Source organism: Tenrec ecaudatus, unplaced genomic scaffold (assembly GCF_050624435.1).
Source record: "Tenrec ecaudatus isolate mTenEca1 unplaced genomic scaffold, mTenEca1.hap1 Scaffold_623, whole genome shotgun sequence".
Classification (NCBI taxonomy): Eukaryota; Metazoa; Chordata; class Mammalia; order Afrosoricida; family Tenrecidae; genus Tenrec; species Tenrec ecaudatus.
This window is the reverse complement of record NW_027459508.1, coordinates 5,355-149,533: the sequence shown is the minus strand read 5'-3', so window position 1 is coordinate 149,533 and position 144,179 is coordinate 5,355. Positions and strand designations below refer to the sequence as shown.

The 144,179-nt window shown below is 42.3% G+C and overlaps 1 non-coding gene and 1 pseudogene across 1 annotated transcript; both read right to left on the bottom strand.

The window, feature by feature from the left end:
* Window positions 1-47,789: 47,789 nt before the first annotated feature.
* LOC142436778 (ninein-like protein) lies at window positions 47,790-136,645 on the bottom strand (annotated as a pseudogene).
* Window positions 110,338-110,469, bottom strand: LOC142436779 (small nucleolar RNA SNORA84). Its single transcript, XR_012782109.1, has one exon. It is a non-coding gene; the product is annotated as a small nucleolar RNA SNORA84 (small nucleolar RNA).
* Window positions 136,646-144,179: the final 7,534 nt, after the last annotated feature.

The following is a 144,179-nucleotide window of genomic DNA, read 5'->3' as shown; positions in this document are numbered from 1 at the left end:
CTAGACAGCTGCTTGTTTAACCTCAAGCCTTTCAGATCCCAGATGCTATATCTTTTGATAGAAGAGGTACCATCAGCTTTCTTTTTTTTTTTAATATTAGCATGGTGTGTTTTATTTTTGCAGTACTTTCACATATACTGCTCCAATTAGTGATACTTATTTTCCCCAGAGATAAAGAAAACAAGGGAATGGGTTATTAAGCTAAACTGAAATAAGGTATGAATAGTAAACTAGTAAATGTACAAGTAATTTTCTCACATAACACTTGATCACTAGAGTATGAATAGCAGCTTCTCCAACTCTGACACCAAGCGATTACATTTAATGCGATGGAAAGTTAATGTCCAAGCCTGGGTGAGCAGCATCTGACACTTGTCAGAGCCAGTCTTAGTTTTCTGTTGTTGTGGTTGGGTGCTGTCGAACCAGCTCCACCTCACAGTGACCCTCTAGACAAGAGAGCACACCCCATCCAGTCCTGAACCATCCCCAGTATCGCTCTATTTTTGCACCATTGTTGCAGGCAATCCATCAGCTTTCTTTACCACATTTGCTTGTGCACCCATTTTGTCTTCACCGATCATGCCAGGAGGGTGAGCATCACAACATGCCAGGTTCTTAGAACAAAGTATTCTTGTATTGAAGGCAGGCCCTGAGCAGAGACCTAAAGTCCATCTACTACATCAATGTCTTGCCATATATGATGTACATAGACCAATACCTCTATTTTTATGAATTAATGTATTTACATAGGTACACACTTATGCTTATACCTCTATCTATAGCTTTGCTTCCTAGATCTTTCCTGTTTCTTTTTACCTTTCTTCTACCTCACCATCACACTCACCCTTCTTCCACCTTAGTAGTTCTTCTCAGCTAAATTGCTGTTACCCCAACACCACCAGGATCTCTATGTCCTCCTCATTGTTGATTTTAATTCCTTAGTTGTTCCCCTGTCTTTGGCGTTGTTTGCTTACCACTCCCTTCCCCTGCCTCCTTCTACTCGCAAAGTCCTTTGCTCTTCTAATGCGTTATCTGTTTCTCTCATCTTAGTATTAATCTTCTGAATTTCTCTTTGCTGTGGTGTACGGTTTCTAGTTTCAATTGATGTGTTATTTTAGTGCTTTCCTGAATTACTCTAGTGTGTGTGTGTGTGTGTGTGTGTGTGTGTGTGTTCAGTTTTTCTTTAGCTTCGCAATCTTTCCTTTCTCCCGGTTCATTGATAGTATAAAAGTATAATTTTTAATAGTTTATCAGGTAATTTCAATGCCTTTTCTTCCTGAAAAAAGGTCTTCTAGCTCTATATTGGTCATGTGCTTCAGCTGTTCTGTCTTGTTTCTTCATATAAACTTAAATTGCCTTTGCCACTGAGATGTTGTAGTATTAGTGTTTTTGTGTTTAATTGATCTTAGTATCTTGAGACTGCAGACACTCCACCTATCTACAGGTTGTTGTAAAGGATAATTTGAGAATGTGTGTGGTACTGTTTGTTGTTATTATAGCACAGTTAGCAATGGTTTCTTTGGTGGTCTCACTTACGTAAAGATGATCAGGTGGTACAGGAGTATGTAGTGTCTGTCCCTGTGTAGGTATGACTACAGTCATAGAGGTGGCTAGGCCTGCGATTGCTGTCCACTGTCAGGTAGAACAGGAAGGGACAAAAAAAATTGCCAACGAAGAAATAATTTTTGAAAAAGAAACCAGCAAGAGACAGCGGACAAACAAGAGCAAGTGAAAGAATTTAATAACTAGAAGTGTGTGTGTGTGTGTGTGTGTGTGTGTGTGTTTCAAAAACCAAGGTAGAAAAAAATAAAAGAGAAGCTAATCAAAATATAAAAAAGGAAAGGAAGGGAACTGGAAAAGTAAATTAAAATGGAAAGAATAGAAGTAGAAGCAGAAATAAAGAAGAAAGCAGAGTGCAGAAGTGATTAAAATAAATAAAAGGAAGTGAAGGAAAAGGAAAAACAAAGAGAAAACTTGGGGTGAGGACCTTTTTGTATAGGTCACAGCCTCTAGGGGGTTGAATATTGATTCCAGATGGAGCTTGGCAGGCCTATCTGTTTTCTGTGGTCCACGCACCTGATCCAGTAGGGTGTTTTTACAGCTTAGGTGATAGCTGAGGGGATTCTTTCTGGTAGAGAAGCAGCTGGGTCAGAATGGCTAATCATGGGGGAACTTTCCACGTGTCCAAGAGCAGCGAGGGATCCAGCATTGTATTTTTTGCTAGTGCTATGAGGAGAATCTCAAGCATTTCTGGGCATGGGGGTGATAAACCATCTCTAGGCATGGGGATGTTAAACCATGAGGGCATAGCTTTGTCTTCAAGCAGAAATGGACTTACAAGGATATCTCTGTCTGGTGTATGGGTGAAGGTAGGGGCTGGCAATTGTGATATCAGGAGGTTGTGGGAAACAAGTGAGGATCCTTTCTTAGTGCCAGCTACCAATGTGCCAGGCTTCTGTCTGGATGGAATGCGTCAGGCTAGCTGACAATTCACCTGTCTGTTCTTGCACCACTTTTGTTTCCCTTCATCTTCTAGTTAGTTTTCAGTCCACTTTTCTATAATTTCTTCTGAAGCGCAAGGTTCCAAGATTACCTAGTTTTACTAGATCTCTTGTATCTTTGTTGTAAGTTGTCTGTATAGTTATTCATTATACCTGATGTCCTTAATTCATAAGTTCTTCTTTTTTTAAAAAAAAATATACTAGTTACACTCCTGGAAAATTCAGGGTTTATTAAAGTTGGGCAAAAAACCACTTCTGTGTTTACAAGTTTCTTATTGAATTTAATTTAAACTATACAATTCATTTAAGTAATTCTGATTAAAATACCAATAGCTTTAACAAAATTTGAATAAAGCAATAAATATAGTAAAGTTAACTTAATTCCTTATTAACTACTTGTTGCTGTTGAGTTGATTATGATCTATCACTGTTGGAATTTTAAAATAAGCTATTAGTTTGTTTTTTATTGATGTAAAATATAATCCAAGAGGTTATTTTCCAATAATTTCTTTTCTGTGTCCCTTTTTTCCCTCAGCATTTTTTACCTCGTTGGAAGTGTGAACAGTTAATCAGACAAGGAATTCTGGAACATGTGCTGTCATAGCTTCACATTTAGACAGAGTCCAGCTCTTGGAGACATCTGTACATCTTTCCATCTACCTGACACCACTGTTTAATTGTTAAAATTACAGGCATTCTTTATGTAAAACCAGAATTACTTGACTACATAGTTTTAGTGCTCATTTCTAAGAATTTATTAGAATCCTAAGAATTCTCATCCTTGCAGTAATCTCTATCCATATATATAACATTTTATATTAGTGGTTTGTTAATTACCTTTGAGTCTTTTTCCTCTTTTCCCCCCAAACACAGTTGCATTTGGCTGTACAATAAGAAGGCAGACCCTCATGGGTCTTACATTTGGCAGGGATGCTGTAGCATTCCTGGTGAAGCCAAGAAGCCCAAGATTCTTGAATATTTATTAATGTTTCACACAAGCAAGTTACGATGATGTGTAAGACCTCTTGCTATATTTACTGTGTAACCACAATTGTTTATCATCTGATTTGCGAAGGCAGACAGTAATGGCTAGCCTGGCACATGACTATCAATAAACTTGTGCATCAGCAACAACTAAATGCCATAAGCAAGGTAGCTTAAAACAAAGGGAAGTTTATTCTCGGTTCTGGAGGCCAGAAATCTGAAGGCAAGTGTTGACAGCACCTTGTTCTCTCTCTGAAATAAGGGAGGTCCGTATATCGTTTTTCTCAGCTTTTGTGAACTGCCAGCAATTCTTAGAGTTGCTTAGCTTGTAGTCAATCATTCATTATCTATTTACTTGTGTTTTTGGATTCAAATGCCTTTTAAAGATACCAATCACCATTTTGAAATAACAGTGAAAGCAAATAATAATTTATAAGTGTATGTATATATATAGGTAGATATGAGTTGAACCGGTGGTCTGTGGGAGTATACCTGTGTGGCAGGGACTATTTTGATATACTTATTTGTACTGTAAATATGTCAATATGTCCACGTATGTGATAGAGCATACAGGGTACAAAGTTATGAAAACTTATTCATATCCAAAAACACCTCAAGTTCTGAGGCACTGGACTGGAAGGGTAAAGACCATAGTTTGGAGACTGTCTAGGTCAATTGGTGTAACAGTCTTTAAACCGAATGTTTTGCATTTTATTTGGATGAGTAGCAGTTACAGGGAGTCTTATAAGCTTGCGTGGTGACCAGTTAAGTTCCAACTGTTAGTCTCTTTCCATTTGGAAAAGAGTTGAAATCAAAGACCCAAACAATTAGGTTAAAGAACTATTGGACCACATGAACTCCTACCTCCTGAGGGGTACCAACTCCCACAATCAAACGGGTCCAGTTGTGTAATTGAGGGGTAAAATTAAAGAGACAATAGACAAAATAAAGTATACAATTGCTCACCTTCAGGACGGCCATGATCTCAACAGCCAGGTCCACACACAGAGAGAAAATGTATCATATTTCTAATCATGCTGTATATACATTTTGAGGACATTCAAGCCCCCTAGTGACAGGTAACCATATGTGTAACAGGAAGGGGCTGTACAATAGGTTTATGCGTGACAGGAAGGGGACCAGCTAGGAATGCACACACAATAAGAAGGGGGAAACACTGGGAATACACCTGTAACAAGATACCCGCTAAGCAGCTGACCTCCAAGTGTACAGTCATTTACCATGTGTCATAATAAGGTTGTGACAACCTGGGGAAAACCTTTCTGTATCCCACAACCTCTCTAACCTTAAGACGAGGAGAACTGGAAGGTTCCTGGCTACCACTCTAGTAAAAATCGAAGATCCTGAACAGAGTAGGAGAGAAAAGACCAGCTTCACTGGTCTGATAAAGACAGGTAGAATCCCCTCTCCCCCTAAGACTATAACCCTTAAACATCCATCAAACCTGAAAATGAACCTATTCCCAGAGATCATTTTTATGCCATACTGGACAGACCTGTAAAATAGTAACACTTGTGAGGACTCATGAGAACAAAGTATACTGACAATCATATGAGAAGAAATGTTGCTAAAAGCCAAGTTCAGAAGGCAGGAAGAGGGTGAAATGGGAACCCAAAAAGGATGTTTAAGGGATTACAACTAATGTCACAAAAGAAACAAATTAAGAATTGTTGAATGCGAAACTAATTCTGTAAACAGGTACAATGATGAAGTGTTCTTTAATTAAATAAAAACTTAGTATTAGATTGTTGTTGCTGTGCATGTTGGGTGCTGTTTAAGATTTTCAACTCAGCAACCCCATAAGTGTTTGTTGGGGCTGTAGTTTTGGTCATCTCTACTATATTTTAAATTATGAAATGATGAAATGTTAAGTAAGTGAGTAAAGCTTTTCCAAAAAGTCATGTGGAAATAGAACTAAAAGATAATCAAGAAGGACTTCTGCCAAGATTAAATAGACACCGAGAGATTGAGACAGAGTCACAGAACAGAGGCAGGGTTCAGACAAAAATGAGTGAAAGAGAAAGATTTTATTGAGGGAAAAGAACTCCCAGATGGATTCCGCAACCCAACAAGAATAGGTTAAGGAAGTCGCGCATGGTGCTAGGGTGGCAGGATATATACATATTATATGAGCTTAAAGGCATATGGGCCGGTAAGGGGAAGGGAGGTTCTTTGTACTGCGGCTGCAAGTTTCGGAGCAGGAGATGACCTGTCCATAAATCATCTTGTTCTCAGCAAACTTGCTTCCTGGCACGCTGGGGGGGGAGTCTGTGTTCTGCCCGGGGGTAAGCTTTGTGACATGCTGGAGGCAGCTGCTTTGAAGTTCAGCAGGTCATTTGTCCTCTTGAGAGGCTGGTGCAAGGGGCTGCCTGGTCCGGACCTGGCCCAAACAGACACACTACCAAGATCCTGTACAAGAAATATGTGAAAGACCAAATAAAACACGAATGAAAATCCAGGGACCCTCAGTTTTAGAGGAGAGGATAGAGAGATTATTTGAATGCTGACTACAAGAAGCTGAATAAAATCTAAATATGAAGACACGAGACTAGTAAATTCTCAACTGACATTACAGCACATCCATTATGAAATTTGTGTTTAATGTGAAGTCATCACTATAATCAACATTGGAAGATTTTCTTCTTGTACCCATTGCTGTTGAACATTATGAAGTTTTGTGAACAGGGTTTGATCAGAACAATGAGCTGACAACTGCCCCATATCAATAGCTGGCAGCCCAGGTGCCCAGCCCTCCCCCTCCCCCCACCCATTTACCATAGGAGTTCTACCTACAGGTGGGGGCCACTTTTTGACTAATGATAGTGGCCAACATCTTCTAAATCTGTTCTCAACTGCACTCCGCAGTGAACAGAGAATTATAGTCATTCCCGTTCTGTGTCACACCCATAAGGAGACAGGTGCTTAGCACCTAACAACATATAATCACCAATTAAGTACAAATAGTACCATTACAGTACACTGAAAAATTCAATTTCATTTCACCCAAAGAAACAATTCACCAAAATAAAGATCTAGAAGCCCTTTCTAAGGAAGAAATGTCATGGGAACTTCCTAATAGTTAATAATTGGGCATTTTACATAGAGAATATTGCAAGGCAAACAAAACTTTGGGAAAATTCAGGGACGACTACAATAACAAAATTAATGAAACATTAGAAATTATACCAACACAGCAAATTAAAATCCAAAAGATTACAGAAGTAGGTAGCATTGAAGGTAAGTCAATGAAATGTAATCAAGAAGAAACATTCATCAAGAGAAGACAAAGCTCATTAAGCTGATCATTTTTAGGTGCTATTTAGTTGGTTCCTCATAGCAACCCAGTGTACAAAAGAGCAAAATACTACCGTCCTGTGCCTCTTCACAATTAGGTTTGAACTTGTAACCATTTTATCAGTCCATTGTGAGAATCTTTTTTACTACCCTATTTTAACAAGTCTGATGTCCAACATCTTGAGACAATATGTTCAAAGTATGTGAAATGAAATCTTGTCATCTTTACCATTAAGGATCATTCTAGCTGTATTTGTTCTAGAATACTTGTTCTGCCTGTCCCTGGTCTTCTCACTGTTCTTCATCAATACCATGATTCAAATGTATCCATTCTTCTCTGGTCTTAATGCCCAAATGCCACACTCTCTTGGGTCAGACAGGTCTCAGTCTCAAAGTGACTCCCTTGCTCTTCAACACTAAAATGTCTTGTGCAGCAGATTTGTCCAGTGCAATACTGTTTGTTTTCTTGACTGCTCCTTCCATGGGCATTGCTTGTCAATCCAAGCAGAATGACATTTTAGATACTATTAGTCTTTACCATAATGTTGACTACTGATTATAAGGGTTTTGGTTTCCTTTGCATTGAGTTGTATTCCATACTGAAGATTGCAACCCTTGATCTTCATCAGCAAGTGTTTCAGGTCCTCACCTGTAGCAGTTGAGGTGTCATCTGTATATTGTAAGTTGTTAATAAACACTCTCTCCAATCCTGGGCCTGTCTTCATATGTTCTTAGATTATTATTTCACCATATATTTTGATTAAATATGGCGAAAGAAAGCAGCTCTGACATGAATATTAGCTGCTTTTAAACAGCCCCATATTGTTCTATTCCAATGAATGCCTCAAATACCACTTGGTTTGTACAGGGATGATCAAGGGTTGAGGAATTCCCATTTTTCCAAATGTGATCAATAGTTATGATCTATGTACCCTGTTACCTTTACAACGCAAGTAGCAACAGTTGTTATCTTTGTTCAGCCAAGATCCATCTCATATAATCAATGATAAATCCTTTGTTCCACATCCTCTCCTGAATCTGACTTGAATTTCTGGCAGCACTCTGTTGATTGTAACCATTGATGAATTTTTTTCAGCAAAAGTTTATTTAACAGATATTAATATAAGAAGTTTGATAACTTCTGCAGTCTGTCGTGTCACCTTTCTTTGACGTAGGCACAGATTTTCAGTGGCCTTGTAACCTTGTGCCAAATTTCTTAGGCATAGACGAGCCTGTATATTACTTCGCTGAAGAAACATTTCCATTGACCAATTGCAGGAACTTTATTTTTTGCGAATGCCTTTGATAGGGCTTGGACTTCTTCCTTCAATACCATTGGTTTTTTATCAGAAGTTACCTCTTAAAATAGCTGAATGTACTTTTCAGTACAGTGAGTGTTCTTCCCATCATCTTTGGGTACTTCCTGCTTTGTTCAATATTTTGCCCATAGGAATCCTTAATGTTTAACTCAAGGCTTGGATTTTTTTTCTCAGTCCTTCAGCATGAGATATGTTGAGTGTGTTCTTCCTTTTTGGTTTTCTAACTTCAAGTCTGCATATTTGATACTTTGTCTCATTAATCTGCCCTTTGTGATTTTCTGTGAACTTCATTTCTTAAATTTATTACAGTTGATCTATGATCAACTGCAAGTTTTAGGGTCTCTTCTGATATCTGCTTTATTTTCTTTTTATTGGCATATTGCTTTCTTATTATATAACCTTGTCATTTATTTCATCCCACAGCATATCAGTTGTCATCAGTGTTGTTAATATTTAATGCTGTTCTTGATGTGTCTATAAAATTGAGGTGGGATATATGCAAGGTCATATTGGGGCTTTTGTGGGCATGTTTTAATTTTCAACATCAACCTGAACTTTTATGTGAGCAATTGATGTTCTGTTTCACAGTCAGCCTTTTGGCTGCTATTACTGAGCTTCTCTGTCATCTCTTCCCATGGAGGTAGTCAGTATGAGACCTATCTATACATTCTGTATGCTGTCTATCCAAGTACACATTATGTTGTTGAAAAAGGTATTGCATTTAAGTCCATCTCAGTAAATTCTATCATGCAATCAGCAACTTTTGTTTCTCTGAAGCCATAGTTTCAAACTATTGTCCCTCTTTGTTCCAGCTCTCATTCCAATTATCAATAATGCATCTTGATTATATTTGTGATCAGTTCAGACTGAAGTTGGTAGAATTCAATTTCTTTATTCTTAAATTAGAATAATAGTCATACTAATTGGGCTTCCTTGTAGGTATATAGATATTTTCATATTACAGAAAGCATTGTACTTTAAGTTTTGAAATTCTCTTTAATCCACATTCACACAATTCAATAGTTCAGTCATATCAAGAAGAATTGTACAATCATTACCAAAATTTCAGAATATTTTCTCTATACCCCCCCACTCCCATGGTTAAATCATCTTTAAATTGAGTTGTGTAATCACCTTGAGTCCCAGTACTCACTCCCCCTCCCACCTTCATTGTTTACTTCCGAAATAGCCTCACCCTCCCCAATCCCTGCTCACCCACCCCTATATCTCCTAGAAACCCTTTCATCAGTTAACTATATTTATCCACTCCTGTGCTTCAACTGGTAAATCCAACAGAAATAATAACAAAAAATAAAATGATATGGATAAGACAATAATATATAAAGACAAATAAAAAGCACCACCATCATTTTTTTTTCCTAACCCACCACCATCAATATTTTAAAGGCCAGGGAAGAAGTTTTTATCATGGAGTAAGCAAGAGATCCTTACACCTAGAACAAATTCAGGATGGATCTACAAGGTCAACTGATCAAATCCCAAGTTTGATCCAGCATAATCAGGATGACAATGATTTTTGTTTGGTAGTAAGTATTTCATACCTTTGCCTGTAACTAGAGATCTGCCAGTGGCTTAATTTGTCTTGATATTCTGCAGATGGATTTTGGGCTCCCACTGTCCTCCATAGCCTTCCACAAATTGGGTGTTCATAATTTTAGGTCTGATATTACTTCTTTCATCATATTTGAGTTTATTGTCATCTTTGACTCATACGAGCTGGTTTTCTTCCATGTTGGCTTAGTGGACTCCTTACTTAGATGGCTTTTTATTTGAATACACACCTTAAAACCACAAACACGATTCCACTTGATAGCCAGGCACCATCTGCTTTCTCACCACAATGCGTAGGACACTCTTCAGTGATCTTTTCATGTGAGTGAGTATTGAGCAGGGCCATGTTTTCAGAACTGACTATTCTTGGGCTGGAGCTAGACTTCATTTGGGGCCCATAATCTAGCTGCTTCTCCCGGGGATATTCATGACTCAGGTTTACTGTGGTGGTTGTGTGTGTTAGTCCAGGTAGAGAGATCCAGGGAGACACTCGTGTATAAAAAAGAACTTTATATAAAAGAGCAACTGTATATTGAGAAAACATCCCTGCCCAGTCCAGATCAAGTCCATACGTCTGATATTAGTCCATATGTCCAATACCAGTCTATAAATTCCTCTTCAGACTCAAGCAACACATGCAATGATGTTGAATGAGGAAAATCACAGGCCAGTGGGTGAAAAATCCGGATCCAGTGGTGGTGGAAGCATCTGAGCGATGTCATGGGTCTCCATATGACTCCTCCATCTCCAGGGCCCTGGCTCCATCAGTGTAGCTCCCAGTGGCTTGTCAACAGGAATGTCTCACAGGGAGACAAACAGAGTGAATCAGATACAGAAAACCTTAAGAGTAGAAACAACATTGTCAGAGATGGTGCCAGAAGATGAGCCTTCAGTCCAGAAGACACTCAGTATGACTCCAGGAGAACTGCCTTCACAAAGTAGAGTCTATTGTGATGTGGGTGGAATACACCCTACATGAGTAAAGCCTTCAGGACCTTCATTTACTGATGGGACATGACTCAAAAGGAGAAGAGATAGCTGAAAACACCAATTACCATATATGCTTGAGTGTAAGCCACGTTTTTTGTTTTTTAATTTTAACAATTTATTAGGGGCTCATACAATTCTTATCACAGTTCATACATATACATAAATCAATTGTATAAAGCACATCTGTACAGTCTTTGCCCTAATCATTTTTTCTCCTCTTTTCTTTTTTTACATTTTATTAGGGACTCATACAACTCTTATCACCATCCATACATATACATACATCAATTGTATAAAGTACATCCATACATTCCCTGCCCCAATCATTCTCAAGGCATTTGCTCTCCACTTAAGCCCCTTGCATCAGGTCCTCTTTTTTTTCCCCCCTCCCTCCCCTTTCTCCCATCCCTCATGTGCCCTTGGTAATTTATACATCGTTATGTTGTCATATCTTGCCCTATCAGGAGTCTCCCTTCCCCCCTTCTCTGCTGTCCCTCTCCCAGGGAAGAGGTCACATGTGGATCCTTGTAATCAGTTCCCCCTTTCCAACCCACTCACCCTCCACTCTCCCAGCATCGTCCCTCACACCCTTGGTCCTGAAGGTATCATCCACCCTGGATTCCCTGTACCTCCAGCCCTCATATGTACCAGTGTACAGCCTCTGTCCTATCCAGGCCTGCAAGTTAGAATTTGGATCATGGTAGTTGGGGGGGGGGGAAGCATCCAGGATCTGGGGGAAAGCTGTGTTCTTCATCGGTACTACCTCGCACCCTAATTAACCCATCTCCTCTCCTAAACGCCTCTATGAGGGGATCTCCATTGGCCGACACTTGGGCCTTGGGTCTCCACTCTGCACTTCCCCCTTCATTTAATATGGTATATATATACATATACATATACACATATATACACATACATACACACTCTTATATCGTTGTTTGGTTTTTTTTGCATGATGCCTTATACCTGGTCCCTTGGCACCTCGTGATCGCACTGGCCGGTGTGCTTCTTCCATGTGGGTAAGCCACGTTTTTCAGCACATTTTAATGTAATTTTTGTGGTAAAATTAGGTGCTTCGGCAGATATTCAGGTCATATACTTGAGTATATACAGTAATGGAACTTAGAATGTAGGGATTTAGGAAAATTGAGAGTTGTAAAAAATGAAATGGAAGATAGAAATAGATATTCGTGGTGTTAGTGAACCAAAATGGACTAGCATTGGCCATTCTGAATCTAAATGTAGCTTGCTGAGAATGATAGATTCAAGAGGAATAGTGTTTCATGCATTGTCAAAAAGGACATTTCAAGATCTAGAGTATAATGCTGTCTGTGATGCAAAATCTATCCTCATATATGGAAATCCAAACAATTGTGATTATTCAAATTTACATAACAACCGTTCAAGCTAGTGATACAGAAATTGAAAATTTCTACCTATGTACCTATGTCTCCATTCTGTAATTTATCAAACATGGGAATACTGCATAGTTTAAAATCATGAAAGGTGTTAGTCAATTTTATACTGTCTTACCATACTTACTCAATCTGTATGATTAGCTCGATTATATGAAGAATGTGACACCAGAATTGGAGGAAGGCATATTAACAAACTGCAATATGCGGATGACACAACCTTGCTTGCTGAAAATGAAGAGAAATGGAAGCACTTGCTGATGAAGGTCAAGGATTGCAGCCTTCAGTATGGGTTACTACTCTATAAGGTAAACCAAAATACAACTGGACCAGTAGGTAACAGCATGATAAATGGAGAAAAGGTTGAAGTTGTCAAGGATTTTGTCTTGATTGGATCCACAATCAATGCTCATGGATGCAGCAGTCAAAGAAATCAGAAGACATGTATTTGGGTAATTGAATATTTTGAGTACCAAGTTGCGCCTGACCATGCCGTGGCATTTTTTTTCTTTTTTTACATTTTATTAGGGACTCATACAACTCTTATCACCATCCATACATATACATACATCAATTGTATAAAGTACATCCATACATTCCCTGCCCCAATCATTCTCAAGGCATTTGCTCTCCACTTAAGCCCCTTGCATCAGGTCCTCTTTTTTTTCCCCCACTCCCTCCCCTTTCTCCCCTCCCTCATGTGCCCTTGGTAATTTATACATCGTTATGTTGTCATATCTTGCCCTATCAGGAGTCTCCCTTCCCCCCTTCTCTGCTGTCCCTCTCCCAGGGAAGAGGTCACATGTGGATCCTTGTAATCAGTTCCCCCTTTCCAACCCACTCACCCTCCACTCTCCCAGCATCGTCCCTCACACCCTTGGTCCTGAAGGTATCATCCACCCTGGATTCCCTGTGCCTCCAGCCCTCATATGTACCAGTGTACAGCCTCTGTCCTATCCAGGCCTGCAAGGTAGAATTCGGATCATGGTAGTTGGGGTGAGGAAGCATCTAGGATCTGGGGGAAAGCTGTGTTCTTCATCGGTACTACCTCACACCCTAATTAACCCATCTCCTCGCCTAAACGCCTCTATGAGGGGATCTCCATTGGCTGACACTTGGGCCTTGGGTCTCCACTCTGCACTTCCCCCTTCATTTAATATGGTATATATATACATATATACACATACATATACACATATATACACATACATACACACACTTACATCTTTTTTTTGCATGATGCCTTATACCTGGTCCCTTGGCACCTCGTGATCGCACTGGCCGGTGTGCTTCTTCCATGTGGGCTTTTTTGCTTCTGAGCTAGATGGCCGCTTGTTCACCAAGCCTTTAAGACCCCAGACACTATCTCTTTTGATAGCTGGGCACCATCAGCTTTCTTCACCACATTTACTTATGCACCCATTTGTCTTCAGCGATCCTATCATGGAGGTGTGCAATCAATGATATGATTTTTTGTTCTTTGATGCCTGGTAACTGACCCCTTTGGGACCCCTCGATCACACAGGCTGGTGTGTTCTTCCATGTGGACTTTGTTGCTTCTGAGCTAGATGGCCACTTGTTTATCTTCAAGCCTTTAAGACCCCAGTCACTACCTCTTTTGATAGCCGGGCACCATCAGCTTTCTTCACCACATTTACTTGTTCACCCACTTTGACTTCAGCCGTTGTGTCGGGAGAGTGCGCATCATAGAATTCCAATTTAATAAAAGAAGGTATTCATGCATTGAGGGAGTGTTTGAGTAGAGGCCCAAGGTCCTTCCGCCACCTTAATACTTGACTTATAAATATAGACACATAGATCTATTTCCCTATCCTCCTATATATATTTGCATATACATGTATTTATCTAGACCTCCATGAATGCCCTTTGACTCTTAGCTCTTTCCTCCATCTCCCTTGACTTTCCTCCTGCCCTACTACAATGCTTCATGGCCACCTGGGCTAGAGTATACCTCTTCTCTAAGCAACCTTACCCTTGATCATTTCCCACCAGGCCTGCCACTCCCCCTTCTCTACCATTTGGGGTCCCATGTTTTTCCCTTGTCCCTGGGTTTGTTAACACCACTTCCTTATACCCCTCTACCCCCCCACCCCAAGTCCCCCCGGAACTGTCGGTCCCGTTGTTTTTCCTCCAGATAGTTCATCCAGCCTGTCCTATTCAGACAGACCTGTGGAGACACTAACATGCACGAAAACAAGACAGAGGAAAACAAAACAACAGTATACAACCAGGCAACAAAACAACAAAAACAAACCACTGACAAAGAACAGAACAAAACAGTTCACAAGAGAAAAGCTTGTAGTTAGTTCAGGGATCGTTTGCTGGCCCTTAGGAGCGTTTTCCAGTCCAGTCTTTTGGGGGCCATGGCATTTTTAATCATCTCATTCACATGTAAAAATTGGACATTGATTAAGGAAGATCAATGTAGAATCGATGTATTTGAATTATGGTGCTTGTGAAAAATATTGGAAGTAATTGGACTGCCAAAAAACAACAACAAATCTGTCTTGGAAGAAGTACAGCCGGAATGCTCCTTAGATACAAGGATGGCAAGATGTTGGACATTGGACAGGTTTTCAGGAGAGACCAGTCCCTGAAAGAATGCTTGTTACAGAAAAGGCACAGCAAAAAAGATGGATTGACATGACTGAAATCATAGGCTCAAAGAGAAAACGTGTGTAAGGATGACACAAAAAACAAGCACTGTTTCCTTATGTTGTCGATAGGGTCACCGAGTCTGAACTGACTGGGTGGCACCTAACAAAACAAGATTGAATATATGCCATCAGTTATATCTATTTTTTATGTTCAAATAAATCTTTATTTTTTTAAATCATTTTATTGGGGGCTCATACAACTCTTATCACAATCCATAGCACATCAATTGTGTCAAGCACATTTGTACATTCGTTGCCCACATCATTCTCAAAACATTTGCTCTCCACTTAAGCCCTTGGCATCAGCTCCTCATTCCCCCCCCCCCCAACCCGTCGCTGCCCTCTCTCTCATTAACCCTTGGCAATGTATTATTTTGTAATATCTTGCACTGTCCAACATCGCCCTCCACCAACTTTTCTGTTGTCCATTCCCCAGGGAGGAGGTTATATGTACATCCTTGTAATCGGTTTCCCCTCCCCTCCCCTCCTTCCACCCTCCAGGTATCCCCACTCTCACCACTGGTCCTGAAGGGATCATCTGTCCTGGATTCCCTGTTTTTCCAGTTCCTATCTGTACCAGTGTACATCCTCTCATCTAGCCAGATTTGTAAATTAGAATTGGGATCATGATAGTGGTGGGGAAGGAAGCATTAAAGAACTAGAAGAAAGTTGTAAGTTTCATTGTTGCTACAATGCACCCTGATTGGCTGTCTCGCCCCACCCCCCAACCCTTCTGTAAGGGGATGTCCAGTTGTCTACAGATGAGTCTCTCTTGGTTCCCTAATCTGCACCCCCCTCGTTCACAATGATAATATTTTTTGTTCTTTGATGGCTCCTACCTCATCCCTTTGACACCTCATAATCCCACAGGCTGGTGTGCTTCTTCCATGTGGGCTTTGTTGCTCCTCAGCTAGATGGTCGCTTGTTTACCTTGAGTCTTTAAGACCTTAGATACTATATCTTTTGCCACCATCAGTTTTCTTCACCACATTTGCTTATGCACTCATTTGTCTTCATCGATTGTGTTGGGAAGGTGAGCATCATGGAATGCCAGTTTAATAGAACACAGTGTTGCATTGAGGCAGTACTTGAATGGAGGCCCAATGTCTATCTACTACCTTAATACTAAACTTTGAGGGCCCCCCAGTCCCTTCAAACCTTGTGGATCTGTGCCTACTTATCTTTATGATGCGCCTCCTGCGACCCAGCAGTGTTGAATTTCCCTCTTACTAGCTCTCCTGGGTTGATTTCTGTGGAGTCCCTCTGGTATGTGTTACTCAGTCACCATCTTCCCTCCAAGATAGTTTTTTTAAAAAACATTTTATTAGGGGCTCATACATCCAAGATAGTTTTTATTGATTGTGTTATTAAACTTTTTTTGGTCTTCATTGCCTTTTTTCTTGACATTTTTTTTTCTTTGAGAGTGGTGTATTGAAGTCTTCTGTTCTTACTGTCGATGTGTCTTGGTCCTTTTTCAATTCTATGAGGATCTGATGTATTTCAAAGGTATTTCATTGAGTGCATAGATGACTATTAAAGTTATGGTTTTCTGAGCTATTTTTCCCTTTATCAGTATGTAGTATTCAATCTTTTCTCGTTATGTTGTTTACCTTGAAGTTTATCTTCTTGGAGATTAATATTGTTACCCCTGCTGAGTTTTTTTGCTGTTTGCTGGGTATGCTTTTGTTCCACCTCTGATTTTTAATGTCTTCAAGTCTCTGTTTGTGAGGTGTTTTTCTTGTAGGCAGCATATTGATGGGGCTTGCTTTCTTATCCATTCAGCTTCTCTCTGTCTCTGTACTGGTGTATTTAGTACATTAACATTCAGTGAAATTATTGACATGTATGTGTATTTGTTTCCACCATTTTGGTTTATATATGCGTGTGTTGTGTGTTTGGATGTGTATTGTGTTCAGTTTCTTTGTTCTTCCTGTGTCGTTCCCTTGCTCTGGGTGTTGTTCCGTGTGTGCTGGTTTTTGTGAGGAATTGTCTTGAATGTTGGTTTCAGGTTTGTGTGTTGTTGCTGTTGGTTTTTTTGGCCACAGTACTTCATTGAGTATTTTTTGTAATGGTGGTCTTGCTTTTGGCTTTTCTTGTCTTGAAATAATTGTATTATACCACCATATTTAGTTGCTGAACCTTTGTGTGTAATTGATCTTTTTCTCTAGGTGCTTTTAGATTGTTTGTTGTTTCCGTTCTGATGTTTGACATCTTGACTACAATATGCCGTGGAGTTTGCCTTTTAGAATCTCTCCTGGCTGGGGTTCTTTTGGCTTCCTAAATAATCGTCTTTTTCTCTTTTAGACATTGAGCAAAGTTCTTTGGCTGGCGCTCTTGGACTATTCTCTGTGTAGATGTAACTTTGTTTGTTTCTTCCTCTTCTGGAATTCCTACAAGATGCAGGTTGTTCCTCTTAATGGTGTCCCACATTATTATCAAGCTTTTCTCAGTCTCTTTTGCATTTTTTGGTTATTTGTCCTTCCTTTAGATTGGAATCTATAGATTTGTCTTTCAGTTCACTAATTTGGGTTTCTATCTCTTCAATTCTGTATCTCTATTTTTTTTTACAGCCTCCCGCTTTTCCTTTATAGCAGGGGTGTCAATCTGGCCCTGTCGGCCGCATGTAGCCCCTGAGGAGCTTTTTTTGTGGCCTGCGATGCTCTGAAATAAAATGAAAATAGAAAAAAATTGTTATGAAGAAAATAGCACTTAGGGGAGATCGAGGCAATACCGTACACACAATTCCCTCATTAACCCTTTATCTGAAGATGAGTATACATGTGGCCCAGTGCTTTTTGGGGGGCCTGTGGATGTGTATAAATGCACTGACTTAGTTCCAGTGATGATTGGAAGCGATCTGTCTGCCACTCTCAGTGTCACATAATGTAAAGAGATCCCAATAGTGAAAAGGTGAAAAATAGCACTCTGGGTTGTGCTGTTATGATCATACCTAGCAGCAGTGCTAGTGACCATTTTTAGAGGGAAGCCATTACAATTGTGCATCACGTTTGTCAGCTGCCCAAATCTTGGTGTTTTTTATTAGTTACCTTGTTATATTTTCCGGTCACAACATAAGACGTAGTGAAAACTAGTAGGAAAGCACTGTTAAGTTAAGGGTAAAACAATAATTTTAGTTTTATAAATACATTAAATAAAATAAATATTTAAATAAAAGCTATTATAGTATTTTAATTATCCTATCCATATTCCTGAATCCTCACTTCTAAATAGAAATTGAACAAAATTTGTAAATGTGATGTGGCCCATGTGAATCTTGCCTGTTGCACCAAATGGCCCGCTTTTTAATTGAGTTTGACACCCCTGCTTTGTAATTCTGCTATTTATTGTAGTGTTTGATTTTTGTGTTTCTGTTTGTTTCTCTAATGAGGTTATAGCTTTTCTATTGTTTTATTTTTCCTTTCAGACTTCTTTCAGCTGTTGCATGAGCACAAACATCATTCTTTGCATTCTTTTTCTGGGAAATCCATAACTTGTACAGTTTCAGGTATTACATTTAAGTCTGATTGCTATTTGGTTATTTGTTTATGTTTCTCTTGTTTTGTGTGTGTGTGTGTGTGTGTGTGTGTGACTAATATCTTCTGTTGTTTCCTTGTCATCTTGGAGTCTATTGGAAGTGTTATGTAGGCGATGTTATTTGGAACTGGTTAACTCTATTAGGTGGTGCAGTAGAGGGCTAATGGATAGTTTGTATTAAGTGTCTGAGGGAGGTTGCTAATTTATGTGTTAAGGGAGTCATATGAAATTTGGGGAGGAAATGTTATGAGTGTTGGGAGAGTGAAAGAAGCAGTAGGTTAAAAAAGAGGGTGGAGGATCAGGTAGTGTTATATAGTAGGTTAAAGGAAGGGGTATTTGGCCCTGAAATGCCTCATTTGCAACAATGGATCAATGGGTACTAGTATTTGAGAGCAAAAACAATTTTAAATATTGTGATAGTAGTATTAGTCTTTGGTTTTATGAGTCTGAAAATGTAAGAAAAATTTTGATGATCAGTACAGTGAAACTAAAAGACAGGTTAATGATGTTATGAAGTAAAACTTTGGATATTTAGACTAAAGAAAAGAAAATGAAAGAAAAGGGGTAAGAGATGACAGTTTTAATAATAGTAATAGGAAAAATCATACTAGCATAAGATGCAGGAGAGCTGTTAATATATGTTTGTCTGGGACACTAAGCTTCACACAGAGCTTAGTCTCTGTTGTGGGTGCGAACTAGTAGGTAGATGGGGTGTTAGGGGTCTAGGAAATAAACCAATGAGATCGGAAGGAAAAAACATAAAGTAATATATCATACAAATGATATATATAAACTCCCTTATATAAATTCCTTGCCTGGGCTTGTAAAACCTGTTCTGCCTGCCAAACCTGCTCCAGCTTCTTGTTTTGTGATGCAAATACTTAGTCAATGAGTCAGGTGTATGCAATCCAGGTATGTGTAACAAGTAATATGAAAATAAATCCTCAGAGTGGCCCAATTATTTAAGGTACCAGGCCTTTGGGGTGTCTTCCGATCAGGGGTTGTGCTGAGTGGTACCTCAGGAGGGGGCTGGAGCTCTTGGTGTTAATCACTTAACACCTGCTTTCAGCTGCCCTGTTCTCAGCCCTGTGAGGCTCAGTAAGCTGTGAAGTACCCACTACTAGGAGTGAGTCCTAGATGGGGGATCTCCACTGGCAGTCTTCTGGTCTTGGCAGGAAGCCAAAGAAATTTATATTTTTATTTTCCCTGGTCCCAGTCTGGTCACTTCGAATTATGATCCTTTTGCTCCATCACACCCCACTGGCACGTACCCCCCACCCCCTCAGCTAGCTTCCCAATTCAAAGACCCGGGAATCTCCCCTCAGGCGGCCGAGGAGATGCCCTAAGCGGTTCTAATTGGCTGGTGTTTCTGCTCTCTCGTTGTACTCTATTTGTGTCTACCTATCTTTATGGTGACAATCCTGTGGTCTGGAAGTGCTATCCCTTTCAGTAACTCTTTTGCGCTGTTCTCTGCAGTGTGTGCTGCTTGGTCATCCTCCTCCTCCCAGCTGCCCCTCAATCCCCTCTCAGGTGCTGCTTATCTCCTCTTGCTGCTCTCATTGTCTTTCTTATTTGAAAGTTCATATCCCCTAGGAGGAGTCATCAGGCTGTAACCTGTTTGATAGGTGGGACTAGTGCTACAGTTTCCCACAGGGTCACGTTGACATAACATCTAACTGCCACAACAGCTAAAGGCAAACTGCTTGTGCTGCTCCTTTAAAACTGGAATTGAGAAAAACACATTTGCCCAATTAGTAGCTGCTATCAGATACTAGAAGAGATATTAATCTACTCAAGCAATAAAACCATTTCTGGGACAGCAGCTGCAATTGGAGTCACCACCTGGATAAGTTTCCAGGCACCCCCTGCCATTCTCAAAGATCCATCTGTTTTTTGCACTGACCAAATTGACAGGGACAGAAGAGGCATTTTCTGCCTGCAATATGGGAATTAACAGAAGACCTTGTGAGAACAGGTTAGTAAGCAGGTCAACCTTGAAGCTAGGCCCTAATGAATGTCCTCACACAGCAGTGCTGCTGGAGATAAATCTGACAGCATACTGATCCAGAGACAAAAGCTGAGATTGCAATTTAAAGAGCCTCAAGGGTGGTCTAAATAACTAATTAGAAAGCTAATTGTACATCTGTGGAGTGGCAAACTCCTCCCCTTTAAAACTGTCTTTTAGAAACTAGGAGTCTTCCCCTAGACAATGAATGACCCTTCTTAATTTGTGAAAGGGGCCCCCACTACATTCCGGGAGCAAAGCATATTTTATCTATGCTTAAGGTATCCTTTTCACCATGCCAGAAGGACTCACATACTTTCTTTGGAAATGATTCTATCTATGCTTTAATAAAATTGTTGCCCAGCCTGTGTGATCACAAGGTGTAGATGGGATCAGAAAGTGTTAGGGAGCTAGAGGCAGAAACCTCTACCTCTACCTGCCAAGGCCTCCCTCCACCCTTACAGACTGTGGGAAGCTGCTCCAGGCTGGATGGCATGAATAAATTCAGGCAGTTGAGACGAAGCCAGTACTCTCGGGAGGACCTCAATCTAGGCCAGGTGAGCTTAATTGAGTCAATGGAGTCAACCAGTACTGTCAACCACGCCTCCCAGTGGAGGGCCCTGAAAAGTCAGAATTGCAAGGAGATGACAAGCAATTCTCCAGGTCTCCAGACCCCATATGCTAATTGCCATACATTCCTCACTACCCCTGTAAAAACCCTCGCCCCCAGCTGCTGAATGGGACTTCCCTGACCTGTCCGCCTAGGTCACGAAACCTCGGCAGGGAGCCGCAGGAGCCGCCCTACTGCCCCACCTAATAAAGCTATTTCTGTTTCTGCTTTCCTTGTCCTGTCAGTTATGTCTGTCTTCCTCCCTGTACCTCAGTTTCACCTTTACACTTCTATCCTTTATAAAAATTCACTTGGATCACAAACCAGGCTTCGGTGTGAATTCATTCTCATGGGAAGCCAATGACCCAGGTATTTCCACCTGAGGAATCTAACAGTATCAGACATCAGGAGACCCCAAACCATCATATGATGTGAATGAAGGGAGTCGGATGGAGACTCAAAGCCCATCTGTAGACAATTGGACATCCCTCACAGGAGGGACAAGTCAGCCAGAGTGCAGTACAGCACCAACGAGACACACATTTCTTTAGTTCTTTAGTGCTTCCCGCACCCCACCCCACCCACCTATCATGACCCCACTTCTACTTTACAAATCCCAGTTCTAGCTTACAAATCTAGCTAGACCAGATGGTACAGATAAGAGCTCTTGTCACACGGGATCCAGGACAGATAAACACATCAGGAACAGTAATGGGAGTAGCAATACTATCAGCGTAGGCCACTTAGGGGGAATGTAGGGGGAGAAGGGGGAGAAACAGAGAATTGATTACAATGATGATGTAGACATAACCCCCACACCCTGAGGGGGACAAACAACAGCAATGTGGGTGAAGGGAGACAGAAGATGGTGTAAGATAGGAAAACGATAATAATTTATCAAGGGTCTTGAGGGTGGGAGGGTGGGTGAGGGAGGGAAAAAAGGAGCTGATATCAAGGGCTCAAGTAGAAAGAAAATGTTTTGAAAATGATGATGGCAACATATGTACAAATATGCTTGACTCCACTGATGTATGGATTGTTATAAAAGAGATGTAAGAGCTCCTAATAAAGTGATTAAAAAACCCCACACTAAAAACTGGCTTAACCGCTGCTGGTGCTTGTGTGTGTGTAAGCACAGCTTATACCTGGACCCTTACAAACCACATAGGTCTAGAGTTTGCTAGTCCCCCCATAGACAACAGCTCAGTTTGGAAGTAATGGTCTCCAGCCCTATATTCTTCAATTCCTTGATGGTGCAATCTTTGCACCCTGATCTTTGCAATCCCTCCAGGAAAACATAATTGCGTTGGCTTTACCATTTTCCTAAGTAGAGGTAGCTTTACTAGCTTCCACTCCTGCCCCTGCCATAGTAGTCCATGTTCTAGAGTCAGGTAGCCATATGGGGTACTGGCAGTCAGTGAGTCTGTCTATTCCATTTATGTGTTCTAGAACAGGGAAATTACTATAGGATAGGTTTGGGCTCATACTGGATCCCCTGTGAGATCAACCTGAGCTAAGACTCCATTATAACTTGACCTTTATATGCTCCTAGTCTGATTGTGGGACCTTAAAATTTAGGGTCACTTAGATTAATGTCAGTTTGGAGCCAATGTCCAGTAACCATCCCCAACGTCTGATTATTTCCTTTCTCCAATGAATTGTCACTTATAAAAGGCACAGTTTCCACTGGGCAGGCCTGGGAGAAAGGCTAACTATGCATTTTTTTTATTAGTGTAGTGGGTGCCTTCCTCAAAGGGACCTGGCTTCCCCGTAAATGAAGGGTTTGTGAACTGGCTCAATTTTTGGGAATTGATCGAGCATTTGCGACTCTATATCTGGCTATTTGAATTAGACTGCTATTCAACTGGCCTAGAATTTTTCAACTTGTACAGATCAATGATAGATTTGGTAGGTTTCTCATTTATTTCACTCCTAGGGACACTCTGCTTAGGTATCCAATGCCATACAAATCAGGCTATTCTGTTACTACTTTGACTCTGCTAACCATTTGGCAACCACACCCACCTTGTCTCTGTTAAATGCTACTGTTTACCGCCTACTACCATGGGACCCAATCAGCCATGTTATGTGCAAACGTCTTAATTAGGGTATTTTCCACTGTCAAAACTGGCTCAAAATAAAATATCAATCACAGCAGTCTTTAGAGATACTTAAGATCCCTTCAGAAATTTGTTTCCCACTGAGAGAAAAGGTGTGTCCTCAGTGCATTCCATTTGTGAGTCTATGGGTCTGCCCTGAAACACGCCCATTCCCTTAATGCTCTAAAGTATACCAAGCTAGGTCTGGTACTTCAACTTAACTTGCTCTAAGCCACTGCAGAAGCTTTGCTTCAGTAAACCAAACAGATAAACTATTAGATTCTGTCCTAACGTCTGGTGCTGAAACACTGACTGAAGGATCAGTGCTTAGTTGGTCCACGTCAACACATTCAGAGTGATGCAACCGTTCGCTCCTTGCATCATCATCTCACTCCCGCACACATTCCTCGGGTCTCTGCCTGTACATACTAGAAAATGCTAGCAGTCCTTTAAGAGGATAGCACAGCTCTTTCTGGATCAATATTTGGAGGTCACCTTTGGGATTACTGAGACAAGTTTAGAGGCAGTGTCGAAGCAGGCATGAGTGTCGAAGGTGTTTCCCAGCAAGTGTCAGCATTATCTTGCAAGGCATCTGCTGCAGGGAATGCTCCAGATAAAACTCGAGGTTCCCTATCAGCAGGGAAAGTTGGGCTAAGCTCAAGTGCAGGTGGAGGGGACAATGGCTTTACTAATGACGGATTAAACTCTTCAGATGTGAGTGGTAGTGTTGTTGGCTGAAGTAACTCAATGGCATGTCAAGGATCCATGTTCTGATATTTCTGAGAATAATCTTTCCATGTGTCCCTATGATGGTTCGATTTTATATCAGTTTGATGCATCTGTGTGAAAGTATGGGTAGAGTTCAATCTCAATAAGGCCCTCTCCTTGGAGGAGGTGCCCAATTTAGAGAGATGCCATGGACAACTTTCCTTCCCTCTCCCTCCATCCTGCTTACCTTGATTCTGCATCTCTAGGATTCATGGCCGAGCCGGCCTGCTGATCATAGGAGCTGCAGTGCCCTGCCCTCTTCCTGCTGACCTTACATCCAGATGCTCTTGCCCCTACTGGCCTGTGATTTTCCCGATTCCTGCTTTGCCTTTGCTTCATTGGCTGGAAGCTGGGTGAGTCTAAAGGGGACTTCATCTAGCATCTGACCCATGGACTTGAGTTGAACTGGGCTGGGCTTCCTGATGTAAATTCATTTTTGCTATAAAGTTATTTGAGTGTAGTTTGATTTATTTCTCTAGAAAACTCAGCGTAGCACAGTCCTCTCCACCGTAACTTTCAGGTTCCCATTTAGTCCCAATCCATGCTCTCCTGTTAACATCAGAAATCATTCTAAGTAGAGGGTTCAGTTAGTGTTGTAATTCAGCCACTCTTTTTTTTTTAGATTTAGTACTTTTTAAAAAAACATTTTATTAGGGGTTCATACAACTCTTATCACAACCCATACATATACATACATCAATTGTATAAAGCACATCTATACATTATTTGCCCTAATCATTTTCAAAGCATTTGCTCTCCACTTAAGCCCTCTGCATCAGGTCCTCTTTTTCCCCCCCTCCATCCCCGCTCCTCCCTCCCTCATGAGCCCTTGATAATTTATAGATTGTTATTTTGTCATATCTTGCCCTATCCAGAGTCTACCGCCCCCCACCCTTCTCTGCCGTCCATCTCCCAGGGAGGAGGTCACATGTGGATCCTTGTAATCAGTTCCCCCTTTCCAACCCACTCACCCTCCACTCTCCCAGCATTGGCCCTCACACCCCTGGTCCTGAAGGTATCATCCACCCTGGATTCCCTGTGCCTCCAGCTCCCATATGCACCAGTGTACAACCTCTGCCCTATCCAGTCCTGCAAGGTAGAATTCGGATCATGGTAGGTGGCGGGAGGAAGCATCCAGGATCTGGGGGAAAGCTGTGTTCTTCATCGGTACTACATCGCACCCTGACTGACCCATCTCCTCTCCTAAACCCCTCTATGAGGGGATCTCCAGTGGCCGACAAATTGGCTTTGGGTCTCCACTCTGCACTTCCCCCTTCATTCACTATGGTGTGTGTGTGTGTGTGTGTGTGTGTGTGTATATATATATATTGCATGATGCCTTATACCTGGTCCCTTTGGCACCTCGTGATTGCACAGGCTGGTGTGCTTCTTCCATGTGGCCTTTATTGCTTCTGAGCTAGATGGCCGCTTGTTCACCTTCAAGCCTTTAAGACCCCAGACACTATCTCTTTCGATAGTCGGGCACCATCAGCTCTCTTCGCCACATTTGCTTATGCACCTGTTTGTCTTCGGTGATTGTATCATGGAGGTGTGCAGCCAATGATATGATTTTTTGTTCTTTGATATCTGTTCCCTTCAGGACCATGCAATCACACAGGCTGGTGTGTTCTTCCATGTGGGCTTTGTTGCTTCTGAGCTAGACGGCCGCTTGTATATCTTCAAGCCTTTAAGACCCCAGACACTATCTCTTTTGATAGCCGGACACCATCAGCTTTCTTCACATTTACTTGTTCACCCGCTTTGGCTTCAGCAGTTGTGTCGGGAGGGTGAGCATCATAGAGTGCCAATTTAATAAAAGAAAGTATTCATGCATTGAGTGAGTGCTACTATCTACTTTTTTGCGACACTTCGCTGTAGTACCTTTATCTTCAGTGATCATTTCATGAAGGTGAGTACTGAGCAGGGCCATGATAATTCTTTTTAAGTGTGAGCCCCCAAACCATTCCTGAATCTATGCTTTTTAAAAAATTTGCTAACTTAGGAGTTAATACAAATGTCATATTATTCCATAGTTCAATCACATCAAACAGAATTGTAAAATTGCTGCCACAATCAGTCTCCACACATACATTTCCCTCCTAGACTACTTGACATCATCTCCCTCTTACTTCCCCCAACCCTCTTTATCCTCGCCCCCCCACAAACTATTGTTATATTTTCTTTCTCAAAGTCTCTGGGTCTCATTTACTAAAAAGCAGAAACAAATAACAGCTTCAAGAAAGTGACCCCCATGGTGCTGCACCCCTGAGACACACCTTAATATACCCAAGCACATGCAACACACAGTAGAGGGGCTGTCACAAGATTTCCAGAATAATAGATATCTTAACCTAGCATAAAGGGGGTTGATGTAACATGACCTTATTTGTCCACCAACCATCAGTACACCACTCTTGGTACAGCTGTTTTCTGCTTCCTCAGGCACCATGTATTTCCAGCTTACGTCCTCATGTTACAAGTGTGTCTGAGGTAGAGTCTAGTTCACCCAGTGGGATTCCCATATGGGGCTCACTGATGTAGCCTCTGGAGCATGCATGCACCCCAAAGATCCAGGATTTGGTGTCCCAGCATTTTATGGCACCTGGTCTGCTTTCCTGGGATACCCCCCCCCCAGATGCCCTACACCAGTTCTGCCCACCCATTGCATGCCACTGAAGACACCTCCCATTTATTGTTGCCAAGAGCATCCTCAGTCTTTTGTCCCCCACCTGGAGGTTAGCTCTCCCTCCCCTCCCTTCAACAGGCATGCACCTATGTACCCCCAAATTTGACCATTCCCTTTCATCTCCTGTGCGGCACCTCTCATCAGTAAACCCCATTCCTCCGACGGGGCTACCTCCCTCTCTGGGAGACCTCACCACAGATCTAAATGGCTACTATTCAGCGAACAGCCACTACCCCCTCGCACCCTCCATTTGATCCCAGCTGTCGTGAGGTGACCTCCGGCCAAGTGACCTACACTATACTCACCAGGAGCAGATGAGTGGAGGTCATTGGCACTGGTCCAGCTCGTTAGCGGCCTGTCTGACCCCAGCCAGACGACTGCATGGCCTGCACGCTTGAGCTTGCGCCCCTTCTGCTGCTTGTTCCTGCTGCTCTGGACTCACACAGTGTTTGTCCTTTCGTGCTTCACTCGCTTCCCTCAGCATGTCTTCCAGAGCCCTCCACGACGTGAGGGGTCTCATTGCTATTCTTCAGGCATGCGCAGTACTCATCATGTTTATGTACCAGAGGTTTTTTATCCATTGTTGGGAATGGAGGCCGCTTCTAGCAATTGTGAGCTGTGCTGTGATGAACATGGGGGAGCAAATGTCTGCTTATGATGTTTTTTATTTCTTTGGGGTATATGTTCAGTAATGGTATTGCTGGATCATATGGTAGTTCAGTTGCCATCTGTTCTAGGTATCGCCATACTGCCTTCCTGAGTGTCTGTACATATTTACAAGTCCACCAGCAGAGGATAAGAGTTCCTATCTCACCACACACTCTCCAACATTTGCTGTTCTCAGCTTTTTTACTTTAACTGGGCTACAGTTATGGGTGTTAGGTGGTATCTCATGGTTGCTTTGACTTGCATTTCCTGGATAGCTAATGACTGAGAGAACTTACTCATATGTTTATTAGTTATTCGCGTATCATCCTTTGTGAATCATCTGCTCCAGTCCTTTGCCCACTTTTTCATAGGGCTACTAGTTTGTTTTTCTTGCCACCTTGTAAATTCTGTAGATTTTAGTAATTAGTCCTTTGTTATGTCATTACTAAATATCTTTTCCCAGTCTATGGGTCTTTTTACTCTTTCAATGAAGTCTTTTAATGTATGCAAGTTTTTTATTTTTTATATGTCCCACTATTTTGTTTTCTATGGATTGTGTCAGCTTTGTTATTTCTGATAGCCCATCTACTGCACTAGGGTTCCTAGTTTTGTCCCAGTTTTCTGATCCTGAGAGCTTTGGGTTTTACATTTAGGAATTTGATCCATCTTGAGTTTGTTTATGTGCATGGGTGAGGCAGTGGTCTTTTTTTGTTCTTCTGCAAGTGGATAGCCAGTATTTCCAATAGCATTTATTGAAGAGGTGTCTGCTTCCCATTTAATGTTTTTTAGGCCTTTGTCAACAATAAGTTCTCTGTCTGTGGAAGCTAGAGGGTAGACAGGTGTTATTTTTGTGAAGGGAAGACAATATAAAACAAGAGATTGGCAAAAAATATTGGAAATGAAAAGACAATGGTAGATTTAACGAGTTATTTAATGTAAAACTGATGTCTGCTCTATAAACCTTCACCTAAGTAACAATAGAAAATATTTTTAAAAACTTAAAAAAATTCTCTGTCTCTGAATTCTATTCTTTAATGACTATTTTAACACAGACACACACACGTTCTATTTTGTTACCATTAGACTCACAGTTTAATGATAAAAATTACATTAAAACAGAACAGAAAAGTTGGTGAAGGGAGACGTCGGACAGTACAAAAAAAATAAAAGGAATTTTTTTAAATTTATTTTTTTAACAATTTATTGGGGCTGATACAATTCTCTTCACAGTTCATACATATACATACATCAATTGTATAAAGCACATCTGTACAGTCTTTGCCCTAATCATTTTTTTCTCTTTTCTTCTTTTACATTTTATTAGGGACTCAAACAACTCTTACCACAATCCATACATATACATACATCAATTGTATAAAGCACATCCATACATTCCCTGCCCCAATCATTCTCAAGGCATTTGCTCTCCACTTAAGCCCCTTGCATCAGGTCCTCTTTTGAAATTTTTGTTTTTTAAAAAAGTGACTTAAATAAGAAAAACTGTGCATGAGCAGCCAGTAGTAACTATTGGTCTCTCTGCACTCGGAGGAAACAAGAGTGAAGTCAAAAGACATGTTGAATACAATTATTACAATAGAATGATGAACAACCCAAACATTAGTCTCTATAATCTTGAGCTTGGAAAACCTAAATGGTGCCTGACTCCCGCTACCTATTACTCTGAACACAATCACATTAGAAGGTCCTCAATGGAATGGGGGTAAAATGAGGAACAGAACTCATGATCATAAAACAGACTGGTTTTACTGGTTGAATGGAGTCTAGTAGCATACCCCAAGAATATAACCAATGTCCTCTAGGCGTGGAACTGAAATGACCTTTTTTAAAACCATCAACAGCTTAAAACCCAAAGGGCAGCATTTACCCAATGACAAAGTCCAGAGGGTTACTAAAGAAGGAGTGATGGTAAGAGAAAGCCCAGTGGGGAAGTAGGATGGCACATGGAAGGTATTGGAGTGGATGTGCAAAATCAATGTGTATGAATTTTTCGATGTAAAACTGATGAACTTCTCTGTAAACCTTCACTTAATTGGTAATAAGTATACTTCCCTTCCCCCACCCTAACAGTTTCAGAGTCTCAAATGTTTTCGTGTGTTATATCTTCATTTTCATTTGACTCTAAATATTCACTGGTTGTTTGTATAATGGTTTAATTTCCATATAATTGTGTATTTCAGTTTCATTGTGTTACCAAATTCTGTTTACATTCAATTGTGATCAAGAAATATACTTTGTCGCAGTCTGCTCCAGCAAGGGGACAGCATGCCACCAGCTGTTGTCAGTTGTCCAGTTCCCTCTGTGTCCCATTAGCTTCCCCCAGGGACGCCATCCTCCGAGCCTGGCATGCCAGCGTGGGGTCTAGTCCCGCTCTCTTTCTCTTCCTCTCTCCTGGCCTGCCTCTGTGTGGGTGTGGCATGCTGGCTCCTCTCCCTAGCCTGTAGCTCTCTCTCTTCATGCATCCTTCCATGTGACCATGCTGTCCTCATGGTTTGGTGCTTCATAGTAGGGTCTACATGCACTCCAGGCTGGGAGAGGCAGCTCCTGGACAGTCTTGAAGGCCAGCGAAGAGACCCAGGATTTTTGTATAGTTCTTTTCTCTTTTTAAAAATTTTTTCTTATTGATTTACTATTTTTATTTTAAAAAATCATTTTGGGCTATGTCATAGTCGGTGTACCTACCTATATAGGATAGGTATGGGAGGCCTGCTTGAGGTGAGAGCATTGGGACCAACGGTTCCAGGGAGACCTGGGAGGTCAGAGTGGTGGAGGAAGGGGGTGCTGAGCAGGCTGCGCCATGGACAGGGGAACAACTGGGGTGTCAGAGCCAGTAATGAGGATATAGGGATCCAAGGTGGGGGTGGTGGTAATGTTGGAGCAACAGCAGACTAGCTAAGGGGGTTACCAAGAGGCAGAAATAAGGGGAAAGTGGCAGTGGGACATGAGGAAGGTAAAAGGCAACAGAGGAAGGACCAAGGAAGCAAAGCAATGGATAGAGGTATAAACATAGTGGTGTGCATATGTAAATACATTAATCTACAAAAATAGAGGTATTGGCCCATATACATATATTTATATGGCAATACCCTGAGGTAGGGGATGGACTTTGGGCATCCACTCATATCCTCCTTCCATTCAAGAACACTTTGTTCTATGGGGACCCAATGCCCATTTGTAGACAACTGGACATCCATTGCAGAGCGGTAGTGGGGAGATGAGTCACTCAGGCTTCAGTGTAGCAATAACGAAACTCACAACTTTCCTCTAGTTCTTAAACACTTTCTCCCCCCAACTATCATGATCCCACTTCTACCTTGCAAACCTGGTTAGACCAGAGGATGCACAGCGGTACAGTTGGGATTTGGAAACAGGGAATCTAGGACAGGTGAACCCCCTCAGGACCAACAGTGAGAGTGGTGATACCGGGAGGGAAGGAGGGGTAGAAAGGGGAAACCAATCACGGGGATCTATATATAACCTCCTCTCTGGGGAATGGGCAACAGGAAAGTGGGTGAAGGGAGATGCCTGGCAGTGTAAGATAAGATAAAATAATAATTTATAAATTATCAAGGGTTCATGAGGGAGAGGGGAGCGGGGAGGGAGAGGGAGAGAAAAAAGGAAAATGAGGAGCTTATTCCAGGAACCAAAGCGGAATGCGAAGTTTGAGAATGATGAGGACAATGAATGTATAAGTGTGCTTTACACAATTGATGTATGTGTGGATTGTGATAAGAATTGCATGAGCCCCAATACATACATTTTTTTAAAAAGAGAAAGTTTTGTTCTAACCAGTCAGCAGCATGAGATGTTTACCCTCCTGACACAATCGCTGAAGACAAAATAGGTGCATAAACAAATGTGGTGAAGAGGGCAAATGGTGCCCGGTTATTAAAAGATATAGTGTCTGGGGTCTAAAAGGCTTGATGTCACACAAGCTGCCATTCAGCAGTGAAGCAACAAGTCCACATGGAAGAAGCACATCACTGGTGCGATCATGAGGAATCATAGGAACTGGGCATCAGCAGACACATAACAAATAAAAACGAGAGGGCTGGAGCAGAGAACCAAAGCTCATCTGTAGATAGTGGAACAATCTCCCCACAGAGGGACCACAGGGAAGGATGAGTCAACTTTCCTCTAGTTCTTAAATATTTCCTCCCCACCACTATCATGATCCCAATTCTATCTTAAAATCTGGCTAGACCAGAGGATGTACACGGGTACAGAAAGAAACACAGGGGATCCAGGACAGATGAACCCCTCAGGACTAGTGGTGAGAGTGGCGATAATTCAAGGGTGGAGGAAAGGTGGGATAGAATGGAGGAACCGATTACAAGGATCTACAATATAAGCCCCTCCCTGAGGAACAGGCAACAGAAAAGTGGGTGAAAGGAGATGTTGGACAGTGTAAGACATAACAAAATAATAGTAATTTATAAATTGTCAAGGGTTCATGAGGGAAGGGGGTGGGGAGGGAGGGGAAAAATGAGGAGCTGATACCAAGGCCTCAAGTAGAAAGAAAGTATTTTGAGAATGATGATGGAAATAAATGTACACATGTGCTTGACACACTGGGTGTAGATATGGATTGTGGTAAAATGATTAAAAAAGAGAGAAAGGAATATAGTCATTGTACAAAAAATAAGAAAAGAATATAAGCCAGGTGACATTCCACCATTTCCAGATCTAGCTCTTTCTTTTTTATTAAATCAGTTTTTGGGGGGCTCGTACAACTTAAAAAATAGTTTTATTGGGGGCTTGTATAACTCTTATCACAATCCATAAATATATCAATTTTCAAGCACATTTGTACATTTGTTCTCATCATTTTCCCTTTTGTGTTCAACTTTGAGTGACTTTCTAGTATCATTCCTTCACATTTCTCACGTTGGAGGACTGGCTTTAAGTTTTCTTGTATGGGAGTCTAATAGCTATGAACGCTCAGCTTTTATCTTAGAATACTTAACTTTTTTTTGAAGGACAATTTTTACAGTCCTTAATTTTTGAAGGACCGCTTTACAACTTGTACAGTGTAAGCATTTTTCATAAAACAAGTATGGATAGATATAATCATATTTATCATATGAGCAAGGGGAACACTGCGGAGCATGTTTGGGAACATGGCAGGGCTGAAAGAGACAGGTTTTGTGCTACATTTTATTCATTCCTAAACAGTGTTATATGAAAAAAGAAACTTTTAATTAAAAATATCTTTTGAAAGAAGGGCTTGGCTCCCCTCCTTGACCCCAGTGAAAAAGCCTATCACTCATACCTGGCCTGCCCTCAAAAGATCAGGTGATATTTTTACATCATTTACCACAATTCATATGCATTCTGATTCAACCCAATAATTGCAGCAATACCGTCAATGTACCATTTGAGTTCAGTTCCCAATCTGCAGGGGGAGAGTGCAAATCTTGGAGGTCCTGCCTATCTCTGTTCGATCAGTAAACCTGGCATCCTTTAGGGTTATGTTCTTAACTTCTCCCCCACTCTAGACAGAACCTTCTGTTGTGATCCTTTTCATAACACTTGGTCATGGTAGCTGGGTGCCGAACAATGTTTTCAATTTCTAGGTTGTGAAGACTGACGTTTTCCTGGTCCTTCAGTCTGGGCACTTAATTCGGAGACCTGGGTTTGCTGACCTGGGTTTGACCAGAGCCTGAGCTGAATGTCTTTGGGTTGAGGCTCATAGCAGAGTTGTATGCCACTTCGGGTGTTTATTAGCATACCTGAAACTCTGTAATGTGTCCTGTTAAACACCTACCCTGAGCATTTCTCTTGGCACTATAACTTATTGAGTTATTAAATTCTTTCATCACGCATTTTGTCTGTGAGTTTCTGTTTAGCCGTTGCAATGGATACATGCAAAAGTAAAAGAGTGGACACTAATCAAGACTATATAATGCATATATAATAAATGTACAAAGATACCAGGAGACTTACTTACCATCTTTGGGATAGTGCGTGCCTTTAGGACGAGTAAAAGGTTGCAATCAATAGAATACGACCTTCACCTCTATCTAAAATATTTTATATCTTTTAAAAAGAAAAATTTCAAAATATTATATTAAATGTATCTAGTTGATGGGTATATGGGTTTTCTCCTAAAACTGTATTTTCTAATTATTTGAGATATTTTATAATTGAAGAACAAAGGACAAAATTGAAATATAGATATTTTTTAATTGAAAAACTGCAAATACAGTGACTCATTTCACATTACAGTAGTACATTCAGATAAACAAATGACCATCAATTTTGGTATAAAACTATATTTTTATCTTTTTTTAACATATAGTTCAATTCCCAGTGCAAAAACACTCCAATGAAAAAAAGATTAATGTACAATAAATACAAGCCTACAGGTGTAACCACAGTACCAATATTTACATGTGGTAAAGTGGTTCCAAACGAACAAGAGTCCTCTCCTTTATTGTCTAGAGGACACTCTGCTTACAGAGGGAAGCCCTTCTGGAAAGTCTGCACTCAGCAGCCATTGGGAAGTGTAACAGAGGACAGAGCTGAATAACCAGACAGTAAAGCTCTTAGGTTCAGGGTAATGGTTTCATGGGACATACCATTATTTGGCTTATTAACATGTTTGGTGCTTCTGTTCTACCTCCTCCTTCAGTTGTCAGGCACAGTTGGTGTCGATTCATGTGGAACAACAGAATCGAATAGAGTAGGATTCTGGAATGCATGGCTAATTAGCTGCCTCCATAAACAATGCCCTCCTTTGTCACGAGTCCAAATGAACTGCATGGTGCCTGGCTACCACTGCTGAGCATTTTGATCAAAGAGTTCAGAGAAGGATCCTGAACAAAATGGGGCAAAAATACAGACAAGAATAGAAAATTCTCACAATTCCCAACTTTCTGGAGGCATGGAGGGTGGCTGAACTCCTAAAACTATTGCCTTAAACCAGAAATGTACCATAATGTCTTCTTGAAACCAAGTAATAGTTTGGCTTAACTAGTAAAAAAAAAGTCTGCTTTGAGCTTGATGATCTTTTAACAACTATGTATGTGGAATAAAATGGAAAACAACTTGAAGTATTTGCTTGGGACTTTAAACAAAAAAACAAAGCCAACCACACTGCCATGAAATCAATTCTGATTCACAATGACCTTACAGGACCGAGTAGACCTGCCCCTGTGCGTTTCTGAGACCGCAACTCTTCATGGGAGCAGACAGCCATGTCTTTCTCCCAAGTCTGTTGGATTTAAAGTGCTGCTTTTGTGGCTAGCAGCCCAGCGCTGTCATCACCATGCCACCTGGACTCCCCTGGAACTCTAAGGGGAGTGAATTTATGCTAACAGATGAGCAACAACTCAAAAATGCTGAAAATGGCTACAGACCGGAGGAATATAATCCGTATCAGCAAACTGTATACATTAAAAACTGCTGAAGTGATGTATGTTTTGTTGTGTGTCTGCTTAAGAAAACATAAATGAAATTTAAAAGGAAAAATATGATAAAGCTGTCTAGAGCCCTACTTTACATTTTAATCTTTGAAGCCAAAGTCACTACGAATTGTAATTGACTCGATGGCAATGAGAGCTTAAGTCGAAAATGCAGTATTGGAACTGCATTATCTTAACCCACTTTCTCTGTCAGGCCTGACCAAGTGTTTCCATCATGTTTTCCCAGTGGTAAAATTGGGAGTTTTATAAAAATGTGCTCTTGTCCAACACGTGTATGTTCCCAGGATCTGGCACAGAGCAGATGCTGCTGGAACGAGCCAGACACCACAGTCGCCCTGTTTCTGAGGACCATGGCCAATAAGCTGCAAGTGATTAAGGCATCACAGTGGCTCAGGTTTTAAGATTTCCTTTTCAGAATGAATTCCAAGAAAGCAAGCAGTCTTTACACACAGAGGGATGCCGGAGAAATCTTACTGATTAATTTGTTGAGAGCTCTGAGTTTTTCTTCCAAGATGAGGCTGTTTTTCTCAGCTCCTCTTTGTTTCTCTTCAGTAACCTGGAGGGCTTTTAGCAGGTGTGCGTTCTCCACATAAAGCTCCTTGAGCAGCAAATTGGACTTCACGCAGTTTTCAAACTAGAGAGGGAAGAGAGCCACCCATTACTGTGAGTGCAGGGAAGGGGTACATGCTCCCGACCCTGTTCATTCCACGGTCGTTGAAATGATAACTTTAGGTTCTTAAGGATATAACAAAAATATTGCGTGTATGACACTTCTTGTTACCCTGAAGTGAGACCTCCAACTGAGGGTGTGATGAATTATGTACTGGAGAAAATTTACGGGAAATTGTGGGAATCAGTTTAACCGGAAGACCCAAGAGTCACAAATCAACAGTTCTCAGAAAGGCTATTGTACGATACAATAATGAATTGCAAAGAATGACAACAATTATTGGTTCTTTACTGCCCTTTGCCCTAGGAATCACTGTGGCCCTGACCCCCACTGCTGTTTCCTGGGTCTGAGCTTTCTGCCAAACCCATACGGTTTCACAGATGTGAATGACAGGAAACACTAGCAATGACCTCATTCAAAATACAAGGGCACAAGAATCCCAGCATGGGGTTCAGTCAACACCAAATATCACTTGTAGAACATAGTCAGTAAGCGCCCACATGCCAGGTCTTGCTCTAGCACTAGCGAAGCAGTGGTGAACGTAGTCTCTGGGCTGTGCGCCACATATGCTAACGAGAACCAAACTTAGTATGCCATATGGGGGAAGTGCTGAGAAAACCAAGCAAGGAGCAAGAGGGGGGCAGCTAGTTGGTTGAGGGAACTGTAACGACTAATGTAAACCTCAATTTGACTAGACTATGATTCTCATCAGTCTGACAGGTGCTTTTTCATAATGGAATCAACTTTCATTTTTGTGATCTGATATGAACAGCCAATCAGTTGAAAGGGAAATTGCCTCGGGAGTGTGGCCAGCTTCCTTTATCGAAGTGGAAGTTGTGGCAAAGTTTGCTCTCTTTCTTGACCTGCACTCTAGTTGCCTGATCTGCAGTTCCTGTGTTATAAACCTGAAGAAGTCTCCAGCCTAACCAGCAGGTCGTGGATTCACCAGTCCTACAACCCCACAAGTCATCAGAAATCCTTAGCTTCCACTGGACACATACGGTAGGTTTGGGACTTGCCAACCTCTACAACTGCATAAACCCCTACCATGCAGCAAATCTCTTTATATGTATGTATGTGTGCATCTCACTGATGCACCCCTCTCGAGAACTCAGACTTAGCTATTTGGCACCAAGAGTGATTCTAGAAGAACAAAACTCAAAGAATAAGTGGTAGTTACATCATTTCATGTCAACTTGAAGATATATGAAAGTGTAAGGGTAGAGTTTAGTCTGTCAATCAGGTCACACCCTGATGGTGACTCTCTGTGGGCGAGACGTTCTCATAAGCAGGGTCCTGGGCACCTCCCCCACTCTCTGTGCCTTCACTTTCCTGGCTGCTGCAAGCACTACGATACGGTCAGTTGGATCCACATAACTACACCCACTGGCCTGTGATTGTCCTGCATTCTGCATCATTGCATGTGACTTAATGAGTCTGAAGAGCGACTTATAGACTGAAGAGCTGGACTGGGATGGAATGTTTTATTGATCCATAATTACTTCTTGAGATAAAACTTTTTCTTATACATATATGAGTATCTCTGGATTTGTTTCTCTAGTCAACCCGGCCCAACACAGAATGCTTTCTTTCTTTTTTAGTTATATACTTTCCTTGGGAACTCTTACATCTCTTATCACAATCCACACAATCATCCATTGTGTCAAGCACATTTGTACATCTGTTGCCATCATCATTCTCAAACATTTGCTTTCTACTTGAGCCCTTGGCATCAGTTCCTTGTTTCCCCCCTCTCCCCAGTCCCCCTCTCTTATGAACCTTTGATAATTTATAAATTGTTATTTTGTCATGTCTTACACTGTCCGACATCTTCCTTCACCCACTTTTCTGTTGTCTGTCCCCCAGGGAGGGGGTTTTATGTAAATCCTTGTGACTGGTTCCCCCTTTCTATTCTACATTCCCTTGACACTCCCGGTATCACCACTCGTCCTGAGGAGTTCATCCATCCTGGATTCCCTGTGTTTCCATTTCCTATCTGTATCAGTCTACATCCTCTGGCCAGATTTGTAAGGTAGCATTGGGATCATGATGGCGGGGGAGGGAGAGGAAGCATTTAAGAACTAGAGGAAAGTTGTATGTTTCATCATTGCTACACTGCACCCTGACTGGCTTGTCTCCTCCCCATGATCCTTCTGTGAGGGGATCTCCCGTTGCCTAAAGATGGGCTTTGTGTCCCTACTCTGCACTTCCCCTCATTCACCATGATAGGATTTTTTGTTCTTTGATGCCTGATATCTGATCCCTTCGACACCTCATGATCACACAGGTTGTTGTGCTTTTTCTATGTGGGTTTTGTTGCTTCTGAGCTAGATGGCCAATTGTTTACCTTCAAGCCTTTAAGACCCCAGATGCTATATCTTTTGATAGCTGGGCACCATCAGCTTTCTTCACCACATTTGCTTATGTACCCATTTGTCTTCAGCGATCATGTCAGGAAGGTGAGCTTCATGGAATACCAGCTTAATAGAACAAAGTGTTCTGACATTGAGGGAGTACTTGAGTGGAGGCCCAATGTCCATCTGCTACCTTAATACTAAATCTATAACTATATGCACATAGATCTATTTCCCCATCATCATATATAAATATATTTACATATGTACACACCTGTACTTAGACCTCTATAAATGCCCTTTGCCTTGTAGTTCTTTCCTCTTTTTCCATTTACTTTTCTCTTGTCCCACTATCATGCTCAGCCTTCATTTGAGTTTCAGTAATTCCGCTCAGTTACATTGTCCTTGATCAAGCCCTACTAGGCCTCTTACACCATCCTCGTCACTGATTTTGGAGCACTTGTTGTTCTCTTGTCCCTGGGTTTGTTAACTCCACTACAGCATGCTTTCTGAACTTATTCTCAAGTCTGGCTGGATTTAAAAGTACTAATTGCTCCACTTCCAATAGTAAAGAGGCATAGTTATCCATGGCATGAGGTGGCAATAAAGACAAGCATAATATCCCCACCATTAGATCAAACATCTGTGAGAGACAATGCTGTGAGTGACTACTATTTCATTATTATCTTTCAACATTTTTGTTACACCCACAAGCATAGTGAAGCTGGCTGGTTCAGCTTTCAGATACACAACGCGGAAAGAGAAAATGATGAGTCCAGAGCTTCAAAGTCCTGGCTCAAGCAGTACATAAAGGACCTGAAAGTTGCTATTTGGGTCTTGAAATAAAGTCTTATTTCTCGTAGCAGTGTTGAGATTGCTGAAAACCCATCCAGAGTCTTATCCTCACTACCACTGAGTTGGCTGCAATGCACAGTGACTGCACAAGCCAAAATCGAATGTCCTCGAGGGCTCTGGGGGCTATAAATATTTATCGGAGCACAAACTTCATCTTTTACCTGGGGCATGGCTGGTGCTTTTAAAATCGCTGACCTTTAGCTAACAGTCCAGTTTGTAACCCACACACCACCATCATTCCTGAGTCCTAGCTGAAGAATAGTTAATTACACCATCAACTGAATCCCTTATGTTGAAAGGTTTGACGGGGAAGATGTGAGATCCTGAAAATTGAGATGGGAAAATGTGGACAATAAAAGGATCAAGCTAGGGACATGGAGCCCTTATTGTGGAATTACCTTTTTTTATTTTCAGAAGGACCAGCCTCCTGCCCCCATCTGAAGGGATTAACCCACCTTCTTTGCCTGAATCACCTTCGAGAGTAAAATCAGCCCTCTTATCCTCATCTGACCATAGTCCCACAGCTGTGTCCCAGGAATCTTTGTATGAGGCAAATGCTTTGCAAGATGCACTTTTTGCTTTTAGAACAATAACTAGTGTGAAGTCCACTGTCCCGTGACACGACTTCTTTGAGGCATAAAGTGTGGCCCAGGAGGAGGTATGGCATACTCCAGACAGAGACTGCTTGCTTTTCCTACTGAACACAAGGAGAAACAAAGGCCTCGGGATTAGGTGTGGGAACTGTGTCAGTCTGAGTGTAGTGCTATGAGCCTGCCAAGTGGCAAGTCTTCATTCGATGTTTCAGCTCACGGCGTCAGAAAAGTACCTAGTAGTTACATTGTTGCGGGATGACAATGAGGACTATGAAGTGGCCTATACTGAATGAAGTTGAATTGCTTTTATATACTGGAAAAGGGATCTAAAAGCTGAAGTAAATTGGAATGTTAGAGTAGATTTATCAAGATGGACATACCCACACATGCAGGGGATGCTTAGAGGGCTCTATCAATTCCAAGATGAGCAAGTGTATAGGCCCACAACTCCTATGAATCCTCTGAGGTAGAAATCCACTACACTGTCAGAATATAGATAGTTAATATTTCTCAAAGGATCCCTATGGCACTAAACTGACACTCATTCTAGGAGGCCCAAATGTCAGCTCATGCCTATCCAACAGTGGGTACAGTGGTCTCTGAAATAATCCTGTAATAATCTCTCCAGGTCCAGAATATGCAATTGGCAGAATTTTGGATCCCTGACACATGGAGAAAGGGTTATTACAGTAAGAAAGGCCAAGTGGAAGCCATTAGAACTTTCCTCAAAGAAATATTAGACCAAAAGCAGTATTACATTGCTGGAGAACCTGCAGAGATTAATGTCACCATAAAGACTTGAAGAATGGAGGGGGATGATTTCCACCACAATCTCATTCAACTTACCTATCTGTCTTGTGCAAAAAAAAAATGGATCTTAAGAGAGTGACAGTGAATTGATATAAACTTAACCAGTGGTGGCTCTGATTGTAACTGCTAATCCAGATGTGGTTTCACTGCTTGAGCACATTAGTACATTTCCTGGAAGACAGCACATACCTATTGCTTTAATCAATGTCTTTTTCTTGATACCTGTCAGAAGCAGTGTACCTTTAGCTATCAAGGTCAAGAATACAAGGGGGCTTCAAAAAGTTCTTGAATGAGATCAGGTCCCTTAAGGGTAGCATTGGTGAAGAAATTAGATGGTGCCCCACTAATCAGACAGAACAGCATCTGGGATCTTAAAGGCTTGTTTCCAAACAAGCAGCCATCTAAGTGAGATGTCAACTAATCCACATGGAAGAAGCACACCAACATCTGTTATCCATGGATTGTAAATTATATAATCCAAATCGGAAGAAGGGAATAGTATCAAAGCTTAGCAGGCGAGATTCTGGTTTTCAGAAGGGAATGGATGAGAGCGGAAGGCCAAAATACATTTGCAGGAGCTACTCAGCGAATAAGTCTCCAGTGATTTTCCGATGAAACTGAGGAATGGGAAGAACCTGGTTACCAGATGAGAGTACTGAAGATGACTATAGGAAATTAAAATGATAACTCTGACTTGAATAGCTAAAATCTCGAACAGTTAAAACTATGGGGGTTTATTTCTGTTGTATTTTGTCATCGTGGTTAGCCGTCTCGATTCTTTGTTATGTTTTTGCTTAACGCCTGGCCTGCAGTTCTAGTTCATAAACCTGCAGACATCTGTTCCTCTGCTACCCCATGAACCAGCAGAGGTCTCCAAGTTGCCACTGGACCCACGGATATGGGACGTGCTAACCCCCCCATGTGTGTGAGTCACGAAGTACAATTTTCTCAATATATTTACATACATGTTTTACTGGTTTTGCTTGTCTACAGAAACCCCGAGGCTGTTCCTGTAAGATGACATGTGAACGGAGTTCTGAGTAAAATGAGAGTCCAGAGACTATCCCAGTTTTTCCCAAAGGGGGCGGTACTGCCCGTTGGGTAGCAGTGAAACAGTCCAGTGACGATGTCTGGGCCTCAAAGCATCCAGGGGCGCTACACAAGCAGACACCCAAACCGTATCCTGAATTAGGGGCAATAGTACAAAAGATTTTAATGGTCAGGTGGACAATGAGTGATTTTTTTTTCCTGTAAAAAGGGGTGGTAGGCCAAGTAAGTTTAGGAATCTAGGGGCTATGTGAACACCAGGTAGCAAGAAGAGAGATTACAAAGACCTTGCAGCTGGTCAGGGCCTCGGGTGACTAGGTAGCAGCAGGCAGCCACCATAGCTGAAGGTGTGTGCTCCTGAGGAAACATAGACAGGAAGTCAGGGCAGGAGTGGACACTAAATCTAAGAGAGCCTTAAAGGACACCGTGACAAGGTTGACTTTTACTTTGAAGAAGATGGGAAGGTGTGAGGCGCGGCGAGCTGAGATCTCAGAGGTATTGCAGCGCCTGTGCTAAGAAGAAATCAAGGCCGGTATGCAAGGCAGAACCAGGAAGGCCAGAGAGAGGGCATAAAGTGAGGGGGTGTGGACCAGAGTGAGATCAGTGGGGTACGAGTGCTTGGAGTCTATATCCATTCTGAAAGCTGAGCTGCGAATTAGGTGTAGACCCAGGCAGGGGGGACGAACAGTGGCTGAGCCATGAGAGGAGCATGGAAGGGAGAGAAGCAGGGTTGTGAGCACAGAGTCTTTGAAGGGCATTTAAAGAGCAGAGAGGAGGGCTGAGGGCTAGGCCAGAGGGCCAGGCTTCTTTACAATGGGCTTACATACTTATGGCAAGGAGGGCTCCCAGTGAGTGGGGGAATAAAAAAGAGCAAGGCAGGATGGAAAGAAGAGGAGAAAGGGGACTTAAGAGGAGTAGGGGAGGGACAGGAGGAAGTAAAGGAACAGTAGAACAGTGACAGGCATGGTGCCTGGCACTCGGTAGAGCAAAACCTTTTACAGGGCCGAGACTATTTTCCCACAACCATGAACAGGGAAGTGTAAGTGTGTGGGTGCCTATTTATGGCTGTCTGGTGATCAGGAAATGTTACCGGTATTTAGCACCTGTCAGGAAGGATTCTCAAGTACAACACATGTGATATTCCACCAGTGAGCAACATGCTTCCCCCAATGCTAATCTGTTTTCTACTTGAGGTATACGATGGGGTACCCCGAAAACCTGGAATTTTGTTTCAAAGCTTTGTATTTAAATTTTTTTACAAAACAACCTTATCACCTTCAAAGTACTCTCCATTACACCTAATACATTTGTCAATTCTGCGCTTCCATTCTTGGAAACATTGTTTTTTTTTTTTCAAATTCAGCTGTTTGGACGGCTGACAGCACCTCTCTCATTTTTTTGCTTCATCTCTTCTATATCATCAACTAGCTGTCCTTTCATGTTCCTCTGCATTGGTGGAAACACAAAGAAGTTGCATGGAGTGAAGTCAGGTAAGGTGCATGGGACAAGAGAGGCATGCTGTTTCTTGTCAAAAATTGGCACACTGAGATGGCATGTGAGCAGTTGCATTGTCATGATGGTAAAACCAGTCCCCCATCTGCCACAAATCAGGTCTTTTTTGTTGCACATTGTTACACAATATTTTCAAAACCTCTAAATAGAAAGTTTGATTAACAGTCTGACCTAGTGGAAGGAACTCTAAATGCACTATATTATGGACATCAAAAAAATCAAATGAGCATAATCTTGATCTTTAATTTCACTTGACGAGTTTTTCTTGGGCAAGGTGATGACGGTGTCGTCCCCTGGCTTGACTGAAGTTTGCTTGTCACCAGTAATGACCTTGAGAAAAGTCTGGATCACTTCAGAGTTGTTCTTTCCAAGAATGACTTGTTTCCAGTTGACACTCCTTCTTGGTGGCCTGTCACAAATCTTCTGTTAAACTTCACTGAACTAAGCTCCAAGATAGTCGATAACTTCCCCATCTTTTTAATGGTCCATCATTGGTCTTCAAGCAAAAGTGGATGAATTTTTTGGACATTTTTGTCTGTTTGGAAAGTTGATGGACATCCAGAATAAGGTTTGTTATCGATCGACATTTTACCTTTTTGGAAATAAGAAAACTACTGGTACACTTGAGTTTTTTTCAGAGTGCTATCCTTGTAAGTTGTATTCAACATCACAACAGTTTCTGTGACATTTTTCTGGAGCAGAAAGCAAACTTTCACAGCCACACGCAGTTCTCTTAAATGAGCCATCACAAAAAACAAGGTGTGAGCAAAACTGCTTTTATGAAAAAATTCACTGTGACCAGAGAACCTTCCCAGGCGACGCCGCTGGGTGCACTATCTCAGAACAAGTTGCTCGATGCTCAGCTAGTAGGAACAATGCATCCTATGAAAGCTCCACAGAGTGGAGTTTTCCTGTTTTTCTTTTTTACCCACTCATATATGTTAGGTCATGATTAAGGGGCTGCTCAGATACCTTATCTGTGCAGTATAGTCTCCCCTAACACCCTGACTCTACAGTCCAGGAAAATGTGTTTTCTTCAAAGCCCTTGGCCAACTACAATCTTATTATTAGCTCTCATCAGCTCTAGAATTTAAGTTCCATGAGGGCTTATTTATCTCAGGTCTACCTAGAAAAATGCTTTCCTACACAGTAGGTGCTCAGTAGGCAATGTGCTGAATGAAGGATGCATGAATAAATCCATAACCTTCCTGAGGTTATGTGGCCATCTCAAAAAAGAAACCTTAAAATGATACCCAAAAGAAAATAAGTACAATAAACAAGCTAGTTTTATATATATAATAGAATCTTTTATTGACTGCTATTAATTATGAATCCTGTGGAAAATTACTTCATGTTCAAGTATAAGGTGTTGACTGAGGCTCAGTCTGAGGGGTAACTAATGAACATGGCCTCTCGGAGTCTGTGACCAGACAGTCTCTTACTACACCAGCTGTGTGAATACCCAGGAGGTAGAAGTGTGCAGATATAAGATGTTTGTGAGGAAATGACAAGAACTTATCACTCACCTGGTCCTTCTGCTCATCTACTTTTTCTTGTAGAAGCATTTCCATATTCTTTAAGATCATTTCCACTTTATCCACTTGCTTTTCTGTGGTATTAAGTTGTTTTTCATGTATTTCCTGACAAAAGGAGGTTACCAATCAAAAAATTATGTTTTAAAAGAACTAACTTCAAGACATTTAAAATGGTATTTGGGCGAAATGTACACATCTACAAGTTACTAGCTACGAGCCTCTGTCTGAACATGGGATGCTAACAAGCTCTGTCAGGAGTATAGGTGTGGCGCAGGGCGTAGTGTTTTGCATAGGAATCCGACAGTGGCAGTTTCTTACATAGGCTTACAAAAAAACAAAAACAATGCCATCAAGCCAATTTGACTCACAGCGTCCCTCTATAGAGTTTCTGACAGGATTTCTTTATGGGAATAGATAGGCTTATCTTTTTCCCTCGGATCATCTGGTGGATTTGAACTGTCAATCTCGCTGTCAGCAGTCCAATACTTATCTGGTAATGTAACCACTATTCCATAGGCCTGTCATATGTTTTAGCAGTTGTGTTCCTAGGTATTTACTCAAATGAGTTGAAAATCTCTATCCACATAAAAGCCTGCATACAAATATTTATCGTAATTTTATTCATTATTGCCCCAAACTGGAAGTAATCAAGAGGTCCTTCAACAGGTCAATGGCTAAACAAACGAGCATATCTGTATCATGGAAATATTATCTAGCAAAAAAAATAAATGAGCCATCAAGCCATGAAAAAAAATATGGAGGAAACTTAAGTACTTATTAAGTACAAGAAACCAGTCTGAAAAAGCTACATAATGCATGATTCCAATTATAAAGCAAAATTAAAGAGACAGAAACAAGGTCAGCGACTAGCAGGAGTTCAAGGAACAATAGAGGAACAAACAGGTGGAGCAGAGAATTTTAAGGGCAGTGAAATTATTCTGCATGAAACTTTAATCTTGGGTACAGGGCATGCCTACGGGCAACCCTAAGCGTCATCCTGAATGGGAACAAGAGACAGCAGTTAATAACGAAAAGTGATGCTGTGGAGTTAGTTCTAACTCAGGGCAACACATGTATTTGTCAGAGTCGAAGTGCTCCATGGGGCTTTCTTGGTCATGATCTGACTCTGTAATTCTAACATCCCAGAAAACCTGATCTGATCTGTAACCACATGGAGTTTCTTTCTATCTCGTTATTTATTTTTCAATATGAAAACCGTTTGCAGTAGTGGTCTCATACAATATCTGTCTCTTGTGATTGACTAATTTCACTCAGCATCATGTTCTCCCGAATAATCCATATTATTGTTTTGCATCACATCTTTTAAAACAGTTGTATTAGCACTTCACCCACGTCATACAATTCAATCAGATCAAGAAAAGTTGTCCAATTGTTACAATATTTAATTCAAAACCTTTTTCTTCTTCCTTGTACTCATTGTAATTCATGTACTTATTTTTTTCTAACTGTGGCACAAATATACAGAAATATTTTCCAATTGCACAACTTCTAGTTGTATAATTCAGAGCGAGAAGAGGCTCAATAATATTCTTCATGTTGTACAACTATCATTGTTATCCTTTTTCAAACTATCGACCACAGTGACAGAAACTCAATGCTCCCAAAGCAACAGATCTTTCCCCTTCACCCATGGTAACTGTTGGTCAAGTTTGGTTTCTTTTTTTACAGTATTTTAAAAAATCATTTTTTTAGGGGCTCATACAACTTTAAAAAAATTTATTATTATTTTTTAAACAATTTATTAGGGGCTCATACAACTCTTATCACAATCCATACATATACATACATCAATTGTATAAAGCACATCCATACATTCTTTGCCCTAATCACTCTCAAAGCATTTGCTCTCCACTTAACCCCTCTGCATCAGGTCCTCCCAAGAGCAACCTCACTGGACACCCCTCCCCCACAATGTCAGCCCTCCCTCTTCTCCCCTCAACAGGCATGCACCTATGTTCCCCCAAATTTGACCATTGCCTTTCTTCTTTCCTGTGCTGCCCCTCGCATCAGTAAGCCCCATTCCTCTGACAGGGCTGATTCCCTCTCTGGGAGACCTCACCCCAAATCCACATGGCTACCTCTCAGGGACCAGCATCAACCCCACCCCATCCATCTGATTCCAGCTCTCATGAGGTGACCTTCGGCCAAGTGACCTACATGATACTTACTTTGAGCAGATGATGTGTGGCTCTTTAGCGGCCTGCCTGGTCCCCAGCCAGACGACTGGATGGCCTGCACACTTGAACTTGTGCCCGTTCTGCTGCATGTTCCTATTATCGTGGACTCACACAGTGTTTATCCTTCTGTGCTTGACTAGCTTCACTCAGCATAATATCTTCCAGATGCCTCTACAACTTGAGGTGTTTCATTGTTGTTTTTAGGGATGTATTCCATTGTATGTATGTACCAGAGTTTTTATCCACTCTTGTACTGATGGTAATGTAGGCTGTTTCCAGCTTCTTCCTGCCCACCCACCAGCTTTTTGCTACTATGAACTCTGCTGTGATGACCATAGGGGAGGGAAACATCTGTCCGTGATCTGCTTCTTATTTCTTTGGGGTACATACCAGCAATGGTATTGCTGGATCATATGGTAGTTCAGTTGCCATCTGTTTTAGGTATCGCCATACTGCCTTCCAGAGTGCCTGTACATATTTACCAGTCCACCAGCAGGGGATAAGAGTTCCTATCTCACCACACACTCTCCAACATTTGTTGTTCTGTTTCTTTTGAAAAATCATTTTATTGGGGACTTGTACAACTTATTGTAATCCTTCCATTGTGTCAAGCACATTTGTTCATTTGTTGCCATCATCATTTTCAAAATATTTTCTTTCTACTTGAGCCCTTGGCATCAGCTCCTCATTCCTCCCCCTACCTCCGCCCTATCCTCCCTTTCACATTCTGTTTTTTTTAATTGGGCTAGTTATGGGCATTAGGTGGGATCTTATGGTCATTTTGACTCGCATTTCCTGGGTGGCTAGTGACAGGGAGCATGTATCAGTATACCAGTATCAGACTGTTTTGACAACTGTGGCTGTATAAGTAGGTTTTGGGGTCAAGTAATGTGAGATCACCTGCTTTGTTCTTTTTCTTGGGGAGTTCTTTGCTTATCCTGGGTTTCTTCCCTTTTTATATGGAGTTAATAATCAGTGTTTCCATTTCTTTGAAGAATGATGTTAGAATTTGGATCGGCAATGCATTTTATTTGTAGATTGTTTTAGATAGTATCAACATTCTCACAATACTGAGTCTTCTGATCCACAAACACGGAATATGCTTCCATTTGTGTAGATCCCGGTTGGCTTCTTATAGTAATGTTCTATAGTTTTCTTCGTACAAGTCTTGGTTTTTGGTTAAGTTTATTCCCAGGTATTTCAGCTTTTGCAAAGGATACTGATTCCTTGGTATCTTTTTCTGTACCCCCATCCCTGGTATAGAAGAAGTCAATTGTTACTCTTGTATACTGCTACTCTACTAAACTCCTCTATGACTTCCAGCTAGTCTCTTGTGGACCCTTTAGGATTCTCAATATATAAAATCATATTATTTGCAAACAGTGAAGTTTCACTTCTTATAATGAGATTCTTGAGGCTCTTGCTATCTATATTTTCAACTTGTCTTTTCAGAAAGGTTGTAGGAATTCACTCTCTTTTTAAGATTTAATTCCTTTATGCTACTCTTCTAAATAAAGCAGATTTATAAAAAACTATGATATTCCATGTTCTTTTCCCCTAGGCTTCCTGGCTATGTGTGGGGCAGTGTATGTCTCCATATCTTTAAGTTGTTGCTCTCATATTCCCACTCTGCACTGCCCACTCACCTGCTCTTTCACCTGGTGACCAGCCCGATCCATCTTCAGTGTCAGCAACTGAACGGGTACTTGATTTTTCTCATTTTGAGCCTTGTGGACAAAGGCCTCCTCACCCAGGTGAAGGATCCTATGGTTGAGCTGAGATAACTGATCCTTGTATTTCTGACTCTAGAGCAAAAAAGGGTAAAACAATGATTGAAAACAAAAACGAAGCCCCAGCAGATCCTTTCAGTGGTTAATGAGGGGTAATTTTGTCTCACTGTGGGACGTGGCAACATCTGGAGGCATTTTTCATTGTCATAATTGGGGTAGGTAGGGGTGGCTACTGACATGTAGAAATGCTACTAAATATCCTACAGTGTATAGGACAGCCCCTATACAGACTTATCCAGTCTCACACAGCAATGATGCTGAAGTTGAGAACTCTGCTTTATTCCTGAGAAGAAGTGAGAATACATCTAGACCATTAAGAACATTTAAACCACTGTTCTGAAGGCCTCCCACTTTTATCTAAGTTATTTAAAACATCGTGTTAAGGGGGGGGGGGAGGAAGAAACTTAAAGCATATGAATCTCTTCAAAAGGACCTCTGACCTGTCCCTGATATCCAAATCTATCTGGCAGTAAGTTGTTGATATTCTCAGTACCACTGGGCCAGGAAATTAGAGTGTCTGACAGATGTCCTCTTGGTGTATACACAAATGGCCGTGTGTTCCAACAGTTGCTAGAAAATTTCTCAGTTTTTCACCATAGAGATTTCAGTTACTGTCAACCACTGGTCAGGAGCATCTTTCAATAAATTACAATTTAAAAGAATCAAATTACATTTTTGTTGGATTGCCTTTCTTTTTTTCTCACAACAATTAGTTTTCAGGGGAGAGATCAACCACAGTTCCAAGGTATTCCCACGTTGGTGTGAATACCTATGGTTCAGCAATGAGCAGAATCATATCATTTTTATCTTGTAGGTTTAATACGCACACACAAGGGTAAGTATAAAAGCATTTTATAATAGAAACTTGTTAAAAATGATTATGGAAACATATGTATGAATGTGCTTGACACAATGAATGTATGTATGGAATGTGATAAGTTGTATGAGCCCCCAATAAAATGATTAAAAAAAGAAACCTTAATTAAACAAAACTATCAAAATATGAAGCTACTGTTTCATGTCATATCTTTATCTATGCCTATATGCTTCTGAAGTGTTTTCATCTTTCTATTCATTTCCCAAAGAATTCTCACTCTTCAATTTATGTCATGTCAAATGGGAGTTTTGTCATGTTCAAGGGATGCAAATCATGTTCGTTTTAAATGTCCTCTGAGCTTGGGAACACAGAGCAGTGTGGAAGGCAGATAAGGCTGCGTCAGGTGGATGGGTCGTTCCCAATGAGGAGCTCGTCAGACAGTCCTTGCTACCCTCCAGGAGGAGCAGGTATGGCGCCGTAACAGAACACACGCCGTGGTACATTTTCCTGTCCTTCTTCCTCCTCCCCAGCGCAGCTTTCCATTCTCTTCAGATGTCTTCCTGAGAAGTCTCTGTGATCATCCTTGAGAAAATATAAAGAGGATTCCTTTGAAACCCAGAAAGAGAGTCTCCAAAGCCTTCTGAGGTGACTTGCCTTGAATTCATCTTTGAGGTCTTCCCGACCTTCATTAAAACGCTAAAAAGTATTGTGTTATGTGGAGCAGCAGCATTCCTGTAAACTTGTGGGAAAACTTAATTAATTTGGGAATATTCACTTGAGTTTTGTTAAAAATGTGATAGCCCTGATGTAAATGAAAATTGATTTTTTAAAATTTATGTTTTTCCCAGATCATTTTATTAGGGCATAATCCAGACATAATACCAATAGCTCTATCAGATCAAGCAGCGTTGTGCAATTACTGCATATAATCAATTTCTTCCTTTTCATACTACGTGATATCAGCTCCCCATTACCTCTTTCCTCCCCATCAATACACCCCAAGAACTCTTACTCCAGTTATTACCTCTACAGATTCACCCAATCTGGGTTTGATAAACCCCCAAACACAGAAAGATACATAACAGAGAATCAAGAAAGGTACCAAAATAACAAAATACAGCAGAGATAAGACCTAATCTAGAAAACAACAGCAAATCCCAGAAAATATTAAAAACTAGATAAAAGTCAAAGTGTATCTAAAGGGAGCTCAAATAACAAGATTTTAACCATTCAAGCCCTATTTATCATTTTAATTTACTATAATCGTCTTTCCAATACCAGCTGCCTGATAACCAGGTTATTCCTATCCCTCAGTGATAGTCAGAGGGGGGCCACTGGAGGCTTATTCCCTGTGGAGAACCTGAACATGTATTTTGGGCTCCCACTGTCAGCCATAGCTTTGTGAACACCAGAATTTCACAAATTTCAGCTCTGACAGCACGCCCTTCTTCAGATCTGGTTTATATAATTGATAATCCTTGGATCATCGATGATCGTGTGCTTCTTCCAGGTGAGTTTACTGACATCTCACTTAGATGGGTGCTTATTTGAAACAAGCTCCAATTATTTCCAACAGGGTTTTGTGGAGACCTTGTGTTTTTCTCTCTCTATAAAATCATACCATCTGCAAATAACTAGAGCTTAATTTCTCTTTGCCCAATTGCACTCCCTTAATCTCTTGTTGCCTTTTGATTCTGGCTAGGATCTAGCACAATGCTGAATAAAAGTGGGGATAATGGGCATCTTTGTCTGGTTCCCATTTTCAATTGCAATGATTTCAGCTTTTCTCCATCCAGTATGATACTGGCTGTTGGATATTAAGACATGGACTTTAGTATATTGAAGAATTTCCTTATATTTAATTATTGTTTTTATTAGGAATGGGTGTTGGATATTGTCAAATGCTTTTACTACATCCATCAATATGATCATCTGGTTCTTCTATATTTTGTTTATATGGTGGTATGAATCCCATTTGGGCATGAAGTATTATTATTATTTTGATATGTTGTTGAATTCTACTGGCCAGGATTTTGTTGAGAATCTATGTTCATGAGAGATATTGGCTTGTAGTTTTCTATTTGTGTGAGGTCTTCCTTTCATTGTCATTGGTTTAGTAATTTTTTCTCCATCTTTTGACTCTCAGTCTGTTTTTGTCTGTGAGTTTGAGGTGTGTTTCTTGAAGGCAGCAGATTGATGGATCTTGTTTCCTAATCCAGTCTGCTACTCTGTCTTTTGACTGGGGTATTTAGCCCATTGATTTTCATTGGTATTAATTCCAAATGCAGGTGAGTTACTATCATATTGTATTATCTGTGTTTGGGAGGGAGGAATCTATTCATGTCCTTGTTTCCCGTCTAGATCTACTGTTTTGGGTGTTGTTTTAGTGTGTTGACTTCTGGAAAGAAGCACGGACTGTGGCGATCTCATAATGTTTTTGTGCTGTTGATTTTCTGACCATAGAGATATGGTTAGTGTTTTCGGCAATGCTGGTTTTTTTTTTTTGAATTCTCTATTTCCTTGTTTGGGAATACCTTTATTTCTTCTTTATATGTGATATATCGCTTTGCTGGATACAGGATTTTGGTTGGCAGGTTTTTACTTTGAAAGTTTGATCTATGTTGCTCCATTTTCTTATTTCCTGCATATTTTCTGCTGAGAGCTCTGAGCTTATTCCAATCTGATTACCTCTGAAGGTGACTTTTTCCCTCTCTAGCTGCTCTCAAGATTCTCTCCTTTTCCTTGAAGTTGAATATTTTGACTATCATATGTCCTGATGCCCTCCTATACATGTCCCCTACCCCCACCCCCCGGGTCTAACCTCCTTGGAGTTCTCTCTGTCTCCTGAATGGTTATTATCTCCTCCTTTATAGTACTGGGGAAAATTTCCTCCACAAATTCTCTTACTAATTTATATGTAGATTTGTTTGTTTCTTCCTGTTCCAGTATTCCAAACAAGACATTCATTACTTCTGTTCATGGTTTCTCACATCATCCTCAGGTTTACTTCAGATTATTTTACTCTTTTGTTTGTTTCTCTCATTTGCTGAAGTCTGCATGGTTGTCTTCAAGTTCATAGATTCAATTTTCATTTTCTTCCATTCTATTGTTCAGTTCTTTTTTGGGGGTAATTATTTTATTGGGGGCTCATACTACTTTTATCACAATCCATTCATACATCCATTGTGTCAGCACATTTGTACATTTGTTGCCCTCATCATTCTCAAAACATTGCTTTCTACTTGAGTCCTTGGTATGAGCTCATTTTTTACCCTCCCTCCCTGCCCCCCTTTCTCATGAACACTTAATAATTTATAAATTATTATTAGTCATGTCTTACACTGTTCAACGTCTCTCTTCACCCACTTTTCAGTTGTACATCCCCCAGGGAGGGGGTTATATGTAGATCATTGTAATTGGTTCTCTCTTTCTACCCCCACCTTCCATCTACACTCCCAGTATTGCCACTCCCACCACTGGTCCTGAAGGGTTCATCTATCCTGGATTCCCTGTGTTTTCAGTTCCTATCTGTACCAGTGTACATCCTCCGGTCTAGCCAGATTTGTAAGATAGAATTGGGATCATGATAGTGGTGGGGAGGAAACATTTAAGAAATAGAGGAAAGTTGTATGTTCATCATTGCTACACTGCACCCTGACTGGCCCATCTCCTCCCCGTGACCCTTCTGTAAGGGGGTGTCCAGTTGCCTACAGATGGGCTTTGGGTCCCCAATCTGCACTCCCCTCATTCACAATGATATTATTTTTTGTTCTTTGATGCCTGATACCTGATCCCTTTGACACTTCATGATCACACAGGCTGGTGTGCTTCTTCCATGTGGGCTTTGGTTGGCCTAGAAGGCCACTTGTTTACCTTCAAACCTTTAAGACTCTAGATGCTATATCTTTTGATAGCCGACACCATTGACTTTCTTCACCACATTTGCCTTCAGTGATTGTGTCTGGAAGGTGAGCATCATGGAATGCCAGTTTAATAGAACAAGTGTTCTTACATTGAGAGAGTACTTGAGTAGGGGCCAAATGTCCATCTGCTACTTTAATACTAAACCTATAAATATATGCATAGTTCTATTTCTCCATCATCATATATAAATATATTTACATATGTACATGCCTATATTTAGAGCTCTATAAATGCTATGTGCCTTGCAGTTCTTTCCTCTATTTCCTTTTACTTTGCTCTTGTTCATGTTCAGCCTTCATTAGGGTTTCAGTAATTCCTCTCGGTTACATTACCCATGATCAAGCCCTACCAGGCCTCTTACACGCTCCTCACCACTGATTTTGGATCACTTGTTGTTCTCTTGTCCCTTGGTTTGTTAACCACTTCTTTTCCCCAACCTTCCCCTCTCTCATGTCCCCCTGGAACTGTCAGTCCCATTGTTTTCTCCTCCAGATTGTTTATCCCACCTATTTTATCTAGATAGACCTGCAGAGATAATAATATACACAAAAACAAGACAGAACAAAACAAAGCAACAAAAGAAAACAAAACAACACCACCAAAAAACAAATGACAAAAAAAAAGAAAAGCCTGTCAATAGTTCAAGGTCTGTTTGTTGACATTTGCGAGTTTTTGCTGATTGAGCCTGATGGGGTGCCATGCTCTGAACCCAAAGTCTATTTTTGATAATGCCTCGGGACTTCCTTGCTCTGCTTCCCTTGCTGTTCTGTTGCATGCCCTTCATGTTTTGCCTCAGTGTGGTGGGGTCAGATCGGTCTAATTCCCACACTGTGTCTCCAGTGTTGTCCCCTATAGGGCTATGGGTCAGTGGGGGATGTCCTGTCTCATAGTGGGACCAGCCATATGGTCCTCTCTGTGCATTGGCTGTTCTTAGTGGGGATATTGTCCTTAAGGCTTGGTGGGCCAGGATGTGCTCCAGTCTCTCTTCCTCCCCCTTCATTTGCTTCGATTTGCTCTGATCAGACATGTCCCTCTCTCGGAGCTGTAGCTTCAATGCTATCCTCTGAAGTACTTTCTTCTGGGGGCAAGGGCTGCTGTCCATGTAGTTGGGATTGGGGCCAACCCCTCAGACCTCTCTACTGGTTCCTTGCTTCATGCCAGTATGTTGCATTCACATCTTGGAGCATGGGGTAGAAGTCTGGTCCTTCTTTCCCGGCGACGATATGAACAAGACCCTCCCTTTGGATGGGTTAGTTCCCTGTTCCCCAGCTACCCATTTATTTCATTTTCTTCCCCCCCCCAACCTTTTTAATTGTCTAACATATGTATCCCTGGATTTGGTCTGGCCCCTGCCATACTACCACCCCAGGAATGTTTGTATACAGTAGCTTTTTCCTTATGTCCCTTTTGCATTTTTTTAAGTTTACCTCAGCGGACTCATGTTGTATTTGTGTTTTGTGCTTGGCTTACTTTGTTTAGCATCATTTTCTCCAGTTTTTCCCATGTGGCAAGGTGCTTCATGCATTCATCACTGCTTTTCAGTGATGTGTAGTACTCCAGTGTATGAATGTACCATAGTTTTTATTTAAATCATTTTATTAGAGGCTCATACAACTCTTAGCACAATCCATACATACATCAATTATGTAAAGCACATCTGTACCATAGGTTTTTAATCCATTCATCTGTTGATGGAAATTTGGGTTGTTTCCAACTCCTTGCAATTGTAAACTGTGCTGCGATGAACACCGGTATTGCTCAGTTCTCATACAATGTTTTTTAATTCTGTTATCTCATTGTTTTGTTTCTCGGTTTCTTTGGGGTGTGAGGTTTTTAGTATCACACTTTCTTCCTTTTTTCAGAATTGATCCCCAAATCTCTTGTATGGTCACAAACATCATTCACCTGTATTCTCTTTCTGGTAATTTAAGGTCTTCACTTTCTGTGTATTCCAATGAAGTTGCGTAATCTTCAGTTGTTGACTTTTGTTTATCTTGATTTTTTGTGGTTACTACTGCTGACTGTTGTTTGCATGGCATAGTGATCCAACTGTAGATGGTATGTAAGGTTCTGGATTGTGTGTGAGTAGGTGGAGGAGGGAGGGGCAGGACTTGCTCTTTGGGTTAGTGGAGAAAGTTCAGATAGGGGCTGGAAATTGTATTCTGTTGAGATGAGGAAGAAATGATAGAGCTGACTGGGTAGAAGGAATAGGAGATAGGAATACATGAGTAGGATTTAGGTGACAGAAATAATCATAAGTGGTGTTCTGGTTATAGTGGTTTTCTGATAAATTAAAAAAGGGGATTTTAAGGGGTCTGCTAGTACTTGTTAGTTTATGTGAAAGTGTGTCTCACTGTTAAGATTCTGGCTGAGACTGGCTGAATTCCCAAGGAGGTTCTAACTGGTGGCAGTTTCTAACATTTTATATTTTCTTTTGGTTGAGGTTTTTCTCTGTTTTGCTTTGTCATTGTTTGTGCTTTGTGTGATTTTCTGTGTATGAAATCCAGGCTATGTAAATCTCTAGAGACAGTAACTGGAGTGATAGTTGGCTAGGGGCATGGCAGGAAGGTTGCGGGAAGTGGGAAGCTAACAATGAGTGGAAGAAGGAAGAGTTCTGACATTGATGGTGCTGATGACTGCACAACTCTTACTCTTGTACTTCTGCCAAAGAAGCCTCATCTCAATCTAATTATTATCAATGACTAGACAAACCCAAACTTCAAGACACGGAACAAAACAATTGCATGTAATATTCAAAAGTGCCATGGTCTCCAAAATAAAGAATAGACCGAGAGAAAGAGACAAGAAGACATGATATAAATGCCACATGTGATTCTAAGAATTATCAGGATGGCTGGCAGCACCAAAATGGGGTATCCCTGACGGCAGTAATGTATCCACACGAACTTTCTGATTTTTGACAAGGGAGGTAGTTACTGCATTCTGAAATCGTTGAGGAACAAAGTCCTCTATAATATTCGAAAATAGTTTTTAAAGAAAGAAAGAAAGAAAGAGAGAAAGAAAAGTTCATTAGCTTCACATCAGGTGGTAATACTAAACCTGACTGTTGATCATTTCCATTTCAAGGCAGGCCTGATATTTCTCTTTCTTTAAAATATCAATTTCTTTCCTGTTGAAAAAGCAAAATTAACAATATCATTGCCAATTAATGTGTTTTCTTCTTCTAGTAACAGTCCACCATGGCTTGGACAAAAAGGCCCACCCCTACCTCCCCTGATATTCTACGGCCCAGATCCCTCTACACTACTGCTACTGCTATGATTGATAATAGTGGTGATGGTTCAATCTTGATCCCAAGCTCCTAAAGCCAGAAGAATTTAGGAAAGTTTACCCTTAGGACTTCAAACCGATTCATTCCAGTTCCAACCCCTGTTGATAATTTGAATTTTTGACCTAAATATACTGAATCACAATCAATATTTTAGCAAAGTTCTCAGGCGATTCTTTAATTTTTAAAAAAGTTCTATTGATACATAATTCACATATATACAATTCAATAGTTCAATCATATCAAGATTGTATAATCATCACCACAATCAGTTTTGGAACATTTTCTTCATTCTTGTACTCGTCGTTATTAGCTTTCCATTTCCTTCTAACCAACTGTGTGAAACTCCCAAAGAACCAGTAATCCAGTTAGGGTCTGTATAGATGCACCTATTCTGGACTTCATCTATAGGAAAACATACTTTTAAAACAACAGAAACAACTAACAATAACAAAGTAAAACAGACAAGAACATTTAGAAAAGAAAGCAGAAAGTATTAAAAACTGGAACAAATTAAAAATGGAACTTAAGAGAGATCAAAAGACAAGGTGCCAAATTTTAAACTAACTGCATCTCCAATAATCCCCTTTCCAATGCATTTTACATGCGAACAAGGCTGGTCCCATCCTTGGTCTAGGGTCAGATGGGATTCGTCAGGTGACTCTTTTTGAGGCGGAAATGAAAATTTTCAGCAGGGAGGGTGAAACCAAAGCCAGGTGTCACCTTGGTTTGTGCTGGTAACTGCCAAGGTCAATGGTATAGCCTCCCACACCCCTTAACGATTCAGTCTTAGAAACCCTCTACAGACTCAATGAGAGTGGGTTTAGTTTTCGCTTGCAAGATTTTGCCAGATTGTACAAAAGGAGCATTCTCCGTGGCAATCCTTAGTCAAGCAAATTACTACGGATTTAGCAAAGTATGGAACTAGCCACCCAGCAACACAAACACAAACCATCTTACCCTCACTGCGATCTGCTGGGAATGGAGTCTGGTAGTAAACTTAGGAGAAAATGGTTTCAAGGGAAGACCTCCTGGATTTCAGAACTGTAATGATGCAAATCCCCGCTGGTACCTTCCCCTGCCATCCATATTCTGACCGTCATGGCTACTCCATCAACTATGCTCCATGCTCGCAGCAGGTCAGAGTTGACTTTATCTTGAACTTCTTATTTGGAAGAAAAATCAAAAGGCAGACTGCCCTTGGATATGGCTACAGCAGTGAAAACTCACTGACCAGTGTTAGCACTCCACTCCCTGTCCCTTGTTCCTGCCTCAGTGTCCTAGGGCCCAGACCTACCCCTAATGCCGATATCTACATACAAATATAAACCGTGGTGAAAAGTCCACCTGAAATTATTACTGAGTCATGAACATAGATATTGTATTTGTCTAGGAAGGCCCTAGGATCATTTCACTGTACTAAACTATGTCCACCTGTCCTCACCATCAGGTGTGATGCGGAGTACTTTCATACAGGGAATAAGGTGGTATGCCACGATGGCAGAGGTAAGAAGGATGGGTGTAGCAGCTGCTCACTGTGGGGTGGTCAATGCTGCCACATACATACGTGTTCTACCTTTTACGTCTGAGACCAGGCATTCAGGTATGAGAGGGGCTGCCTGCATGTGGAGGTAGGCCAGGGCCCTTTACATATGTGTCATGTCATGGTCAGAGACCAATTAGGTTCATCCACTCTTGGCTTTCTGGAAAGTGAGGTTGATTTGAGAATACGCCCCACTTTCTATCTCAGTAACTTCTACACTCACTTTACTGAGAGGAAACCACTCATTCTGCTATGTGAAAACTGGGTCACAAGCTCAAAGGTCCTAAGTTGAACCTGGACAAGCCTTTACCTCTGTACATCATTTGTTCTTTCTGCAACTTTAAGTTCTTGCTGAATCCTTCCCAATTCATTTGTCAACGATGTGTTTTCTTCAGAAAGCCTCTGTAGCTCGGCTCTGCAAGCACAATTGACAATCAGAAGTAAGTTGGGAACCATGTGCCCATGGTTGGTATCAATGCGTAATACTGAATGTGAGACCTTGGGGCATTCCAAAAGCTATTCCCTGCTAGTGAATCCCGGCAGGGATCTAAGAAACAAGAATGACCAGAGCTTAAAATATATGCACACATTTTCCTCTTTAGTGAGACTGTCACCTGCTATACTCCAAGGTCATCACTGGAAGGAAAAACTGAGGAAGAAACACATATTGATTTATGGAGCGGCCTGATGCACAGTGAATACCTCAGCAGAGAAAGGCAGGTGTCACTATCTACTCCATGACCAAGGCTACCCTGGGCCACATTATTTCCTGACAAACAATTCTTAAAGAATCTCTGCCAAGACAACACAAGTGATTTATAACAGGCAAGTATTTTTACCAACAAAAAAATCCCTAATGAGCTTTGAACCCATACTTTCTGTCCTGAACACATGTCGATATTTATCCCCCCAACTACGTCTTTGTCTGGCATCTTGTTAGATTCTAATTTTCCCAATCTAAGTAATGCTTATCTTATGCATTATGTTCTAGTATCAAGCACAAATATGTCTCATCTGACTTCATTTGATCTCATGGGGCACTAAGGGAAAAATAGAGAAAAAGAAGTCATGGGAACTTTAAAAGCAGCAAAGGGTTTAGAGTAGGGCTGTCAAATAAATGGGACATGAAATTTGAAATGGTCACTCTGGCTCTAGTATGGGAAACAGACTGATTCTAGGTGTGTACACTGTGTTAGGTGGAGGTGGAATTCTACTTTTGGCTGCTTGGAGCGCAGATACACTGAAGATTGCTCATCCTATCTGCTGAACAATTAAGAGACTATGTGAAGCCAAGTATGTAACTGCCCTCACAGAAGTAATGGAGAACACACTCAGAGCAGAACACAATGGATGACTAGGGGCTCCGAAAACGTAGACAATTGTGTGTGTCAAGAGATTCCACCAAGAGTCAAAAGAGAAGCTAAAGGCTGTGGAATTTCATATTGGACAATGACATACTGGACAAGAGACTCATCTCTAAAATTTACAGAAAATTGAGTATCTCAACAGAAAGAGATAGGCAATCTAATTTAAAAAATGGTCAAAGGATGTGAACAGATCCTTCACCAAAGAAGACATTCAGGGGGGCAAAAATATATGAAGAAATGCTCTTAATCATTAGCCATTAGAGAAATACACATCAAAATGAGATACGACCTCACCCCCCAAATTAACTGGAAGGTTAAAAAAAACAACAACAGATAACAACAAATGATGGTGAGGGTGTGGAAAGACTGGCACTTTCATACACTGCCGGAGGAACTGGGAAATGGTGCAGCCACTGTGCCAGGCAGTATGGTGCACCCTGAGAAAGTTGGGAAGAGAAATACCATGACACATCAATCCCTCTACTTGGTATGTGTCTTCGAGAAATAAAAACTATGACACAAATAAATAGATACAGACCCATGTTCATCATAGCATTATTCACAATAGCAAAAAACAGGAACAATCTAAATGCCCTGCAGTGGAAGAATGGATGAACAAACTTGGGTGCAATAAACACACAATGAAATGCTAAGCAACGTCGAAGAATAACGATGCACCTGCAAAGCCCTCACAGAGGGATGGACACGGAGGACAGTACGCCGAGTGGAATTAGTCAAAAACAAAAAGGACAGATATCGTATGAGACCACCACTATAAAAATCAACTGTAAGTTTTCTTATGGAAATAAAAACATTCTTTGATGGTTGCAGAGGATGGAAAGGAGGGGGGGGGAGGTGCGGCTAGAACACAGGCAAGTGATAGCCTGGGCGGAGGGGAATGCAACACACAGGAGAAACGATGGAGGCAGGCAGGCGAGTACACCGGTAGTTTGCAAGAGTGAGAAACTACAGACGCAAACACTGTTAGATTCAAAGTCCTACAACAGTGGGGGATTGGGGAATCTACAAGTGAGTACTTGGACATACACACAGGCTGAACAGATAGGAGACTTTTACAAACATATATATGTGTGTGTGTGTGTGTGTGTGTGTGTGTGTGTGTGTGTGTGTGTTTAAAAGAGAGTATTTGTATATTTACTTTTACTGCAAATATATCCATGAATGTGGTGGGGCGAACAGAGGACAAAATTATGACAACTTCTTAAATATAAGCAGATACTCTGAAGGAATAAGGTACTGGGCTTTGGGGGAGTGGTATCACAATAGTTGCAGGGGACAAAATGATCCATTAGCATATCATAGTTCACAAAGACAGTGCTCTACATTCTAATCTGGTAAGTAGCAGCGGTCTTAAAGGTCTCTGAGCAGCCGTCTAGGGTGCAAGGACTGATCTCTCCCTGTCCAGGGCAGAGCAGCGGGGTGGCAGTTAAACAGACACAGGGAAAACACTTAGTCGAAGGGACAGTGAGAACACCGGTCTCCACAATCCTGGGCCCAGAAGAACGGGGTGATACCTGGTGCCACCACCACCAGCTCTGCATAAAATCACACTAAAGAGTCCTGGAAAGAGAAGAAGAACCTGTCAATCAAAATCCTAAAAGAAACCAGGCTTACTGGTCAGACAGCGTCTGGTAGGGCCCCTAAGACCGTGCTCCCTTGGGTCTGGACTTCAACTCACTACTGTGTTAGAAAAGTCAACCGTTAAAATGAGATGGGGAGCATTCACCCAAAGACAGAAGGCTAGGAAAGGAGGAGAAAAGGACACAGAAAACAGGGAAGTCGTGGACTAAGGGAGGGCATATTAAGAGGACTGGAATGAATGAATGGCATCAAAATATGTATGAATTGCAGAGTGTTAAAGTATGATCTGCTCTGTAAACCTTAATTCACAATAAAAACTTCATTAAAAAAAGAGTTGTAGTTGAGTTTTGCACAAGACACATTGTTTCTTATGTCAATAAAAAGGTAAACATTATTATATCTTAAAATCTAAAAAATTCCATTCCATACAAACATATTGCATTGACCCAGAACTTTCATAGCAGTAGAAAAATGCAGGCAAGAGAATGAAAAATAAAGTGCAAATGAAATAACTATAGCTCTAAGCAACAATATGGAAGAATCTCACAAACAACATATGGTAAGAAAGGACGGATGGTATGCTTCTTTTATATAAAGTGCAAAAACAGGCAAAATTAAGGAGTTAGAAGTCAGGATACTGGCTATGTGTGGGGAATCCAGGAGGGTTCTATTTCTTGTTTTGGGTGCTGGTAAAACGATCTGATCAATTTCTTATAAAATCATAGCAGTACACTTTTTTATTGCATATAACATTAGAATATTTTAAAAAATACACACCTAAATACACCAAAGATATGTGATCATGAATGTATCAGAGATAAAAAACATCCAGATCACTGCTGTGGTTGGCAGATTAATGACCTCCTAAAGACTGTTCTGGGAAGCCATGGTGGTGCAGTTGGTATTGTATTCATCTGCATTTCACTCTAGGTTGCTAACTGGAAAGCCAGCAGCTAAAAGACCCACCCACTCACTGCTCTAAAGGAGAACGATGGGGCTTTCTGCTTCTATCAAGATTTATAGCCTCACAAACCCTAGGGATCAGTTTTACTCTGCCCTTTGGGGTGGATATGAGTCAGAATTAACTCGATGGCAGTTGGTAAAACATTATTCATGTTCTAATTCCCGATTGTGAATATTATGTTACATGGCTAAGGGGAATTACAGTTGAAGATGAAATTAAGTCTGCTGATCAGCTGACTGTGAGATAATGAGATTATTCTGGACTATTCTAGTGGGCCTATTGTACAGACTAGGGTCCTTTTAAATGAAAGAGGCAGAAGAGGCACAGCCTTAGATTCAGCCAGCCATTGGACGCTTTGAAAAGTGGAAGAGGCCACGAGTCAAGAAATGTGAGTGGCTTCTAGAAGGTGGAAAAAGTAAGTACATGGGTTCTCCTTAGAACCCCTTGGAAGGGGCACAACCCTGATGACACCTCGATTAGAGTACAATTTAGCTCTCAGTTCTAGCTAACATGCAACTAAGCTGTCAAGAAATTAGCTAAATTTTAACCTATTTCTGACCTGTAGCGTCTAGAACTGTAAGATATTAAATCTGTGTTGTTTTAAGCCACTCAGGGACATGGGTCCATCTATGGAAAATATTGGGAAAGGCCTTCCTATATCCCAGGCTTTTGAGATAGAGCATTTGCCAGCCAAAGTCCTCAAGCGAGAAGGCCAGTTCCACCTGTGGCCTTTCAAGCAGCCTGCCCAGCTGGTGGAATTAAGAACTCCCTCTCAGCTCAGCTTTCTCTAGAAGGCATTGGCTTCTGCGGCCAACATCCGAGTGTCCCAGTCAGTTCTTGGGGCTCTCACAGAATTCACGAAGCAGTAGATCTGCGCCAAGGACACTTTCAATAAATACACACAGTGGGACTAAAGGAAGGTGCTTGGAGCTGGCAGGCAGAGACCTTCAGAGACCCCAAAGGAATGAAATGGGGTTCAGGGCAGTCTTTCGTGGGCCCCGTGAGACAAGCACAGATTTCCTGCCGACAGAGATAGTGAAAACCTGAGTCTAAGCCACAGCAGTCCTCTTGGTGAAGTTCTGGGGGTTTCTGTATGGAAAATTTCTCTTTTCGCATTCACACAGCACCTAGCAACACCACGGCCCGAGTACAGGCCAGACTGGGCTTGTAAGCTTGGGCACACCTGGGCTACGTGGTATTCTCCTGGTGCCGAGTCTACCAGCCTGCTAGGAGGAAAGGGGGTTATGCAATCAAGTCATCAGGGACTGAGATGACTCAGTTCCACTTGTTTAAGAATGGATAGAGGGCAAACCTGTTATTCTCTCTCGAGTCTGCTTCTTTCTCCCTAGCCAGAAGCTTATCTTCCAGCTGTAGGAGCCTGGTTTTCATGTCATTCTTTTCTCTCTCCAGCACAGTTTCTACCTTCTGTTATCGGTACAGCATCTTCTAATTTCTGCTGTCCTGTCCTAGTGGTCCCTACCCCATGCTCACCTTCCAAGACACAGAGGCTCCTAGAGGGGCAGCTTGTGTCCAGCCATGTCCAGTAAGGGCTGCTCTGTGGCTTTGGACTCCTGCTGCTCAGATGATCTTTGCTTCTGACCAGCAAGGCTGCTAGCCAAAGGTACGGGTTTCTCCAGGAACATGGGCCTTGCCCCTCTAGGGGATAGCATAGATCACCCATGTCTCTAAAGGAGCAGGAGCCACCTCTATATCATTCACCAAGATGGGATGGCCCTGATAGTGAGCTATGCAGAGGGTCCTCTGGGCTGTGGGGCTGCTCTCGGGACCGGGCTCTGGACAGGATCTGCAGTGAGATGCCTCCCTGGCATACGCAGGAACTCAGCCTCTCCACGTTCTGACCCTGCTGGTCCCGTCTCCTTTCTGACTTCTGTGGACCTCAGCAGGCCTGGAGGCAGTTGCCTTTCCCTCCTTCAAGAAGGCTTTCAGCCCCTCTGCCTCCAGGGAAAGCCCTTTTAATTGCTTCCTATATGTGGTTTCTAACTTTTCAAGTGCAAACACTTTGCAAATTTTAGCTTGCTCTTTACTCATCAGCCCTCCCTGCCACCCTCCACCCTCCACCCCCCACCCAACTTGCGTTGCTGCTTCTTGCACTGGGCTAGCATCTCCTTCTGCCTCTCTTCTCTATCCCTTGTCCAAGTCCAGCTGGGCTCCCATGTCTGTCACTAGCTGCAGTTGCCTCTGAAGCATCTTTTTCTTTTTACAGTCCCATTGCTGTAACAAGTGCGCTGCTTCCATCCACAGGAGTTTCTGGCTCAGTTCAGCCTTTGCCCCCTTTCTACAGAAACTTTCACATGGACCTGGCTCAGAAACACGAATGTCACATGTATCACAGGGTTAGAAAGGCCTGCCCAAGCGCACGTTCTAAGTGCACAACTCCTCGCTACTCGTGCCAGCTGCGCTCAGAGAGTGCATGCACAGGATCTAGTTGATAATGCAGCAGACACGACTTGTCAAATGGGACTAAATTTACATTTAGACGGATTAAAATGGAATAAAATCAAAGCTCAGATTCTTGGTCACATCAGTCACTTTCAGTGACCCCATGTGGCCAGTGGCTCCTGTAATGGGCAGGCAAACACAAGAAATGTCTATCACTACAGAAAGCTGTATTGGGCAGTACTGGCCTAAAGTTTAGTGAAAAAAAAAAAGTACCTTTAGTCGAAATTACTCTAAAAGGTATTTTAAACATCTAGGAAAGAGGCCTTTAGAAGCCCCAGGAAAATAACACTGAGGTGGAGTGAGGCCCAGCTGAGAGCAGTCAGCCTGGGAGAACAAGAGTAACTCAGCTCATCAGAGTCATGCAATATGGCTCGACTCACAATCATGACATGGGGTGGGAATGGGGGTGGGAGCAGCCTTCCAGCCAGTTAAGGAAACTCCTGGGACCAGACATGTCCCTTTGCTGCTTCTTAGAGCCTGAAAGGGCTTGGGAATAGTGGCAATGGTCTATAAGGTGTTCTGGACAGTAGCCCGCCCTTTACCAGACAGTTCACAGGTTCAGATACTATGAAGCAAAATTCTCAGGAGGAAGCTCTGGATCATCCTAGCGGGCAGTATGTGTTATTGCAACGCCCAGGTCTGAGGCCACTGTGTGGTCATCTTTTGGGGAACAGAAAGGCAGGGTACAGAAGAGGGTACAATTCAGTAGTCCAGGATTTTCTTTACCGCCCATACTTAAGCTGCCTCAATTTCCTTGCACCATGACAGAAAGGCAGACTGGCTCTGGGATCATCAACCTCCCCAGGTCACAGGACACGGGAGATGGCTTGATCCACTGTGGTCATCGTAGTGCCACTTCTAACCCGAGCCATGTTCCCAGCTAAGAATGCTTCCCAAGGAGGCTTTGCAGGTCTGGTCAGCAGGGCTCTAGCCCGCTTGGTGTCCAAGTTGGCGAGGGCCAAGATTCTCTGTGGGAGAGTGAGGTCATGATAAATAGGCATGGGCTGGCAGCAACCAGTTATCATTCCACTAAGTGAAACCTACTTGATACGCTCAGTTTTCCAAAGAAATCTTTCATTGCTTTTCTTTGTGATGACACAGCAACTCGCTGCCATGAAACCGATTCTAACTCCTATGCTCTGCAGGATGGAGCAAACTGCTGCCGAGGCTCTCAGATGGTCCCTCTTCTTGGAGGAGCAAGTCTGTTTTTCTCTCACAAAGCAGTTGGGAGGTTGGAATCACCAATCTTGTAGTTAGCAGCCTGATGCTAACCCAAAGCCCCAGCAGGGCTCCTTTCGCTTAGGACAGCTTTGAAAAGCTACCTTCGCAGATAACTGGCCTCCCTATTGCAAAGGAGCTTTTAGCCTTTTTCTCCATTTGCCCACATACTACCGCGTGCACTGGAAAATTAGAACATGACATTAAATAAGGAAGATGCTTTGCTACTTTGTTCCTTTGCTACAGAGAAGTCTGAGGCAGAAAATAAATATGAATGTGTTAAAAGTAGTCTACAAACTAAATTACTTCATAACTTAAGTTTTAATATATATATTTCTAATTTAAGTTAAAACAACTCATACAAAGCCCTATTTTTTCCTACCTTCCTCTCTGTGGCCAGAGAAAAACTACCCACTTAGCATGCACTGCAGTTGAGTCATTTCCTGAATTAAATATCTAATGTGGGTTTTTGGGAAGAACTTCAGACTGAAGGAGGACCCAGAAGAAAACAGGGCAGCAGACCTGATTTGTGGTAGTCCGTGCTGGTGTCTCAGGCGTAGCTTCTCGTCTGGCCACTGAGCTAAGGTGGCCAACTCCTTGGGGCAATGTGGGCCCCCACTCCTTATCTCCCACAGCTGCCCCTGCAGGCTGCAAAGGGCATCCTGAGACTGTGCATGGAGCGCCTCTCTAGCATGCTGACTTCACTTTTGAACATAAGCTCCATTTCCCTTTTCTCCTTCTCAAAGTTTTTCTTCATTAGTTCAATTTCCTGCTTGTAGTTTACCTGGAAAGAGAAACATTAGCCCCTGACAATATGACATGGAAACAGCAAGGTTGTCGGGCATGCCAAGGAGCTGAGGCCTGCAGAAGTCAGGGATGAAAAGGCAGCGGTGACATCCCCAAGACTCAGTGCTCAAGATGTAGGCACAGCCTTGTCTGGACCAGTTGGATAACCTCCCGTGGGAGAAGATATTGTCTGGCCGTTGGCTGGCAAGCTCCGTTTAGGTAAGTAACTTGCACCCAGGAGCTCAGAGGTCCCGGTGGAAACAGGGTGGCTGGCTCTCTGAGTCCTGAAAGTAGAAAGAACGCGGCACATGGCAACTGTGTGCGGACATTCTCTTAGTCACCATCTAAGGAGAGGCAGGAGCTAACTTCATCTGAGAAGACCTTGTCAGCCAGGGTAATCCTGGCTGAGAAACTATGCAGCATCCCACGAGAGGCAAAGCCAAGGATAAGTTATGCTAAGAATGAGGTAGGTGGTGTGAATTCCCACACAGCAGTTGGCAGGGCTGCACTCAGCATGCCAGCCCCCAGCGACTTTGGGCCAGGCACTGACAGTCATTTCTGCTTGTATTTCCCTCAAACTGTCTTCTTAGTGCCCCCGCTCACCAACCAGAGAAATCCAAGGCAGCTGCCTGGAGAAGGGTCAGCACTAAGCACGGCTCTCTGTGCACAAAAGGAAGCCCCAGGCTCCCCCTCGGGCACCCCTCACACCTACCTTCGTCTCCAGCTGGCTCTTGACGTCTTGGTAACGTTCTTTCACCTGCTCCATCATGAGTTCCGTTTCGAGGCTCACTGGAGTAGGAGCTGTAACGCATGTGAAAAAGCCTGCGAAGAAGAGGAAATCTCAGCTTAGCTCAGTGAGGACATTACAGGTTTCTTACAGCTTTCCTATTCCCAAGGGACAACAAAGCACAGATTCTACATGTGCTTTTTCAAGGGAAAGGCAGTGATGGTGGAGTCCTGCCGCACTGGCGTACAACAGCACGCATCACTGGTGATCTGCTATGTTGTATCCATGTAGAATAAAGGATCTCAAACTTATTTGGTCAGCTGTCCAATTTTCAGAAAAATAGTTACCCAGCAACCCTCTGGCAATTAACTTTTATACAATAGCCCATCCCTAATCCAGGATAGGGTGTAGGTTATTTGCTTTGGCAGCTCCCACGGATTATTCCAGTGCCCCCCAGGGGGCAGCATTGCCCACGTTAGGAAACACTCATTTAGAACCATTTCACACTTTCACCAGAACAGATTGCTCAGGAGGCTCCTGCAGCCCATCACACCCTTCAAGTTCCTACAAAGTGGCAGTGATATCGTGTGAAGGGACTTCAAAAAACCTCCAGAACACGGAAGAAAAAGATAATGGAATTGTCCATGAATGTAAGGCCCCCTTGTACTTCACTTCAAGTTTATTCCTGGTGATGCCAGGATCATAGAGGAGGTGGGTAGATGGAAGAAGTGGGGTGACCTGGTGACACATGCCTCTGGGCAGTGTGATGCCTGGGAATGAGCCTCACTGTGTATGAAGGTGGCCAGACACACCTCATGGCCTGTTTATTAGCTAAAGACTTCAAATTGGCCTCCTCCTCCTCACACAAATAATGCTGGGATTCAGGATATGTAGGAGCTCTGGTGGCATGGTGTTTATGCATTGGACTGTGATCTGAAATGTCAGCAGTTTGAAACCACCATCAAGAGTTACAGTCTCAGAAACCCACAGGGGCAGGTCTCCCATGTCCTATAGGGTCATTATGAGTTGGCATCAACTTGATGGCAGTAAGTCTGTGTGTTGCTCGATAAACTGGTCAGATGATTGCTGAAGCCAAAATGGGTGCATAAGCAAATGTGGTTGAAAAAAGCTGATGGTGCCTGGTTATTAATAGCATATGGGGTCTTAGATGCTTTGCAGTTAAATAAGTGCCCAACTAGCAGGTAAGAAACAGCCCACAAGGAAGCACACCAGCCTGTGTGATCATGAGGTGTTGAGGAGAAATGGTATCAGAAGTTCAAAAGATAAGCAACCAAATTGATGTGAAGGGGCATGGATGTAGTAGAGACCCAGAAATCACAGCCCCTCTGGTAATTGGACAGTCACGCTCAGAAGGGACACAGGAAGGGATGATAAATCCAGGGTGTGGTATAGCACTGATGAACTACATAATTATCCTCTAGTTCCTTAATATTCCCTCCCCTTATGATTATGGTTTTTATTTGTTTTGCCTCTTTAATCATATCAGATTTGATGTAGGTTCATCGTATATTTAATATCATTTGATACATGAAAGCTAAGATAGATAACCCTTCAGAAACAATAAATGGAGTAACGGTTCCCTGAGGGTACGGGAAGGGGGGAGGAGATAACAGGGAGCTGAGAGCACTGATGACTGAATAACCCCACTCAATGGGATCGAACAACAGAATTGTATGTGAGTGGATATATTGGATGTGCAAGATATGGAAAAAAATAAAGTAAGGTTTCCTGGGGCGGGGTATGGTGGGCAAAGGAGGGAATAAACGGGGAGCAGATATCAAGGAGTTCAAGAAAAAGAAAATGTTTTGAAACGGATTGTGGTAGCAACTGTACAACACTGTTTGATGTGATTTAACTATGGAATGTTATACTTGTAAGATGTCCCAACAAAATGATTTTAAAATACAATAATAATAATAATAATAAATAAAGCAGTCAGGCACATTCCATACGTGTGGAATGAGGAATGGTGCTTGAGAGCACTGCAAGGACTCGCTTTCCGACCTGAATCACCACTCCGCACACCAGGCACACAAGGCACATCTTTGAACTACGTGTGTTGCTAGGGCTTGGAAGAGAGCTGGTCTGAGACTCAGAATTGCATTTATGCCATGACTCAGTCTTCATTTTGCAGTGTCAAGGATGGGACGTGGCAAAGTCATCCTCTACTCTCATTGTCACCCTGAAAATGGTGACAAACTTTGACATAAGGGACAAGACAAAAACCTGAATGAGAACCTCTGGAAAGAATTACTTTGCCTTGGAAACTGAGAACTGTCAACTTGCGCAGTCACCTGGGCTGACAGGAGGTCCGTGAGGCTGGACAGTCCACATCACTAGGCTTACTGCAACCCAGCTTCTTACTATTCTCTCAGCAGCAGACAAACATCGGAAGGGTCAACTGAGCCTTGGTGCTGCTTCTAAAATGGTTTCCATCAGAGGGATGGGAGGACAGTACATAAAAAGGCCACATTGTGAAACTGCTAGGTTTCATTAGCGATGGCATGAAGCCTAGGTCTGTGATCTGGTGCCGCAGTCCCCAGTCTCGAGCAGACCCAAGACTTCAGGGCCTTGTCTCCCAGGTTTTGGGTCAGTGGTTCGTGCTGAGGGCCATAAATTCTGTGTAGTTGAGGGGACACAGTGTCCATTTCCCTGGGGATGGCTGACCTGTCTGTTGTGTGGAAGAATACGTAGGATGCCTTAAATGGATGTCACAGCACCCTTGGCATCTCTGGATGTGGTGCAGCTGGCTGTGTCAGGCTCCATCCCACATTTCCCAAATGAGTCTAATGGCCTTTGGCTGTTGACTCACAGGATTTCAAGACACCAATCTGCCATTTGCAGGTGAGCAGGTTATGTTGGGGTCCAAAGACGCTGTACCCACATTCAGAGAAAACTTAAGGTTCCCAGGTTGGCTCTTTTAGCTATAATTCATTTACATTTTATTAAATAAATAGCTTTAGAGCACTACAAAACTGGGAGGGAGGAGGATGCAAAATGCTCCACTGCCAAAGATCCACAGGTCAGTGTCCACAGATCTCCCTGGGGTGAGGGAGTGGCCTGTCAGTGTCCACAGATCTCCCTGGGGTGAGGGAGTGGCCTGTCAGTGTCCACAGATCTCCCTGGGGTGAGGGAGTGGCCAAAACTTAGCACACAAAACCACTGTGTATCAGAGCTTTGGCAGTAGGGCTGAGAGACTTGCCAGGGTGTCTGCTGATGCACAGTTGGGGGCACTGATCCAAGAACCAACCCCTGGCTATACAGGACTATGACAAAACTCTAGGGCAGCTGTGTTACCTCCTTGTTCTTGTCTTTTGAAGGAGCTGAGATTAATCAAACACAGTCCACACTGTAGGTGGAATTTGTCATAAACCTCAGCACTAAGAGGATCCTGAAGCCAGAGATATCTACTTTTAAGCAGATATGCACGCCTATGCACACAGGTCCCAACTGCTTCCAGTGCTTGACCTGTGTCCTGCGCAGGCGCCGCTGGCACAGGTCTATTCTGACGAATTCTGACACTCAAGGGGACAAATCTCAAGCTCTCTCTGAATATTAGGGAGTCATTAATATGTTTTAGATATAATTTATCTCTTTTATTAAAAGAGTTTTCACATCAACCAGCTTACAGCTCAGAGGACAATCTGTATAGAGACTGGTCTGTGACCTGGGCAAAGGAAATATAGCTCCTTTATTTACTGTCACATACCCTCACTCTCTCTGTCTCTAGCCTATGCTGAAACCTCACCACCAAGTCCCTTCATCTTAATCACAACTCTGGAGGTGGCTTTGCAACATCTACGAGTGATGGACATGCCTCTGATGAGGTCATTGTGAGATCACATAACTGCTGCCATTTCATTACAGTTGATAAAGCCCCCATCCCCTTCCATAAATTCCCAGCTACAAGGAACTCAGCCGGGTGGTGCCAGTGTGTCTGGGGCAGGTGTTTGTGCCTCAATATACCCTATGATGCTTGGAAGTGGCCCATGACACAAACTACGGGTAGGTCTGAGAGATAGCCCAGTTTGCTGGAACAAGGACTCCACCCTTTCCCCAAGAAGATCCTCTACCTTCGGAGCAATCTGCTGGGGGCAGGCATCCATCTGGCCGGAAACTAGATGGGCTACTCTGTGTCTTGTGCATCCATGTCTGTAGGCCTTCCAGCGCAGCCTGCAACTCATCATTGCGGTCCTGCAGGTCCTATAAGCAGAGTAGAGATGGCCCTGCAATCCCCATGCTACACAGCAAGGCCCAAGGAGCAATGCAGCACCGCAGGGTCTGCAGGATGCCCAGTGGAAAGGAAATTCAATTCCTGACAGCAAACATGTAACATTCAAACTATAAGTTTCCAACTATGCAGTGAGTTAAACATGACAGGGATAATTCAGCTTTCTTAAATCCTACATCGCCTTCTATCACTAGAATCATAGCAGGGGCTAAATTTTTTTTTAAAGTGAAGTGAATGTGGAGGAGAAATGCAGATCACCAACACCTGACTCAACAGGAATGTGTGCAAGTCCACCACAGTGATGGGGTATGGCCAAGAAAAGCAACTCACTGGTGTCCTTTCTCCAGAGGGTTCTGCAGCTTTGACTGTCAAGGCGTTGCCATCATCTTAAAACAAAATGCCACCCAGCAGAGCAGAAAGGCCACATGGATGGCTGAGGCCCAATGAGGCACATAGAGTGGGGGCTGCAGGACAGACAGGCAATGCTGGGAGGCTGCCCTGAATCTGCACCTGGCTGCAGTGGTCTGTCTGCACAGGAGTTGAGGAAATGCACTGTAAAAAGCACACTTGGTTGCCAGGGTTTAGAGGCGAATCTCCCAAGACACAGCTCTCACTTGTAGATTTAAGGGTAAGAAGGCAAGAAGCGCCTGTCTGTGGGACTATCGTGGTGTGAAGTCTCTTGGCATGGCTCTTCTGTATAGGTCTTTGTGATTCCCATTGATGATTAGGTGGGACTTTGCAAATAGGGCATGTCTAACACAAAACAGAGTGGACTGGTTCATTTTCGTTGCCACTTCCCTGGCCATAGGGATGTGTTATCTTAGAACAGGAACAGAGAGGAATCCCATGAACTTAAGGGACAAAGAACTACCAGTGGAGAACAAATGAGATCTCTGTCTAAAGACAAGAGGAACCAGAGGCTGTGAAACAGAAATTACTGGACAGACTGAAAGAACAAGGCAAAGTCAGAGGCTGAGGCAAGGAGACACGGGACAGAATTGAAGAGCAACACAGAGACTAAGGACTAGAGAAAGACTTGATTGAGGCGAGATGATACTGTGGACCAATGACTGTATCCTTAGTGTTTTCTGATCTTGGCTTGTAGTAACCCATTAAGTTCTCTAAAAAGCTCCCTTAATTGTGAGTATTGCCTGTGAGCTCTGTGCGACCAGTGCAATGGATTATAGAACACAGCACAAAAGTAGAATGCTGTGGAAGAAACAGTTACTATCAGAAAAGGGTAAAGAATGATGGAGGGTGGAGGCATGTCTGATCTCTATTTTGTGGCAATCGGCCTTGATTGATGGAGCTACGTAGGATTCTTCTCCTTGATGTAGCCAGAGGTCAGCTATGCACTCCATGCGGTTTACTCAGGGACCCTAGATCCCTTCGTGAAGGAATGTGAGGTGTGTGGTCACTTTCCCTTTTGTGCACCTGGGGATGGGGGACTTGGGACTCTTCAGACCTAATGAATACGGCAGCAGTGCTCCCAGGGACTATAGGAGTATGATTCTACCTGGTTTCTCCTTTAGGAAACGTACTCTGGAGGGACACTAGACATTGAACTGTGAAGAAGCCCAAACTGGCCCATCAGGCAGCCACATGGTAAGCGAGCTTTCAGACATTTCTGGTCTAGCCAGTAAGGTGTGTAGCTGAGGCCCCGGCATCATAGGGCAGAGAAGAAACATGTTTGTTATGCTATGTCTGAGTTCCTTCCCACAAAATATAAAATCTATGAGCATATTTAATTGCTATTTTAGGCCATTAAGTGTTGGCGATAATTTCTTATGGAGCCATAGTAACTGGAATAACATGTATGAGTGAGCCACAAATAGCTCATGGAAATAGGATTAAAAGGTAAAGGAATTTTCCATGAATTTTTGAAGCCCTTTTTCTGTAATTTACAAAGGTAAATTACAGTCTCTTGAGGGGAAAAGTATATTAATTTTAAGTGGGAGAGAAAAAAAAGTTCTCACAAAAATCTGTTAAGAAATGGATGGTAGAGACTTCCAGGAAGATGGCGACTGAGTAACACATAGCAGAGGAACTCCACAGAAATCTGTGCAGGAGAGTCACTAAGAGGGAAATTCCACACCACCAGGTCGCAGAAGGAGCATCAGAAAGATAAGTAGGCAGAGATCCAATAGGTTTTAAGGAGCTGGGTCTTTTGGCTTACCACAATGGAGGCCAGCTAGGGTTTGACCTTAGCCTAAGGTGACCAGACGTACCGCTTTTTAAACATTTTTTCTCGTGTCTATGGTGTTTTTAAAAAGTCCCAATTTTTGGAAAGAATGCACAACAAGTGAGGGTATATACGGTTTTCGGCTGCCATGTGGCAATTTCACCAGGATATGAGTTTTATCAGTGGTGTCCCGCTATACCAATGTTAAAATCTGGTCACCTTACCTTGGCCCGGCCACTGTCTTGGCTGGAGCCAGGATCATTTGTAGGCAACACAGGGGCTTTATCTCAACACAGCCACAGTTTGACACCATCTCAGGGCAGGGATTAAACCCCTCCAGCCCCATGGTCAAGGATCAGGTTCATTTATATTGATGCTTCAGTTTCCCTCTCTTCTCTCTATTCCCCCCTATCCCCCTGTCTCAGTGGGCTGTTTTTTTTTTCCTTCTCTTTTTTCTCTTCCCCTTTCTCTCACACAGCACTGCCAACATCCTGACCACTACCCTTAGCCTAGGGCATTAATGCCTGCACTCAACCCTGCTGGGCGAGCTCCTCCCTCTGCAGCATAACCGGAAGCTGGGAAAGCCCACCCACACTCCAACAGGGGATATCCTGCCCAACTTCTTCCCTGGAAAAGCCCACCTGCCGGTCCTCTGTAGTGCTTAAGACATGGCTGGAGAAATTCGGCACCCCTTCTTTGGGGGAAATCCTGCCTGTGTGCCTTGGGGAGCTCCTATCCATCCTCTGTGGGCCCACGTTACTGAGGGAGCTTCCTCCCGCCTGCTGTAGTGCCTCACAGACTAAGAAAGCTTATCAAACACTCACCAGCTTTCCACGGAGCAGTGGGAAACTCTGCCTAACCTACGCAGTGATCTACCTGATCAGGGAAATTCCGCCCACCATTCACGGTGCTCTATACCAAAGCAGGCAACCAACCAGATTTCTGTGACACTCCTGTTGCAGCGGGCACCTTTGCATGCCACCTGTGACAACCCAAGCCGTCATGGGCCACACCATCATGGATTCTTGTGAGATCACCCAGTAAAGCACCATCCTCGTGGATCCACAACAACCCAACCAGCATCTCCGGAGAGGCCCATCCAACTTGTTGACTAGGGAAAGAGTGAAGCCACAGGAGGACAAAGTGGTTGGCTAATTCCATAGTGAAATTAGCTGTAGCAGTTCGAAGAAGCTTTCCTACGAGTCTCCCAGAGAGAGCCAGTGCTCTTTGACTCCCTGAAAAATGGCACCTGGCTCCTCTAAAACAAACAGCAATCAGGCCCAATGACCTCAACAAAAAAACATGAGAAACAAACTTCAATGGCAGAGATGTCCTGAACCGAACGACATGCATAGAAGAAGCAGATATTTATCTGCCACATAAAGAATTTTTCAGAATACTTCTTGCAGTAATACAGGATATGAGAAAAACAATACAGAAAAAAGATGAAATGAAAGAGGAGATTAAGTCCATACACCAAAGGGAAATACAAGAGATCAGGGAAGAGATAACAAAAACTAGTAGCAGACACACAGACCTCGAGAATCGACTGGAGGAGGCAGATAATTGCACCAGTGACCTAGAGGACAGCCAAGGAGACTTTAAATGCGAACAAAAATCTAATAAGATCATTAGTGAAGCTGAAGAGAACCTAAAAGCTAGGTCTGATGCTATGAAGTGGAACAACATTAGAATTATTGGATTACCAGAGGAAGACACCACAAAGAAGTCAACTGCAACAGAGAGGAAATTCTTGGAGGAAAACTTCCCGAGCTTAATGAATGAAAACCTGGCAACCATTCAGGAGGCTGAAAGAACACCAGTCAGATTGAAACCCAAGAAGAAATCAAGGCACATCATACTTACTATCCAACTTTGAGGAAAAGGAGAAAATCATGAGAAGAGCTAGGGAAAAACAAGCAATCACATAGTTTCCCAAATAAGAATATGCTCAGACCTATCATGTTTCCCCAAAAGTCAGACATCCCCCCAAAATAAGACCTACTTACAGTTTTGCCTCGGGCTGAAATATAAGGCATCTCCCAAAAATAAGACCTCCCCAAAAATCAGCACCCCCGAAGCTACCGTAACTCTGGACTCTGGATCATAGTGGTGGGCACCACCACGCAGCTCACTATTGGCTGCAGCGCAGTCAGAGCAGACAGGTAGTACGAGGTCTCTTTTAATAAAACAATAAACGTGTACCACATTCTTCTCCATGGAAAAATAAGATATCCCCTGAAAATAAGACCTAGTGCATCTTTGGGAGCAAAAATTAATATAAGACACTGTCTTATTTTCGGGGAAACAGGATATCAGAGAACACTATGAAGAAGAGAAGAGAGTTGTTGAGTAACATTGCAAAAATTGAAGGAAAATAATGCAAACCCAAGAATACTCTACACAGCCAAATTATTGATCAAGATAGATGAAGCAGTAATTGTCTTTTAGAGAAGGAAAAACTCAAAGAATACATTAGAAGAAACCCAGCCTGGATCCTTGTCGATCCAGTATAGGCAGAAGAACAGCACTCACCAAGCATAAGTAAGAGACTGCCACAGAGAACAACCTCACCCAGAGGGAAACAAAGAGAAAACAGCCCCCAAGATAGCATTGGATTAAGGGTGAAAAGAAGTCAAGAATGAAACACACACACACACACTACATTAAAAAGAAAGGGAGGTGGGAAAACACCCAACACAAAAGGTGTAAGATGACATCACAGAGTCCACGGATGGAAATAATACCCCTGAATATCTATGAACTAAACTCAGGCATTAAAAGACTGAGGCTAGCAGACTAGTTTAGACTAGTTTAGAAATACAACTAATCAATCTGCTGCCAACAGGAGACACATGTCAAGACTACAAACAAAACTAGGCTGAGAATCAAATGCTGGAGAAAAACATACCAAAGAAACAGCAATTAAAAAAAACCAAGGGTTGCAATCGTAATCTTGGATAAAACTGACCTCAAAGTGCAAACCATAAAAAGAGATGTGGAACACTATATATTGCTCAAGGGAACAGTAGGCAAAGAACCACTAAGCATTGTAAACATATTCCCCAAATGACAGACCTGCTGAATACGTCAAACAAATGCTTCAAAATATGAAAAAGGAAGTCACAGCCTCAACAATTATAGTAGGTGACTTCAATACACCACTCTCTGAGAAAGAAATATCACAGGGAAAGAAACTCAACAAGGAGGCCAGAGATCTAAACACTACAATTAGTCAATTTGACCTGATATATATTTACAGAACTTTTCATGAAAATACAAAATATTTCACATTCTTTTCAAGCCCACATAGCACATATTCGAAGATAGACGACATGCTGGGGCATAAGTCAAATCTGCATAAATTTAAGCACATTGATATCATATAGACTTCTCTCACTGACCACTGTGCCATAAGGCTGGAAATCAGCAAAAGGAAGATGAATAAAACAAGGCAAACAATTGGAGGATGAATAACTCTCTACTGAAAAAGGAGTGTGTACTGGCTCAGATCATAGATGAAATTAGGAAATTTCTAGAAACCAATGAGAATGAGAATAAGACGTACCAAAGCTTATGGGACACAGCAAAGGCAGTTATCAGAGGAAGTTTCATAGCAATACATGCACACCTGAGAAAGGAAGAAAGCCATATGATTGATATGCTGGCACAAAATTTACAGCAACTAGGGCTGAGTCAACAGCACAATCGTGCTAATAGCAAAAGAAAAGAAATAATAAAAATCAGGGCTGAGATTTAGGAGAGGGAAAATAAGAAAACTATGGAAAAAATTAATGCTGCTAAAAGTTGGTTCTTTGAAAAGATAAACAGAATCAACATATCGTGGGTAAACCTAACCAAAGAAAGACGGGAACAAATTTCAATAGCAAGAATGAGGGATGAAAGAGGGGACATTACAACAGACTCTAATGAATTCAAAATGACAATTAAAGAGTATTACGAAGGACTGTATTCCAATGAATTCAACAACTTGGAAGACATGGTCAAATTTTGAAAAACAATCCCTCCCTCGAATTTCCCAGAGGAACATCAAGAATGTCAATAGACCCATAGCAATAGAAGAAATAGACAAGGATATCAAGGGATTACCAACCCCAAATTCCCTGGGCCAGATGGCTTCACAGGACAATTCTACCAAGCATTTAGGGAAGAAATGACACCAATCCTACACAAAATCTTCCAGAACATAGAAAAGACGGCAACCTCTTGAAGCAAGTATAAATATGATACCCAAACAGGGCAGGAATCCTACAAGAATTGAGAACTACAGACCAATATTCTTAATGAACACAGATGCAAAAATTGTTAACAAAATACTTGCCAATAGAATACAAATGTATATAAAACGAATACCATATATACTTGAATATAAGCCGACCTGAGTATAAGCCTAGGTACCTAGTTTTTACCTGGGAAACTAGAAAAACTGATGACTTGAGTATAAGCCTAGGGTGGGAAATGCAGGATGTGAATTAACACAGAGACCAGAGGGGAGAGACGGAGCGCAGCCACGGACACATCCTGACCAGTTCAGCTGCCAGCGTAAGTGAATCACTATGGGTGCTTCTGCAAATTGGAGCCTTCCACGTCATAGGATGGCTCTGATTGGTTAGATGTGAGTAACAAACATTCAAAGCCCTGCAGTATCAGTGGGGCTTTGAATGAACAGCGGAGGAACGACAATCACCTGTGAGATATTACACCTCGTATAAGTTAAACCCCAGTTTTTCAGCACATTTTTTGTGCTGAAAAATTCAGCTTATACACGAGTATATATGGTAATTCACCATGACCAAGCAAGATTCATACCAGGGATAGTTCAACATACGAAAGACCATTAGTATCATGTGCCACATTGACATGAAAAACTCTAAGAACCACATGATAATATTGATAGATGTGGAAAAAGCATTCGACAACATCCAACACCAATTCCTTTTTAAGACACGTCAGGAGATAGGAATGGAAGGACAATTCCTCAAGACCATACAAGCTATATATGAAGAACCAACAGCCAACATGGTAGTCAATGCAGAAAAGAGGAACACAATTCCACAGAAAAAGGGTCCAGACAAGGATGCCCCTTGTCCCCACTCTTATTTAACATCGTACTGGAGGTTTTAGCTCGCAGCATAAGGCAAAGGAGAGACATCAAAGGTATTTGTCTGGGGAAGGAAGAGGTAAAACTATCGTTATATGTAGATGACATGATTTTATAAATGGAAAATCCCAAAAGATCCAAAAGGGGCAGAGTGGCAGGATACAAGATCAACAAACAGAAGTCCACTGGACTGCTATACATATCAGCTAAAATAACAGAAGAGGAGGTCAAAAAGGTGGTACCCATCACAATAGCCAAGCACAAATTAAAATATCTAGGGAAATAGCAGACTAAAAGAACAAAAGATTTATATGAGGAAAACTATGGAACACTATTACAAGAAACCAAGAGTGATTCAACAAATGGGAGAATATCCCATTTTTGTCGATCAGAAGACTCAATATAGTAAAGATGTCAGTTCTCTCCTAGGCACTATATAACTTTAATGCAATCCTGAGAGAATTACCCTCATCTTTCTTGAAAGAAATGGAAAAACTGATTACCAAATTCATATGGAGAGGGAAGAAGCCCAGAATTAGCAGAGACTCCCTAAGAAGGACACAGTGGGAGGGCTTGCTTTACCTGACTTTAGCACATATTATAATGCCATCATGGTCAAAACTGGGAGGTATTGGTATAATGACAGATACTTAGACTACTGGAAAAGAACTGAAAACCCAGAAATAAAATCATCAGCATACAGACAACTCACTTTTGATAAAGCCCCCAAAATATCAAAAGCAGGTACCCTCTTTAACAAGCGGTGTTGGAAAAAATGGATATCTACCTGCAGAAAAATGAAGCATGACCCTTATCTGACTCCATGCACAAGAATAAACTCAAGGTAAATCACAGACCTTGAGGTAAAACTCCAAACTATTAGGTCCATCAATAAGGGAACTGGGACCAATCTGAGAATTTTGGCACTGGGAATACATGGGATAGCAGAAACAGGGAAGGACACAAATGCACATGAGTCACAAATTGACATGTGGGATACACTGAAGATAAAACATCTGTGTACATCAAAATAATTCACCAAGAGAGTAATAAGAGAGCCCACGGACTGGGAAAACATCTTTAGCCTGACACATCAGACAAAGGCCTTATTACTAAAATCTACAATACTCTGCTAGTTTCCAAAGAGAAAAAAACTAATTGCCCACCGAGGAGGTGGGCAAAGGACCTGAACAGCAGTTCCACAAGGGTACAAATCCGAATGCAAGGAGTTGGAAACAACCCAAATTTCCACCAACAAATGATTGGATTAAAAAACAGTGGTATATACATACAATGGAGTACTACACATCACTAAAAAGCAGTGATGACAAATACTAAGAGGACGCCTGGCCCTCCCACCAGAAGAACTTATTTCAAAAGACGGCATTGAATCTGCAGCTCCAGGAGAGGGACATATCTGATGGGAGCACATGGGTGATGATGAAGGGGGAGGAGGAGAAAGTGGAGCACATCCTGGCCCACCAGGTCTTGAGGACGATTATCCCGATTAGAGCAGCCAGTCCACAGAGAGGACCACATGGCCAGCCCCACTATGAGACATGACGCCCCTCACTGACCCATAGCTCTACCGGGGACAACACTGGAGACACAGTGTGGGAACTACGCCTGATCTGATCCCGCCACACCGAGGCAAAACACTAAGGGGGTGCAACAGAATAGCAAGGGAATGGAACGGCGAGGTCCTCAGGGAATGATGAAGGTGGACTTTGGGGCTAGGGTGTGGTACCCCAATTGATTGAACTGGAAAACACTCCTAAAGGCCAACACACAATCCTTGAACTAACTACAAACTTTTCTTTCTTGTGCTTTTTTTTGTCATTGATTTATTGTTGTTGGTTGGTTGTATATTGTTCCTTGGTATTTTTATGTCTTGTTTTTGTGCATGTTATTATCTCCGCTGGTCTTTCTAAATAAGATAGGCTGGATGAACAATCTGGAGGATAAAACAACAGGACCGACAGTTCAGGAGGGACATAGGAGAGGTGGGGGAAAAGGTAGTGGTGTTAACAAACCCAGGGACAAGGGAACAAGTGATCTAAATCAGTGGTGAGGAGGGGCTGGGAGGCCTGGTAGGGCATGATCAAGGGTAATGTAACAAAGAGGATTTGCTGAAACCCTGGTCGGGACTGAGCATGATAGTGGGACAGAAGGAAAGTCAAGGGAAATAGAGGAAAGAGCTAGGAGACAAAGGGCATTTATAGAGGTTTAGATAAAGACATGTATATATGCAAATATATTTATATATGAGGATGGGTAAATAGATCTATGTGCATATATTTATACGTTTAGTATTAAGGTAGCAGAAGGACATTGGGCCTCCACTCAAGTACTTCCTTAATGCAAGAATACTTTCTTCTATTAAATTGACATTCTGTGATGCTGACCTTTTCAACGCAACTGCTGAAGACAAAGCGGGTGCATAAGCAAATGTGGTGAATAAAGCTGATGGTGCCCGGCTATCAAAAGATATAACGTCTGGGGTCTTAAAGGATTGAAGATAAACAAGTGGTCATCTAGCTCTGAAGCAACAAAGCCCACATGGAAGACGCACACCAGCTTGTGTGATCACAAGGTGCCAAAGGGATCAGTTATCAGGCATCAAAGAACAAAAAATCATAACATTTTGTGCTTGCCTCCATGATATGATCGCTGAAGACAAATGGGTGCATAAGCAAATGTGGCAAAGAAAGCTGATGGTGCCCGGATATCAAAAGGTATAGCATCTGGTGTCTTAAACGCAAACAAGCAGCCACTTAGCTCAGAAGCAACAAAGCCCACATGGAAGAACCACACCATCCTGTGCGATCACAAGGTGTTGAAGGGATCAGGTATCAGGCATCATCAGAACAAAAAATCTTACCATAGTGAATGAGGTGGGGGGCGGGGTGCAGATTGGAGATCCAAAACCCATTTGTCAGTCACCGGAATCCCCTTGCAGAGGGGTGTAGGGGAGGAGGCGAGCCAGTCAAGGTGTGATGTAGCAACAATGAAAAATACAACTTTCCTCTAGTTCTTAAATGCTTCATCCTCCTGCACTATCATGATCTGATTTCTACCTTGCAAGTCTGGCTAGACCAGAGGATGTACACTGGTGCAGATAGGAACCAGAAACATAGGGAATCCAGGGTGGATGATCTCTTCAGGTCCAGTGGTGAGAGTGGCACTACTAGAAGCGTAGAGGGAGAGTAGGTTGGAAGGGAGGAATCGATTTCAATGATCTGCATTTGACCTTGTTACTAGGGGGTGGACAACAGAAAAGTGGGTGAAGGGAGATGTCGGACAAGGCAAGATATGACAAAATAATAATTTATAAATTATCCAGGGTTCATGAGGGAGGGGGAAGCGGGGATGGAGGGGACAAAATGAGGACCTGATGCCAAGGGCTTAAGTGGAGAGGAAATGTTTTGAGAATGATGAGGGCAATGAATGTACAAATGTGCTCTACACAACTGATGTATGTATGAATTGTGATAAGAGTTGTGTGAACTCCTAATAAAACAATTAGGCCTCCACTTACTCAATGCAAGAACACTTTGTTCTATTAAATTGGCATTCCAGGATGCATACATTCCCGACATGATTGCTGAAGAAAAATGTGTGCATAAGCAAATGTGGTGAAGAAGGCTGATGGTACGTGGCTATCAAAGCGTCTGGGATCTTAAAGCGTTGAAGATAAACAAGCGGCCATCTAGCTGAGAAGCATCAAAGCCAACATGGAAGAAGCACACAGCCTGTCTGACCACAAGGTGCAGAAGGGACTGGTTATCAGACATGAAAGAACTAAAAATCATATCAATGGGTGCCCACCTCCCTGATACGATCAATGAAGACAAACGTGTGTGTAAGCAAATGTAGTGAAGAAAAGTGATGGTGCCCAGCTATCAAAAGATATAGCGTCTGTGTTCTTAAAGGTTCTAAGATAAACAAGTGGCCATCTAGCTCAAAAGCAATAAAGCCCACATGGAAGAAACACACCAGCCTGTGTGACCACGAGCTGTCGAAGGGATCAGGTTTCAAGCATCAAGGAACAAAAGATCATATCATTGAAAATGTGGGTGAGTGCAGAGTGGAGACTCAAAGCCTATTGGTAGCCAATCGGACACCCCTTAGTGAAGGGTTGTGGGGAAGAGATGAACCAGTCAGAGTGCAGGGTAGCAGCGATGAAACATATAACTTTCCTCTAGTTCTTAAATACTTCCTCTCCTCCACTATCATGATCCCAATTCTACCTTACAAATCTGGCTAGACCAGAGGATGTACATTGGTACAGATAGCAACTGGAAACACAGGGAATCCAGGACAGATGACTCATTCAGGACCAGTGGTGAGAGTGGCGATGCCTGGAGGATGGAGAGAATGTGGGGTGGATAGGGGGAACTGATTACAAGAATCTACATATAGTCTCCTCCCTGGGGGAGGGACAGTTGAGAAGAAGGCGGTGGGAGACATCGGACAGTGTAGTATATGACAAAATAATCATAATTTATTAATGATGAAGGGTTCATGAGGTAGGGGACAGTGGGGAGGGAGGGGGAAAATAAGCAGCAGATATTAAGGGCTCAAATAGAAGGCAAATGTTTTGAGGATGATGATGGCAACAAATGTACATATGTTCTTGACACAATGGATCAAGAACATATTGTGATAAGAATTCTATGAGCCCCCAATAAAATGATTAAAAAAATAAGAAAAAAAGTAGTGATGAATGCATGAAGCACATTGGAAAGAATTGGAGGAAATTATACTAAGCGAAGTAAGCCAAGCAGAAAATGAGAAGTACTATATGAGTCTGATGAGGAAAGCTTAAAAAAAAAAAGTGCAAAACGGGCTTAGGGAAAAAACTATTGTATATAAACATTCCTGGGTTCAGGTTCAGGGAGTATGGCAGGGACCAGACCAAATCCAGGAATACATATGGTAGACAACTAAAAAGGAAGGGGAAAGAGAGAAAAAACAAAAACAAATGAGTAGTTGGGGAACAGGGCACTAACTCCCCCAAGGGGAGTGTATTATTCATATCTTCTCAGGGAAAGAGGGACCAGACTACAAAGCGGTGCTCTAAGATGTGAATGCAACATACTGGCATGAAGCAGGGAACCAGTAGAGGGGTCTGAGAGACAGGCCCCAATCCCAACTATGTGGACAACCACCCCTGCCCCCTGAAGAATTTACCTTAGGGGCAGCACTGAAGCTACAGCTCAGGGAGAGGGACATGTCTGATCAGAGCACACAGGAGCAAATGAGGGGGGAGGAAGAGAGAGTGGAGCACATCCTGGCCCACCAAGACTTGAAGATGATATCCCTGCTCAGAGCAGCCAATAGCTAGAGAGGGCCATATGGTCAACCCCACTATGAGACATGACATCCCTCACTGGCCCATAGCCCTATAGGGGACAACACTGGATACACAGTGAGGGAATTATGCCTGATCAGACCCCACCACACCGAGGCAAAACACTAAAGGCGTGCAACAGAACAGCAAGGGGAGCAGAGCAAGGACGTCTCGAGGGAATACCAAAAATAGACTTTGGGGCCATGGTGTGGCACTCCATCAGACTCCACCAGAAAACACTCCTAAATGTCAATAGACCTTGAACTATTTTCTTTTTTGTTGCTTTGTTTTGCTCTGTCTTGGTTTGTGCATAGTATTATCTCTGCAGGTCTGTCTAGATAAAAGAGTCTGGATAAACAATCTGGAGGAGAAAACAACAGGACCGAAGGTTCCAGGGGACATAGTAGAGGGAGAGGTGGGGGAAAGGAAGTGGTGTTAATAAATCCCAGGGACAATGGAATAACAAGTGATCCAAAATCAGTGATGAGGAGGGTGTAAAAGGCCTGGTAGGGCTCGTTCAAGGGTAATGTAACTGAGAGGAATTACTGAAACCCAAATGAAGGCTGAGCATGATAGTGGGACAAGATAAAAGTAAAAGGAAATAGAGGAAAGAACTAGAAGGCAAAGGACATTTATAGAGGTCTAAATACAGGCATGTACATATGCAAACATATTTATATATGACAATGGGGAAATAATCGATCTATGTGCATATATTTATAGTATTAACGTAGCAGATGGACATTGGGCCTCTACTCAAGTACTCCCTCAATGCAAGAACACTTGTTCTATTAAACTGGCATTCCATAAGGCTCACCTTCCCAACACGATCGCTGAAGACAGCACAGGTGCGTAAGCAAATGTGGTGAAGAAAGCTGGTAGTGCCTGGCTATCAAAAGATATAGCACCTAGGGTCTTAATGGCTTAAAAATAAAGAGGCCATTTAGCTGAGAAGCAATAAATCCCACATGGAAGAAGCACACTACCCTGTGTGATCATGAGATGTTGATGGGTTCAGGTATCAGGCATCAAAGAACAAAAATATTATTATCACTGTGAATGAGGGGCAGTGCAGAGTGGGGAACCAAAGCCCATCTGTAGGCAAGTGGCGATCCCCTCACAGAAGGGTCGCAGGGAGGAGATGAGCAAGTCAAGGTGCTGTGTAGCAATGATGAAACATACAACTTTACTCTAGTTTCAATGCTTCCTCCTCCCCACTATCATCATCCCAATTCTACCTTACAAATCCAGCTAGACCAAAGGATGTATACTGGTACACACAGGAACTGGAAACAGAGGCAATCCAGGACAGATGACCCTCTCAGGACCAGTGGTGAGAGCGGCGAAACAGGGAGGGTGGAGGGACGGAGGGGTAGAAAGCAGGAACTGATCACAAGGATCTACATATAACCACCCCCTGGGGGACAGACAACAGAAATGTGGGTGAAGGAAGATGCTGGACAGTGTAAGACATGGCAAAATAATAATAATTTATAAATTTATCAAGGATTCATGAGGGAGAAGGGTTAGGAGGGAGGGGAAAAAGGAGGAGCTGATACCAAGGGCTCAAGCAGAAAGAAATATTTTGAGAATGATGATGGCAAGAAATGTACAAATGTGCTTGACACAATGGATGTACGTATGGATTGTGATAAATGTTGTACGAGCCCTCAGTAAAATGATTAAAAAAATAAAAAGCAATGGATGGTAATTAAAATAGGAAAAATCCCACAAAGAATGGTGTCTTGCTAGGCACCCGGTTGAGTAGTACTACCAATCCCATGGGTGTCAGGGTAGAACTTGCTTCACAGGGTTTTCGATGGTGATTTTTCAGAAGTAGATCACCAGGTCTTTCTTTCAATATCCCTTTCAATGTGGGTGGACTCAAACTGCCAGCCTCGCAGTCGGCAATGGGATGCGTCAACTGTGTGCACTTGCAGCTCATTTCCCTTTCCACTGGGCAGCACGGATCTTGGAAGCAGCATCCACAGTCATATTTATCTGGTGGCCTGCTTCTTGTGTGGTTCTTCTTATATTCCAAATAGGTATTCTGAAAATGTCCACTGCTGATAACAAGTTGATTCTGACTCACAACGACCATATAGGGCAGAGAACTACTTCTTTCGGTTTTTGAGGTGGAAAATCTTTACAGGAACAGACGGCTTCATCTCGCTCCCACAGACTGGCTGATGGGTTTGAACGACTGACCTAGATTTTAACAGCACCCAAACATAGCCACTAAGTACCACTAGGACTCCTTTAGACACATCCCTACCACTCAGCAGTGTGAGAAAGCTGATGCCTGATATACAACGAGTCGAAGTCTCTCTGTCTTGAGATTTACTAACACAAAACCTAGGAGCATAGTCCATTACAACTGGTAGAGATGTGTGGAGCCTGAGCTAGAGCAGCAGGGCCTTAGCACGTCTACTTGGTGGCTCTCTGGAAGGATGGAAGTCAGACTACTGTTTTTAAGTTATCACTTGCTTAAGTGGGTGGCTGTGGATGTTGAAGGTGATAAGGAATCTGGGGAAAGTCTTGTGAAGTAGCAAGTCCACTAAGGTCTATCACAGCATTAAGAACAAAGGACTCTGGGTTTCTTACAGAGGCCACAGAAAGCCATTATGGTGTCCAGCAAAATACACAGCAGAAAAAAGTATCAAACCAAAGATAGCGGGTTACCATCTTATATTTCCTTTTATCAAAGGCAGCCTCACCAGGAAAATCAAGATGGACAGTTGGGAAAAAAAAGAAAAAGCTGAAATGATGCTTAAAGAGAAAGAACATTTGATAAATCCATTGTAGTGTCCACAATAGCAGTAAAAACTGCCACTGAAAGCGATCTGACTAAAATCTTATATTTGCCAAGGGCAGCCTCATCGAGAAAACAAAGATTACCAGCTGAGAGAAAGAGAAAGAAAGTTAAAATGATAGCTAAATTGGAGGAAAATTCAGCGACAAAGGGAAGAAACATGGTTGTTGTGCTTTGCAATATGCATTGTAAATTACAGTGAAACTTTACGCTAAAATTTGGAAAAGAATGGGCGCTACGCAGGGGGAAAGGTCATGCTATTTCTCCTTCTGTAGAATGAGTGTAAGACACTGAGTTCAGCCAACAAGCAAGGATATCCCTGTAGCAATGAGCCCATCTGGTAACCTAATCGACCTCAAGAATCATTCTCTTGTCAAATGAACCGGCAGTCATTGGAGAAATGGCAGATTCTGGGGTAAATGGCAGCAATGTACAAGGTAAATCTGGAGTATCTCAGGAACCACGTAATAAAACAACCAAAACAATGATGGTGCAGTGCAAAAACTTAGCAGATAGGTTGACCTGTCTGGCACAATTTGAACACCAGAAATCTAAGCACAGTAATGAATTATAAACCTTTGGTAATAAATCGGAAATTCTTTAATTCCATAACAACAGGTAAAAACCCACTGCCTTCAAGTTGATTCTGACTGTTCGTGTCCCTATGGGAAGAGTAAAACTGCTCCCCATGGTTTCTTGGTTTCTTTTTTTACCCTAGAGTTCTGAGAGCGTACATGTTTATGGGAGCAATAGCTTGATCTTTCCCCTACAGAGAAAGATGGATGTGAATTGCTGACTTGTGGTTAGCAGTATCACACCAATCTGCACCACCAGGGCTCCTTATACCAATATGTGACACATGCCAACCGATAGATGGCATCGCCCTACTTTAATTAAAAAGGAAACAACAGAAAAGCACTAAGTCAAGGCATTTCTTTGAAACAGGGAAGAAGAGTCCCAAATAACCAGAAGCCTTGGGAATTTCGCAATACCAGACCAGCCCTACATGTACTTAAGGAAGTTTTCTAAATGGAAAGGAAAGAACATTAATCAAACACTCAAATGTACACAAAGGGGGAGGAAGGAGTCAGACAGAGATCTCAGAAAATAAGTACATATTACGACTACTGGATGTAGGGTGTACATTACTGTCACTGGAGGTTCACCAACAAAAAAAAGGAGAGGGAACAGTAAACCAGGAATACTTAATATTTCACATTCATTGTTGATTGCATGCTAAATGTTACTGTAATTGCATGTTGTATAGTATAATATTTGTAGTAACCACTAAGAGAATATGTAAAGAGGAATTAAAGCTCATAACAAAAGATGCTAAATACAAAAATTAACAGGAAAATTGATAAAAAGAGAAACCAGATAAAAGAAACTCAAAACCCAATTAGCTAAAAGAATGAAGAAAATGTAAATAGCCAAAATATTTACACAAAAGGCAGAGTGATAGACTGGATAAAAAACATGATTCATCTTTTGTTACCTACACAAAACACACATTCACATTAGGACACAAACTGACTGAAAATAAAGGATGGAAAAAATGTTCCGTGCAACCAGCACCCAAAAAAAGGAGTGTGGTCATACTGATAAAGGCTATTACATAATAAAAGGGCTAATACTTCAAGAAGATACAACAATTATTAGCATATATTCACCTAACCTGTCCAAAAACATGACACAAACACTAATATCAAAGAAAAAAAATTACAGTGCCGCTATTAATATTTGTAGATTTGAAACCTTCAATTTCAGTTCTCGACAGAACATTTAAAAAGTGAATCAATAAGGACATTAAGAACATAAAGAAAATCATAAGCCAATTTAACTTAGAACACTCCATCCATCATCAGCAGACATTTTCACAGGATAATTTTTCCAGAACCAACTACAGATTAGGCCACAAATCTCAAGTTTTAAAACATTAAAATCATACAAAGCATACTTTCTGACCATAATGGTATGAAGTAAGAAATCAATCACAGGAAGAATAAAAATGAATAATTATTATTATACCAAAATTAAATATTGTACGACTAGAAAACAATTTCTCTATGTAAGAAATTAAAAGTGAAATAAAAATATACTTGGTATCAAATATAAAGGAAAGCACAACATACCAAATCCTTTGGGACACAGCACAAACCATTCTCAGAGGGAAATTCATAGCAATACATGCCCATATTTAAAAAGATGGATGAAAATCAATTGTTTAAATGAAAACTTGAACAAAAAGGAAAGGAAGAGCAAGAGGCCAAAGATACTAGCTGAAATGAATAATAAATACCAGTGAGAAAGAAATGAAATAGAATACAGTTAAACAACAGAAAAAAATCAATCAAACCAGAAGTTGGTTCTTTGAAAAGGATCACTGAAACAAACTACTGGATATACTGGGGGGGGGGGGGGGAGGGCAAATAATCCAAAGAAATGAATCTGGAGACAACACAACATATTCATTGAATAAAGAATCATAACACTATGAAAAAGAACTGCAACAGATTTGAAAGTGCAGATGAATGGGACAAATTCCTGAAAATATACGACATACCTAAACTAATATGAATAGAAATAGGTTTAAGCAGAGTAATTATGAAATAAGCAATTCAGAATGTGATTAACCCCCTGCTCCACCCCTTCAAAAAAGACCAAAAATATATATAAAAAGAAAAGTCAATGGCAAGATGGCTTCACTGGGATATTTCATAAAAAATTCAGAAGTGCTGACACCAGTTCTATAGAAACTTTTAAAAACATTAAAGAAAGGGGACTAGAACATGTCCAACTGAACACATACACACAAGTAGATCCTTATGTAACAACCAGGATAGACTAGGCCCTAAGAAAAGACAGGTGGCCTGTGATCTCAGACAATGGCTTGAAAGTGAAGTAAAAGGAGGCTTCCATATATCAGAGACTGTGGGAGCAAGCAGAGAAGGGAAGGAAAGAGCAGGTCCACTGAAGAGGCGCCCAGTGGTCTCCTGCTACCCATCTGTAGCTCCATTCTGCACTGCTGGCTACAGCAACCCAGCTCCACTCCTCAAAGACTATCATTGTGAGCAGGGTCCAAAGCTTCACGTGTAATAAGCACGCAGGTCCCATGTGGCTTCCAGCTCTCCAAGCAAGCTGGCCTGCACAGTTCCCGGAGCATAGGTCCCAAAGGACCAGCCTAGGCTATCCCAAGGACAAACTTGGCACCATGATGGTTTTCCTGAAGATTGCCTGTGCTTTGACGGACTATGTTAAGAAGCTCTTGGCCTTAGGGAAGAATACACTCAAGTACAGTGTTCCTCCCCCTCCCAACTTTTCTTAGTACAGCCTTTTACTGCCCAAAGCCTTTTTTCCCTCCCCCGTCCCTCTTCTATTATTCATTTCTGGCACTACTCAACAAAGTCATCGACTCCCACAAAATCTAGCAGCCCTCCCAACCGTAATACCCGGCCACGATGCTGCAGTGGCAGCAGTCACTCCTGATTCATCAGAAGAAGGATTAACAAATGAACAACACTCAGATCTCAAGGAATTTTCTTAAAAAGAACAGGCTCTGAAACTATCATAAATTGAATTCAGAAAAATGTTGTCATGTACTTTCAACAAAGAGTTTGCGAGAACAATGGTCAGAATAGAAAAGCTAGATATCTTCAACAAAAACCTCTAAAAAGAAATCCAGAAAATATTAAGATAAGAGAATTAGGCAACAATTTAGAAGAACAGAGTAAGAGAATTGAAGAAATGGAAAGCTGAATTGGTGAGTTTGAAGGCATATCTCTTAACTCCAATTTATGAGTGATACAATCAGCTAAAAGAACAAAAGAATCTGAAGAAAACATAAGAATGAAGTGGGATTCTATCCATATAAGAAATTCCGGAATAATACTTCCTTAACAGAACAGAGGAGGAGAAAATAATTCTCCAGGAAGCAGAGAGAACCCAAAACACCACAGATCCCAAAAGAAAACACTGGAACATATTGTCGTTGAAATTTCCAAGACAGAAACAATTAGCAGGCTGAGAACAGCTTGGAAAAATTGTTTTAATTCATTTACAAAAACACTTTTATTGGCATATGACTCACATGTCATACAATAGCTCAATTATATTAAGATAAATTGTAATAATCATTATCACCACAATCAATTTTAGAACATTTTTTCTTTATTGTATTCATGTTATTTCCCCCAACCTCCCCTGCCACAGCCCCCAAAACCATTGTCTATATAGATTTAGTTATCCTGGATTTCATATACAGAAAAATGTATTTTTAAAAGCCTAACAACAATAACAAAGAAAACAGATTAAAAAAGCTCTAGAAAAGAAAGCAGAGGTTAAAAGAACTGGAATATATTTAAAATGAGTCAAAAGGGAGATGTATAAATTTTAACTTAAATACATCTGTAATAACCAATTTTACAATGTTATCTGTCTGATAACAGGGCTGTTCACATCCCATGGCTCTGGTCAGAGAGGATTCCCCAGAGCTTGCAAATGTTATCCACAACCTTAAAACCAGGTGTTCATAATTGAAGCTGATATCATTCCCTCCTTCAGATTTGAATTTCATGAGTTAAAATCCTAGGATGTTACAGGCTGGTGTGCTTCTTCCACATGGACTTAGTTGATCCCTCACTTAGATGGCTGTTTAAGACCAGCTTTTAAGACCCCAGATGCTATTTTTTTCTGATAGGTGGGCACCATCTAGTTTCTTCATTACACTTTCCTATAGCATTCATGTCTTGAGTGATTTCTTCATGAGGACGAGCATCAAATAAGGCCATTTCATAAGAACTAATTGTACTTAGATTGAGGCTAGAATTAAGTGCAAGCTCAAAATCCATTCACATATTTATGGTTCATCTGGCTCTGGTTCACCTCAGAGATATAATTGTTATTTTCTGTTAGAGAACATTATCAATCATCCCCTTGGGCATAAGGCAATTTTATTGATAGTGTAGTTAATTTAGCCAATGGTATAGAATTTAAAACAAAAATATGTCTTGTAAATTTAAATTTTATGTTTTCTTCCCATTGTCTCTCTTTTGTTGCCTTTAATAGATATTTTTATTAATTTATTTCTATTACCATCCTTTTTGTCTTTTTTCTCATATTTTTCTGTGTTACCAATGTTCTTAGGAACCAAGACACCGCTCCTCTATCTGTCTCTAGGTGGGTCCGCCCACATGCAGATACACCCACATGTGAGTACCGTGAGTGAACATTGTTACCCATGCTGCACCATGCTTTAAGACAAAATTTCATTTATTTGTCAACAGAAATAAATATTTCAAACAAAACAAAACTGTAAACCAATATCCCTTATGAATATAGGGGCAAAATCTCAAAATCCTGGCCAACAGAATCCAACAATCTATCAAAAAGCTAAGCAAAAGAACCACAGCAGGTGAGATTGGTTCCAGGGATGCAAAGATGGTTTGAAATGAGAAAAATAATGAATGTGATCTACCATATAAAAAAGAAAAACAACCACATGAGCATTTCAATTGATTTAGAAAAGGTATTTGATAATATCTAACAGCCATTCTAGATACAAATACTAAAAAATAGGATTCGAAGGGAAATTCTCAATGAAATCAGGGACATATATGAAAAACCAACTGCCAGCATCTTACTCAATAGGGAGAAACTGAAAGCACTCATTCCTCTTTCAGATGGAATTACACAACAATGCTCCTTATTAACACTCTTATTCAACATTGTACTGGAAGTTAGCCAGAGCTATCAGGACACAAAAAGAAGTTTCAAAAATCCAAATGGGCAAAGAAGTAAAACTGTCACTATTTGCAGACGATCTGATTCTATACATAGAAGGCACCAAAGGCTCAACAAAAATATTGCTAGAAAATATAAAAAGATTTGGCAACATGGCAGGAAACAAAATTGACATATAATAATCAACAGGATTCTTGCATACTAACAAAGATAACTCCGGAAAAGAAAACAAGGAATCAATACCATTTACAATAACCACATAAAGATGAGTCTCTTTAACAAATGGTGCAGGAAAAATTGGATTTCGACTTGCAGAATAATTAAATAAGACTAATGCCCCACACCCCCACAAAAACATATAATATGGATCAAATATCTAAAAATAAATACCAGAAAATCAATGAGAAAACATGGACAAACTTAAGAGTCCTATTGCAGGGGATACACAAAATGTCAAATATTAATGAAGGATACACACGTAACAGAAGACAAAATTGAAGTCTGGGACTTAAGAAAAGTAAAACAAAAACTTCATCAAAAAAGTAAAAATGTTATCTACAGATTAGGAAAAAGATTTTGGCAATGATATACGTAATTGAAACACTTCAATAAGAAAAAGATGAATAGGTCTGTGTGGCAAGATGGTGATGGAGTAGCATTCCAGAGGGACTCTGCAGAAATCAGTGGAGGAAAGTCACTGAGAGGGAAATATCACTCTTCTGGGTCACAGGCAGAGCATCTTAAAGATGAGCAGACACTAGGTCTTGAAGAGCTGTGGGGTTTGGGCTACTACTGTAGAGGTTGGCTATGGCTTAGCCTTTCCCCTGCCACAGTCTCGGCTGGATCTGAGCTCTCTTGGCCAGCACAAAGGCTTAACTTCAACACAACCACAGCTTACTGCTGCCTTTCAGCAGGGTTTAAACCCCTCCAGCCCCACAGTCAGGTGACTGGGGCTGTTATTTCTCTCTCCCTTCTTCCACAGTCTAATTGGCCTCGGTACCCACCACCTGGTCTTTTTTCTTTCTTGTCTTTCCTTTCACATGTCACTGCTGGGCTCCAGGTCACTGCTCTTTGCCTAGAGCAACTGCATCCATCCTCCACTCAGCTGGGGCAGCTCCTGCCCACTTGCCCTCTGTAGCCTTACAAGCAGCTGGGGAAATCTTGCCTGTCTTCTGCCACACCTCAAATGGGGGAATCTCCCCTTAAAACATCTAGGAGAACTCCCATCAACCCTCCAAAGCCCTGTAAGCAGATGATGGAAATCCCAACCACCCTCCACGGTGCACCATGTGGCTGGGAGGGTCCCTGGGCCCCTCCCCGTCCTCTGTGGTCCCACATGGCTGAGGGAACTTCCTCCTACTTGCTGCCGTGCTTTACACAACTTAAGACAGCTCTGTGTGAGCCCTCTCCAGTGTGCCATACTGCTGTGGGAGCATCTGTGTGACCTATATGGGAGATCTTGCTACTAGAACAATTCCGTCTGTTATCTGCAGTGCTCTACACTAAAGTGGGCACACCCATCAACACTATGTGGCAATCCCGCTGCAGGAAGCACCCCCGCACTTCCCCTGAGGTGTTCCAAGCCGCTGTGGGCCACACCACCATGGCTTCCTGTAAGATCATCCAGTGCAGTGTCATCCTCCCCAGTCCACAATCACCCAACCAGAGTCCCATGAGAGGACCATCCAACGTAACCTCTAAATAACAGGATACGGGTTGGCTAGGTAAGGAGTAAAACCACAGGAGGAAAAAGTGGTAGCCTGACCTAGTACATTTAGCTGCAGGCAGTTCAATGACGCACTCCAATGAGTTTTCCAAAGTAGGAGACCAGTGCTTGTTGACTTTCTGAAAAATGGCACCAGGCTCTTCTAAAACAACACAACACAAACAGCAACCAGCCACAAAAACCTCAATGAAAAAACAGGAGAAACAAAAGGCAATGCCAGAAGTCCTGAACATAATGACATGTATAGTAGAAGCAGACATTGATCTGCAAACAGAAAGCAATCTTCAGGATTTCTGCTTGGAGTTATACAGAATATGAGGGAAGCAATATAAAAAAAGGATGAAATGATAGAGGAGATAAAGGCCACGCACCAAAGGGAAATAAAAGACCTCAGGGACAAGATAACCAAATCCAGTAGTGAATTCACAGACTTCTCCAAAAGACTTGATGAGGCAGAGAATTGCACCAGTGGCCTAGAGGATAAACAGGCAGACTTCAGCAAATGGGAAAGGCAGTTAGCCAAGATAATCAAAGAAACTGAAGAAAAGCTGAGAGCCATGTTTGATGCTATGAAGAACAACATCTGAATAATTGAACTACCTGAACAAGGCACAACAAAAGAGTCAATGGCATAATAAATAGTGTAGAAATTCTTAGGGGAAAACTTCTCCAGATTAATAAATGAAAACTAGGCAACTATTCAGGAGGCCAAAATAACACCAGCTGGACTGAATTCCCAAGAAGAAATCACCAAGGCATATAACAGCTATTCTATCCAACTTAGAGGAAAAGGACAGACTCATAAGAGCAGCTAGGGAAAATAGAAACAGTTACCTATAAAGGAACTCAAACAAGAGTCTGTTGAGACCAATCAGCGGACACTGTGAAGAGGAGAAATTGAAGAAAATAACACAAACCCAAGAATACTCTATCCAGCCAAATTATCAAGATAGATGGAGAAGTTAGAGTCTTCCCAGACAGGAAAAACTCAAAGACTACGATAAAAGAAACTAGCCCTACAAAAGATCCTTATCTAACCGGTATGGGCAGAAAAACATCACTCACCAAACAAAAACAAGAGACTGCCACATAAAACAACTCCACCCAGATGTAAACAAAGAGTAAACAGCCCCCAAGATAACAGTGGCAAAGAAAGGCAGAATGAACCACACACAAATGCACAACACACTGATAAGAAAGGGAGGTAGGAAAACATTCAACACAAAAGGTACAAGATGACATCACAGAGTCCACAGCTGGATATAATAACCCTGAATAACAATGGACAGAACTCAGCCAATAAAAGGCAGAGGTTAGCAGCCTGACTTAGAAAACACAACCCCTTGGGCTGCTACCTATAGGATACACATCTTATGATTACAGACAAAAATAGGCTGAGAATCAAAGGCTGGAGAAAAATATACCAAGAAAACGGCCATTCAAAAAAAAGCAAAGGTTGCAATCCTAACCTCAGATTGTAAAAATAGTTCCCAAGGTACAAGCCATAACAAGACATAAGGGGTAGGGGCACTATATAATGTTCAAGGGAACAGTAGATGAAGAACCAGTGAACATAATAAATATATTCATGTTCAACGCGACGTCCACAAAATTTATCAAACACTCCAAAAGATGATAAAAGAAATCACAGGCTAACAATTATAGTAGGTGACCTTAATACACCATTCTCTGAGAAAGATCACAAGGAAAGAAGCTTAACAAGGAGGCAACAGATCTAAACATTATGATTAAATGACTTGACCTGATAGATATTTTCAGAACGCTCCACCAAAATGCAAAAACACCCTCATATTCTTTTTAAGCCCCCCATGGCACATACTCAAAGATAGACCACATGCTGGGACATAAGTTGAATCTGTGTAAATTCAAACATAAAGAGACCATACCGACTTCTCTCTCCGACCACTATAACATAAGGCTGAAAATCGACAGAAGGATGATGAAGAAAACAAGGGAAAAAATTGTAAGAAAAATAACTCTCTTTTGCAAAAGGAGTGGTTACTGGCTCAGAAAGATATGAAATTAGAAAATTTCTAGAAACCAATGAGAATACAGTTACCAATACCTTTGAGACAGCAAAGGCCGCTATCAGAGAAAGTCTGATAGTAATATGTAAGCACATGAAAAAGAAAGAGACGTATGATTGATGTGCTGACACAAAACTTACACCAATTAGAGCAGTCAGCAGAAAAATCCTACAAATTGCAAAAGAAAAATAAAAAGGGCTGAGATTCATGAAAGGGAAAACAAGAAAATTATGGAAAAAAGAAATGCAGCTAAAAGCTGGTTCTTTGAAAGGATTAACAGAATCAAAAGACCATGGAAAACCTAACCAAAGAAAGGAAGGAACAAATTTCAATAGCAAGGATGAGGAATGAAACAAGGGACATTACAATGAACCCTAATAAAATCAAAAGGGTAATTGCACAGTACTATGAAGGACTGTACTCCAATGAGTTCAACAGCTTCTCACTCCCCGCTATCACGACCTCAGTGCCGCTTCCCAATCTAGACTAGACGGGAGCATGCGCATAGGCATAGGCAAGAGATAAAACTCACGACACATGGAACCAGGAACAGGAATGGGAATAGAGACAACAAAAGGGTAGGGGGAAGGGGGGCGAAGTGGGGAGAGAGGAGACACCAATAGCAATGAATAGCATATAATCCCGTACCCCCAGTCAGGGGGGAGAACAACAGAAACTAGAAGGGAAGGGAGATGGCGGTCGGAGTAAGATTTGAAAATAATTAACAATCTACAATGTATCAAGGGGCCACGAGGGTTGGGGTTGGGGGAGGAGAAGGGAGAGAAAAAAAGAGGAGCTGATCCCAAGGGCTCCATGGAAAGTAAATGTCTATAAAAGAAAGACAGAATATATGTACGGATATGTCAGATACAATTGATGTATAGATTGTAACAAGAGTTGTAAGAGCCCCCAATAAAATGATTAAAAAACACCCACACAACAACTTTGTTTTTAAAGAAAGATATACAGTAGAAGAATAGCAGCCGTCAAGTCTGGAGCACTGGGCCTGGTTTCTTGGGACATTCTTGTGGCTATAACATGAGGCCACTTTTAGATATCAAGTTGACCTTCCACACGCAGCAAGTAGACGTCATCAAATTTGAGGCTTTTCAGCAGAATCAAGGCTAAACGTAGAAGCCCGGTCTCTTCAAGAAGATACTCTCAGTGGTCTCCTCTTTCAACCTCCAAAAGGAGGGCCTGAACATGGCCTGCTCAAACCTCAGCCACTCTCATAGCCATCAGCTAGGTTGAGCTACACAGACACTGGTCACCTACAGTTCTGTCCATTCTAATGGTTGAACACCACCCTCTTAGCAGGTACAATGAGACAAGAAGTAGAGTTCTTTGGACTTTTTTGCACAAGAGGTCTAGAGACCTGCTGATGCAGCCAGAGGGTCATGCTTTTAGAGAAAACCCTAAGTTCCCCATAAGCTTTGACCCTGCCCCAGTGTAGAAATGGTTGGGGAAGAGGATGGGAATGAGCAAAGGTGAAGGTTTGGGTACCAACAACCAAAATGCTGGCATGTAAGACCCAATACAAGATTAATATGTGACTGCTCACAGCAGTCAAAAGAGTGAGTGCAGTAGAGCTGAGGATGGTGAGGGAACCCCCCCGGCCCAGCCCCCCAAACTTCCCTGGCACATACCCTGCACTTGAATTCATACTCCTTCAGGATCGCCATGAACTGTTCTTGAGAGAAGAGTGCAGTGCCATCTGGTTCCAGCTGATGTCAGACCCAGAAAGAAAGCAACAATACAGAGAATGGTAAGGCAGGTCCTCTTGGGCCAGGTTCCTGGGGCCACCTCCTCACTTTCCTTCTGGGAATCTAACTTCTACTTTCCAGTAGCTCTAGAAAAAAGCATCCAGTCTACCTACTTTCAAACTTGTTTAAAAGGTCTTGCCACCAACAGCGTTTTCTTAGGACCCGGAGCCTGTGGTGGCTGGGATGCACTTCTGCCTTGTCTCTGGTGCAACTTCTCCCTTCCCAGCAACGTCCTTAGGGTAGATGACACCACGCTCTAAGTGCTCCTTTGGCCTCTCTGGCTAATCCCAAGTACTATTAGTGGGTCCTGGCTTTATCAGTACAGAGGCCATACTACGCGGGGTAGCACTAGGTCACAGTGACTTGTCATGAAAAGGGGAAAGAAAAAGATATTATATAGATTTCTCTCCATTACAGGATTTTTGTAAGGAAAAAAACCAAAGTTCTATCACCCAAGTATCATTTTCAAGACATGGCCCACACTACTGACCATGATTCTAGTTGAAAGACTCAGAATAAGCAGAAGCACTTGCCTTGTCCTTCAGCACAAACTCAAGGTCATTCTGCAGTTTCAGCACCAGCTTCTCTGAATCTGACTACTTTTCCACAACTTCAAAGATCTCCTTCTGCAATCGACTGTTTTCCTAAAAGATTCAGGCCAGTGGTTTAATAGCTATATAACGCAAGCAATGACGCAATGGTAAGTTTCTCACCTTTCCATAAGGGAGAGGTGTTACAGGGAGGCAAGCTGCTTTTCCTTGAAAGAGTTCCTGTAGTGGTGGAGGGTGTGAGGGCAGCTGTGTTGAAGTGAAATTACTTGGAATGGCTTTTCTATTCATGTCTTTGTAACTCCCACCAAATTTTGGGGCCATATCAAGCAAATAGGGTATGTGAAATGCTAACTGAGGGAATTTGTTGGTTTTCCCATTGCACTGTGTATATAAGAGTGAATGATAACAGTTGCAGACAGAAACATTCCATGTTAATCAAGATGGAAACACCAGGAGTGAGCACATGTAAGATCCTTGCCTGAAGTAGTGGAGGCACCAGAAGTATCAGAGGCCAAGGCACTGAGAACAGAAGACAAAGCAAAGGAGCAGTGCTAAGCTCATGAGGTAGAGGGCAGAGGTGCAACACTAAGAAAGAGATGCCTACCATCGTGGGTGAGAAGAGGCAATGCAGACCAAAAAACCTGTTTCCTTAACGTTCTGTAACTGGTTAGCTTCCTTAAGCAATTCTATAACCATGAACATTGCCTGTAAGTTTTTTTGAAGACGTTGCAATACATTATTGAACCCAACAGAGAGGTAGCGTGCCAACTGAGGGATGTTGGTATCAGATAAGGGTAAAAAAAGGATAGAGGGTCAAGGCATTCTGCCTTGTGGCAATTAGCTTGGGCTGGTGTGGCATTGGAATCTCCCCCTTCGTGTAGCTAGGAGGTCAGACGTACGGCATTTCATCAGTTGGTGTCAAGAGTGGAATTAACTGCAATGGCTCCAGGCTCATGAAAGCATGGGGTTTTACAAAAGAAAGGTCAGGGTAAGGGAAGTGAAAATTTTGATTCTTAGATTATTCCTTTGGTTATTCTTACTATGGACTGCTGAAAGGACAAAATGATCTGTCTTGGAAGAAATACAGCTATAGTGCACCTTAAGAGTCTAAGATGGGCACACTTTGGACATGTCAGGAAAGACCAGCCCCTGGGGAAGACATTATGTCTGATAAAGCAAAGGGACAGTGAAAAAGAGGAAGGCTCTCGATGCGATCGATTGGTACCATGGCTGCAACAGGAGGCTCAACGGGAAAAACTGTGAGGATATTGCAGAACCTGGCATAGATGCATAAGGTCGAAACCTACATGATGGTACCTACCTAAAACAATGGCAGTGCTTGAAAGAAATGTAAGAGGTGTCAAGGGCGTGAAAGTGCTCTGGAGTGGCCTGAAGGAAATACCAGGCTGGTTAAACAAAACAGTTAATAAGAAGGCCAGGGTTTCCTGGATGTACCCTAACAGAGGCCCAAGTCCGTAGACATACGAATGGGATAATCTGGGTTGAGAAAAGAACATTGAACTGAGTGTTTTTAAAAGGATGATGTATTTGGGTTTATGTGTTTAGCTGACTGTTGGATAGAGGTTTCTCCTGACTAGTGTTATAAATAGGTATCATGTGCGATAGAAACAAATACTCAGTTTTATGATTACAGAGAGCTTGTATGTTCACATTCAGCCTATTCTTATTGGATTTGTTAAAAGGGGAGTTAGGAATTTTCCCTGAAGAAATGGGTTTTTGTTTTAAGTCCAAGTAGAGTATTGGAGGCCTGTTGGTGTAGTAGTTACGCACTGGGCTTCTAACTGCAAGTTCAGCAGTTCAAACCACAAGACACTTCATGGGAGAAAGATGTGGCTTTCTATTCCTGTAAAGAGTTACAATCTTAGAAACCCACAAGGGCAGCTCTACCCCCTGCCCTATAGGCTGAATGGGAGTCAGAATTGACTTAACTGCAGTGAGTTTGGTTTGGTTTGGTTTGGAGAGAGCAGTGAAAGCTCTCACCAGTGTGGATGGAAGCCTCACCCAGAACCTTTGCTACCAGTACTTTTGCACTTATTTGCAAAGACATGCAGATCCACCCAGAACAACTGAAAGAATGAGTAGGAGAAAAATCGGTTTGGCCTTTTGAATTTTGAGCTGCCTGCCTTTAGAGTCATCTTAGCAGGGAGAAGTGTGTTCCTCTCAGAGAATGGCTCCTGACAGACTGAAGTTAAGGGAGCTGGCGGCAGCCTAGTACGCTCACTGTGCTGACACTTGGGTCCACTTGGGTGGGAGTGGTGGAACTGCCGCACTGATGACACAGCCTGCATTTTGGCATGTTCTATTGGCACCTGCTGATCTGGCCCCAGAAGCTAGAGATGAGAGAGAGGGGCTGGCTGGTCTGAAGTTTGAAAATGTGAGTGAAGAGGGGAAGACATTGGGAGATTTCATGAGTTGTGAATTATAAAGCTGATGATCAGGACCTAGGCCATGGGGAGTTAGGGTTGATGAGAATATATGAATTGGCCAGTTAATCTAAAGTACAGGGAGGTGTGTGTGAACTCCCAAGCTTGATACTGGTACCTATTTGATCTACCTTGGATTCTAGGGCTGAGTTGACCAGAACCCAAATGAATGACAAGATAAATGTTGACACTATGATCTGGCATACATTGCTCTAATTTGATGGCTTTCCCTGGATTGGATTATATTTATGGAAACAGATGCTCAAAGTTTAAATCATAAATAAAGATTCTTCTGATCAAAAATTTGCTTGTCTCCTCAGAGGACTGGTTGTTAGGGATTGACAATTTAGCAATGGGATATCTAAAATAGGGAGTGGTAATGAAGTAGCTGGTTTACCAGTTTTTGTGGGTGTATTAGTATCAATATGAAAAAGAAAAGAAAAAGAACAAGTCAAGGGAAAGTCCCCATTGAAGAGTGTCCTCTTTTCACCATGGGCTCAGGTAAAAGGAGGCGAGGAGAAGATGCTGGTTTGATGATATGACTGAAGTACGAGTGACTGTTAACAGGGTCACCACGACTGTGAAAACAAATCCTAGATGTCAGTGGGCAGGAGGCAATTCTTCATGTATTAAAGGAGCAATGTCTAGAAGAGCCAAAAGGTAGCCCGGGGTGAAGTGAAATGATCCAAAGGGCTCTTCTATCCATATCTTTGTAACACTCATCAAATAATTGGGTGGGACTAGGCAAATCGGGTATGTGAAACACTCATAGATGGGTCGGACAGTGATGCCCTTGCACGGCATCTCAGTAGCAGAGAGAGAGAATCCTGTGTCCATCAAGAAATAAGAGCCATCAGTGGGGCACATGTGAGATCCATGCCGTAAGTCGTGGAGGCAGCAGAAGCCCTGGCACTGAGCACATGAGACAGAGCAAGGAGCAACACTGAGACCACGAGGCAGAGTGGTAGGCTTCCTGGCCCATGGAACAAAGCAGAAGCCAAGGGACTATGCAACTGAGAGGCCTGGGACCAGAGAAAGAGGTGGTTATCAGCATGGTATTGTAGACAAAAGACCTGTATCATTAACATTTCCCTGATTAACTCGATAATTGTGAATATTGTCTGTGAATTGTATGTGGTCACTGAAATAAATGACCGAATCTAGCTAAGAAGAGTGTTATGGGAAGGTTAGGGATGGTTGGCGTTAGAATAGCATAAAGATGGTGGGGGGAGGCATCTTTAACTTCTGCCCTGTGCCAATTGGCATTGGGTTGGTGTTAGAGTCTCCTCTTCTGTGTGTAGCCAGAGGAGGTGCGTGGTGGCCCCCATAACATTTCTTTAGTAGACCAGCTCCTAAGCCAGACATGCAGACACTGAAGTGCCCAGTGCTTTCCCACTGCCGCTACTTCTCCCACTTCAAGAGCTCAACAGCAATAAGCTAGGAAAGAAGATTAGAGACAAATGATTTCAGGGTGTACTTCTAAATAAGAGATCTGAAATAACATCAATGCAGTCCATATATCCAGTCAGGGAAAAGTCCAGTGTTTACAGACACTTGAAAGCTGCAATGACAAATCAGAAGGATGTGGAATTACTTCTGAGACACAGTGTATAACTAAGAGGTAAGGCTCTGCTGAGTGCTCCGCAGGGTTGAAAAGCCAGGAGCTGGAGTAAGGGAGACAGACATCAAGGGAGGGAGGACAGGTAGAAAGGGAGAGAAAAAAGGAGCCAAGATGAAAACGGAGAAGGCAGGCAGGCTGGAGTGCAAAAAGGACTGGGAAGAAAGTCCACCGAGACAGTCAGCTCAGCTACTTCTGCCTCTCACCTGCTATGCCATCCTCTCCCCAGAGGCCTCACAACTAAGACAGGGATTCAGGGCCTTCCTGTCTCTCCTGAGAAGTAATCCCTGGGGATCAAGTGCCGGCTGTGGTAAGGACTGGGTGGCACACACCCATGAACCTCTCAGCTCCTGGAAATACAGTGGGGCTCCTGCTAGGTGAGCTTCAGGTCCTGGCTTTTTTTTTTTTTTGCTAAAGCCACAATATGTTCCTGGTCTCTGGGGATGCAGGCGTGCCAGATGCTGTTGCAGACCTTCCCTGGCCCCTATCTACCAGCTCAGAGCTGCAGGCAATAGCCACGAAGTAGCTATACTACCCTAGAGCTGGCTGGGGCAATTGTCAGGGAACACAGTTGTGAGGAGAAAATCAAGCTTTATGTACTCCCAGCTTTGTGCACATGCATTTTCTTTGTATAGCACCCTCATACCTTTAGCACCAATGATAGCCTCTCTTGCAAGCAGGCTTCCTCCCTGTGCAGGGCTTCAAGGTCCTCCTCCAGCCTAGCCCTCTGCATGCTGGTCTGCTGCCAGAGCAGCTCTTGTTCCATCTCCAACTCTGAGCGAAGCAGGGCCAATTGTCCACAGTATCCCTGCTCCAGGTGTCTACAATACCCACAAAGGAGAGACTGAGGGTACCTTTTGGGACACCTCCTTAAACTACCTCCCCAGTGTCACACATGGCCTGGCCTTCTGGAAGATTGTATATCTACTGACAGTTTTAGGCTTTATAGCCGCCTGTTTGATAGAAAGTATGAGTGTTCTGAAGGCAGGGACCAGACACTGGACACCACATTCACTGCTGGTCCTTCCAGGAGAACATGACCCCACACAGAGGCAAGGTGCCAAGGGGCCAACCTTTTCACCACGCCAGGACTCTGCATCATTTATGACGTCTCTCTCACTCTCTCTGTTTCCTGAGGCACATGATTGGGCCTATGCACAGTCATCAGAATTAGGAAGCTCGACATATTGTGTTGGTCATCCCTCCATGCTAGACAGGGCTCATTACCATTCTCAGGTTAGAGATGAGGAGACCAAAGGACTCAGCTTACCCAAAGGGCAAGGGGCTAGGGGCAAGGAAGCAGGATTCTAAAAGGGCATGCCCCACAGACATCTTGCCCACCAGTGAAGGAAGACAGACCAGGGAGCAGGCAGCCAGTGTTCTGACTTCTGGCATGAGCCAGTATGAGAGAAAGAGAAATGTAGAAGATCATTTCATGTAGCCTCAGCTGTTTCCAGCAGAGCACCTTCAGTAAACAAAAGATTCAGGAAGGTGAATCACTAGCTGAGTTTAGCCACCTCTGGCCAAGACTTTTCTCTCAATAGGGGTGAAAAAAACCTTCTCCCTGATGCAGTGTGGATATATATGTGGCTAGGTTTTCTTACATCCTTTTCTCTGGCCTTGAAGCCATCACCAAACATACCATACAGAGTTCCCCCTAAGACTGTTCAGTATGAAGGATGATGAGAGGTAAGACTGAGGTGTTGGGGTACCTTCGCTGTGTTGAGTGCTACCTGCTGAACTCCTGAAGCTGTTTGCAAAAAATATCTTACATAACACCCATCACAAGCACAAACAATAGTTAAAGGTCTTCCTTGAGCTGAGGGCAGGTCCAACGGACTGAGCAAAGAGAGTAGAGGTAGGGTAGAGACGAATGTCTGCAGCCCATAGGCATATAGAATGAGAAGCCAGTGCATACTGCACCAGCCCCACCCAGAGTTCAGTTGATGCTTCTATTGTACCCTCATCTTTCAAGGAGTCTTGTGATAGCTAATTTCATGTGTGCCGTTGGGTAGGCCATGGGGCTCCACTGCTTATTAACATATTGGCTTAGTATTGCTATGAGGGCATTACATATGATTAGCATTTAAGCCTGTCAGTCCTCAGTAAAACAGGTCATGATCCATGATGTGTGTGTGTGTGTGTGTGTGTGTGGGGGGGGTTATGCAATAAGTTGAAGGTTTTCCGAGCAGACGTTAAGGTTTCTGGAAGGAGAAGGATGTTTTAAGACCGTAGCCATCCTGCAGACAGTCTCCAACCTGCCATCTGACCGATGGATTTTAGAATTGCCAAGCCTCACAACCAGGAGGCAGTTTTCTAAAATAAATGAATCACGTGTATCCCTCCATGTTTCCACCCATATGAACACCCATCTATCGTACTGACCGTGTTACTCTGGAGGCCCCTGACTGATGGTACAAAACAAAAAGTCACATTTTCTGGTTTCTACTGGCTCAAGTAAGGCCTTCAATGAACCAGAACTATAGCACTGCCACTTGGGTAGCAGCTATTTGTCCTTCACCCACCCTCTGGCCAGGGTGTAGGGACCAGATTGGGGACAGCTGCTGTGATTCTAGAGGGCTACTGTGCCAGGCTCTGACCCAGAAGCTGTCTCGGTGGCACCTACTTGATCCTGCGTTCCGTGAGCTGTTCCATGGCAGAGTGGCAGTCATCCATCTCTGTCACAAACTCCAGGTTCCTCTTCTCAGCCTTCTCCAGGTCCTGTCTTGCCTTGTCTCGCTCCTGCACCATTTGCTTCATTTGCCCCCTGCCCACAGGAAGGAGACACTGTCAAATGTAGCTACTACTCTGTCAGCTTCCCACAGAAGCACATACCGTTGCAGGGCCCTCAAACTCTGGGTCTGCATAAACGACAAAAAACAGCCAACATGATGGTGTTGAGTGCGGGCTAGCCTTGTCTTTGAGTCTTTGAAGAATGGTTCTCTAATGGTGTATCCTGACATTAAATGACTTTATTCGTTTTGGTTTATATTATTGTCGACTTGCTTTTGAATTGAGGTTTTTTGGTGTTTATTTTGTTTTGTAGGATTTTCTGTATATGAAATCCGGGATAGGTGATCTATAGAAACAGCAATTAGATTAATAGCTCCTTCCGGTTGTGGCAGGGGAGACTGGGGGCTATGGGGAGTTAATAATAACGGGTACCAGAATGAAGAAAATATTCTAAAACTCATTGTGGTGACGCCTACACAATTCTTTTAAAATATGTCTAAACCACTGAATTGTATGATACATGACTTATATGCCAACAAAACTGTTGGAAAAGTTATCTTTCTATAAAATACTATCAACTTTTGTCCCTGTGAATCTATTTAGCAGAACAACATGAATAACCCGTTGAGTGAAAGCAGAGCTCTGTTGTAATGGAACACGGTGCCAACTGCCACGTTGTGCTCAGTGAAAAGGTCTAAGAAGCAATTTTTTTTTTTGTGCGCTTTCAGTCAATTGGCTTAAGCCTGGGGGCCCCGTGGGCTGGTCTGGAGAACATTTGCACCTCCATAATAGCAAGAAAAATGTCAGTCACATAAGTTTTAAGTTGGATTCAGCTGCTTGGGATATTATTAAGGGGATTAGGTTAGGATTTTGAGATCTGGCTTTCTAAGCCTCTCACCAAGTATGCAAGACCTGTGGCAAGAATAACCATAGGCGGCCCCTTGCTCATTAGGCCCTATTAGGAAGAGGCAAAGCGTCTCTCCCTACACCAGAGACCCTTTTCCTTGTCCCATCACAAGTTGCCTATAGAGGGTGGTGGGGGCAGGCAAGGCAGCAGCCCAGACCCTTGCCAGTCCCGGACCCCTGAGAACAAACCACACCCCTAGCCTTGAAACAACCTCTCCCAGCCTCTTACTGGAGGTAGCTCAGCTCCTGGTGGTAGGAGGCCAGGGCCGCTTGCTGAATGACACCAGTGACCATCAGGAGCTTGTTGTCGATAGCCCAGGCCAGATCCAGAAGGTTCACCTTCTCATCCACACTGAATTCGAGGCTCTAGAAATAAATCCCAAGGGACATTCAAGATGAGTTTAAGTCTCTCAACAATTTGACTCCAGACTCCATTTTCCTTGGCTCTCCCATTTGCCTGAGACTTTTCCTCTTGGGGCCGCCCCCACTCCAACTCCTAGGCTGTCAATAGGAGATCCCACTGTGCCTGAGCCAGGGACACATGAGGAAGAATATGACTCCATGCATAGTACTTCATGGGGATTAATAGCAAGAGAGGGGCCCTTCCCCCCACCTAAACCCAATAATTATAAAGGCTGTATGGAGCTATAGAGAGGAGACTTTGCCCAAGGCTAAGGGCACTGGAAGGAGCTCTGGTGGTGTGGTGGGTAATGCAATAAGATGTTAACTTCAAGGTCAACAGTTTGAACCACCCCATTTCCCTGAGGAATAAAGTAGAGGCTATCTATTCCCATAAAGATTTAAATTCTTGGAAACCCAAAGGGGTAAGTCCATTCTGCCCCCTAGCATCATGATGAGTTGAAATTAACTTGATAGCAAAGGAAAATTTGGAAGCAGTTAGAGATGAAAGGGTACTGATACAGGCACTTACAGAGAGCAGTGGCTAAATTAACTCTGCCAACTGCCCACCACTGTAAGCCACTAACATTCTTTCTTAAAAAAAAAAATCATTTTATTTGGCTCATACAACTCTTATCACAATCCATACATACATCAATTGAGTAAAGCACCCTTATACATTCGTTGCCCTCGTCATTCTCAAAATTCGCCTTCCGCTTGGGTTCCTGGAATCAGCTCATTTTCCTTTTTTCCCTCCCCTTCCCTCCCCATTGCCCCCTTCCTCATGAACCCTTAATAATTTATAAATTATTATTTTATTTTACATTCTCCTTTTTTCTTATGCCACTTGGAGTTGAGTTTTTACCATTTCAAACTAAAAGAATTCTGGGAGAGACTCCTAACGTAATATATGTAAAGAATCCTGACACATATTTCATATCTCCATAATATCTATCTATCTATCTATCTATTTATCTATCTACACACACACACACTGATGATTTGTATTGGTAGAAAAATTATGTATCAGAGGACATGAGCCATGGTCAAAAGTATTACAGAAAATGAAATCTTCCTTCTCTCTCAGAATTTTGAAAAATAAACTTAAAAAGAGATGTTATGTGCATCTTACCACCCACATATACAGAATGAAACAATGAATGTTTAAAAATGAATCTTTGCTATATTTATTTTAAATTGACTACTGCACAGTGTGACACTAAGTCCAAGAGCAAGAGCTACACCAGGCTAGTCTCCTGGGCCAGTTGCAGAAGAAATGGAGGAGCATGGGCAGGAAACCCCCATGGCTTCCAGGAATGCGAGGCTGGCCTGTGGAGCCAAGTGGCACAGTTCCCACCTAGGTCTTTTTTGATCAAAGGACTTGGCAGAATGCATGCCCTTATGTAGTGGTCAGTGCTGACTATATACATGCACCTTCTCTGACTCTGATGCCACCACAAAAGTGTGCTTGTTCCAACGCCCGTCGGAGTGCTGCCTTGTCCAAGCAACAAGCCTGAAAGGTTAGCATGGCAAAGGGGGAAGTATCTAATACATGAAAACCTACCTTCAGAGTGTTTTTATCACTGTTGTTTTCTCTGTATTTTATTTATGCTCTTTCAAAATTAAAATTTTTATATATTAATAGCCAAAAAGAAAAGTTTCCCGAGAATTTCCCTGTCTGGGATTCTCTGTTGCAGCAGGAGTAAGGAAGCCAGAGAGCAGAGGCCAAGCACAGTAACCCTCTCGGGCTCCCACCCCACCCTCAGCCCATTCTCAGCGGAGCAGCTGTGGCCATCCATTTCCAAACCTGCAAAATCTCCTTGCCATTTTGAATGCCCTCCTGGGCCCACAGAGCCACCACCTGCTCAGGGCATGCAAACCCAGTGCCGTCATCGATGCCGGAGAAGAGGTGCCGGTCTGAGCAGATGGACACGAGGGACGAAGTGGTCGTGTGGCAGCTGCTCTCCTCTGTGGTCTGTACACCAGGGACCAAGAAAGTGCTGTGAGCACGCACGTCTGTTCAGCCCAATCTCTTGTTTCTCGTGTCCCCCACTGCACAAACCTGCACGCTGCCTAGCAAGAACAACCTCACCAGTTATCGCTCTCTTCACTTTCTAGCAAAGGTGAGAGGGCTGGGCACAGTGATGTGATTCATCAAAGCAGCCATGACTGCTCTGGAGCCAGAAGGCAGCAGACAGGGCTTTCTACTCCCACAGAGAGCTACAGGCTTGCAAACTGCCAGGGCAGGCCTACTGTGTCCTGTATGGTCGCTATGAGTCCACACTGAGTCAATGGCAGTGAGGATGAGTGTGAGTTGGGTGTGTAAGTGCAGCCCGTGAACTATCCGCATCTCTCTGGCATGACGAACAAGGTACACAGGGCCTCACAAAGGAAGAGCCTAAAGAGGGGCTTGCCATCATGGAGAAATTCCTAAGAGGCTCCAAAAGCAGAGTGGGCTTCCCTGTGTGTGAAACTGCACATTACTGGGAATACAGAAGCAAGCAGCTTTCAGCTAAGCAAGCTAGGGGAGTCTTACGATGATGGTAAAGTCTCTCAAGCGGAAAGCTGACCTGCTAAGTTCAGATATTCTATGAATCCACAAGGGCAAGAAATATTTCCCTTAAATTTTTTCTACCTCAGAGCCCTTTCCAGTAAATATGTGTTGTCAGGAATCCCTGGGAGTAAGAATGAGTGTTCTCCACGCCTTCAGGTCATCACATTTCTGCTCCAGGCATCCAGTGCTCCTGCCTCCCTCAGAGTAAAAACCACCTTGCTCCAACCTGCTCATGGCTCTTCAGCTACCCTCTCCTCACTGCCTTGCTGGCTGGGATCTGGATCTGGGACCCTCAATACCTTGCTCAATCACCCTTAACTCCTCTTTTCTGACACACCGGCTCGCTGGCCTCCAGATAGAAGGATACCTAGCTATTTTTTAGCCCTTTCAAGTCCAGCCCCACAGCTTAAATCATGCTCCTCTTGCTCTTTCTGGCTCATCCTGGACTCTTTCCGGTCCCTTCTCTGATGACCACCAGGCTTGTCCTAGCTATACTCTCCACCCTTCATCCCTCATCTTCTCCCAGCAGTACACTTCCTGAGTCAGGCTCAAGGGAGCAGAAACCTCCTCTGCCTGTACTCACTGAGTCACCAATTCTCTAATGAAGGAGCTTGTTCACCGAGCTTACTAAGCTACGCTGGGTGCTCTGCGTGCCAACTGGACAACACTCTAGAGCAGGTATTTTACTCTGTTTGCAGGTGGAAGAGGGCACCATGGCTATCAATGGAGAGTCCCTGATACTCAAATGCATCTGGAACTGCTATGAACCCTCTAGCCACTTACTCTAGAAAATATGAGGCTCAGAATGGGTTTCCCCTATACCATGTCCACCTGATTCTCCTGCTGTCATATATATATATATATATGACATCAGTACAGAGCTAGTATACCTGTTAGTAAGTAGGTTATCTATCTATCTATCTATCTATCTATCTATCTATCTATCTATCTATCTATCTATCTATCTATCTATCTAACAGGTATACCACATGACATGGTCAAACATCACACTCTATAGCCAAACTGTGGAGACACACACAAGATATGGCACACTCTACTTTGAAATAATACAGGAGACTCTACCACCCTGGCCTCCTTCCAGTTTCTGCCCTAAAATGACAGTGCAAATGGGCAATTCTCAGGTGAGAGGTATCAAGAGAGGGGTAGGACTTTGTGCTCCACAAACGAAAGACTGAATCCGCCCACTCCTCAGTTTGACATTCTATGCCCCAAAGGTATTATATACTGTGTATACACTCATATCTCTGCAGTGAATTTAGTGTGGGTGTGTAGAGAGTGCATGTATATGAATATACTGTGCATGAATGCATACAGAATGTATAGTGAAGGGATGTGTAGGCACTGTGTTTATGATGTTTACATACACTAGCAGTGTGTGTGGTGGGCATGAGTTTGTGTGCCTTACAATTTGTGTGCATATAGTAGGTGGTACCCCCTCAAAAAAACCCTGGAATTTTTTTCAAAGCTATGTATTTAATTTTTTTCCATGTACCAGTGACCGGGCTATGGAGGCTGCTGAAAAGGAACAGCCCCATGCATGCATCCCAGGATCGCTCTGGCCCATTGCCATCGCTGGAAAGCTATATCTGCCCAACAGTGCCCAGCAACCATGGGGCATGCATTTAAATTCTTTTACAAAACAAACTTGTCACCTACAAAGTACTCTCAATTACACTTGATACATTTGTAAAATCTGCAATTTAATTCTTGGAAACATTTTTCAAACTCATCTGTTTGGATGGCTGACAGCACCTCCCTAGTGTTTTTCTTCACTCTTCTATGTCCTCAAATAGTTATCCTTCCATGTCCCTCTTCTTCGAGGAAACAAAAAAAAGTCACACAATGCAAGGTCAGGTGAGTAAGGTGCATGGGGCAAGAGAGACATTCTGCTTTTTGCCAGAACCTGGCACACTGAGATGGCTGTGTGAGCAGGTGCATTATCATGGTGGCAAAACCAGTCCCCTGTCTGCCATAAATCAGGCCTGTTTTTGCCGCACACTGTTATGAAATCTTTTCAGATCCTCTAATAGAAAGCTTGACTAACAGTCTAACCTGGTGGAACGAATTCCAAATGCACTACAAATCGACATTTTTATCTGTTCGATAAGATGATGGACGTCCAGAATGAGGTTTGCCATCAATCAACATTTCACCTCTTTTGAAATGAGAAAACTACTCATACACTTAGAGTTTTTCCCATAGCACTGTCTTTCTAAACTGTATTCAACATCACAACAGTTGCTTTGGCATTTTTCCTGAGGAGGAAACAAAGTTTCATAGCTGCATGCTGTTCTCTTAAATTCGCCATCATGAAAAACAAGGTTCCAGTGAAACCGCTTTTACAAAAAATTCACTGTGACCAGAGAGAACCTTCTCAGGTGGCGCTGCAACTCGGAGCTCTCAAAGAGGGAGAAAAAGTCATATTAGGAAAGGTCTACTCTGCCCAGCACAATTCCAGTTCTGGGAGGGTACCACCTTGTATCATGTGCATATATAGTGTGTGTGTATAGTTAAGTGTGTGTGTGTGTGTATGACAGACGCATCTATAGTTTGGGTGTATACATGTAGCATTGACTACATGTATCAGGTGTGTATATATAGTGGGTGTACATGTATACAGTGGATGGGTCCAAACTGTGTGGATATGTGTACAAGTGTGTGCTGTATGTAGAAATACACGTGACAGGAAGAGTAGATGGCTATGACAGCAGGATAATGGGTCAAGTTGCTGTGCTGAAAGACCTGTTAGTCTGGGTAGATTAGAAAAACAAATTCATAGACACTCATAGGTGTTAAGAGAAAGCTTTATACACAAGAGCAATTGAATATTGAGAAAAAATTTCACCCCAAGTCCAGATTAAGTCCATAAATCCAATATTAGCACATATGTCCAATCCCAATCTATAAAATCCTCCTCAGACTCACGAAACACATGCAATATGCCAAATGCAGGAAGATCACAGGCCAGTGGATGGAAAGTCTTGTGGATCCAGTGGCATTATAAACATCTCAGGGCTGGCATGAGTCTCCATGTGGCTCCATGGCTCTATCTGCCATCAGTCTAGCTTCATGTGGCTTGTCCGGAGGAGGATGAAGCACCTATCTGTATCTATCTGGCCTCTGTATCTATCTGGCCTCCAGTAAGCTATTTATCTCAGTGGCACGCCTAAATGAGGTTATCAAGCTGTGACCTGATTGACATGCTAGACAACACCCCTCAACAAGTTGACACCAGAATATGTAACTACCACAGACCAACCTTTGTCAAGTTGACACTTTTACACAACTTTTTACCCATACATAATTCTTAACAAAAAAATAATAAAATCATATCTGTAACTAACAAGATAAAACTAATAAGTGTACCATTCAGTATGTGCCATCCTCATTTAAACATATTATATAAGTGACAAAACAATATTCTATGCCTAAGCATCGCAGTTAAGGAACACACACTTAAACTTATAATCCTATGTACATATTCCAGCACCTATGAAAGTTTGTAGCCAACCACTTCATGCCTTTATCATCTCCATTTTAGGTATAAAATTTCTATACTGCCCACTTACATCAGCCGTGTTCTGAGGAACCTTCATCCCAGTTAGAACCTTGTGAACTCCCCATCCATAGTAAAGTCAAATCAGGACAGGCTATCCATGAAGTCTGCAGCAATATCTCTACTTCACAGGCTCAAACATCTCTTCATCTGGTCGGATTCTGGTCAACTCAATGTGGGCTGCTTCACTCAGCGTCCACATGGTGCCCATTGGTCACCTCGCTTCTAGACCATGGGCACTGTCACAAATTTTCAACAAGCCTAGCCCCCTTGCGCTAGATCATGAATTTCAGACCAGTCAACCCACTCTCGTTTTCTCTTCACGTTCCTGAAACAAGGTCCATGAGTGTCAGTGGCCAGACTCAATCAGTCTCTTTATTGCTGCATTTCGCCCACTTCCACTCAACAAGTGGATCTGGGTGGTCGCCTAGCAAGCAGTTCAGCCTGCCCACAGGCTCCCTGTAATATTCAGCCCCAGAGAGTAGTTTTCTTCATGGTTCCAGATTTTTTCCCAGCTTCTGACAAAACCACGAGTTCAAAATTTAAATATCCAAAGAGTTCCCTTTTTTCCCCCTGTCAATCTGTCAACAGCCCTTGGCAAGTCTCTTCACCCTTAAATGTCCTCAACACTGAAGACACTTTTCTTTTCAGAGCTTATTTTTTCAAAGCCTTCTTTGCGGGTGTGTCCTAAACCCATCTAACAATCCAGTTTTAATGACGAGAAACAAGTGGGCTTACAAGCTCTCTATTTTCAAATCTCCCAATAATCATTTCTATCAATCATATATCAATAATAATAAACAGAAAAAAAATCAGTATAAACAGAGTAGCATCAGATCCTAAGCTCTATTCGTAAAACAGTCAAATTCGATGCTTATTTAGTTATCTTACTCATTATCTAAACGCTTCTATTGATAGAAAATATGGCATTAGGCCTCTGACAGCATCAAGCCAGAGCCAGGGTTCATTATTTATTTTTATTTTTTAAAATAATTTCATTGGGGCTCATACAACTCTTATCACAATCCATTCATACATCCATTGTGTCGGGCACATTTGTACATTTGTTGCCATCATCATCATTCTCAAGATATTTTCTTTCTACTTGAACCCTTGGTATCAGCTAAGCATTTTCTCCCTTCCTCCCCCACACTCCTGCCTTCACGATAATTTATAAAGTATTATTTATAAATTATTATTATTTTCTCATATCTTACACTGTTCAATGTCTCCCATCCCCCACATGTCTATTGTACGTCCCCCAGGTAGGGGGTTATATGCAGATCATTGTGATCATTTCTGCCTTCCCTCTTGTCCCACTATCATGTTCAGTCTTCATTTGGGTTTCAGTAATTCCTCTTGGTTACATTGCCCTTGATCAAGCCCTACCAGGCCTCCTACATATTCGTTGCCATCATTTTTGGATCACTTGTTTTTCACTTGTCCCTGGGCTTTTAACACACATGTCCTTTCCCCCACCTGTCCCTCACCCATGTCCCTGCAATACTGTCAGTCCCGTTTTGTCTTCCAGATGGTTTATCCTGCCTATCTTATCTAGATAGACCTACAGAGATAATAATATGCACCAAAAACATGACGGACCAAAACAAAGCAACAAAAGAAAACAACAACAAAAAAACAAATGACAAATTAGAAAAGAAAAACCTGTCAATTATTTATCTGTTCAAAGAAACAACTTTTAGCAGCACTAATTTTACCATAGTTTTCTTATTTTCCCTCTTCTGAATCTCAGCCATGATTTTTATTATTTATTTTCTTAATCTATTAATAGGTTTGTCCTGTTGACTCAGCTTTAGTTGCTGTAAATTTTGTGCCAGCATATCAATCATAAGTCTCTCTTCCTCTTTCATGTGTTCATGTATTGCTATGAGACTTCCTCTGATAACTGCCTTTGCTGTGTCCCATAAGTTTTGGTACATCATGTGCTCATTCTTGTTGATTTCCAGAAATTCCCTAATTTCATCTCTGATCTGGGCCAGCACACACTCCTTTTGCAAGAGAGTTATCATCTTCCAATTGTTTGTCCTTGTTTTCTTCATCTTCCTTTTGTTGGTTTTCCAGTCTTATGGCACAGTGGTCAGAGAGAGAGGTACATATATCAATGTGCTTAAACTTATGCAGATTCATCTAATGCCCCAGCACCTCTATCTTTGAATATGTGTCATGTGGGCTTGAAAAGAATGTAAATTCTTTTGTATTTGGGTGAATAGCTTTGTGCACATCTATCAGGTCAAATTGTCTAATTGTAATATTAAGATCTCTAGCCTCTTTGTTGAGTAAAAGCCCTAGGATAAGAGGAGATGCCTGGAGGTTGGCAGTGGTGTGTGAGATTAAAAGGAAGAGAAAGAGAGAGGAAAAAAAAGAAGAGCCTGTTGAAACTGTAGTGGGAAAGAAGGAAGAGTGAGAAACAAAAGTAACAATATAGCTTAACCCCATCCCTGACCCTGGGGCTGGAGGGGTTTAAACCCTTCCACAATTCGGAGTTGAAGTGTGGCTGTGTTAAGATAAAGCCTTTGTGCCAGCTCCAGATGATCCCGTCTCTGGCTGAGACAGTGGTGGGGCTAAGGTTAGACCTTAGCCAGCCTTCACTGTGGTAAGACAAAGCCCCCAGCTCCTCAAAACCGAGTGGATATTTGCCTGTTTATCTTTATGACGCTCCTCCTGCAACCAGGCAGTGCACAACATCCCCCTTAGTGACTCTCCTGCGCTAATTTCTGCAGAGTCCCTCTGCTATGTGTTACTCAGTTGCCGTCTTGCCTGAAGTGCTCCCTGCCCCTCCAGCCAGCTTTCTCTCAGCCATTTTGACCTTCTGTCAGCCATTTTCACTAAGCAACTCTGAGAAATTCAAGGGGTGATTTTGTCCCCTGAGCTCAAAATATACATTAATCACATTTTCACCATTTCACACAAGAATAACCAAAGACTACAACCAATGAAAAGAATCCAAACTTTAACTTCCCATGTTCTTTCCAGAAAACTATCCAGTAAACTGCATGGCCATATCTGACTTCTGGCTAGCCAAAGAAGCACTATCATGAAGCAGAGATCAAACAAACATCCACTCTCCATCTTTATGATTCTTTTATCTAGTACTCCACTCCCAAGGGACCATAATGTGTTAGTCTGAGTAGACTAGAGAAACAAATTCATAGACACCCATCTGTGTGTAGAAAGAGCTCTATATACAAGAGCAGTTGAATATCACAAAAACATCCCACCCTAGTTCAAATCAAGTCCGTAAGTCTGATATTAGCACATATGTCTGACATCAATCTATAAAGTCCTCTTCAAACTCACAAAACATATGCAATGATACTGAATGCAGGAAGATCAGAGAGTAAAATATCTTGTGGATCCAGTGGCAGTCTAAGCATCTCAGTGCTGGTGTGGGTCTCCACGTGGCTCCTCCAGCTCTAAGGCTCTGGCTTTCATCAGCCTAGCTCCATGTGACTTGTCCGAAGGAAGACGATGCAGAGACTGTGTCTATCTGGCCTCCAGTGAGCTATTTATCTTCGTGGTGGGTCCAAATGAGGTCATCAAGCTATGACCTGATTGATAGGCTAGACTCTACCCCTCCACAAGTTGACACCAGATTGTGTAACTACCATAGGACCCATACTTCAGTGGTATTCGAGGTTACAGAACTCTTAGGGATCCTGCCCTTGCAGGCTCAGGGGTGCCACTTTGAGATCCTTATCCTACACTAGCTTCCAGCAACACCTAGGTCTCCACATTTGGACATGAGTTACCCTTGTTTCTGTATCTTCCCTAGTTCTTAGCCTCAGTGCAACTTACCCTGGAGAAAATCCTTGACAAAGAAGAGAAACCCATTTCCATGTTCAAATCTTAATCCACAAACAGGGATCACACTTCACTTGATGTGGGTGTCTCCTGGAAGACATACCTGCCTGCCTAGGTCATTTCCCCAAGATTCCTCCTTACAAACTCACACCTCTGGCCAGAGAGCATCTGTTCAGGAAGGTGTGCATGGCACAAGAAGCGGTACGGCTCTATAGCCACTATCTTGATTCTTTAATGCCAACTATGCGCACATCCATCCCTAGTTCAGTGTCCACATTAGTCTATACTTCAGATGAATACAAAGGGAACATGGGGCTGCTTCTGCTTCAAGGAAGTCATATCTGCCAATTAACCCAATCAGTGACATATAAGGGCCATACTCTGATTTTTTTTTTACCTTATATGGCCTGAAATCTCTCCTTAATGCTCTTGAATATCTTCTTCCTGCATTCTTGTTGATTTTAGAATGAAAAACTTATGCTCTCAGAAGTACCTACTCAGTGGTGAAGAATATCACACTGGTTTTACTCTGCCTCCCACACAACATGGGAGTCAGCCACATCCTTGTGCAGAAAGCAAGAATTCCTTAGAGCAGTCTGCTCTGTGGTGGGAGAAGGAATTTCTTCTGTTCGGAAAGTGCTAACCCAGCAGTCACTGAGCAATGCTATGATTTAAGGAAACTGCCTAAATCTGTTCTGTTTAAAGCTGCACGGAGATCTGGTACTTCTGCAAGACATAAAACCCAGGGATAGGAGGGAGGAATCCAGACTCAGGACCTAAATCAAAAGGGCTGCCCGAGGGAGATGTTGCAGAATGCTCTTTGACATTGCTCTCCTGCTGCATCATGGTATGAGGGAAAAGGGATTTCCCTACTGAAATGTTCTCTATCCCACAATTAAGAATGGCTGAAGCTGTCATGTCAGACACTACTTGGTCTTATAGAACAACACCTGGGAGGCAGGCATCACAATTGCCCCATTTTATAGATGAGGAGCATGAGGCTCAGAGATGAGCATGCCATCCAGGGACATACAGTTATGGAGGTCTGTGTGACCCCAGAATCTCAAACACATATCTCTGTTTCTTATCCCTCTTGAACCCCTGGACAACAGTCAGGTGACTCAGAGAGGACAGGTTTGTGAAAGATGCTGACGGTTATGGTTGCAGTCATCAGAAAGATAATACTTAATGTGGTTCATAATTTATTTGTCCTATTTTACCTGGTAATGAGTCCAAGGATCACTCAGTTCGATGGGAGTAGAAGATTTCGGAAGTGAATTGGGTCTATGACTGAACAGGCTAAGCTGGAATTCCTCAAGACTTACTCTGCCATCTCCATCTTGATCCAATTTGTTAAACAAATCTTCCATTTCCTAAACAAAAGTCATACACCTGGATCAGAACACATGTTTTGCTTGATGCAGAGGTTCCACAAACAGGCAGCTCAACCCAGATGTCACCATTGGGCCTCCTGCTTCTCCAAACTTTTGGATCAAGCATTCAACAAGGGCAGCTTGCTCATCTTCATCCACATTCAAAATTGTCTAGGTCCCAACTGGCTGTATTTCCAAAATATTTTTCCTTATCAGTCTCAAGGGAAATCTATACTACCATGTCTGTTTTAGTTCCATAATCAGTAGCTGAGTCATTCAAACTGCCTGAACTCCATAAATAACTTATTTCCTATCTGCTGTGGCTGGGAACTTGCAGTATGTTGGTGGAAGATGTACCCACAAAAACCAGCCTGGCTCCAGTGGGTCACAGGATAACAGCAGCTAGGCCAAGAGCGCTTTAATGAAGAGTGAGGACTGCAATATAACACTCCACCTCTATTCCCATCTGATGAGACTACAGACAGGTTCTAAAGAGGCCTTACTTGGCCGTAGTACAATCAGCCTGGCAGGCAGGGAACGGTGATCTTGAGTGACTGTGTCTAAGAGTGCCTGGCACAACTGCCCTACAGTGGTGAGAGTTTATCACAATGGGGGGGGGGGTCTGAGATATATTCTTTGACAGGAGTTTTGAAGCCAGTCAAGAGTTTTAATGAGAAATTGATATGTCTGAATCATAGTCTAAAAGAGGGTGAGAGTTTTCAGACCAAACATTTCAAAGAAAAGTGGTTGAGACAGGTCAGTCTCAGGCTTTCTCTCACCTCTTTCTCAAGGTCTTGTAGCCCAATGGTTTGACAGACCAGAGTCAGCTCTTGCATACTGAGGAAACCACTGCTGCCAACGCCAAGCTCTTCCCAGATTATCTGGGCTTGGATCTCAGGGGTATGAAAGGAGGGGCTGCTGAGCTCCAGAGGGCTCCAGACTTGAAGTTGGCCTGAAATAAAGGGAAGATAGTTAAACGTGGTACCACTTGAAGAATTTAGGAGAAGTGTACCAACACCAGTAAGGTTTTCTAAATTAAGGAGGAACAACTGGATAGAGGGATGGATAGATACACGACAGGACATGATGGACATATATATATTAGGTAGAAAGACTCTAAACTTATTTTAGTTGTTTTTCAGTGCTACTGAGTCATTTCCAACTCATAGTGACCCTAAGTACAACACAACGAAACACTGCCTGGCCCTGTGCCATGCTCACAATTGTTCATATGTTCAAGGCCCTTGTTGCAGCCACTGTGTCAATTCATCTTTCCGAGGGCTTCCTCTTTTCATAGTTACTGGTCTCTCGTGATAACATGCACAGGGAAAGAAGATGAAGTCTTGGCATCCTTGCCTCTAATGAGCTTCCCTGCTCTACTTCTTCCAAGACAGATTTGTTTTTTGTAGTTTGTGGTACTTTCAATATCCTTTGCTAGCACCATAGCTCAAATGCATAAATTATTCTTCAGTCTTCCTTATTCAATATCCAATTTCCATGTGTACGCAAGGGAAGTGAAAAGGTTCATGAGGGAACTGAAATGATACAGTCAAAATGGTATCATGGCTTGGGTCAGGCACATATTAGTCCTCAAAGTAACATCCTTACTTTTTAACAGTTTAAAGAGATCTTGTGCATATTTATCTAATGTATCGCATCATTTAATCTCCTGACTGCTGCTTTCATGAGCACTGATTGCAGATCCAAGCAAGGCGAAATCCTTGATAACTTCAATCTCTACTCGATTTATCAAGTTACCTATTGGTCCAGTTGTGGGGATTTTGATCTATTTTATATTGGGATGTAATCTATACTAAAGGCTTTAATCCTCGATCTTCATCAGAAATTACTTCAAGTCCTCCTGATTTTCATCAAGTAAGATCATGTCATCTGCACATCACAAATTGTTATTATGTTTTTCTAATCATTGCCATTCTTCTTCATGAAATGCAGCTTTTCTGATGATGTGCTCAGCACACAGAGTGAAGAAGTGTGGTGAGAGGACACAGCCCTGATGCACACCTTTCCTGATTTTAAACTGAGTAGGATATCCTTGTTTGTACCCACAACTGTCTCATGGTCCATGCACAAGTTTTACATGAGCACAATGAAGTGGTCTGGAATTCCCATTCTTCTCATGGCTATCCAAACTGTTATGATTCACACATGAGATAGTTTAGCCTAGTGAATAAAACACAAGCAACCTCTGGTGTACTCTGCTTTCAGCCAAGATCCACTGACATCAGCAATGGTATCCCTTGTTCCACATCCTCATTTAAATCTGGCTTCAATGTCTATCAGGGTCACATATGGGTGATCTCTTTAAAAAGACACAGTACTTATGGGTGGTATTTATTAGTTTGGGGGCTAATGTGTTATTTAGCTATAAAGAGACTTCAGGGTGAGTTTTGGTTCAAGGTTTAAAGATTATTTCATATCAATAATGTTAAGTCTTCCAGATCAGATCTATCTTTTATTGTTTTTATATAATAGGAATTTATGGTTTTATTATCAGGAGCCATCTACAATGGAACTAATTAGGTAATGGTAGCCATCTAGTTCTGGTCTCAGGTAAATGTGGATGTGATTTTTGGATTGGATTCTTCTTCGGGTCTTTAGTTTCCATCTTACTCTTTGGTTCACTTTAAGTAGAACTTTAAGTTGTACCTTAGGTGACCAGTCATAAGCTTTTGAAACTCCAGAAAAAATTCAACAAACTAAAAAGTAGAACATAACTTCATAAACTAAATTATACTGAATGAATGAGATGTCCCAAAAGACTATGGCTTTAATCCTTCAAATCTAAAATTTATTTATCATTCTATTGGGGGCTTTTACAACTCTTGCAACAATCCATACAACCATTAGTTCAAGCACATTTTAGCACATATGTTGTCTTCATCCTTTTGAAAACAGTTTCTTTCTACTTGAGCCCTCGGTATCAGATCCTCCTTTTTTTCCCCCCTCCCTCTTCCACCCTCCTATCCTCATAAACCCTTGACAAATGATAAATTATTGCTATTTTCATATCTTACACTGTCTGCTGTCTCCCTTCACTAATTTCTGTTGTTCCTCACCCTAGGGTGTGTGTGTGTGTGTGTGTGTGTGTGTGTGTGTGTGTGTGTGTGTTTACATTGATCATTTGGATCAGTTCCCCCTTTCTCCCTCTACTGTCCCCAACCCTCCTGGTATCGCTACTCTCATTATTGTTCTAGCCAGATTTGTAGGTAGAACTGGGGTCATGATAGTGGGGCTGGGGGAGGGAAGCATTAAAGAATTACAGGAATGTTGCATGTTTTATCAGTGCTATACTGCACCCTTGCTGGCTTGTTCCTTCCTTGTGAATCTATGGTGAGGGAATGTCCAATTGTCTACAGATGGGCTTTGGGTCTCCCATCCCTACCCCAGTGTTTGAATCAATATGATTGTTTGTTTGGGCCTTTCTGATGCTGGATACCTGATACTGTCTACATCTCATGATCACACAGGCTGGTGTGCTTCTTCCATGTGGACTTTTTTCGCTTCCCAGCTAGATGGCCGCTTTTTTATCTTCAAGTCTTTAAGACTCTAGGCACTAATATATTTTAATAGCTGGGCACCATCAGCTTTCTTCACCACATTAGCATATGCACCCATTTTGTCTTCAGCGATTGTTGTCGGGATGCTGAGCATCACAGAATGCCAGGTTATTAGAACAAAGTGTTCTTGCATTGAGGGAGGACTTGAGCCATGTTGAGTAATGTCCGTCTGCTACCTTATTATTTAACATATAAATATATGCACATAGATCTATGTCCCTATTGTTATATATAAATATATTTACACATGTACATGCCTGTATTTATGCATCTAAAATATCTTTTGCCTCAGTTATTTCCTCTATTTCCTTTTACTTTCCTCTTGTCCCACTATCATGTTTGACCTTCATTTGGCTTTCAGTAATTCTTCTTGACTACATTGCACTTGATCAACCCACCAGGCATTCTACAGCCTCCTTACCATCGATTTTAGATCATGTGTTATTCCCTTGTCCCTGAAAACCCCAAATCTTAATAATGAGTTATTGGGTTATATATAAGAAATATCCATACTTGTGTCTATGTGTTTTATTACACACATACAATCAAATACTTGCATTTATTTTAATTTTTAAAAATAATTTTACTGGGGGTTCGTACAACTCTTATCACAATCCATTGTGTCATGCATCCATTGTGTCATGCACATTTATACATTTGTTGCCATCATTATTCTCAAAGCATTTGCTTTCTACTTGAGCCCTTGGTGTCAGCTTATTTTGTCCCCTCCCTCCCCACCCATCCTCCCTCAAGAACTCTTCATAATTTATAAATTATTATTATTTTGTCATGTGTTACACTGTCCAATGTCTCTTCCACCCACTTTTCTGTTGTTCACTCCCCAGGGAAGGGGTTATATGTACCTTGAGATCAGTTCCCCCTTTCTACCCTACCTTCCACTTACCCTCCTGGTATCACTACTCTCATTATTGGTCCTGTGGAGTTCATCTGTCCTAGATTCCCAGTGTTTCCAGTTTCTATCTGTACCAGTGTACATCCTCTGGTCTAGCTGGATTTGTACAAGGGATCATGATGGGGGTGGGGGAGGGAAGCCTAAAGAACTAGAGGAAAGTTGCATGTTTCATCATTGCTATACTGCACCCTGACTGACTCATCTCCTCCCTGTGGCCATTCTGTAAGGGGATGTTCAGTTGCCTACATATGGGCTTTGTGTCCTCCTCACTCCTCCTCCTCATTCACAATATGATATTTTGTTCTTTGATGCCTGATACCTGATCCTATTGACACCTCATGATCACATACATGCATTTATATAAACACCTAGCTCAGTAGGTAGACCAACATTGACTTAATACTTTAATGCCTTACTTGCTGTATTAAGATATGTTTTATTCTGGCAGACCTGAATGGCATTATCAGTGAATATTATTGCAAGTTTTGCCTGATAACCAACTCTACTTCTTTAAGTAAATAGCATCCAGTCAGGTAAGGATTTATTCTATAAAAATGAATAATCTAGATATTGAGATATAGTTAGCCTACCCTTATTTAATCTCCCTCTCTCACTAGTGTTCAAAAAATTAGTACCATAGCTTAATTAATGACACTATAAACAAAAGGTCCTATGATCCATGGAGAAGATTGATATCATTTGCTACCATAAACTAACAAGGATATCTCTAAGGTGAGCCAGAGGCAAATTAAAAACATAGATCTGGGAATGGATTTGGGGCTCGCACTTAATTTTAGCTCCAGGCTAAGAACAATTATTTCTGATGACATGGCCCTACTCATTACTCACCTTCACAAATGAAACACAGAAGATACGGTTGCATAGCGAAGTGCAGGGAAGAAATTAGATAGTGCCAGGCTATCATCATCTGGTTCTTAAAGGGTTGTTTTCAAATAAGCAGCAATTTAAGTGATATGTCAACTAAGCCCACATGGAAGAAGCACACCAACATCTATGACCTAAGGATTATAAATTATATAATCCAGATATTAAGGATGGAATACTATCAGAGCTTATATTGTGAGATTCTGGTGTGTAGAAGGCAATGGATGACATCAGAAGGCCAAAATATATTTGCAGGATCTACATAGGAAATAAGCCTTTGGTGATTTCCTTCTGACCATAATTGAGAGATGAGAATAAGCTGGTTATCAGACAGAGAATATTGGAGAGATGACTGTTGTAGATTAAAATGATAAACCTGACCTGATTGGTTAAAACTTTGCCACTTGATACATTTGACCTTGATTTGGTTTTTAATATTTTCTGTGGTTTTTTTTAATATTGGGTTTTATATCTGTTGTATTTTGTCATTGTGGGTAGCCTTCTTGGCGCTTTTTATGTGTTTTTCAATGTTTTTTGGTATATGAAACACAGGATAAATGAAGCTAGAGAAACAACAATTAGAATAAGGGTTCCTGGGGGTGCAGTGGGGGAAGTGGTGGGTGGGGTGCATTAGTAGGGGGAACTGATATCAAGGAGGAAGAAAAGACTCTGAAGTGGATTTTGGTCACAATACCACAATGCTGTTTAATGAGATTGAACTATGAAATGGTATGATGTCTGTATTAGCTCCTAAGAGAAGATTGGGGAGGGGGGGAGATTAAAAAAAAAAAGCAACAACAGAGATTTCCGGCAAGATGGTGATGGAGTAATACATACCAGAGGAACTCTGCAGATTTCAGCCCAGGAGAGTTGCTTAGAGGGAATTTCAACACTGCTGGAATGCAGGAGGAGCATCATAATGATAAGTAGGCTCAGACCCACATGGTTTTGAGGGGCTGGGGGCTTTTGGCTTACCTCAGTGGAGGACGGCTGGATTTGACCTTGGCCCTGCCACTGTCTCTGCTGGAGCCTGGGACCATTTGGAGCCTGTACAGCGGCTTGGTCTCAACACAGCCACAGTTTGCCACCACCCACCTCGGGGCAAGGACTGGACCCTTGCAGCTCCTCTCTGTTCCCCCTCAGTCTTGGAGGGCTGCACAGGGGCCTTTTCTCAACACAGCCACAGCTTGCTGCTGCCGCCTCAGAGCAGGGACTAAACCCTTGCAGCTCCACTGGCGGGGGATCGGGACTCAGCTACATTTGTTACTTTGTTTCCATGTCTTCACTATATCCTCCCCTCCCCTGCCCCCCACAGGCTCAGCGGGCTTGATTTTTTTCCCTCCTCTTTCTCTTTCTTGGTCTCTCCAGACCACTCCCCTTAGCCTAGGGCATGTATGCCTGGGCCACACCCAGCTAGGTGAACTCCACCCTGTGTAGCTAGGGAGGCTGGGAAAGGGCCTGCCAACCTCCACCAGGGGATACTCTGCTAAAACATCTAACAGGGGAATTCCTACATGTGTGCCTGGAGTCCTAAGGTAGCTCAGCCAACACTCCTCAACCTTTCAAGCTGTTGTAGGAACCTCTGCCCAACCTCAGCAACACCGAAGCAGGCAACCCACCAGCCTTCTGGGTCACTTCCCTGAGAGGGAAGCTATAGGAGGATAAAGTGGTAGGTTAATTCCATAGTGAAATAAGCTATAGGCAGTTCGAAGAAGTTCTCCTGCAAGTCTCCCAGAGAGAGCCAGTGCTATACAACTCACAGGAAAATGGCACCTGGCTCATCTAAACCAACACAAGGCAAACAGCCATCAGCCCAAACGACCTCAACGAAACAACGGGAAAAACAAAAGGCAATGCCTGAAGATGGCCTGAACATAATGACATGCATAGAGGAAGGAGACATTGAACAGTCACAGAAAGGAATTTTCAGAATGCTACTTGGATTCATAGAGGATATGGGGCAACAATACAGAAAAAGGATGAAATGATAGAAGAGGTAAAAGCCATAAATAAAAGAGAAATACAGGAACTTAGGGAGGAGATAACAAAAACCAGTAGCAGACTCACGTAACTCAAGAATCGACTGGAGGAATCAGAGAACTGCATCAGTGACTTGGAGGGCAGCCAGGCAGACTTTAACAAATGCAAACAAAAATCTAATAAGATCATCAGAGAAGTTGAAGAAAACTTAAGAGTGATGTCTGATGTTATGAAGCGGAACAACATGAGAACTATTGGCTTACCGGAGGAAGACAACAAAGAAGTCATATGCAACAATAGTGAGAGAATTCTTGGAGGAAAGCTTCCCCAGCTTAGTGAATGAGAACCAGGCAACCATTTAGGAGGCTGAAAGAACCCCAGCAAGACTGCATCACAAGAAGAAGTCACCAAGGCACAAAAGAATTAAATTATGCAATTTAGAGGAAAAGGAGAAAATCATGAGTGCGGCTAGGGAAAAACAAGCAAGCAATCACATACAAAGGTTCCCAAATAAGAATATGCTCAGACCTATCAGCAGAATCTATGAAGAAGAGGAGAGAGTGGAATAACATATTCCCAAAATTGACGGAAAACAATGCAAACTCAAGAATACCTTACCCAGTCAAATTATCTATCAATATAGATGGAGAAGTAAGAGTCTTCCCAGACAAGGAAAAACTCAAAGAATACGTTAGAAGATATCCAGCCTACAAAAGATCCTTGCAAACCCAGTATGGGCAGAAGAACAACACCCACCAAGCATAAATAAGAGCCCACCACATAGAACAACCTCACCCAGAGGGCAAAAAGAAAACAGACCTCAGATAGCACTGACTTAAATATGGAAAGACTTCAAAGGCTGCTGAGGTAATCTTTAAAAAAAAAGGCAAAAGAGGCATAGGGAAAAAGCTACGGTATACAAACATTCCTGGGGCAAGGACCACATAATATGGCAGGGACCAGACCAAACACAGGGGTACACATGGTACACAACTAAAACGGAGGTGGGGTAAGAAAAAAAATAATAATAAAGAAAAGGGTAGCGGGGGCACAGGACACTAACCCACCCAATGGGAGGGTACTATTTTTGTCTCCATAGGGAAAGAGGGACCAGATTTCAACCCGGTGCTCCAAGATGTGAATGCAACATGCCGGTGCGGAGTAGTGAATCAGTGGAGAGGTCTGGGGGGCTGGCCCCAACACCAACCAAATGGACACCTGCCCCTCCCCTCAGAAGAATTTATTTCAACGGACAGCACTGAATCTACAGCTCTGGAAAAGGGACATATCTGATCAGAGCATATGGGAGCATATGAAGGGGGAGGAGGAGAGAGTAGAGCACATCATGGACCACCAGGCCATGAGGTTGATATTCCCAATTAGAGCAGTCAGTCGACAGAGAGGATCACATGGCCAGCCCCACTATGAGACATGACGTCCCTCACTGACCCATATCTCTACAGAGGACAACACCAGAGACACAGTGTGGGTATTGCACCCAATCGGATCCCACCACATCGAGGCAAAATAATTAAGGGGTGTAACAGAACAGCAAGGGAATAGAGCGGCGAGGTCCCCAGTGAATGCTGAAGGTAGACTTTGGGGCCAGGGCATGATGCCCCAACAGACTGGACTGGAAAACACTTTTAAAGACCAACAAACAATCCTTGAACTAATTACAAGTTTTCTTTCTTGTTGTGTTTTGTTTTTTCTCATTAGTATGTTGTTATTTTGTTGTATATTGTTGCTTGGTTTTGCTCTGTCTTGTTTTTGTGCATGTTATTATCTCCACAGGTCTGTCTAAATAAGATAGGCTGGATGAACAATAGGAGAAAACAACGGGACCAATAGTTCCGTGGGACATGGGAGAGGGGGAGGTAAGGAAGTGGTGTTAACAAACCCAGGGACAAGGGAACAACAAGGGATCCAAATTGCTGGTGAGGAGGGTGTAGGAGGCCTGGTTGGGCATGATCAAGGGTAATGTGACTAAGAGGAATTGCCGAAACACTGGTGGGGACTGAGCATGAGAGTGGGACAGGAGGGAAGTCAAAGGAAATAGAGGAAAGAGCTGGGAGGCAAAGGGTTTTCATAGAGGTCTAGATAAAGACATGTACATATGCAAATATATTTGTACATGAGACTAGGGAAATAGATCTATGTGCATGTATTTATAGGTTTAGTATTAAGGTAGTAGAAGGACATTGGGACTCCACTGAAGTACTCCCTCAATGTAAGAATACTTTCTTCTTTTAAATTGGCATTTTATGATGCTCACCTTCCCGACACAACCGTTGAAGACAAAAAGGGTGAACAACCAAATGTGGTGAAGAAAGCTGATGGTGCCTGGCTATCAAAAAATATAGCATCTGGGGTCTAAAAGGTTTGAAGGTAAACAAGCGGCCATCTGGTTCAGAAGCAATAAAGCCCACATGGAAGAAGCACACCAGCCTGTGCGATTACAAAGTTTCAAGGGATCAGGTTTAAGGCATTATCAGAACAAAAATCTTACCATAGTGAATGAGCAGGGGAGTGCGGAGTGGAGACCCAAAGCCCATTTGTAGGTCACTGGACATACCCTTAAAGAAGGGTCTTGGGGAGGAGACGAAACAGTCAGGGTGCGATGTAGCAACGTGAAAAAATACAACTTTCCTCTAGTTCCTAAATGCTTCCTCCCCCCACCCCACTGTCAAGATCTGAATCCTACCTTGCAAGCCTGACTAGACCAGAGGAGGTACACTGGTACAGATGGGAACTGGAAACACAGGGAATCCAGGGCAGATGATCCCCTCAGGACCAGTGGTGTGAGTGGCGCTGCTGGGAGCATAGAGAGAGAGTGGGTTAGAAAGGGGGAACTTCAAGGATCTACATGTGACCTCCTCCCTGGGGGACATACAACAGAAAAGTGGGGGTAGGGAGATGTGGGACAGAGCAAGATATGAGAAAATAATAACTTATAAATTATCAAAGGTTCATGAGGGAGGGGGGAGGGGGGAGAGAGGGTTAAAAATGAGGACCTGATGCCAGGGGCTTGGGTGGAGAGCAAATGTTTTGAGAATGATGAGGGCATTGAATGTACAAATGTGCTTTACACAATTGATGTATGTATGGATTGTGATTGGAGTTGTATGAGCCCCTAATAAAATGATCTTTTAAAACAAATAAGTAAATAAATAAACAATCACTGACATTAAAAAAGAAAATAAATAAAAAACACATATAGATTACATTGCTAAATGTCATCAAGTCAGTTTTGACTCATAGTGACACTTTGTACAACATAAGGAAACACTGCCTGGTCCTGCACCATCCTAAAACTCATTTTACAGCCACTGTGTCAATTAATCTCAATGCGAGTCATCTTTTCTGTTTACCCTATACTTCACCAAGCACAAAAACCCTACTCTGGTGTAACTATAGGAAAAGAGCTCACAGGAAACTGGTGTTCCAGAGGAGAGAATCCAGATCTGGGTTCAGTATAGCAGTACACACACACACACACACACACACACCACAATTTTTGCTTCTCTGGAGAACCCGGTGTAAAACATTTGGTTCCAAGAGTGATTCTAGAGAAACAAAGTTGTACAGATCAATTTTCTCAATTGGTTCCCAAGTCTGATCAGGTTTGAAGGTACTAATAACTGCCCCCATGAGTATAAAGGGCACTGTGAAATCGTGGTGTGCGGTGTGCTGTAGTGGTTACGCATTGGGCTCACCTCAGTGTCAGCAGTTCAAAACCACCAGGAAGAGAAAGATGAAGCTTTCTACTCCCATAACTAGTCTCAGAAATCCACAGAGGGCAGTTCTACCCTGTCTGACAGTCACTACTCGATGCACGCAGTGTATCACCACCCGCACATCAGGAATTGGTGGAAATTGATGCTCTAAGTGATAGCATGTTTGATATTCTTCTGCAATTGTTTCGGGGTAAGCAGTATGGAGAAGCTGATTATTTATCCTACTTACAAAAGATAAATTGGTAGAAGGAAAGACATGAACTCAGGACTTCAGAGTCAAAGATCAAAAAATGCATAAAAGACTTCAAAGTTTACATTTATTCTTTAAAAAAAAGGTTTTCTTTTTGTGGTAACAGAGGTGATATTACTGAAAAAATAAACTCAAGAGTAATATCCTAAGAATGATGAATTATAGTGCCAACTCAATTCTCAACCTCAAATGCTGTTAAATTGAGAATATTGATTGGGAACAAAACGGACTCTTACGCCTTGGGATGGGGAGATACAGGCAGATAATTAAGAAGACGGGTGGATTGAGCCCCCAATTTCCATAATGTTACTTTAGCTAAGAGCAGATTGTTTCCATCTGAAGAGATTGCTCCATCTTAATTCATGATCAGTAAAAAAAACTATTATCCCTTCCCACCACATGAAAAGATTAACTCAATAGTGCATGCTGATATGAATCCTGGGCATTTACTGGAGCCTTGCTTGAGGAGATGCTTTAAAAGATACTGATAAATGTTTCCAGTTAATGAATTCACCACCCATTATTGCTTCTAGACCTAAGACTAGACTTATGTTCCAGCAAGCTCTAAAAGATGACATATACATGGTGACCCAGGCAGAGGTACACTATACTCCAAAAGAATTTCCAGAAACATAGAGAATATAGATATAAGAATGGCTAATAATGGTGTGTAGAACATAAAGTTGGATCAGTCTTAGTTTACTGATATGGGCCCACTAAGTGCAGAATATAAATTTAATGTTTCAATCTAAGACACTTTTTGGTTGATTCAGTGAAGCTGATTCGTGGGTTGTATGATGGCATAAATAAATCATGCTCAATGACAAGTCCAGTCAAAGTATATTGTAGCAGAAGGTATCCACAAGATTAAGGAGTTGGGCATGCTATAATGGATTAATCAGGATGGGTCTACAGACGCACATGGAGTAGAACTCACACCTTTACTGCAAGAGGAGGGAGCCCAATTGCAAATGTAGTCCCAGCATCTCTGAAGATTGCTATTTTATGTAAGTCACATTTCACTGTGGAAATGGACTTATTGGAATAGTGACACCTAACTACACTTGGGCTGATTGGGTTGCAGGGAAGTAGGGGCCAAATGGCAGCACTTAATTGACAGAGACAGGTGGATGTGGCTACTGTAATGGACAGCTGAGTCAAAGTGGGAATCAGAACAGCTTGACTGTCATGGACTCATGGTATTGTCTACTCAGGCAGGAAGTCCTTGGGAGTGAAAAACATAGGAAACCTAATGAATATTTACTTGATCTGTCTAAGCAGAAAAAAAAATCTGGGTCAAGTGAACAGCAGTGAAACTCAAATGATTAGAAGAGTCATAATTGTTCAATCATTCCCTGAGGTGAGATAGTTTACAGACCCATAACCCATTAAAAAGAGCAGGGGCTATGTTTCCCTGTGGAAGGACCCCCACTATAATGACAAAATTTTCTGTTATTTTTTTGTCAGCCTTCCTCAAATGGATCATCAGCATTTTACAAGAGTGAGTGTTCACTGTGGGAAAAGAAATAATTAGATTTTTTTAGGGATTATTGGACACTGGCTCTAACTGAGACCAATTCTAGAAGGCCTAAAACATCACTGTGACCCACCATTTGGTGTGGGGGCACATGGAGGTCAATATTGTAACGGAGTCTCTTACTTCAAGTTCATCTTCAGGTGGGCTGGTGGCTCTCCAAACCCACCCTGTAGCAAATGAACCAGTTCCAGAATCCATTTTGTGTAAGTCAGATTTACATAACTGGAATACTCAGCAGCTAGCAGAACATCCACATTGGGTCCCTGAGGTGGGGAATAAGGCTAAAATGGTAGGAAAAACCAAATGCCAAGAAGACGCCATTTAAACTGTCTAGGAAAATGGTAAGCTAAAAACATTATTGTATCTTCCCCCACACTTTCACCACTTACTCATCTCTCTCCCCTTTCCTTCATTTCACCATATTTTCCACCTTCTATTAGACCTCTCCCACATCACTAGACAAAGCCAACTAAGTGTTCATATCACTGGCACTACTACTAGGATTCTGAGGAAACAGCAATCAACCACAGAAAACCCAAAACATCAAGAAAAACAAATGTAAACAAATGGAAATTGCCCAGATCCAATAGAGAATTCTGAAAAAGAGGCCCTGGAACTATAAGAAACAGGATTCCGAAGAATGATTTAGACATGTAGGGAATACTCAGGAAAACAATAGAAGAAATCTTAAATCAAAGGGAATCTAAGAATATAAACAATGAGATAACAGAATTAGGCAACACAGTAAATGACTTGAGGAATAGATTTTCCTTCTGAAAAGGAAAATCAAATCAGTGAGCTCAAAGACGATCACTCTGACTATAACTGACAAGAAAAACCACCACCAAAAAACAACAAAAGAATCAAGAGAAATAATCTATGTCTCATTAAAAACCCTGAAAAGGAAGTAACAAAAATACATACAAAGAAAATAGTTTTGACAAACTATAAAAGAAAATTTGACCAACAACACAGGAGTACATAATTATTCAAAAAGTTAAGAAAACCAAAATGAGATAGAAGCTAAAAGAAAACCACCATGAAATATCAGAGCCAAATTCTCCAATTTGAAAAAAAAGGATAGAATCCTGAGGGCAGTTACAGAAAAAAGATGGGAGGTGGGGTCAGGGGAATGTATGTCTTGAAGAAGGCGACTACATTTCTATCAATGGTTAAACTGGCTGGAGAAAAACAATGAACAATACTCGTAAAGAATCCAATGGGAGAAAATGCCCGGTATTATGTTCCTACTTGGTTTCTATTCATCTAGTTTCCATCCAGACCTTGGTGAACCAGGCTATGCGCTGTAGACTACTGGGACCTTGAACTGTGTTTTCAAGGCACACATCTGTCCTACTGCTCGAACTGTTCACACTCACCTGTAGCTGTTTTAAGGAACAGACAGACTTTCTTGGACTTAATATTTATATGACTTAGTGTGAGAAGAAGCAGATGACTGCTATCCCAAGGTTATGGAATTGGTGGTCTTTGGACTGTGGTTCAGCTCTCTTGCTCTCAGGGTGCTCTATTAATGATGCCCATTCAATGTGGCCCGGGATTACCATATATTTACTACTTAATGCCCTTCTTTTTTCTTATGAAATGTATTCATCTGATAGGGATGATTCTGCTTCTGTGAATTACTGCAAATTTTGTCTTATCACTGATCCCACTGCTTGTTTATAAATAGTGTCTTGTTATGTACATGTCATTAATTCATATTTTACAGTCTGAAGCCTATCTATACTTAAATAATTTTTCTTCAGCATTTTAAAATGCTATATAATTGGCTAAATAAAAGACATTACCTTATGCCCTAGGGGGATGATTTATAAAGTTCTCTATCATAAAATCATAATAATCTCTGAAGTTAACCAGAGACATATAAACTATAGATATATGAATGGATTTGGGGTTCGCACTTAATTGTAGCCCAATGCATCCTAGCCTGGCCCCGCTCAATGCTTGCCCTCATGAAGAGGTCACTGCTAATATGAGGGCTGTAACAGCATGTGATAAAAAAACCAGTTGGTGCCCGACTATCAGACAGAATAGTGGCTGAGGTTTTAAAAGCTCGTCTTCAAACAGGTAGCTATGTGAGTGAAGCATCAACTAAGCCCACATGAGGAAACACACCTGCCTTTATAATCCAAGGATTGTAAATAACATCCAAATCTCAGGAGAAAATAGTATCAGAGCTTGAATTCTGGACATGTGGTTTACAGAAGGCTATGGAAGACAGTGAAAGCCAAAAATCCAATTGCAGGGTCGCTTGGATGGATTAAGCCTCTGGGGAATCTTCTTGGACCAAAGTCCTGGGATATTAAGAGCCTTGTTAGAGACAGAACACTGCAAAGTTGATTAAGTCCGTTGTACTTAGGTTACATTTTAATATCTTGCTATTTGATCTCCCTTTTGACTCATTTTAAAGTTGTTTCAGTTTTTAATATTTTGCTTTTTTTCCTATGAAGTTTTTCTCTGTGTTCTAATCATTGTTTTCCAGTTTGTCTTTTCAATGATTTTCTGTATGTAAAGTCCAGGCTATGTAGATTCACAGAGGTAGTAACCGGCTTGATAATTGTGTAGAGCATGGTAGGAGTGATTGGTGGCAAATTAGGAACTAACAACGAGTTCATGAGAAAATGCGCTGAAATTCATTGTGGTGATAACTGCAGAAATGTTCTTAATAGGATAGAACAATTGAATTGTATGATAGGTGAAATATGAGGGAGTACCCCCCCCCACCAACCCCAGACCAGAATTGCGCTGGGCAGAGTGGAGCTTTCATAGTACCCATGTTTCCTGCTAAGTATGCATCGAGCAACTTGCTCTGAGTTAGTGCACCCCGTGGCACTGGGAAGGTTTTCTCTGGTCACGGTGAATTTTTTCATAAAAGCAGTTTTGCTTGAAACCTTGCTTTTTGAGATGGCCAATTTAAGAAAACAGTGTGCAGTGGTGAAATTTTGTTTCCTACTCAAGGAAAAACACTGCAGAAACTGTTGTGATGTTGAAAACAGCTTACAAGGGCAGTGCTATGGGAAAAACTCAAGTGTTTTTCTCATTTCAAAAAAGGTAAAATATTGATTGATGACAAACCTCATTCTGGATGTTTGTCAACTTCCTGAATGAACGAAAACGTCAACTCATCATGCATTTGGAGTTTGCTCCACCAGGCAAGACTGTTAATCAAGCTTTCTATTTAGAGGATCCGAAAAGATTGCATAATAGTGTGTGATGAAAATGGTCTGATTTGTGGCAGACAGGGGACTGGTTCTGCCACCACGACAATGCCCCTGCTCACACAGCCATCTCAGTGTGCCAGTTTTTGGTAAAAACCAGCATGCCTCTTTTGCCCCACACACCTTATTCACCTGACCTCACTTTGTGTGACTTCTTTTTGTTTCTTTGAATGAAGAGGGAAATGAAAGAACAGAGATTTGAAGACAAAAGCAGAGATGAAGAAAAAAATTGGAGAGGTACTGTCAGCCTTCCAAACAGATGAGTTTGAAAAATGTTTCCAAGAATGGAATCACAGGTGTGACAAATGTATGAAGTGTAATGGAGAGTACTTTGACGGTGACATGGTTGTTTTGTAAAAAAATTTAAATACATAACTTTGAAAAAAAATCCATTTTTGGTAACTCCTTGTATCTTCCAATAAAACTATTTTAAAATAATAAATATGTAAATGGGGTTAGCCCAGATTCAGTTGTACACAGGTTAAGACTTGAGTCAGTGGTCTCCTGTATTGCTTGCTGTCCTTGGGAGTTATCAGTAGCTTGTCACCTGACTTACCAAGCTTGGACTTATTCATCTCTTTAGCCACAGGCTTGATCTGCCAACCTTGAATTCATTTTCCTCTGTAGCCATAGACCTTTGTCTTTCAGCTCCTTTTGGGCCCATCAACTCCCAAAGCTATGACAGTCATGATAACCCTGCACCCTAACATCAGCATCATGGGCCTAGAACTTGCTCAACTTGGAATTTGCCTTCTTCTACATCTGTGTGAGCTATTTTCTTGATGAAACGCTCTCTATATAAGTATATCCGGAGAACAGGCTGTCCAGGGAGATTACCCACACTGCACTCTCCAGGAAACTATTCTTGTCACAGCAACACTTCTGACAATCCAGGTCCTGGATCTTTCAAAGTACCAAGCATGAGGTCATGGTTTTACCTTGTGCCTCAAATAACTCATTCTGAGGCTCTTTGGCACCATCAGGTTCTTCATCTGACTTGAAACTCTGTGGAAAAATGGAAAGGATACATAAATCCCTTGGAGAATATCAAAAGCAGTTGCAGAACACCAAACAAACATGTAGCACTGGAAAGCTCTTTTGTGTAACTGAAGTGGACATGCTATCTGTACACCAGCAGCACGTGGATCATAAATTCCTTATTGAAAATGAGAATGCCAGAAGTGGCAATAGGGAGCATGTCGTACTTTGTGAAATCATACTTGGTGTTCCTACCCCCTAAGTCATCAGCACTTTAAGTGGGCACATGCAGTCAACTGTCTTGGTTACCTTACACCAAGAGAAAAGACGAGGACACCCAGAAGCATCTGATTCTGCCAAAATCTTATGGTGTATGTAGTGACCAAGTGAATACCCACATATGGAATCGGTGGAGTCCTGGTGACATAGTGCTTGAGCACAAGGCTACTAACTGGAAGTCAGTTGGTTTGAACGCACCAGCCTTGGAGACCCTTTGAAGCTGTTCTACTAAGGACGATGGGGTTGCTAAGAACCCAAGTAGGTTAAATGGTAGTGGGTTTGGGTTTGGGTTGGACCAAGACTCAGCATTCTAAGCAGGAGCAATCTTGAGGACTGAAAGCTGAGAGCAGACAACAGGAAGAGTCTACGGAAGCGATGAAAGAAAGAAGCATCGTGCTACCGATGGAGTCCAGCATGCGACAAAGGGACAAGGTAGCGCCTTCAGCTCACACCCTGTCCACTGTCTCTCTGGGGTAACTGAGGTCTACAGTGCTTAGGTGTCTTGTCTACCAGAGGTCTAGGGCCGACCCTCCAATGCTCTCACACCCTTGAATTTAAATGACAAGTCAGAGCAACACCAGTAAATTCAGTCCCACTTCCCTAATGCCTTCCACTCACTGAAAAACTAAAAATACCCTTTCCATACCCAGTTTTGAGTACCAAAAAGGCCTCAAAAATCAGAAGAGCCCCGATGAAGACAGAGTCTCATTAGCCCAGGAAATGATAATTCAACCCACACCATACTTCAGATCCAAATGTAAAGAGAACAGAAAGCAAATGTCCTGGGTTTATGGTGTAGCCCAACATAGCACATGCATCCATGAAAGAAAATTTAGGATTTAAACGTGTGCTTATTTGTTTCCCCCTGCCTTACAAATGTTTAAGATTAAAATCAATTCAGGACTCCAAGTTACCTTACTAAAGATAGGTTCTTGATATGGTCTCGTCTTTCAATCTGACAGCACATAAAGGAGGAACCAGTAACATTCTGGAATCCTTGAATACAGATCTAACAAGTATGTGATTTACTTAGGACATGTGATGCATCATCATGAATATGCTTCTTGACATGGAGTACAGTGAGGACCTGGCCCTTAGCAGGTGTCTGGGATTCACTCCAGGTACTTGAAGTGAGTAACTTAATGAACTGGGAGAAGGGAGCTGAAGCTAGCCCCCAAAGCGGCAGGGGAGTAGTAAGTATTTCCTGTCTTACAGTTTCGAAGCACTACAGTACTAGCGTCAGAAAGGAGTGAGAAACAAATGAAAACATTTCTGCTGGTGCAATGTCTGAAGGAGAGCACTCTTTGTCCAGGGTCACATGGAGACAACTAGACCCAGATCTTATTTAAAATGAGATCTTATTCCCCAATGGTAACCCTAGCACCTGTCTACTTAAAATTCCAGGGAATGAGACTCTCTCTACTTACATTCTCTCACAACCATGTGAACTAAGATATTTACCTGATATTAGGCACTCAAGTTGGAGAAGGAAATTCTGACCCACCTCCACACTTTGCAGAGATGTTGCTCGGTGGAGCTGGCTGCTCAGGCTGCTCTGTCCTTGCTTATCTGCTGCATGCCTGACTTCAGTCTCCAGTGAGCACAACTCAGGCAGGGTCCGACGACCATACCACTTAGGACCACTCACATGCTTCGGTAGGACAGCTTGTGAGAGAGAGAGAAAGGAAGAGGGAAATTTGGTGAGGAGCCCTTTAAATGAGCTCTCTGAGATTTGAATGTGTCTACGTTATCATGGATGAACATTTTTACCCATCAGAAAGCATTAAAAAGAACACAAGAAGCTGCTTCTCTGTTAGGTGTGAATTGGGTCTGAAGGCTAGTAATAGTGGCTCAACTTTATGCACTGCTTGAAGTTTTCAGAGTCTATTTTTGCTTTTGTTTATGCAATAAAAGGCTGAGGGGAAAAAAAACACCCCCAAACCCTCTAAACCTGAAGCCCTAACTTTTTATGCAAACAGTAGGTTCTCCAGTAGTCTAACAATCTAGGGCTCTGGAAGCTGAAGATCATCTTCCAAACCTAAATGTCCTCGGAGTACATCTTAGCCACCAACAGAGGAAGAGAGAGTGGTGCGTGGGATCTGTGGATGTGGGGCCAGGATACAGGCAGGCAGGTACCTCTGAAATTCAGAGCATGTCTGGTGAGTCTGGGACAGAAAGAGGCTTTTCACAGCTCTCTGCTTCCTTTTGAAATCCTTTCTTCTCTATATCTACAAAGAGTAGCTGGGACCTCTCAGCCAGAGAAGAAATTGATGCTGAATTCTCATGAAAATTGAAAGTGGAAGCTAGGAAAAAGAAATGGGGACTGGGGTGGCATGGAAGCCTGATCGAACAGGCCATGGCTTCAGAGCAGAGCCAGTTGAAGAGAAGGCAAAGAGACTTTCATGAGGTAGGGACGGGGCAACAAAACCAGATGCATATTACGGTGCACATGTGTCTTTTGTCTCCCTACACAGAAGTCTTGCTTCATAGGGTCATGCGCCACCTCACTTGTTTTCTGCGGACATTGACCTTGGGGTTATGCAGAGCAGGAATCTGGTTAAATCTGACTGCTGGTAGAATAGTGATACCACAGCAGATAGGAGTAAGGTGTTACGTTCGAGTTCTCATGTGTGAACGTATTAGGCATGGCACTATGCTGGTGTGGTGAGTTATGAATTGGACTGCAAACAGCAGTAAGAAACACTTGCACAACTACACAGGACAAAGATGGGGCTTTCGACTCCATTCTCGGAAACCCACAGGGGCCGTTCTCCTCTGTCTTATGGGGCCGCTATGAGTTGAAATCCACTCGATGGCAGTGAGTGCGTGTGACATCCAGGGCTTCCGACAGTGTGTGTGGTGGTGATATAACCTATCATACCACAAGAGACTTTTGAAGTAAAAAGATATTGTTAATAAGCATGATTGGATGACAGGTATCAATAAGGAATGGCTTGGGAAATTCTAAGGAAATGTGACTACAGCTTATAGGAAATACCAAGCAAGAGAGAAAAGTTTCCAAGTCAGTAGCTCCCTTCAAGGAGAAGTAGACAGGAGAACCATACCTTCCGAGAGAGAGACCACGAGTAAAGCGCTGCCCAAAGGGTGCGTGATAGAACACGTCTGACTCCCTACGAAGGGCTCTAAAGTGGGTTTGTGTGAGTGGGGAAGCATCGATTTTTTCTAGTATCCAGACAGGGATCCCTTGGTGGTACAAATCATTTATGTGCGTGGCTATTTACCAAAAGGCTGGAGATTTGAGTCCACCCAGAGGAGTTTCAGAAGAAAAGTTTAGTGACTATGCAAACAGAAACCCCTGCCACCGGAGATCCTGTGGACCGCAGTCCAGTCTGACACCCGTGGGCCACCGTGACTCCCAATCCAATAGACAGCAACTGGCTCCCCCCCACAATAGTTTTATTGAGATATAATTCACTTAGCACACACTTTCATAGTTCAGTCATAGTTTAAAAGAAGAGTTGTATACACATCAGCACAATCAGTTCTGGTGCAATCTCCCCACTCCCATATTCATGATTTGCTTCCCAATTCCCCTCGACACACCTGTATCCCCTTTAACGATTACATCATTTGTTGTCTCTATACATCTGCCCCTTCTGGGCTTCATAACTGGGACACATACTAAAAAAAACACCCCAAGAATAAAACAGTGCACATTAAAAAGGGAAGAAAGAAAAGTCTACCGGCAATATTAAAATAAGCTAGAGCAAAAAGACTGTCATGAAACAAACAGGACTTCTTTAATTCAAGGACCCCTTCAGGGTGTGTAAGAAGAAGGGCATTGTCAGGGAGGGAAAAAGAAAGCTGGTGACAGAAAATACATTTCTCCCTGGACTCATCAAACCCACCACCGGAACAGACCATCTGCCAACATCCTGCTCCGAGAGCCCAGCCCACTGCTGCACCGCCTGCCTGTGAGAATTTCCATTTGCTCCTTCAGTGCTGGCTCCACAACATCATTCCTTCCTTTATAGTTGCTGCCAGCCAGCATTTTCCTTAGAATAGTAAGCTGTCCAGAAAAACATGCTTTTTTCACAAGCCTTTCTAATGTTCTCAGAAGAACATCCTAGGATGGAATCCATATAATCCGAACTTGACGGTGGGATAAGCATCAGAGCCTAAATTGCGAGAATCCTGTGTGTAGCAGGCCATGGGAGATAGTGGAAATCCAAGATCCACTGGTGGAACTCCGTAGGAAGTAAGCCTCCAGAGACCTCCCCTATCTAAAATTGAGGGAAGAGAGGAGAGTGGTCACTAAACAAGGTGCTTGAAGAGAGGAGATAGAAAACCAAAGGCATAAATCTGACCTCAACAGTTAAAACTTCGTTAGTAGGTTCTCCGCCCCGCCCCCAACACCCACCCCTTTTGATGCAGGCTGGACCTGATCTGATTCCCAAAATTTTCAGTTTATATTGTTTTCTTCAGTTTTTGTTTGCTCATATTAGAGTATATCTCAGAGGAGTTATTCAATGGAGGTCACCTTCTTGAAGCTGTGTTATATGCGTTTCTGTTTTTCAGTACTTGAAACCTAGGATCAATGAACCTAGAGGGAGAGCATGTAGGATAAGGAGTTTGGGGGGAGGGAGTACAGTGGTAGATATGGGGTAAAAAAGAGATGATGTCAAGGAGTCCATAGAAAAAGAATGCTTGGAAACTGATTGTGGTAACAATTGTACAATTCTACTTAATGTGATTGAAATTTGGAATGATATATGTATTAAATGCCAACTAAAAAGAAAATGAACATCCTAGGAACTTACCACCTCCAAGAAGAAGAAATACAAAAATAATATCCACACAGGCCAGGAAGAAACAAGAGTAGCAAATGAGTGATCAAAATACAAATAAATGTGTCAGCTTCCCAGTATGTGATATTATGAGACTCAAACTCTCAGGTTTGGAAGGACCATAAGCTATTGCACCAAGTACTTTTTTTTTTTTTGAGTCTGAGCAGTGGCTTTCCTTTTGCTACACACACGAGAATACCAAGAGTTCAGGTAATGGTGCTTTGACATTGAGACACTGGTTTGCTTTCTTTTTGTTGTTGTTGTTCAGAACACAACTGGACTTTTATTTGACACAGAACATAATACAGTTGCATGAGCACAACAAACTGAAAAGCCAAAGGAACAAAGACGTGGTTCTAGCAAGTCTTTTAATGAATAATAAAACATTTAAGCTTGATAGAAGAATTCATTTTTTCTAATGCCCATATGTGGCAGTTACATAACTTCCTGTCAACTTGCGAAGAGATGGAGTCTATACTGTCAACCAGGTCACAGCCTGATGACCTCATTCAGAGGCCCGAAGGAAATAAATAGTGCACTGGAGGCCAGACACATTCTTTCTGCTTCATCTTACTGCTGACAAGCCACATGGAGCTACACTGAAGGAGACAGAGCCCCAGAGCTGGAGGAGGCACGTGGAGCCCATGCCAGCGCTTAATGCTTCCACCACTATTGGATCCACAAGACTTACCGCCACTGGCCTGTGATCTCCCATTATTTAGCATCATTGCATGGCTGGGTGAATCTAAAGAGGAATTTATGGGCTAGTATTGACGTATGGGGTAACATTGGACTTATGAACTTTATCTGGACTGGGCTGGGATGTTTTCTTAATGTACAATTGCTCTTTGATATAAAGTTCTCTCTTACACACATATGAGTCTCCTTGGATGTGTTTCTCTAGTCTACCCAGACTAACACATCATACTTTTGGAATTCCCACTCTGTTGTTCAATGGACACACCTGCCATGTTTTGAGTCAGAGAGAGAGGCAGTGGAAATAAAAAGCATGCTTAGACTCCCAGATAACAGTACACTCTTCTGACGTGGCAAATGCCTGGTTATCTTGTCATTCTCTAAAGAGATCCATCATGTGGTTCCTACAGATGGCACAGTTATCAATCACAATATCCCAGACCCAGAGGGCTACTGCATTCCACTTTTTTACTTCGAAGCGGTTCTTGCTCGCACCACCGGTGGTGCTGCTCAGGTATCCACATCCATCACTGCTGCCATTTTGGAAACGCACTGTCTACTGGCTTGGTTTGACAGGAAAAGATTTACCAAGGGTAATGATAAAAATATATTGACATTATGTATTTAATAATGGTCTTTAATGGAAAGAGAAAAAGGCAGGGGATCAGGGTTGTTCTTAAAAATTCAGGACATCTGGGCACTTAATGAAAGTAATTAACTCCAAGAGAGAAGTAAAATAATGTTGACCCGACAGGACTCATTCAGCTAGAGCTCCTGCTGCCAGACCAGAAAATTGGGAGGTAAGGTGAAGGAAATGGGCAGGTGGAATCCTGAAACTAAAACCAGGGCACTAGGGTCTCTCCTAAACCCCCTTTTTTGCATGTGATTTCCACTCACAAAGCAAACCAAGGATGCTTTAAAGTGCTCTAGCTTTGGCGAGCCCACGGGTACCAGCTGCGCCCTTGCTGGGAGCAGTGATTTCTCCAGGGCTGAGTCCTAAAGGGGACAGAATCCCAAACACGAGAACCCCATGCAGGAGCGGCAATGGCAGGTAGCCAGAATTTAAAGTAGAAGAAAAAACAGGTATTTACCCCAGGTATATAGATTGTGGTGTGGAAGAAAATAGGCAGATAGTCGGAGTCCAGGGAGCAAATTTAGTTCCAATTGGCAGAGAAGGAAACATCCCCCCTGATAAGCTGGATCTCCCCGTCTGGGGGTCAGCCTGACAGCCCCCAAATCGGAGTACATCACAAGCATAATAATAACAAAAGAGTCAAATATATATTTTTGGTTTAAAACTCAAACCCAAGTCTGGTTGCTCAGCTCCAAGGAGCACATGGGCAGTGGGGGATTGGGGGGCTTAACATAAATCAGCATAAGAAGAAACCTAGCTAAGGAATGCCAGAACTCAGCTAAGAGCTGGGTGGCTTTTTGCATATCAAAGACATGCTGTAGCAAGTGTCAGCTTCAAACAGCACATAAGTACAGCCCAGAGACTTTGGGAGACAATTCAATTTGATTTTATTCTAGCTGGCCAGGGTAATAAAATAAAATAACAGAAAAAATAAAATCCATTGATCTAGTAGGCACCAGTAGACTAGATAGGACAATAAGCCCAACTTCCCTCTTAGTGATTCTACACATAGCTGGGGAGGCCCTGCCTGTCCTGGGGCCCTTGACAGGGCGGTGGAACACTCCAGCCCCTCAGCTACACACAGCACAAGGCAGGTACACCAGTGAACTCCAGCACTCAACTGACGCCTGGCCACGGGTGCGATCTTGTCTTTGAAGTAAACCCACACAGCATCTGTGGAACCCTACATCAAACAAGTACACCACCCCGCTACCTTGAGGAAGAGTTGGAACTCCTCCAGCCTCAAGGACAGGTGATCAAGTCCCAGTTACCTCCTTACCTACTACTCTATTTCTTCTCTCTCTATTCACTATCCCATATTTGCCACTGCAGTCAGTCTCAAAGAGCTCAGGTTTGTGTTGGGTTTTTCCTTTCTTCCTTTTCCCTCTTTCTCCTCTTCTCTCCCACTCTCTCCTATCATATATCCCTACTGGCTTCCAGGTCACTATCCTCCACTTAGGGCAAATCAACCCAAATAGCAGGAGGAACTCCAGCCTGCCCACCGTGGGAGTGCTGTACATCACACAGGGCACCTGGGACAAACATCTACAACACGCTGCTGAGGAAAACTCAGTTGGGGCTCTAAGGTGATCTTGTCAACTAGAGCAATTCTGCTCAGCACCACTGGGTCCCGGCATTGAAAGTAACACCAACCTGCCATTGTGGCGCAGGGTCTAAGCCCCTCTGGACACACATTCAAGCAATTAGGGATCAGCTATCTATTTATTCTCGGTCTCCTCCTTCTCTCTCCTCCCTCTTTACCATCACTGCCAATATTAGTGAACACAATTGGGGTTTTCCCCCCTTCTCTCTATATTCTCTTTTTCCTCTTTCTTTCTTTGTTCTCTTCACTTCTCTCTCTGCTTGTATGATTCTCACTTCGCCCTCTCACTCCTTTCACTGCTGGTTCACAGACCCCTACCTAGGGGAACCCTGTCCTCCCAGTGGGCTTTCTTTACAGATATTTCTATGAGCGTTGGTTGTGGATGGGTCCAAGTAAGATGAAATGCTTCATCATTTAAATCTTTTCTCTGTTTATCATGTTGCTTATTGGTTCAGTGGTGAGGATTCTTGTTCTTTTAACCTCGAGTTGTAATCCATACTGAAGACTATCATCTTTGAACTTCATCAGTAAGTGCTTCAACTCCTCTTCCCTTGCAGCAAGCAAGGCTGGTCGCCTGCATATTTCAGGCTGTTCTCAAATCTTCCTGCAATCCTGAAGTCTCCAATTCAGCCATCCAAAACTCAAAACAGCTCAATGCCATGGAAGTCAAGTCAATTCTGACTCGAGCAAACCTGTAGGCCAGGAAAGAACCTCCCGGAAGGTTTCCAAGGCTGTAATCTTTGTGGCAGCACATGGTCACATCTTTCTCACTCGGGATAGCTGGTGAATTCCAACTGTTGCTCTTTCGGTTAACAGTGAAGTGCTTAAACATTGCCCTACCTGGATTCCAAGTGTGAGCTAGCAGCCACAATTTTCTTCTGAGACCAAAGGGGTTGTTAGGTGTGAATTCTCGACCAAGGGTGGTCCAGCAGACCTGCTCAGTATTCGCCCAGTTGCAAAATCCATCAAGAGGATGCATTGTCATTATTTTTAATCACATAACACACCCAGGTGTAGCAGCAACCCAGCTTTGTAATATCACCCTGGTTTTGATAAATATGTACCATTCCTTGATAACGCTTCCAAATCCTTTAATATCCTGCAGCTCAGTCCCTGATGTCTGGCTTTAACAAAAGGTGTGAAGGGAGACCATATGTCAATAAACTCTCCCCGTCTGCCACAACTCAGCGCATAATCAGCTCCATGGTAAAATGCATGGTAAGTCAGTTATGCGCTGGCGGGGAGGGCAAGGGGCCCCTTTCAGGTTTGTCTTCTGATGAAGTTGACCAAAATGACTTCTTATTTCAACCTATTAGGAGAGTGAGAGTTGCCCCCCCTCCCTCGCCATTTTTCTTTTCTTTTCCCTTTTTGTCCCTTTCCCCTTGGAGGGACAGCCTGCTCTGCTATTCTGAAAGGGTTTTCTGTTTTATGCTGCGCTCTCCACTCCATTAAATCACC